General features: G+C 36.9%; 1 protein-coding gene and 1 long non-coding RNA gene across 4 annotated transcripts; one reads left to right on the top strand and one right to left on the bottom strand.

Annotated features, from left to right (window-relative positions):
* Nucleotides 1-34,554: 34,554 nt before the first annotated feature.
* Nucleotides 34,555-71,394, bottom strand: Emc2 (ER membrane protein complex subunit 2). 2 transcript variants are annotated; one of them, XM_048457193.3, is made up of 11 exons: nt 71,272-71,394; nt 64,210-64,323; nt 62,975-63,039; nt 62,519-62,604; nt 60,840-60,897; nt 45,866-45,951; nt 45,666-45,725; nt 42,767-42,848; nt 41,899-42,009; nt 39,733-39,837; nt 34,555-34,914 (listed from the first exon to the last, which is right to left on the bottom strand). In XM_048457193.3, the coding sequence occupies exons 1-11, from the start codon at nt 71,309-71,311 to the stop codon at nt 34,828-34,830; spliced, it is 894 nt and encodes a 297-aa protein (XP_048313150.1). In that variant the 5' UTR covers nt 71,312-71,394; the 3' UTR covers nt 34,555-34,827. The 2 variants fall into 2 exon arrangements, with proteins under 2 accessions (XP_048313150.1, XP_085535128.1); XM_085679002.2 differs by lacking the exon at nt 41,899-42,009.
* A 143-nt stretch (nt 71,395-71,537) lies between these two features.
* LOC125415217 (uncharacterized) lies at nt 71,538-127,189 on the top strand. Of its 2 annotated transcripts, none has more exons than XR_014998193.2 (3): nt 71,538-71,606; nt 123,694-123,850; nt 126,548-127,189. It is a non-coding gene; the product is annotated as an uncharacterized LOC125415217 (long non-coding RNA). The 2 variants fall into 2 exon arrangements; XR_007236561.3 differs by lacking the exon at nt 71,538-71,606 and adding an exon at nt 117,300-118,574.
* The last annotated feature ends 16,990 nt before the right edge of the window (nt 127,190-144,179 follow it).

The following is a 144,179-nucleotide window of genomic DNA, read 5'->3' as shown; positions in this document are numbered from 1 at the left end:
GCCCATGCTAAATTAGCCAGCAGCTGGTGAAGAGGGGACTGTCCTGACAGCTGGGGAAAAGTGATATGTGGCTCTTGCTTCAAGTCACACTAAAAATTAGCTGTAAAATAATTATGAGTAAATGTGAAATTTACTGTCTTGTTTAAGGTTTAAGCAATCTTTCTTGAAGCCGTTTTAAGGCTTTACATTCATTGTAAAGTTATTTAATCTGTGCTCAGACTAGCAGGTGTGCCTTGAAATCTAAAATAGAAAAAAGAAGTAGACGTGACTTCAAATCATTTCCATGAGTTTCAAGCACTTCCACATGTTTTGAAAAATAGTAATTTCAATTTTCCTTGGAACCCAGGAAAGGTCACGGGGAGAGGAAGCTGTGAAAAGCTTAATCCCGCAAATCTTATGACACATGGCATGATGCAATGAGGTTCAGAGCCAGACGGCTTGAGTTCAAGCCTCAGCACTACTAATTACTAACTAGGAGGATGAGGGTAGAATTTACATTCCTTCCCAAGCTTAGGTTTCTTACTCAATTTGTAAGTCATAGTACCTAGCTTCAAGACAACTCTATGCAAATGACTTACATACAACCCCTTGTTGTTCTTAAATTATTCTCTAAAATACTTCCGAATATCTACAGAAGCACGCTTACAGGGCACAGTGTGATATTCTAAAATTTGGGAAATGCACTGATACTTGAGATCCATCAGCCACTATGTGAACTGCTTGCTCAAGGTAATGTACCAATTCAACATTAGATCATAGCACATTCCTTTTGGAAATGTCATATCATTTCCACATTGAATTTTAGTGGTTGTGGAATAAAAAGCAAGTAAGTGTTGAAAATCGAAGTAGAACAGGAAATGAGGGTGCTGGCATCCAACCTTATTCCAATGTCTGAGAAGTACAGAGATCCCCAGAGGCCCAAATATTTCATTAGCAAGTAACTGTGGTTAAGACTAAAATAAAAATATGTTTCTTTCAATGTATGTGAATTATTGTTCTTAGACAACTATAAAACTGTTAAAATATAAATACATTTTACACATCTTAACTCTCACCACTCAGGTTATAGCACCATTAGTAATAAATATATTTAGCCCAGGAGTCTGTGTAAGATAAAACTGAATTAATATAGGTGTCATGAACCACAGAACTTACCTCATGGTGTAGTACCAGAGTTCTCCTGCCCCTTTCTGCCATTCCATCTAGCCCATCTCCATTCCCCTGGGACTCCTTGCCAATTTGAAGACATTCTGTAAAACCTCTCTCTATCAGAGACCTTGAGTTGTCAAATTTTACTAGGACTCAAGGCTAATTGTATCCCGTTTCCCATATTCCATTTTAATCTTAGACCTGACACTGCCTGTGCACCTGAGTTCCTTCTCTTCTCCCAGCTCATCTTGATCCCCTTGGGACTCAGCCTCTTCTGTGGACCCAGAGTCCTACCCCTAATTCTTTCTTACCTCTTTCAGAGTTTTCTTCTAGCCCATCTCCATTCTTTTGTAACTTCCTACCAAACTGAAGAACCACTATCTATAAGGGACACATACCTGGGACACAGCCTTTCCTTTTTAGCCCAATTCCATTTCCTAGTGACTCTCTGCTGGCCCTCAGAACCATTCTCTCCCAGGGACCCAACGGCAGCTACACTTGAATAAAACCGAAATTGGATCAACAACTGACTGAAACACCTTAATGGAAAGACCAAATATCTACACCAAGAAACACTCCAAATGCCATAATTGCAGATGTCTTGATTCCAGTGCAAAAACACAAACAACCAAGACAATATGCCTCCTCCAAAATTCAGGGCCTACTCTAATAGGCCCTGACAAAAATAATTTAGCTGAAGCCCAAGATAAGACTTGAAAATAACAATTATTAATATGGTGAAGGACCTTAAATAGGATGTGAATAATTACCTTAATGAAGACCATGGAAACACAAGTAAACAGTTGAATAAAGTAATGGAAGTAATTACATATATGAAATTAGAATTCAACAAAGAAATATAACTTCTAAAGAAAAGCCAAATTGAAATTAAACTTGAAATGAAGATATCAGGAAACCAAACAAAACATCAGCAGTATGCCTCACCAAAAAGTTAAAAGACAGAAAAGAGAGAATTTCAGGTCTTGAAGGCAAGGTTAGAAGTTGTGCATAGTTCACTAAAAGAAAATATTAAATATAAAAAAATTCAAGCATAAAACTTCCAGGCAATGTTTGACACTAAGCTTACTGCCTGGTTTTATGCCAATTTTACATAAGTTAGAGTCATCAGAGAAGAAGGAACCACAATTCAAAAAATGCCTCCTTAAGATCCAGCTATAAGGCATTTTCTTAATTAGTGACCAGTGTGGGGGGTTACAGTCTAAGTTGAGATGTGCCATTCCTGGGCTGGTGGTATTGGGTTCTATAAGAAAGAGGACTAAACAAGCCATAAGGAGCAGGCCAGTAGACAGTACCCCTCTATGGCCTCTGCACAAGGTCTCACCTTCAGGTTTCAGTACTGCTTAGTTCCTACCATGATTTCCTCAATGATGAATTATGATCTGAAATTGTAAGCCAAATAACTATTTCCTCTCCAACCTGTTTTTAGTCATTGTATTTAGACACAGCAATAGAAATGCTAACTAAAACACTATGAAATGACCAAACCAATGAATATCAGATACAGAGGAAGAAAAGGAAATCCAAGTAAAAGGCACAGAAAACATTTTTTGGAAAATCTTAGGAGAAAAATTTTCCCAACCTAAAGAAAGAGATGCCTATCAAGAACACACAAAACATACAAGAACATACAGAATATATAAATATAGGATCATAAAAACCTATCCATAACTGAACAACTGATAATCAAAACACTAAATGTATGTAAAAAAAGAAAAGGATACTGAAAGTTGTTAGTGAATAAGACCAAGTCATTCAGAAATGCAGGGCAATTGAAATATCAGTTGATTTTTTAATGAAGATTGTGAAAGACAGAAGAACTTACACAAACGTCCTACAACTTTCTAAAGATCATAGATGCCCTCCCAGACTACTACACCCAGCAAATTATCAATCACAATTTTGAAGAAAAAAAATACTTTGTGATAAAAATAAATGAAAACAATTTTTGTCCTCAAATCCAGTTCTATAAAAGGTACTAGAAGAAAAATTTTACTCTGAAGAGAGAGCTAACTACACCCAAAAGAGTACAAGGAGTAAATAATCCCACAGCAATTCTTCAAAAGAGGTGAGGGGAGACACATCGCCAAAAGAAAATAACAGAAATTAATAAATAAACATTAATAGAAACAATAGAAAGATTAAAACTCATAGAAACTGATCATCTCACTACTGAATAAAAGTTGGGTCATAACATAAAGAAATTAAAAATGTTTTATATTGAATGAAAATGAAAGTGTAAACAGAGGCTGTGCTTTGTTTCCCAGACACCCAGACCCAAACAATCTCACCGAAACTATATTAATTACAATACTGTTTGACCAGTGACTCAGGCATATTTCTAGCTAGCTCTTACATCTTAAATTAACCCATTTATATTAATCTGTGTATTGCTATGAGGCTGTGGCTCACTGGTAAGGTTCCGGTGTCTTTCTTCTTTGGCAGCTACATGGTGTCTTTTTGACTCTATCTATTCTCTCTATATACCTCTGTTCAGATTTCTTGCCCTGCCATAGGTCAAAGAAGTTTAGCTATTAACCATTGGTAATAAAAAATATTCACAGCATACAGAGGGAATCCCACATCATGAAAACACAACATAGCCAAACTTATGGAACATAACAAATGTAATTGTAACAGGAAAGTTCATAGCATCAAACACCCACATTTTAAAAAAAGTGGGAAAGTATCTCATATTAATAACTTAATTACACACTGGAAATTTCTAAAAATAATACTTCAAAAAGTAAGTAGAAAAAAATAGTGAAATCCAGGACTAAAAATCAATGAAATACAAACAAATAAAATTTACCAGGAATCAATGAAACAAAGAGGTTTTTTTTAATAAGCATGATTGACAAACTTTTAGTCAAATTAACCAAAAGACATGCAGAGAGGTTATAAAAAAAATAAAATTAGAGATAAGAATGGAGACATTACAACAGATATCCAGGGTATTCAGATAACCATAAGAATATACTTTTAAAACTCTATATTCCACCAAAGTAGAAAACCTAAATAAATGGATGAAATTCTTAATACATACATCCTACCAAAGTAAATACAGAGGAAATAAACAACTTAAACAGACTTGTAACCTCTAGCAAAATAGAAATAGTAATTTTAAAAACTCCAGCAAAAAAAAAAAAGAAATAAGGAAAGAAAAAAGAATGAAAGAAAAAAGAGCCAAGGACAGATGCATTCAGGACAGAACTCTACCAAATTTTTGAAGAAGTAAAAATATTCCTTACATTATTCTGCAAGATAGAAGCTGAAGAAACATTTCCTGTTTTTATAAAGCCTCTGTTAACCATGAGACCAAAACCACACAAATACTGAATAAAAAGATAAAAATTATAGACCAACATCTCTCATGAATATAGATGCAAAAATTCTCAATAAAATACTTGCAAACAGAATTCAAGAATGTATCAAAAAGATTACCCACTATAATCAAGTTGGCCTTATCCCAGAGGTATAGGAATGATTCAATATACATAAATCAATAAGCATAATCTACCACATAAACAGACTAAAAAAATAAAAACCACATGATCGTCTCATTAGATGAAGAAAAGGCCTTTGACAAAAATCCCACATCTAAAGTATTGGACATAAAATCCCTAAAGAAACTGTGGATACAAGGCACATATCTCAATATAACAAAGACAATTAAAAACAAGGCCTGAGCCAATAGCATCCAACATGAAAAGAAACCCAAAACTTTTCTACCAGAGTCAGGAAAAAGACAAAGATGCCCACTTTCTCCATAACTATGTAATATGGTACTTGAAATCTTATCTATATCAAAAAGACAACTGAAGGAAATCAAGGGAATGAAAGTAGTGACAAATAAATATCCCTTACAGATATATGATTTATACATATAAGACTCTAAAGATTCCAACAGGAAACTTCTACAGCTGATTAACATTTTCATCTGATGTGGGATGTCCTTCTGCATAATTATTGCTTGATAACTGTTTTATTATATGCAATTTTACTATTTTATAGTTAAAACCTTCTTTTTATTTAGACAAAAAGGAGGAGATGCTGTGGGATGTCCCTCTGTATATGTGTTGCTTTTATTGGTTGATGAATAAAGCTATTTGTGTCAATGACTTAGTAGAGTGAAGCCAGGTAGGAAATCAGAACAGAGAGAGACAGAGTAGGTAGCAACAGAGAGACACTATGTAGCTGCTGATAGAGGACTCCAGAACTTGACCACTGGTAAGTCACAGCCTTGAGGTGACACATGAATTAATAGAAATGGGTTAATTTATGATGTAAGAGTTATCCAGGAATATGCTTGAGCCATTGACCAAATAGTGCTGTAATTCATATAGTTTCTGTATGATTATTTAGGTCAGGGCGGCCAGGAAATGAATAAGCAGTCTCCGTTCTGTTCATGTAGCATAACATCAAGCAACTCAGACAAGAGCAGTTTCTTGCTCAAATGGCTAACCAACTCCATAAGGAGACTCTTTGATGCCCATCTTCCTCTTGAATTAGATTGGTGCTGCCAGGAGCAGACGTGTCTCATTGTCATGAAAAACTCTACGTTATTAAAACATTTAAAATGCCATATTTTGTAGTCTTTGAAAGATATGAAGAATGCCTATCTAACTGAAATATATCTCTATATATCCAGAAAATCCAACTAACAAGACTACAAGCTTGACTATTATTGATGATTATCCATTAAACTGCTTTGTGGCTTATTTTATTTGAAACTTTTCCAGCCTTGATACGTTAACTTACAAAATTGTGTTTCTTTTGACTGGAGAATATCAATATAATTCATGCAATTATACTTGCATGAATCTAACACGTATATTCCATTTTCTTTGTCCAGTTATTCAAGAACATTTAAATTGATTTTATACATAGTTATTGTGTACAGCACCACATTTAGATAGAAAGAGTAAGTTCTGCTATTCTATAAACCAGTAAGAAAACTGCAGTTTAACATAATCTAGTATATATTTTGTGAAGATCTAAAAGAGAAATTTAAAGACGCCTAACACAAGAACATGCTGATGATGAAATTCTCACTGCCTTCATTGCATCTACGCACACACTGCATGCATGTGTTGAAAAATAACACTGAATTTCTTTAAATACGTACAATTGTATTTGATTGTTATAATATAAATAAGATTGTTAAGAATGCACAGAAGATATGTCACTCACAAAGCAGAGAATTTAACCAAATACATTTAAAGCCACAGGATAACTCTAGCAGCTGAAATGTTTTATGCATCTTAGTGACTAGGTGAAACTCTGAACTTTAACGTGGTGTGTATCTCTGCGTGTGTGTGTGTGTGTGTATGTGTTATGAGCATGATTAGGTGATGTAGATACGGGTGTGGTGCCTATGGTATGTGTGTATATGTTATATGTGTTTTGGGTGTATATACCATGTGTGTATGATGTTTATTTGTGGGTGTTATATGTGTGTGCCTGTGTATTTGTGCTATATGCATGTATTTGTGCGATGTATGTATGGTGTGTATTTGGAGAATGTATGTGTATAGTATGTATATGAATGTGTATGTATGTGTGGTATGTATACACATACATGTGTATATTATATGAATGTATGTGTGACATATGTGTATGTGCATGTGATACTGGTGTGTGCATGCAAGTGGGAGGGATATGTGATACATATGCATGTATGCCTGTGCGTGGTGTGTATGTGTTTGAATGTGTATTATATATGGTGTGCATATGTATATATATGTTGTATATGGTAGAGGTGTGTGTGTGTGTGCGAGCATATATGTGTGTGTGGTGTACAAGCTTCTTGCAAAGATAATCTCTCCCAAAGTATAAGCAATCCTTTTGCTTGCTCCAAACTGTGTCATGGCTGTAGAGATAAATTTAAAAGGTTGTGAATGGGCACCCCAGGAGGTTGATGGGCTAACAAACCCCAACCTCCCAGTATGCCATATCATCATTCTTTTGGAAAGGGATGAAACATATCTTCCATGGAAATGCCAAGGCAGACTCTTTTCCTGATAGTTTCATAGTTTTTCTTACTAGTCTTTCAGATTTTATGGTATGATATGTTCTGAACCTTTTAGTAAAATGAAGGTTTCTCATTTCAGCCTAACTGCTGCTAATCTGTTCCAAATGTTAGCAATACAAGCAAAGTCTGGTAGCCATCCCTGTACTTAGCGGATAATCGGAATAGAGCTGATCACCATCTGGTTTGGTTCAGAGTAGAACTCGCTGCCCAATAGTGCAGAATTTGAGTTGGAAGTCCCTTGCATTTCATGAATGCCACAAAAAGAATTTAAACAAATAGTGTTCCCCAATAGACATGAGTCCTTATTCATTGTGCTGTAGGTTTACTAAATATGGACTATCACATTACTAATTTTAGCAAATTCTAGGGTACATAAACAGGCACAAACCCCTTAACATAAAATACACCAGAGTTATTTAGTGATAATTTACATGGCAATGCTTTTCCAGAGCTATGACAGAAACCCATTTTGGAAATAAAAAGCAAAATTTAAAACTGTATTTTGCTGCATGCCTCTCTCCCAAGTCCTGCTCTTGCAGAGCTATGAAAATATGCTCTATTGCACCACCTCAAGCGTAAATTGGAAAATCTGATTTATCAAGAAATACTAGTGACTTTTGAATAGACTGTTGTTTCATACTAAATGTGCTTCACAAGTGCTTTGCAATTACAAATAATTTCAGTAACAATCTAGATTTATACAAAGGAATCCTTTCTTCTAATTACATTAAATTATAACCAGATCCAAAATTGTCTAAGAGTTTGGGAGCTCAAACAACGAGCATTTAATAATAAGAGCCATGTCGATCATACTCTCATTGTATTGCCAATACTTTGAATTACGCTTGGCACACAGTAATCGTCTCCTAAATGGATGAAACTCAAGAGACCTATATGGAAATTAGCAAGACTTTGGATGACATTGTTCTATTTTCTTGAAAGTTCTGCTCTTTACCCAGAAACATTTTTAAAGATAATGAAAGAATATAAAGTTTTTATAAGTATAACATCCATACTGGCAGAGTAGCCGTATTTCCTGCAGATTAATTACTCAATTGTTATGTATGTATTCCACCTTTCCCTAAACAAAAGCACAATAAAAGAGATAGCTCTCCTTGACAAGCTTCATCATTCTATGTTGGCATGTGTACCAATACCTCAAGATTCCCTTTATACTGCAAGAAAAGAAATTGCATAGGTATTTCTATATCAGAAGAAAAAGAGACCAAGAGAAGGCGCAAGAAACAGAGACCCACTTGTTCATACACTCAGGAATCCTGTTAAAATACTAAACTAGAAGCCATAATATATGTGCAAAGGACCTGGTACAGATCTGCCCAGACCCTGTGCATACTACCTCCATCTCTGTGAGTTCATAAGAGCTTTGAACACACTGATTTACAGTGTCTTTCTTGGTGCCCTCCATCCCCTCTGGCTCTAATACTTTCAGCCTCCTTTCCCACAATATTCTCTGAGCCCTGGGGGAAGAGATTTGTTGGAAACTCTTCTTTAGGGCTGGGTGTTCCAAGATCTCTCTTTCTCTGCATAATTTTCGGCTGTGAGTCTCCGTATTTGTTCTCATCTACCGCAGGAAGAAGCTTCTCTGATGAAGACTGAGCAAGACACTGATCTATGAGTCTAGCACAGTGTCATTAGGAGTCATTTTATTGCTATGGTTTTTGTTAGAACAGTTGTATTTTGTTATCATTGTTTGTTGTGAGAACTGTGATTTTTATCATAAGTTAAAAGGTCTGACCATAATCCTGAATTTGAAAGGTTGAAGTTTTAGTCATGTAATACAAGTTGCCACATCTACTTTTAGGCAGATTCATGTTCAAAGGAACATAAGGGGTATATTAACGAAGGCCTACCAATTTGATATTTTAAGTGTATCCAATGAATAATCTTCCCAGAATCCTTTGAGATCAGGAAGTTTTGTTTCTTTCATACCTTATAGCTGTCCTGCCTGCCAAAAAGAGCACCTCTAACCTAACCAAGCACCTAATGCCTTTGAACAATGGCCGCTGTTCTTTTAACTGTCCAACTTTTCTGATTTCTGTATTTAAGCAAGGTTGAGGTCAAACAGCAAACTTATTTTTCTGTTCTGTTTCTTTGCTTTCCTTTTCAGATTTCCCATCGCCTTCTTTTCAGGCCCTGTACACTGTGTATCAGGAGTCTGTTGTGTATTTGCTTTGTCATCTATTAGACAGAACTGCTGAGGGGAGTGCTACCTCTGTGGCATATTATAGCTTGTGCCAATAAGTCCCCCTGGTATCAGGAAAATTCCTTTGTACCGTGATGAAGGCGCCTTCTAACAGCCAAGAAAGGAAACACCACTCCACATCTGCACCTTAAAAGAAACTTCACATACTTTGTTTTTCTTTTCTATCTGACAGCTCCACACTCTTGGAAGTGAAACAGAATTGGGTCTGCTTAATGCTTGGAAAGAAGACAGAGGCACCCAACAGGGTAGGTTTTCACCCAACCCCCCTCCATGCTCACCTTACCTGTTCAGAGCAGTGTGGTAGAAAGTCAACAGAATTCAAGAATATTCTACATTAGGGGGTGGGAACAGAGCGGTGTAAAAGGGAGAGACTGGGAGGAGAGAAGGAAGGGGAGCTGCAGCAGGGATGCAAAAGAAATAGAAATAAATAAATAGAATTGTATTTTTTAAAACATGTTCTACGAATTCTAAACTTTCACTGTGCACAAATTCCCAGGACAGATCTTTTAAAGACTCAATCCTAAAAATCAAAATTGGTCTCATGATAAAAATCTACTTGTTCATAACGTTTGGAAATGAGCTAGAATGAAAAGCAATATCACTCTGTTTGAAAGGTAAAGTTAAATATGTGTAATTTTAGAAACACCTCTGCCCTTGCCAACTCTATTTTCAAATGATGCTACCTGATAGATCACACTTCCTACTCTGCTAAACACCTCCTTTTTCTTCAGGAAACTCCAACTCAAGGGCAACATTCTGCTTGAGGCTGAGTTATTAAAACCATACTAAACCATTTTCTGAATATTTAACTACAGCCCCTACTATTCAGAGCTATTATTTTCCATGCATCAACCATCACTACCCACCAGGTCTTTGGAAATGGCTAAACTATACAGACCTTAAGTTCTGGGTTGGTTTTTTTTGTTTTTGTTTTTGTTTTTGTTTTTTGTCATCTATAGGTGGTGTGGTCCTGAACAGTTCTGGAAATCCATTGCACTGAAGTTGCCTCTTCTCTTCTGACGAGCTAACAGCCCCTAACTTGTTGGGTTGTTGTAAATAATCAAGGATGGGCCATTTCCTTATTCACATGAAGTATTTTCAGATACTTTAGGATCACCTCTATAATTAGTCTCTAGGACATGACATTATGGGCCCAAAAAATTGATATTGAAATGAATTAGTGTAGTGGGGACTTGCTGAGATGCTAATGCTTCAGTTCCCTCCGAATAGCTACCAGATTTTTCTCTGTTCATCTCAACTAAAAGACCAAAGAGGCATGTGCGTGAACTGTGGTGATTGTTTCTATTCAAAATAAAGTCAAATATTTTAGATATATCTATATTCTAGGTTTAGAATTTACAATATCATTTAAAAAATTGAATGTACTTAATGAAAATTCAGAAAAGATGACGCAGCTTTATGTGGTGGCCACATGATGACCACAAGCTCTAGACATAGAAATTATTATTTTTTTCTTATTAGTGTAATAATACATTTAAGATACAGGAATTATTAGAAAAATTAGGAAAGCTTTTGGATGAAATATATATATTTCATAAAATATATTTATTATTTTTGAAGGTGAAACAAACATGCATCCAGTTCTGTGTGGGAAATTCTGAATATTCTCTTGTTCTTACTAATTCTATAATCGCCTTCCAGTTCTCTAAATGATAATCCTTAGCCTCCCTTAATTCTTTGTAACAACTTGCTTCTCCATCATAACTTCTCGTCTCTAGATGCTGTTGGGGATCTTTTCCTCAGCAATTCTTTCATTCACTGTCTCTTCTGCGCTATCAAATCTGGTGATTGGCTTCTCTTCCTCTTGACTTTTAACAACCAGTTTTAGAAGTTCTGTATGGGTACTCAAACCCACTTGTTACCTATGTTTGCACAGTTCTCTTTCACTTCTTCAGTCTTATTAAAAGCTGTTTTCTGTTCAATTTGGTAGCTCTGATGTTAATAGTCCCTGTAACTTACTTTGGGTCTTTGTTTCAATCATTCTTACTGTTGGCATCTTGCATTACTGCTGTTGAATAATTTTTTGACTCTGTTTATCTTACTTTTAAATTCTGTAGAATTTGGTTGAGATCTAGGTTCAAGCTGAATACTTCAAAGTGATTTATGTTTCTGTCAGGCACCAAAATCACTGATGTAACTCCCACCTAGGGCCATTCAAGGATAAATTCTTTATTTAAGTCTTTTCTTTTCTTATTCTTTTTTTTCAGATAAATTGAGATTGAGGACTAATTGTGCTGATATATTTTTTCAAGGAAGTTTTTACTTTTGTTTTTCATTTAACTCACATTAGTTTTAATAAGACAACTTTCTTTATATTTTCTTTTCCATTTCAGTCTTTCCCATTTATGTCTTGGGTAGACAGGTATTTTATATTCCACACCAAGAGCAAATAAAAGTAGACTTTAATCTTTTTGGTTCCTGGTTTCTTTTCAGAACATGGATTTTGTTTTTTGTCAATTCATGAGAGAATTTAAAAATATAAGAGCATTTTAATTTATCTAGTTCTTTTAAAAAGGATAGTAGTAAGCTACTAACCAAATCTAAATACATATGATCTAAATGAATGCAGCGCAATGGATATCTTCAGAATGCAGTGCAATGGATATCTCCTGAATGCAGTGCAATGGATATCTCCTGAATGCAGTGCAATGGATATCTCCTGAATGCAGTGCAGTGGATATCTCCTGAATGTAGTGCAATGGATATCTACTTAATGCAGTGTGATGGATATCTACCAAACGCAGTACAATGGATCATATGTGTTTAGATTTGGTTTGTAGCTTACTACTATCCTTTGTACGCCTTTAAAAAAGAACTAGATAAGTCCAGTGTTCCAATGTATGTCTCTGTCTCTATCTCCATCCATCGCCAGATGAAGGTTCTATGGTGATATGCAAAATATTCATCAGTAAGGTTATGGGCTAAGGCCAGTTCAGGCACCCTTTCCTCTGCTGTCCAGGGAACAATCTGGGAACCTCTCATTGGGCCTGGGAACCCCTCCAGAATCAAGTCTCTTGCAAACCCCAAAATGGCTCCCTTAGTTGAGATACACACCTCCCCGCACCCACATCCATCCTTCCTCCCTCCCCCTCATTCCATTCCCCTAAGCCATCCCCAATCCTCCCCCTCTCCCTTCTCTCCAACCATCTCTTCTTACTTCTACCCCCCCCACACACCCCGTGCACCCAATGAGAAGCAGATGGAGGGAGAGCATGAGCAAGGAAGGCAGGATCAGAGGGAACCTTCATCTGACAATGGATGGAGATAGAGACGGAGACCCACATTGGAGCACTGGACTGAGCCCCCAAGGTCCAAATGAGGAGCAGAAGGGAGAACATGAAAAAGGAAGTCAGGACTGCGAGGGGTGCGTTCACTCAATGATACAAGGGGACTGGTCTGGTGGGAGCTCACCAGGGCCAGCTGGACTGGGACTGAACGAGCATGTGATCAAACCAAATTCACTGAATGTGGCTGACATGGGGGCTCACTGGGAGGCCATTGACAATGGTGCTGGGTCTTGTTTCATCTGCATGTGCTGGCTTTCTGGGATCCTGGTCTGTTTGGATGCTCACCTTCCTGGACCTGGAGGGAGGGGGGAGGAACTTGGACTTCCAGTGGGGCAGGAGGCCCTAACTCTCTTGGGACTGGAGAGGGAGGAAGGGAGGGAGGAGGGGGAATGGGAGGGTATTGGGAGGAGGGGGAGGAAGTGAAAATTTTTTATAAATAAATGAATAAATTAAAAAAAGCAAAAAAAAAAAGAACTAGATAAATTAAATTGCTCTATCTGTCTTTAGTGGTTATCTCAGCTTCCCCTCTGCTGTGATTTAATACTCTGATGAAAGCAACTTAGTGGAGAAAAGGTTTTAGTTTTGTTAGTCACACCCAGAATCAATAGCAGAGAGAGATTTCATGCATGTATGTTTGCCAGTGCTTAATTGGTTTTCTCTCTGTCATTGAATTCAGGATTCAACCCAAGAAATCAATCCAATTAATTACATATTTTCACAGACACAAGCACAGGCCAACCTCATCTAGACATTCTTCTTAAAAGGTTCTAGATTTGGTCAAGGGAACAGAACGAATCCTCACAGTAGTCCACTCAATTTTTATTTATTTTTTTAAGCGAAAGCTAAAACTGATTTATTTAATATAGGCAGCTAGACCAGGGCTAACTGACCAGTCTAGATTGACATTTTCACAATAGTATCATTTCAGGCTTTCTGGGGGAAGACACAGCAGGTGGATTCCAACAAACTGAGAACTGATCAATCTACATGGAATGAAGAGATTTTCGGGGAGTCTCTGAAAGATAGTACACTTTCCTTTATTTCCCATGCCAATCTGCTTTCCTAGTGTTAATGTTCAAAGGCTGGGTTTTAGATTAAATAACTGTATAATACACAAAAAACAAGTTCTCAAGTCAGGTTGTTAATAGAGGTATCATTTTAAAGGCTTATATATTTGAAATCATATGCATTAATTAAAATATGATAGATCTATGTCAGTAGATGCAGATGTATGTGTCTGAAGGTGTGTTAACTTCTAGTAACTATTATTTTATAATAATTATTAAAGAAACTAATTTCTGTCAAAACATAGTGTTAACTCAGAATTAAGGCCAGATTTAAAGATTAGAAAAGATGAGCAACTTGGAAGGAATTAAAAAATAAACAACAGGAAAATGAGACATCTGCCACCTGGGAAATGTAAGGGATTCTTGGTATCACTGAAAGTCAGCGTAATTCGGCAGGATGCCTTCCTATCAACGTGGCCATGGAGAAATTTTGTATTTTGTGCATAGTAAAGTTGCACGATTTTCTGAGACATGCAGTAGAACAGCAAAAAATTGTTTGAAGCACTAAATAAATTCCCTGTATTTATACATTATCATTAGCAATTAAAAAAAAAACTCCAAACTTGTTTAATGCAAGGGTGGTAGCCCATTTCCAACAGGGTAGCATGGGGCAGGCTGAGCAGGAGCTTTATGACTTTGAGGCCAGACTCGGCTATATAATATGACCTTGCCTAATAACAATAACAATAAGAATTTTGTGTGTTGATGTGGGATTTCCTCTGTATGCTGTGAATATAATTAGTTAATAAAAGAACTGCTTTGGGTCTATAGCAGAGCCATAGGAGAACAGAGCTAGGCAGGGAAAACTGAACAGAATGTTGCAAAAAAAAGGAAGCAGAGTCAAAGAGAAACCATGTAGCCCTGCTGCAGACAGATGCCAGAACTTTAATCAGTTAGCCACAGCCACGTGGCAATACACAGATTAATGGAGATGGGTTAAATTACTCTGTAAGAGTTAGCCAATAAGAAGTTAGAGTTAATGGGCCAAATAGTGATTTAATCAATACAGTTTATGTATGATTATTTTGAGGCTGAGCAGCCGGGAATCAACAAGTGACTTCCTCCTGCAACAATGTGTTTAGGGCAAAATTTCATGTTAAGAAAGTTTATTCTTAATCCAGCCTTGCTAATAAATATATATCCTTTTTTTTGTTGTCTGCTTTTTTTAAATTTCTTATTTTGATACAAGAAATTGTAGTATATCCCAGTCATGTCTCAAACTCTGAATCCCTTATATCGGTCATTTAAGTGTTAGGATTACAGGTACATATCATTACACCTATAGATATGTCTGTTAATACATCAGAATGTGAGGGAATCCTGAGTGCTTGTGAGGAAACTCCAATGAAGCAAAACAAGAGCCATGTGATCTTGGGTCCTTCAGAACCAGAACTGTTCTTGGAATATGCTTTTGTGCTCTTCCCAGGTATAGCGGATAGAAGTGAGCTTGCTCCAGATTACTCCTATTGTTTGCTGACATTACTCAGTTAAACATTTAAACTATCATGAATAAGCCTCTATGGAAAAACACAGTTTTGTCACGTCCAGCTCGTCCTTGTGATTGTATACAGCAGGAACTCCTGAGAGCTTTATTCAGATGACCTTTCTTAACCTTCCGAGTATAAGCGGTCTGGAGATCTGAGTAAAGTCAGCTATTACATGAGACTTCAGTCTCGGCACCATCCTCAAGGTCCCAAGCCTCTGGAGTGGTGACATAAAACTCCTCTTTTAACCATGAAGTGACAGGACACACTATTGTTGATTATCTAAAACTCTACAAAGAAAACGTGCATTTAAATAAAATGAATGCTACACACCAGCAAAATCACTGGTAATGAAGAAAGGAAGCAGACATACAACCAAGAGAAGTGTTTAAAGTTTACTCCAAATATTAGCAAGAGTTGGGAATTAGTATACTGTAATGTATCTATCTCCTGAACATAGCCAAATGCTATTGTTTTGTTCATTATAAATCCATACAGATACACACTTGGCATTTTACTGCCACAAATATTGGAATAAATCCACAGGTTTTATTCCACTAAACCAATTATTCTCATATAGTTAATTGTAAGACAAAGCAGAACTAGCGATACGTGATTGGTGAAATAAATTTCTTTAACATATAATTCAAAGAGGAAAATTCTAGGAACTTTTGACTCAGGCTGTTTGAGATCACACCTGTCTGCAGAAGGTGTGTCCTATGACTCCTGTTTGGCAACTCACGGAACAGCCACAGTTGTTGGCAGTTGAATATTTACAATGTGTGTTTGAGCTGGCTTTTACCAGGTGACTATCCTATTTCATAAAATCTAAATCTGCCACAATGCTCAACATCCCTCTGGTTAAGTCATACTGTGTAAAACACTGCCAGGAAGGAAATGGCAAGAGAACAGAGCTCTCAGCTTTAAGGAATCAAGAGCCAGGTACTGACCGACTTGAGCCATAGGAACAGAGGACTGGATTAAGAAGAAGCTAAGGAGTTTGTTGAAGGTCCTGGGTTTGAACCGAGGTAGTGGGGGCAGTTGAACAATACTCAGAATTCAGTAAGTAAACAACTTGTCCTTAGTTTTGAAGAGAAAACTAAATCAATGACCTGTAAGCTTAGCTGGAGACCAGATTTTGCCAAAGAAAAGAATTCTACTCTATGTCTTATCTTAGGTTCTAATGTCTTTGATTAACATAACTTAATGCTACAGACTGTCCCTCTCAAATATTTAATTTAAAAAAAAATGCCTAGATTGAAGTACCAAGACTAGATATATCCATAGTTAAAAAGGAAAAGATCAACTGAGGAGATGGCTCAGCAGCAAAATGTTTGTCATGCAAACATGAAGACCTGAGTTCAGTCCCCAGAACCAATGTAAATAAAGCAAGAGGAGTGTCTCACTTGTGATGCAGGCACCGGAGAGGCAGAGGCAGGAGGATCTGTAAGGCCGGCTGTCCTGCTGCTCTAGTTGAATTGCTAACTACCAGGTTCAGTTGGAGATCCTCTCTCAAAATCTGAAGTGAAGAGTAATTGAGGAAGCCACACATCAGCCTCAGGCCACCAACCACATGTGCACAAATGTGTCCACACACCAGTACACCATGACACACACACACACACACACACACACACACACACACACGTTGGGAACAATGAACCCCCAGATCCTGAATTTCTTGTAAACAACTTGTTTTTCTCTGCTCTGAGACAGCTTGCAGCTGCTCTGCGCATAAGACCTCCAGGAGTTCTGATGGCAGGGGAGTGGTTTCTGGTGGGTTTGGCTCGGGTGTGGCAAATAGTTAAGGATCCCTATGTAAGCTGCCCTGGAACACAATAAAGGGGGCATTCTTGGGGTATTCCTGTTTCAAGAATTTTGGCATCAAGGATGACCCATGTCTCTGCCTGTGTGTCATTGTATGTTTCAATCTCCAGCCCCTTGCCCGTTTCATGAACTGTATGGTAGCGCATGGACCACAGATGTGCATGGTGTGCTACATACACACACAATGACAAAAATAAATAAAATGGAAAGAGAATATTAGATCCTATTCCCAGCGTGCAAAATCCCAGATTCATTTGCTCTTAAGAAATAATGGTCTGATAAGCATAAGGCAACATTTTATACGGCAATGAACTGCCTCCCTTTCCTCACTTTCAAATGCAGTCTCTTGTGAATAGTTGTGTCTAACTTCTTCACACCTCTATGGTCAGTCTCCTATTTTCCAAAGGATGTCTAAATCCCGGGCTCTGCTGCAGTGCTGCTAATCTCATTCATTTCCTTGCTACAAAGATTTAATATTTTTTTGAGCCTCAGTGATGTTTTATGCCTTACATAAAACTGTGTGCTAAGTGGGTAAAATAATGTCATCATTTATAGATGTGCCAAAAACTGGTGCTCTTAGTTTTCTTGGTCTTAAGCTAATCTATTTGACAGTGTTATGAATCAAATAAAACTTGAATGTTCCCAAATAAAATTTCCAAGTGTTAACCTTTGTATTAAATATTGGCAAGTAGTTATTCTCACATAAAAGAAACATCATCTTCAGCATGTATATTCATAACATTAAGTGGATTTTTTCATAACTGTTTCACATTTCCTAAGAACATTTGAAGATGCCAAATAGCCAAATGCTCGAGATTTTAACAACAACAACAAAAAACTATTGATTTGAAATGAGCATCTTTATCAGAATCTATGAATCAAATAATTTGAAAAATGTTAAATTATAATCATATACCTTATATGCCGTGTATGCAAAATTAATATAAGTATCCTTTTGTTGTTGTTCAAGTCTTCCTATTTATTGAGATTTTTCACATTCCATAAACAGTGTGGAAAATTAAAAATTCAAGTAAGAATCTTTTTTAAAAAACTTGTGGAGGTATCATAAGATATGAATCTTGGAAAAGATGTTTCCTCTGGTAGAAAATTAGGGTGATTTTAGGGAATGCGGTCCACTGCTGTGAAAAGTTTAGACCCCCGTTTAGTAAACTGTTTTGCCACCTGATTTTAAAAAGAAACCTTCATTGGGTTGGTACCACATATCAAGGTAGTATCTGTGGTGGTTTTCTCACTGCAATGCAAAGCTGAATAATTGTGGAAAGCCACATGGTTCACAGATACTAAAACATTTTCTAGATAGAATTACTTTTGATCTAAATCACAAAGGACACTATAAGGCACAGAAAGGATTTTGGATTTTATCCTACCATATGAGCTTTACACAAACTCTATGCCAAGAGAAGCACAAGGTCAATTCAGAGCTACGGAGGTCACTATCAGCTCTAGTCTTCCATCGTTCACCCTCAGAACAAAACCACAAAAACAGCAATATCCAAAACCACCTTCAGTTCCCAGTCTTCCTCACTGAGTCCATGTCAACAAATGTTAACCAAGCATCCACTAATAAGGATCTCTTCACATTTAAATGTTGGGAAGTGAACTGAAGAACTGAGTTCTCCTAGGCAGACACAAATGGAAACCACTGACTCATGCAAAGGATTTTAAAAATACAGAGCTAAGCCTACAACGTTGACAAAGAGTTTTCTTCACCATGATATAACAGCCGACAGAGACATCTTCAGGAGAAGGTATTATTTTGGCTCAGAGCCCCAGAGGTTTCTACTCCTAGTGCCTGCCTCACTGATCTGGTGCTTCTATGAGGCAGTGCATCATGAGAGAAGAGTACGTCTTGGAACACTTCTCACCTCCTGGCAGAAGCCCAGGAACCAGGAGAATAAATACACTGATACCAGTGAGCATCCTTCTTCTTTCGGTTTTATTTACTCTGGATCCCCAACCTATTGGATAAATACCATTCATATTCAAGGTGGACACCTCTCTGGAAACTGATTTGCAGACACACAGAGGTGAACTTTACTATTCTATGCATCTCTCAATCCAACCCACTTGACACCAAGGTCAGGCATCACAAGTCAACTTGACATCAAAACCCATGTTCTCTTCTGGGCTGCCAAAAACCCTATGCCTATTCCATAATGTATTAGGTTAATATTTAAGAGTACCCATAGTCATAACAACTTCAGTATTACTTAGAAGTAAAAATTCAGACTCCTCTGAAAATCAAGGAAAACTAGTATAACTATATACCCTGTAAAATTTAAAAAGGCAGTTATATATTTCCAACATACAATGGCACTGAGTGAATATTCCCACTCCAAGAAGGAAAACTAGAATAAGTAAGTAGACTGCAACAGAGGGAGAAAATTAAACTCCATAGCTCCAGGCTGACAAGGGGCTCAGTGGATAAAGGCACCTGTCACTAAAGCTCACAATCTGAGTTCAAAACACAGAACACACACGGCAGAAGAATCAACTCTTGCAGGTGGCCTCTGGTCTCCACATCCATGCCCACTTCCTTACACACAAAATAAATAAATACAATAAAAACATGAAAGACAAATCCTGTTCCTACATGTCCAGTACTGGGGCATGTGGTAGAATGGTGTAGGTGTCTATTGGCAGCCCATGTGGCCTCTCTCCGTGCTGACTGCCTGTTTCTTGCAGTTCTCCTTGGTAGATACAGTTCATGTGTCCAAGAACTGGGATATCAGGTGTGCATTACCTTGTGTAGCTGTTAAAACACACACTCTGGGCATCCAAACTGAGATCTTCATAGACTTTTGACAGCCATTTCTCAGACCTCAACTCAGCTTTTATATCAACATTTTTTTTTTACCAGCATTTGGTCTTTTGAGCTCCTGTATTAAGTTCTACTTACAGCATTTTAGGACTTCTTCACTCGAGTATCTAAATTTTTCCAAATTGTTCCCACCAGCCACTCCCAAAGGCTTTTGAACCACAGGCTATATAGCCACAGTAACGACCCACTTCTTGCACCAGTTGCCTAGTGGTAAACTCTTAACTGTTTTGACAAAGTATCTGACAGAAGCAGCTTAAAGAAGGGCTTCTTTTAGATTACTTCTTCAAAGATTTCAGTCTACGGTCACCTTCCTGTGTTTCTGGGACTTAGTGATGTAGCACACTGTGCTGGAGGAAAGCTGTTTAGCTCACGACAGCTAGGAGGCTGTCCTGGTGGGTGTTTGCTGTCAACTTGAGACAACAGAGTTATCAGGGAAGAGGAACCTCAACTGAGAAATTTGTATTCCTAAGAATGCCAATAGGCAAGCCCCTGGGGCATTTTCTCAGTGATTGAGTGGGAAGGCCTGCCTCACTGTACTTGGTGTCAACCTAGGCAGGTGGTCCTGGCTTGTTCAAGACTATAAACTGAGCAAGCCACAAGGAGCAAGCCAGTAAGCAGTGATTCACCACTCTGCTTCAGTTTCTGACTCCAGGTTCCTGCCTTGAGTCCCTGCTCTGAATTCCCTCAGTGAAGGACTGTGACCTGAGAGCTGTAGGTAAGTAAACCCTTTCCTCCCCAAGTTGCTTTAGGTCATAGTGTTTTGTCACAGCAATAGAACCTCTAACTAAAGCAAAAGCCAAGAGAATATGCCAGTAGTGAATGTTACTTGACAAAACACAATCATTAGCACATTTCCAAGGATGTTCTTTAAGAATTTAAGTTACCATCTATTTTAAAAAGACAAAATATCTAAGCCCCTACCAAATCAAAAAGAGCTTTGTAGTGGTATTGATTCACAATGGCTACAAATATGACCCATAATAAGGGAGAGGTAGGATTCACAATCTTCCTGGATCATAGACAAAAATCCAAGTGATTTAATTACTAACCACCCTTTTCCTCTTTATTATTTAACAACCATCTTGTTCTTCCTTTTCCAGTCTTCAAATCATCAGTCCTATGAACTCCCCTCATGAGTGGAAATCAATTTGTGGAAAATCATTTGTGGATATCAAATATTTATGAAGTCCTTAAAAATGATCATCTTAGACATTTCTATTTTGAACTCAACATCAGTCATGTAGTACCAAGATCAGAGTTTGGTATCCATTCTGTGTAAGACTCTTCTAAGCCTTAGGCATACAAGGCAACAAGGAGTAACATAAAACACTCAAAGCACAAGGCCCAATTCAAATGTGAAAGCAAGAAATGCATATTCTTAATACCAGAATATGGCTTGCCTCTTCTGTAGACTAAAATCTGTTTTGAGGCCTCTGACAATTGTACCATTCTACTGAGTACTGTTCTTCTTGTTTATTATTACACACAGAGCTCTGTAAATTACATTTCCTACATTCTCCTTCCTTTCCAACTACTTTCTTTCAACATCTTAAATTGTAATGCTTCTTACACTCCAGTCTTTAACTACCTTCTCTCTTCTCTGTATTAAACTTCCTTTTAAGTTACTATTTGGGAATTTTCTACTCACCAGGTTCTAGAGGATAATGATATCACAAGAGGACAGTTGCATTTGTCTTAATGATCAGTGACAACTGCCCCAGGTGTCATCACAGCCCAGTTTGTGAACCAAAAGATCACTACTGGCCATCATGCAGACATTGGTTATTACTTAGCTTTAATGAAACTACTTCTGATCCCTTAACATAAAATTTATATCCATAATTAGTGGTTGATGAAAGATAATACAAGAAAATGCTTAAATAGGATAGGATGCAAATTTACCTCAAAGTGATCTTCCTTGGAACCCTTTGCTTGTCTAAGCCTAATCATAATTTTTAAAATTGAATCACTACTTCATGTCAAGAGGTGATACTGATTAAATGTAGTAATAATTCAATCCAATTTCACTTTAGATGGGAATAATAGTTACTGTACATAGTATATATGTGGAGAAACACTAAGGAGCCATCTTTTCTCTCATCCCATCTCTACTGATCAGGATTATCTAGAGGAAGAGAACAGAGTGTGCATGCACTAGAAAATACAATTTATTGGAATGGCTTACACACTGTAGACTGGGCAACCTCAGAGTGACTGTACACTGGACAGGTTGAAATCCCAGTAGCAGCTCAATTCACAGAGTAGCACCTTAGCAGGCCCAATATAGTGCTGAAAGCCTGGAAGATTCCTGCAGAGTCAAAGTACTTCAGTCCCTAAAAGGCAGCATTAGCAACAATGGGATAGTTGCACTTACCAATGAAGAACAAGGCAGGAAACAGATCATCTCCTGCAACCTTCCTCTTTGTGTGTAGGCTGATGCTTGAAGGTGCTAGAAGGTGCTACCCATTCTTTTAGAATGTCTTCTTCCTCAAGTAACCCTTCCTGGAAATTGCCTCAGACAGCTATCCATAGCAATACGTTTTAGTGTTTTTCATATCCCATCAACCTGACAATCAAAATTAACCATCATATCATAATTTGAGAATAAAACAGATAATTCTGAAACTTTGGCCTTGCTAAAACATCTTTATAACATGACATGGAAACTAGAAAATAATTTCTTGAAATGTCCAAATCATGCAAATCATGCATTATTATGAAAGAGGTTATTTATTCAAAGAGTTCAAGAAATAACCACCTAATTGGTAGAAAATAAAGCAATTGCATGGAACTTTTTACCAATTTCTATTGAACACTGTCATGAAATTTTAAATGTGCCACAAATTAGGAGAGATAAACATTTTTAATGAATAATCATGATTATTTAAAAATAGAAATAGGAAACAATACTGAAATTTGAACCAACTCTTTTCCATAAAAATATGGATAGTAAAACATTCTTCTAAGGTAAGGGGAAAATGTAAGAATTGATGCCGGTTCTGAAATCATGTTTTCTACTTTTACAAGAATGCTCATCACTCTTAGCTTTCTCTTTAGAACAAGGCTTAACTGTTACAGTAGACAAGAATTCCCAGCGGCGTTAGGTGTACCTTAAAGAAACAAATAATAGTAATAAAGATACTGCCCCAGAGGTGTTTCAGATTAATTAAAAATTACAGGCATCCCTTATAAGTTTTAAATTGTATTGGAAATACCTATTTTATTATACAAATGCTGTGCTTCATCCTCACATTTCCACTGTTTTTCTAAATGTTTTATCTTAGCAAGAAAGACATAAAATCTGTGCCTGAAAAAAACATTTTTTTTCTCATCCTTATGACTAGGGCATGCCATGCAATGGTGGGGTGTGCTGGACATGGTGGCATATGTCTTCCATCCTAGCACATAGGAGGCAGAGGTTGAAGGATCTCTGATTCAAGTACAGCCTGGTCTACATAGCAAGTTCTCGGATAGCCAGGACTACATACATACAAAACAAAAACAAGGCATACCTCTCTCCATCTTGAATGCAATGGTCACAAACACAAAACATCCTAATCCAAGAATGAGATAATTATCTATCACACTCTTTACAGACTTGTACCACTATAACTGGGACATACAATCTTATTACACATTTAATCAAATGTTGTTTCCAATAATATGAAAATTAGAATAAAAATATATAAGTTATAGTGAACCTAAAATATACTAATACATTACTTCTGCTTATTAAGGGCCTATATTAAGGTGTTTCTTGTTCTTGATAGTGCTTTAGATGCCTGATGATAATCCTATGAACATCAAATGGGTTTCTTTAGAAAAGATAGACTTTTAAAATTGTATTGAACTACAATGTATGATAAATCTAAAACACACACTAGTATTTATTTTTAAGAAGAAATACCAGACACTAATAAATTAACTTACTTCCTATCTTGTTTCTTTTATTAAAGATAAAAGCAGATTTTTTAAATTAGTTCATTTAGATTTTCAGCTGTGATTGGATGAGGTAGTACATGCCTGTAATCCTAGCACTTGTAAGGTAGAGGGAAAAGGTTCATAATGTGGGATTCCCCTCTGTATTCTATAAATATATATTATCATTAGTTAATAAAGAAGCTGCTTTGGCCTATGACAGGACAGAACAGAGCTAGGAAGGAAAACTGAACAGAATGTAGGGAGAAAGGTGGAGTCAGGAGATGCCATGTAGCTACCAAAGGAGAAAGTCACAGTCTCGTGGTGATACACAGACTAATAGAAATGAGTTAATTTAAGATGTAAGAGCTAGCAAGGAATATGCCTGAGCCATTGGTCAAACAGTGTTGTAATTAATATAGTTTCTATGTGATTGTCTGTGTCTGGGCTGCTGGGTAATAAATGAACACTCTCTGCTTAGGAAATATCAAGAGCTCAAAGTAAGTCTAGGTGATAAGGAAATCCTGTCTCAGAAATCTGGAGAAAAAAAAGTACCACTTGTTTTAAGTGAATGACACATTACATGATATTGATGATTCCTCTTTGGTAAGACCAATAAAATTCAGACATTCTACACAGGCAAATTTCCCATATTAAAATTCCAATTAAAAGTGCTCTGTCAACTGACAGGGCAGCATTATCTTGTGGGTTTTATATTAGTAGAAAAGCCTGCCAAGGATATAGAACAAGGGAACACGACCAGTTATGTTTTGTGTTCTTGGAATAAGTAGATGCAAGTAACAAGAGAAGCAAGAAGCCTCGGCTTCACTGCCAAAAAGTCAAGTTTAATTTGGTTTCTTTTCCCTTCTCTTCAACTGGCCCAAACACAAGTTCCACTGCAAATGCAACAACCAGCAAACACAGATGCCATCATAAATATATATTGCGCCAAGCAGGAAACCCTACATTGACGAACAACAGAGTTCCCCATGGCAACTGCAAGACACTCTGGGTCGCGTAAAGCCTTAGAGCTGTATTATAAATAAAACATATATATCTTTTAAAACTGAAAAGTAAGTTTGGGTTTAGTTCTTTTTTTTTTAACCACTGACATTTACTGTAACTTGGTGGATAATTTTTCTGTCTGGTTCATATTCTTAGCAGTTTGGGAAATTTCATAAATCTTTCACTCTGAATTTCTGCAAACCGTAGCTGCTATCAAGGAGTTCCTGCTGTGTTTTAAACAAAATTTGTCATACTCAATTAAAAATAAACTCAACATACAAGTCTCAAATGTTGCTAATTAAATTCACAGTCTGATAACCTCATTTTGAGTGTTGAGAAGTTTAACACTTCTTTGATATTCCTCGTGGACATCAGCTGGCATGGAGACAAACTATGAAATCAGCACACTTTAGAACCAGTATATGTCAGAGGAGAAGGGAAATTGAAACAAGAGGCATTCTTACTTGGGACATTTGCTCTTGTCTGTAGAAAACAGACACCAGAGAAGGAAAACACTGTTTCAGCAAGGAATCTGGACTCAGTGGATCATCCTGTAAGAAATATCATTTGCCCTCAGATGTTCCAATCTCAAATAAAAAATTCCAGTTGTTGCATGGTGCCATTTGCAAAGAATGATGAGGAACAGGGGTTTGTTTTAATTTTTTTTTCAAAATAGAACCAAGGCTCTTGGCCATTGTAAATTTCTTACTTAGGTTTCAATTTTTTTTGATATTTATGAAATCTATCACAATGACTAAAATGTAGTACTAGTACGTTTTAGCACTGCCTACTTGGACAGCTGGGAGAATGCAACAGTAGTATCTCTATTAAAGGCCTTTATTCCTATGAATAATTTTTAAAAACCAGTCCTCTTTAATATTTATTTTGCTTCAAGTAAATGTATCACTTCTGCCTAAACATTGCTTATTTTTCTCATTGCTTAAACGAGAGCAAATTCACAAATACAAAGGGTTTTGTTTGTTTGTTTTACATTCATGCTTTAAAAAGGAATATTGCTCATCATGGCAAAGGCATGCCAGCAGAAACATGAGGCCACATTGCCTAAATGATTAGAAAGCAGAGTCTAGAAAGGAGGTAGATGTTGCTTATGGGACCCCAAATCCTGTCCCCAGTGACCTACTTCTTCCAGGGTCTTACTTCCTGTCCCCCATGACCTACTTTCTGCAGGGACCTACTTCCTGTCCCCAGTGACCTACTTCCTCCAGGGACCTACTTCGTCCAAAGAAGCTCCATACCACAGGTTCCATAAACTTCTAAAACAGATCCCAGCAAGTATTCAAACACATGGGGGTATTCCAAACTTAAACTACAATACTATTTGAAAGGCCACAGGGACCAAACAAAAGCATTTTAAAGTTTACTTTGTATAAGCATTTGGAAATGATTCCTAGTGGATTACAGGTTGATCTGCAACAAAAATGCAAATTCCCAGCATCAAAGATTATTTAATGACTATACCCTCAATTAATACAGTTATACTTATTTACACTTATAAACCCATTGAACATACTAAGGATAAAGGATGCTGCATTGGTTAGACATACACATATGCACTGCTTTATACAAGTTATTTAACTAATAAATCATATGTTAAAATTAGTGCTAAGTTTATTGAATCAGGCGTTAAAAGTTGTAACTCTTGAACTTGATTTGTTATTTATCTCACATGGACAGACTAAGTGAATTGCTGAATCTAGAATAATTAAATAAAAATATCCATCAAATACACAACAACTTTAAGAAAGTTTCATGTTAAAAAGGAATATATATAATATACACACATATATAATATATATACATACATATACATATATATATGTGTGTGTGTGTGTGTGTGTGTGTGTGTATGATGTTTCACAATTATTCCAACATCTGGCATATTTTTGTATAAAAACATGACCACAATTTGCAGTTGAAAATAACACCAACCTAGCTTGCAGGTTCTATAATTTAAAAAATTTAAAACTCTACGTTGCATACTCCTACAGGCTTATGAAAGGAAAGTGTAGAACTGAACATGAAGGTTTTATTTTTTTTCAAACCAATGATTGTCAAATTATGCATCTAAACTGAGCAACTAAATTTAAGATTAATAATATACTAATATACTAATTGCAAATACAGTGCTATTAACCCAAGTTAATACCACAAAATATGCTATAGAGTAGTCAATGTTTCCTTGTGGGAAATTAAAGACTGTGATTGATCAAGAATGTGAAACCCATAACAGTTCCTACCTCAAAAAGAAAAAAAAGGAACTATTTCAACACACTTAACTGTACTATCTTCAAGTTTTTCTCTTTCTGATCTCTATAATAATGCTTTTGTGCAGACATTGGGGTCAAATGGGGTATGCATCATTAATTGTTCTATTTTATAATTATTCTGTACATTTATTAAAAACAATATTATAGCTGCCAGGTGGCTGTGAGACACACCAACTGGTGATGCTGAGACTGCAGGGTACATTTGCAATCCAGACTCTTGGCTGCCTTTGGTGATCAACTGTTTGGTACTGTATAGAAGGTACTATTTGAAGCTCCTTTCAGTAAGACATATATATGTATGTATGTATGTGTCTATGTGTGTGTATGTATACATGTGTATCTTAAACATTTTTGTCACCACCCTGACTGCTCAACTAAAATTTTTAATTGAAAAAATTATAGGCTTCTGTATTCCAGAAGTTTGCTCCAAGTCACTGAGAAGTTACCAATCAATGGGGCTGTACTCTCTCATCCTCTCTGACCTAGTGAGAATGACAGGTAGGCCAATAACATGAAACTAGATCCAAATTCAGCCGTCATTTGAGCCCAACATTTGAAATCAGTGGTTCCTCATTACCATTCTGGAGACCTTCAATTTGATTTCCAACTGATGTGGACAGCAGACACTGTTACCAAGTGGTCTCACAAGATGTTACCTTTTCATATAATTATTACCCATTTGCCTCAAAGATACTTTTTGTGATTTCTTGCAATGTGCTTCTAATTTAGTTTTTCCCATATCAAAATCTATTATACATCACAGAAGAGCACAACTAAAGAACTCAAGGTGCTTGCTTCCTGCTGTGCTCACTGTAACACAAAGCTTGTATCATCTGTACCTCACGACGAATGACTAGAGCTGGGTGCAAAAAACTGCAAATATGAATGTATACTGATGTATACTTATATACATATACACAGATGCTTACATATGAACACCAATGCCTGCTCTATGAATGTCTAAGGTTAAAGATGCTATTAAAGACAATTAACATAAATAGTTAAGACCAACGTCTGAGAAATTAAATAGCAATATACTTGCTTATATACTATTTTTAAATTAAAAAAATACTCTAAGATATAAAATACATATACGTCATTTCTTTATGGTACTACCTAGGGTGGAGAGGTTTGTGGTGAAAGAGTTTGAGTTGAAATAAGAAGAAAAAAAACAGCAAAAAAAATATACTGCATTGCATATTAAATAAAAAATCTTTTAAGAAGCAAAGAATACAACATCCATATTGCCACAACATTGTGCTTCTTCTACTCTCCACTGTCCAAGAAAAGTCTAGTTTAACAATGGCTTTTCAACTTTAGTGGCTCTCAAGATTACCTTACAGATATGTTAAAACTTAACTTGCCAGGAACCAAACACAAATTGTAGGGTGTAGCTCACTTGATAAAGCGTTTGCCTAGTGTGTGCAAGGCCAAGGCCCTTGATGTGATTTCCATCAAACTCCTCCAAATAAAAATCACATATAAACCATTGGTCTATATTTTCCATCTGGTAGATTCAGGTAGGAGGGTTCCTCCTGCAATCTAACCATACGTACTTAAGAACCACCATTTAACACCTCTTTAAACAGAATACGTTTTGAAAGTGACTCCCCCTTGCAATCTCTTATGCTAAGGAACAAAGTGAAAATATGAGGTTACTTATTCTGGAAGTATATTTTACTAAGCTATATGTAAATGTGAATGTTGCATTTTCTTCTGTGTGATGCGTATTGAATGCAGGGCCTTGCACGTGCTAGACAAACAATACACTAGAGCTGCATCCGGCTGTTTGTGAGGTCTTACTTTGTTGCTTAGGCTGGCCTGGAACACAAAGTTCTCCCACTTCCACTTCCAGAATGGTACGTTCCTAATTTGTTCACATATGTACTAATGCAAGCACCACACAGGGAGGATATGATGAACAAAAGATTATCTCCCGCTCATGGAGTCAGACAATGTACTGAGTGTTAGATAATCACCCCAAACCATGAAGTTGTAAATGCTCTAATATAAGGTACATAATATACTGATCTGTTTAGGAGCTAACCATTTTATATTTCTATGAGCAATTTATGAAAGCCAGGTACATAGTGCTTTCCGTTACATTTTATGTATCCTAGTAGGTGTCCAGAAGTATCTCACAGCACGCCTTTAAGCTGCACATAACCAGTAAGAGGTATCTTTTCATGTGCATGTTAGACATCTGTACCAAGTTTTCTGGGGAGTGTCTGAACTCCTCTGCATGTTTCTGTTGAGACTAATGAGTCCTGGCCCTCAGCTGCTCTTCCCTGTCTAGAGCCTTCTAATAGAAGTTACTAAAAGCTGAGCTTTGCCTAGAGGATCAGAGGATGGAATTTTCACCTGTTGGCCATTGACTGCAGTGTATTTAAGCCTCCAGTGATCGAAGGTCTGTGTGTCGGTCTGTCTCTGCAATGCAGAGTATTCTCAACCCCTTTCCCGAAGCTCGCGAACGGGTCTAGCGCATAGAGAGCAAACCTGGGCCGCGGTGTGTGGCATGTTTCCTCCCTGCATTATTTCATAAGTTGTGAGAGTTCTTTAGATACTGTGGACATAAGCATTTTGAGTTTATGTTTACAAAGTTTTTGTTTATAGCTTCCATTATCATTCTTTTTAATAGGGTCTTTTATAGAATGAGTTTTCAATTCTGACAATGTTCAACTAAAAAAAAAAGAACTTTGCTGTCACTTGAAAGTATCTTAGCTTAACTCTTTCTCAATACTTCCTTCTTTATTTTCTCCTAAGTTTTACAGTCTCACATTTTATATGGCCCATATTGAATTAAATTGTTTATAAAGTAGGTTTTGGCACAGAGGTTTTGCTGTTGATTTTGTTGGTCGTCTGACTGTTCCAGTGTACTAAAAAAAAAAAAAAAACCTGTCCCAAGACAATTCCTCCATTGTCTTGAACACTACTGTCAAAAATCAAATTTCCATACAGCTAGGGGTCTGTGGTTATCTTGTCCCACTGATGCATGTGCTTGGCACCCAAGGAAAGAGTTCTGTCGCTGTAGCTCTGTGTCTTAGCATACAGTATTACGATCCTTCAGTTTCACGGTTCTCAAGTACTTCTGTTCCTCTTTGGTGGCTGCTTCATACACTTTAGAATCACCTTGTCACCCTGCAACACATATACAATCTCAACAGAAATCACATTAAATCTACAGAACCACCTGGGAAAACTACTGTTAGGATGTTGAGGCCTCCAATCCACAAAAATAGGTTTCCACTGATATTTTATTAGTACTAGTCATTTTTAGCAAATAAATCTTTTGTTTAACTAAAGAAAAGGTTTTATTTGGGGCATCAACCTTTGATCTGCAATCTTACTAAATTCACGTGTGAGTCCAGTAAATTCTTGGTGATTGTTTGGGATTTTGTTACGGACAAACTTACTACTTGGAAATACATGCAGTTTTCTTCCTTCCTTTTCAGTGTATAGTCTTGCATTTCCTTTTCCTGTGCTGATGCGGGGTTCCCCTCTGTATGCTGTGAATACTACTAGTTAATAAAGAAACTGTCTTAGGAATAAAGAAATGTCTTAGGCCTGTGATAGGGTAGAGTAGAACTAGGCAAGGAAAACTAAACTGAATGCTGGAAAAAAGGAGGTGGAGTGATGGAGAAGCCATGGAACTGCCACTGGAGACAGATGCGCCGGAACCTTCCCAGTAGGTCATAAGCCTTATGATAAAATATAAAATAATGGAAATGGGTTAATGCTAGTTTTAAGAGCTAGCTAACAATATGTTTAAGCTATTGATCAAACAGGATTGCAAATAATATAGTTTCTGTGTGATTATTTTGGGAGTCGGGGCAGTCGGGAACACTCATGAGGCCTCAGTACAGCACTATGTCATTACAGTGTTTAAATGTACAGCTCCTCGCTGAAGAAAACTTGTAAAAGTGAGCGGTCTTTACTCCAAGTCTTACAGAGAATATATTTAGTTTTCATCATTAAGTTGCTGTAGATTCTATTCACAGAGTTGGGAAAGTTTCCTTTTGTTTCTGAGGTTTTATTTTAAACTATAAATGGGAACTGAAGCTTGTCAAATGCTTTATATTGGTTGAATTGTTTTTGTACAAAATATATTGGGTTTTCCAATACTGAATCAGGCTTACAACTCTGGTGTAATTTTGCTAATATTCTGTGTGTGTACTTATAAAGCACTGGTCTCTATCTAATGTGTCAGAGACACTGAACATTGGCGGTGCGCAGGAGTGCAACTACTGCAGATTACAGGAGCTTATATGAACGTCTGGATTCTAACTGCAGAAATGGTACCAAGTGCCTATATGTAAATTTTTACAGAGAGGAAAAAAACATTGGATTTGTAAAATGTTAGGGCTGCACCTAAATTAACAGTTCTGCTACAATATCCATTTCTTGTTGTCAATTCACTGTGGTTCCGTAGGGAGAATCTCTGCCCTATTTTTCACAATTTCTGGTAAGTCTTCAAGTATCTTGAAATGAAATATTACTAAAGAATGCTAATTACAAGTGGGCAAAACAATGAATACGGAATGAATATGAATTTGGGGGAAGACGATTTTGTCTATAATAAGAAGTTGACTGTTAGGGGTGAGCAAGAAAACAGAGAGCATCAGAGGCTCAAAGGGGAAGAGCATGAAAGTACTTCTATCCGGAAATAGTTCTCATTGACTACGAATAAATAATAGTTTATTCATAATTTAGTTTAAACTCAATTTGAATCGGAATCTGACTTTACTATCAACTAAAAAATTGTTTTACAAGTTAAAAAAATCTGAATTCCATTGATCCATTGACCACCGCCCCCCCCCGCCACAAACAGAAAAATGCATTACCAGGCAGACACATACACAAGGCATCACAAACAACTGTGATCTGAAAATTTATGACACTCCATTCTACCACAAACTACATTAATTTCTCTGAGCATCAAATTTTTAATATTTATTTTTATTTTATACGTATGGGTATTTTTGCAGGTATGTATGTATGCATGTATGCGTGTTCCTGGTGCTCATGGGAGCCTGAAGGAGCTGCCAGAAGCCATGGCAGTGGTTAGAGAGGATTGTGAGCTACACGTGGTACTGGAAACTGAACCTAAGTTCCCTACAAGAGTGATGACAGCAATTAATACAGAGCCAACTCTCCAGTCCCCAAATTTCTTTCTTGAAATTAAGTTTAAATTTCTAAATCACTCCTAAAATCCTAATTTTAGGAAAAGAAACTAATTTGAGAATAAATGGACTGCTGTTAATAGACCAAATCCACCCTTGACATAGTTACTAATCGACAGTTTAATAATACGCTTTCAGCACACAGCAGTACTGACCTTACATTTCTGTTTGTTTCTATCTTCTGTGCCCAGAAATTGATGTTCTTATGATTAAAGCTCAGAAGATATGCCCTTAAGGAAAGATCATATCTGCTGGATGAGAATGCAAGGAGCTGACGAGCAATGAGACAGAATGAGCTCTTCTGTTACACGGAAACGTCTTCTTGCTTTAAGACAGTCTATAAGAAACAGCATTTCTGATGAGTCAAACCTAAGTTTCTGAAAGCAGTCGGTATGCCAGTCAGGAGCACCCACAGCTGGAGTCTCAAACAGCCGAGTGGATGTTTCTCACGCAAAAGTAAGCACAGCAGTGGCTGCGGCCCGTGTCAGGCGTGTGTCAGTGCCGCCATTGCTGTCTAACTTGTGCTCCCTCTCTGAACCAGAACTGTCATTCTCTCATTTGCCATTCCGCGGTTCTAAACAGCATGGGAACTCGAGGCATTTCTCTGACATTCAAGAGCAGAAAAGGAGGCAAAAAGCATCACTTCACCAACTTCACCATTTCCGTCGAAAGCACGGCCTTTTCAGCAAGCTTCTGTTTATTTCACTGGCCTAACCTTGTCAGATCTCACACACATCATCTGTGCCTACATCTGTGTAAGCCACAAAACCTGAGCTTCTCAGTTGCATTAAGAGTCCAGATCATGTCCAGTGCTCAATAGCCACATCTAAGAGAGCCAGACAAGACAGCAAATGCTTTCCATCCAGCAAAAGCTGTCTTACCTGACTGCTGACCATAAGGAGCAAACCAGCTCTGCTTCCTATGAGTTATGACACCTCCTCTGGATTCTCCTCTAATCCCGAAGAAAGGAAGTTCTGTCACTACCTGAACAAAGTAACTCACTGAAAATAAAGAACAGAGATCGTCAGTACACCTAAGCAGAAACTTATAAATTACTACTATTAACAATGTACTTCAAAGTTCTTGGCAGGAAATTACTTTAAAAATGACTTTAAAAAATAAAAGGAAACCAAGGTTAGCAGCTAGAGGAAAAACTAAATTACTTACCACACAAATACAAGTGCAGAAGTAAATTCTTCTCCAGTGACTGGTGGGGAGGACAGCAGAGGGAGAAAAGGTAACAGGACAATGTGCAGGCACTAGGTTCTTTATGGCAAACATAAACATTTCATAATGCTGGAAATGCAGTTAGTAGGTTTGTGTACACAAAAAATAGATCTTCATGCTCACAGATCAGCAGTGGAAAATTGTCCTCACATGGGCAGAGTTAGTTCACAGAAGATACCAAGTTTCCATTCATGACCCAGGAGAGAATAAAGTGAAAATACCAGTAACACTGAAGGTTAGATAAAACATTAAAAATAATTTACTGGTACAAAGAATTATTACGAGTTCAAACTGGCTGATAATGAAGACAGTTGTTGATTTTCCACACAAGCCCTCATGACAGATGGTGAATGCAGAGCCCTGAATAGACAGCTGCTGGGTACTTAGTGCTCAGTCTTCTCTAACCTATATGCAAACGCTGCTGAAGGCAGAATAACGGCTATGGACCACACAGAGAAAACGACAAGAAACTGTAGGAAGGAGGTGACTGTATATGAGAACTCTAATAATTTTATTCCTAAAGACAGTTTAGATTTTTCCCTTCACCCCCAAAACTAAGTAGACCCAGTGATAACAATATCTTTCACTGATATTTCTATGATCCTAAACATATTTTCTATATTTCACAACTAAAAGTTTTAATAAACACAATGTGTAAAAAGGCTAATTCTCAATGTTTAGCCCATATTACCTTCAAAACATTTTATGGACAAAAATGTAGATATCAAAAAAATTTCACAGAGATATCGCCAACTTTAGAGAATGGCATAATTTAAGCAAGGCTTATTATTAGAACAAACTGAAATAATAAACATTCACACAGGCACAAAATCCAGTCTGTCACTATAAAACATTCAAGTAACTTGTTTCTGAAAGCTATAAATTTTGTAAATTTCTCAACGCCAATGAGAACTTAGCTGACAAATGAGCCCTATAATAGCATACTAATTACAATATAAAAAAGAAACCTGAATTTTCATGCATAAGTTTAATAAATCATGGTTTATTTATAAGGTAAATGGGGGCAACAAGACAGATATACAATCAATAGGTCTTGAATCTCTCTTCCATGGACTCCCTCCAACTCCCTGCTTATCAATACAAGACAAGTTGAGGTTTATTTGAACACATTCTTTATAACTGACCTCTTCAAAGAAAATGAATGCAAACAGCACTTGGCATTTAGTAAATAAGTCACGGGCCAAGAAGTTCAGCTGCATAGTTTTGAAATCTAATGTCAAAGAGTCTCTGAAACCTTAAGACTGAGTGATCTGCAATGTTTCCAACATGTCTTCAACTGCCTTAAGAGAGTATTTGGTTTCCTTCTTACTTCGACCTGCAAACTAATTAGAAAGAAAAAAGAATTCAATTAGTCTCAATATCACTGCAAAGTTCAAACATCACACTCATCGTTATATTTTATTGCTAATAAAAATATGATTGCATCATTTGTGTGCAATCACATGTGCTTTCCAATACAACGAACTCAGAGAGTTTTACAGACATTTGCATTAAATATTTCACTACACGTACTTGAGCAGTTTAAGCTGATTTTAATTAATATGATAACCTATAAAAGCTTAGATTGGATTTGAAAACTACCCTAGATCCAGATTCTAAAGTATTTATGAATCATTGCATAACTTAAAGGAAGTTTAAGCTATATATAGCCATATATACAGTTTAAGCCATACATATAGAGAACAGGAGTTGCTAGATAGCTTTGCCTATCATACAAATAGATGTTTGGAATGTCAAGCAAGTGAACAAACGAAAGGACTTTAACTAGGCATCTCAAAGGAAAAGTGCATACACTTTAGCATTATTTAGACTAGGTCACATTTTTAATGTCTCAGATTTGTTAGTTAACTGGATGATATGTTTCTTGTTTATTCAGACTAGAATTTACAGTGAAAACCAAAAACAATATATCAAGTTCTAGGTTTGTGTATACAAAAGTAAATTCACAACACTTTAAATTCAAAAACTCATGGACTTAAATCACTGGAGAATCACTGCTGAATACCCCATGCTGATTTCAAAATGAGTTTTCTAACTGTGCTAACAGTCACCACCGTTTACATTAGCCTGATTAAACACAACAGATTTACCAGACAAATGATTGTTTCTGTGAGTGAAGGGGAGTCTATTCTACCTGTAGTCCTTACTTTCCCATGGTCAAAGTATTGATTAAAATGTGGTATTAACAACATCTAGTAATTCTAACATATTTTCCAGCAACTACCTTATGACAGTAAGTAATACTTGATTTACTATGTGTTTATTTCTTTCGTAATTACTGAATTTGGCAAACTATTCATGACCTATCTAGAAAGATGGGATGAGCACGCAGGTAACAGGAGCACAGGCTTTGTTACTGGTCACCTCCTCTGACCTGTCTACGTGCACAGTCACGCCTCCAGCATTAGGTGCTGCAGCTCAGGGTCTACTTGGCAGAAAAGACAATTAGAGAGCATCTTAGCGATGGTACCGTAAACACAGGCACCCTGCCTTCCATAATATAGATCACAGCTTAAGGAAGGGAACTGGGAAAAATAGCAGTTATGGTTATGAATTATGGCAACATCATATTTAAAACTTCGTGAAAATAATTTCTCTTAGCAATTAAAGATTATAGGGAAGGTATGCCTCTTGCCTATCATCCAGTTGATAAATTTATTTTTGTGGGATTTGGCAAGCACAGAAAGGCTTTTCTTTTATTGCTCATTCAGTAAAAACAGGAATGGCTCTAATCACAACATTTATGGACTGATTTTGATAAAAAGACTTGACGGGTTGGGGAAAGGGTATAAAACAATTATTCTAATTTATTATTCTATAATTATTCTAATTTTATCTTAAGAGCAAAGTGAAAATAAAAATTTGGGGACACCTGAACATCTATTTTTAAATATAGGATTGTTAAATTTATATATAAATATACTTTCAAAAGTAAAAGCATGGTCCTTCAAAGTTAGCTAATAAAATACAGATGTAAGATAGTGTCACCACTACTGACAACCGCTACAACCTAGGATAAACCAAGCTACCTCAAACGTATGTCTAAACACATTTAAAAAGTTGCAAATATAAATCTTTCATTCCAAGTTCTTCCTGAGACATAACTATCTAGTCTATTCCAGAATTATATGGCAATTGAACTGATTAAGCCAGGATCTCATTTTTTCCTCAAATCATGATTTAATTTTCCATTTTCCAAAAGGGCAGTAATAGATACACTTGGACAGTCATAATAACATATGGATCTGAGACAGACAAATTTAACAGTATATGCAGAAGGTGTTGATCTGCAAAACTGTCAGCAGATTTACAGGAAACTTTCAGTGCACTAAACCAATGTCTGTTCTCCTCAACACGCTACACCAATTACTTAGTTAAAGAGCAAGCAGTGGCCATGTTTTGTTTTATTAAGAGGCAAAGAAAAACTGCTGCTAAAACCCCATTTTTTTTCAAATTTATAAATACGTAGAAAAACACTGCAGTAACAAATATATATTTTATGTTTTACTCAAATGGCTCTTAAAGCTTTATCTAGTTACAAGAATGTGGGTCTGGAAGTTCTACTTCTCAGCTCATTCACAGATTCTGTGTTTACCCCAGTTATACTCATGTGAGCAAACATTCATGCCTGGCTTGTGGATCTTAAAACAGTAACAACAAAACTTACCAGAAAGAACATAGAAACAACCAAACAATAAAAACCTCATTCTCAAATGTAGAGTCAGTGATGTATCCACTGTAATATCAGTGAAACACTGTCCTTGTGTGTCACCCAGTAAGAGTATACATCCCTATATCTGGCTCAATTTCTCACTCTACCTCTTAACTGCAGGGATTAAAGTCATGTGCCACCATCACACAGCACATCATCCTCCTGACTCAGCCTCCAAAGTACTGAGGATGATGTGCTGTGTGATGGTGGCACATGACTTTAATCCCTGCAGTTAAGAGGTAGAGGCAGATAGATCGCTATGATTTCAAGGCCAGTATGGTCTACAGAGCTAGTTACAGGACAGTCAAGCCTATACAATGAGAAACTCGGTCTCAAAAAACTACACACACACAAAAAAAATGTATTCATGTCATATCAAAAAGTCAATTCCTGGGTAGCCATTTCTAATAAATCGAAATAATCATATATTGTACACACCATCACCTTGTGTTGTTATATTGTTCCTATCTTTAAAACACATACACACATATAGAAGAGATCTGGGCTATGCCAACTACATTTAAAAAAAAAAAGACTAGCTATTTATAAGCATTCTGAGTCATAATATGCTAACAGAATAATATTTTCTATGATATATTATATATAAATAAAGGTTATTTTAAACAGTATAATTAGGGAGCAAAGAACTTTTTTAATAGTCCCAAACTTCTCTAGCTAAGGATTGCTAAAACAACATTAAAACAAATGAAGACAAGAGAAAAATCAGCCCTCAAATAACACATTCCAAAAACATCATTCACAAGCAATTTTCTAAACATTCCAATGAGATCCTGTGGCCAATGGCAGCAGGATCTGCAACAGAGAACCAGCTCTATGTTGGAGCAATGAAGAGAAGAGAATCTAAGACCTTAATAAATCAAAAATGAAAAAAATACCAACATTAGTCTCCCAAAGAGTAAAACTTGAGTTGATGAATCTACAGATAGCCCAAAAAAGTTGGAAAGCGTCTTCAAACCTCCAAATCATAGGCACCTCAGAAAGCTCATGTAAATATGATTAAACAAATTCAACAATGTAGGACTTCAAACATGCAGCCAACACCTCTGCTTCCCAAAGCATAAACACTTCAAAACTCAAAGAAAATACTAAAATCTAAAAGCAAACTGAATAGGACAGAAACGTGAAACTAGAGGAAGAAACAATAGAAAGAAACTAAGGTGAGACGAACTGCAAAAGAAAACCAACAACACACACCACAGGGCAACACCTGAGAACCCCAGCCCTACAGAATTCTGTGGAGTCCAAGAGGACTGCAGCCAGCACATCCAAACCAGGCCTATCTGTGACAAAGAGCAGACACCCAGAGTGGTAACAAAGAGGGAAGACAGAAAAGACAAGTGAGGAAAGCTACACCATCACAACCCCAACTCCATCCCACAGACACGTCCTAACAGCCCAGGACCTATTCCAAAGTGGAAACAAGAAAGAGAACATGATATGTTAAAACAACAGAATGACAAAAAAAGGAGAAAGAAACCAAGTAAAGGGCAGGAAGAGGAGAAGCAATGTATTTATAATTGGAGTCTCGAAGGAGTACATTGGAGCAAAGAGGATAGAAATCGTAACTCTAAAAGTGTCCTTTCTCAAGTAACAGGACTGACTCCTGTAAACAAGGGGTCTGTGCACTTAGAAATACTGACACCAAAACAATCAATGAAATATATCATAGACCTCTGAATTTAAAAATAAAGAAAAAATTCCTTTGGGCAACCAAGCAAAAATCTAAATCATTTATAAGAGAAAGTTGGAATGGCATTAGGTTTCTGGACAACATTCTATCCATAAGCCATTGGGAAAATACAGTTAAAACACATAAGTAAGTGTAAGCCAAAAAGACTATAAACTGCCAAACTGTCCTGCAAATACAAATAGGGTTTAAAAAAAAACAAAACAAAAAGCAAGCAGGTAGTTTTCTCATGGACAAATTTCCCAAGAAAAAAGTTTCCTGAAAAAAAGGGAAAATTCCCTAGAAATGAGCTGCAGAAAACTAACAACTAGAGAAATTGGATATGCGCTCTGAAGTGCACACGGACAACGCAAGCTTTAACAGGAGGTCCGGCTAGTTCACCATGAAGCCTTTCTTTTGCCTCTCATTATTTCCTGAGATACTACCAAAGCAAATGCATTCTCACATCCAATATGCTTCTAAACTGCATCCTCTGGTTTAACTTCTGGGCTTTATAATTTCTTTATATTTAACAAATGAGATTTACAAATTAAAGCTTAAATATATCATTAAACTAAGAGATTGCTTTATGGGGGAAAGGTCAGAAAGGGAATATGTGATACAGGTCCAAGGCAGTAAAAACAAGTTCCAGTAACAGACGTTTGCCTTTGTAGTTTACAGAGACCAACGTGACAAAGAAAGACATCAAGCAACCTACACACCAAAATTGTCAATACTGACCTGATAAGCCCTGTTTATTTGATTAGCAGCCCAACTGGCATATTTGATGTTGTCCTTTTTCATTTTTGCACTTGCTTTTGGATTAGAAGCAATATGACTTGCAGACTAAAAACACAAAAGAAACATCAAAAACAAAATTCTTTTCTAGCTATGACAATAAAAACATGCAGGAGTCATAGCTGCGGAGAGTGGGTAACACGTTTTAAATACTGCAGCAAAACAATTTTAAAACAAAAACAATGTTGAATAAAAAGAATGCTCAAAAATTAAAATATAATTTAAGATGGAGCATAAGCCAAAATAACAAGACAAAGAACATTTTAAAGTATTTCTAATATTATTTAACTATATATCTATATCAGCTCTTAAGTGTAAAATCTCTAACACTGTGGAAATGAACTTTATAAACCAAAGCATTTTACTTAGGATATTGTTATTTCTTGCTACTTAAAAATATTAAATCTCCAATATCAGATTATCAAATATTAACAGAAAGAACTTCAAAAACAATTTAGCACAACTTCCTATATTAAAAGGTGAAAATATATTAAGGCCAATAGAAATAATCTAGCTTGGGAAAAACAAGTTAGAGGTCTCTGATCTAAAGAGGACACTCATCCCTAAGCGCCTTGTCATTCCAGTGCAGTCGTACTCCACAGAACAACCTGCCTTTAAAAACTATGTAGTTTAATGAGAGATTCTTACTCTAATATCTACAAAATAACCTATAAAACCTTCAAAATATCAAGGTGGATTTAAAATATATCTTTATACTTCTGGGAAGAGGAAGGTTGAACTTTGGTCGTATTCCTAAATATACCTTATTCTTACAAGGATCTGCCTATGAGACTCAGGAAAGGCTAAGTTTTCTTTTATAGTTGGTCTCCTTCACAGTCTTTGTACTCGCTCCTCTGAAGTCAGTGGGTTATCTGTAATCTTGTGGCAAATTTTTTATATGAAATCCAGGCAATGCAGTGGTTGAATAAAAACCAAATGCCGGGGCTGGAATCCCACCTTAAAATAGGAACTGTAAGGTGTGTGTATCTCAGTTGCACAATTTATGAATTTCAGGTAGCAATTAGAGTATGTACTTAAATAGTTGATGTGACTACTGATTTAAAATGAAACCAGCACTCAGCAATGTCCTGTACAAACAAGGAATTCTTAGTAAAAGTTATGCAGCTTTAAAGATGGCCATTATTTCTTAGATACTGCCAACAACGGTGCATCTCCAACCCACTGTAATTATTTCTGGTAGAATCAAAGAAAATTTTCTTCAAATTCTTTGAGGCAAACTTTAATTACATTTTGTTCCTGAAAATTATGTCATTTGTTTCTTATTACTATATTTTCAACCAGTTATCTTTCACTGACTTCAACAAAAATGACATTCATCAAGAGTCAATAAAAAGAGACTAGCATAATATTGACAACTCGAATGGATTCAGTAGATATTTTAAAAAGCACATGAATCTGAGAAGGAAAAATGAGGGGGAGGATATTGAAGGAGTAGAAGGTGAATTTTATGAAAATATATTTGTGTTTGAAATTCTGAAATTATAAACTTTCAAAACGAAGGAAAAACAAAAGGTAAATTACAATGTCAAAGAACAAGGGGACCTGTCAGTTTCCCTGGCCTTTCTGACTGCAAACAGGTACTCGTCTTAACAATCCTAAAGCTCCGTAAAATATCCTGCTTCTTACAGTTCTTGTTAAATATTTTTAAGGTCTTCATGGGCCATGCTAACTGATAACTATGTAATTTCACAAATAATTTTCAAACTGTTTTTCTACATCTTTAAAATATTTAAATTTGATATACTAGAGAGTTTTCTTCTAATACTTTTTATTGGCATAGGCTAAAATATTTTTTATATTTATAATTGGGAAAGAAGTACAGTAACACTGGGTACACACCCAAGAATATCAAACAAATGAACAATATATATTATGCTTTAGTATCTGACACTGTTCGATTCTGATAAGGCACCAGATGAAATGTCAAAGAGGAAAGAAGAACAAATCATCACAGTGAAAGCTGCTCTGCAACCTCCTGTTCATCATCAACTATGCTCATCAATAAAACACAGAAAGCAAGCAGGGAAAGACTGGGAGGCGTAGACGCCAGACTCTTTTGAGTAACGCTGAACACGCACACCAACTCACCATGTAAAGCCCAAACAGAGCTCTCATGTTTCGGTTGTTGAGTTTCAGTGCCTGTGCAAAATACTTTCTTGAAAGCTCAAGGTTTTCAAGTCCACCTTGGGTATATTTGACCTGTTAAAAGTTACAGATTGCTGAAACCTGTTTATTTTACTATTTTGAAATGTAGCATGCTCCATCATAGATAGGCATTAAGTAATGAGAACAGATATTCCATAAACAAATGCAGCATGCTAAAAATTCACTGTAAGGTAGTTAATCTAAAATTTAAAACACACACTTGCCCTTGCCGAACTATTCTCTGCTATGAACATAGGATCAGAGTAGCTATTATAAAAAATACTGCCACACTAAAAAGGTATAGCACAATTTTCACTTCAATGGTCTTGCTGAGGCACAACACTGTCGTTTCTATTACTGGTATTATAAATCCAGACTCCAAATAGGAATCTCTATTTTACATCTGCACTTTAATAATGGAAGCAATAGTCCTTTCATATCCTTTCAGATGAGGTCTTTATAACATTACAGTAGTCAATTAAACTATGATTTCTAATACTGTACAAATTAAATACATATTTCCTATATTTCATGAATTGCCTAGAATATGTATTTAAAAGCCATCATCTTTATAAATGTCTCAGAAGCAATTAAATATTGACAACTGTGATTTAACTGATTCATAATTAGGAAGATCAACATAAATACTGTACGAAACTACAAAGAATTTCAGTTTATCTAGAACTTCTAACTGAAAAGTTAGTATTTCAACTCAATATTTAAATTTTTTGACTTGCATCCCCTCACAACTCCTTAGCCGTTATAAAGTGCTGCCAGGCTGGCTGCCAGGAGGAAAGCTGCGCTCACTCACTTCCGCATACTGTTGGCAGTACAGGTGGTTGTGCGGGTTGCTCATCATTAGCTCCTCTAAGCAGAAGGCTGCCTTGGCATAACTGCAAAATATTAATGGGATATGGAGATTTTAAGTCACAAACTTTCTTAAGCATACTTTAAAATAATTTTAAAATCTTAGTGACATTATAAACTTATTTCTAAAGCTATTTAAGAAGATTTAAAGCATTTATTAATTCAAAATCTAATATGTAGACTTTTATTGAAGTGAATAATAAATCTATGTTTAAATCCCAAAGTAAGCTATGAACCAATGGCTATTACTTCTCTAAGAGTTGCATCATTACTGTAGCACCTACACATCAACTGCACAGGCCCTACCCTTGGAGTTCTACATAGCATAGCTTCTATAAATTTACCATTAATGTTTAAATAGCTAAAGCAGCAGAAGGAAATACAGCATTTAACAAAATACTGTCTAATTGCTTTACAACCTTCAATATATTCTACAACAAAGACTTTTCATTTTTATATTCAAATATCAAATCAAAATAAAATTAGGTTTTTCTAAAGCTATCAGTAATAGATGAAGTTACATCAGATATTCCCTCCACTACTATTAAATCAAGTGGTGCTGAAAACACGCGGAGAGAGCTGCCAGGAGGATTTGGGTAAAAATAGCTTTTAGACCATGTGATTGTAATTCACCTTAATTTTATATGCTTAAAGCTATGTAACCATCCTCACTATTTACAGAAAACCCTTAAGAATGCTTAGCTGTTGCAAGGTTTATTCCCAGTGAGGTAGTGACCCTACTCAACAGAACAAAGATAACTAAAGTTAATTTTACTATTCATCAATATGTGCATAGTAACACTTTGCATATTTTCTGAAATATATACTCTAAATCCACACTTACATAAACAGTAATAAGTAATTTCATTATGTGTTCATTGTATGCCTTGTAATACTCAAAATATTTAAGTGTATTAACCCATTTTATCTTACAAAAACACCCAAAAAAGTAGGAAATTAATACTCTGATTCTCTGCAGAGAGAGAGAGGTACAGGGAGGTCAACTATAATCCAAGGCTGAACCACTGAAGAGATCCACGCTATAACTACTGCCTGACTTGCCTGGATACAGCTCCACACACCACTATGAAAACTTGTGTTGGCAATAGTAACGAAATTGTCAGCCAGTACAGTGGTCAAACACAAAGGGAATATGGAACTAAATTCACCCTGGAAACTCCCCAAAATCATCTATTTCTGGAGGATCTTACACACAGATTCCTATCCAACTTCTGCAACTTTCAGCTCTTCTTATCTTTATACCTAAAATTTAGCATTCATTCTTGAAAAGGTATCCACTAAATAAGTAGACGAATAAAGGACTAGATACAAATCTATAACAAAACCATGGATGACTCATCTAATAGCTACTTATCTAAAAAGTAAGGAGAAAGCACTCTCTGTCTGACATTCAATATCTAAAAATGCTTTTTTAGCTAAGATGTCACCAAAAATTCAAATTAAGGTTAAGATGAAATGTGCTCACAAGATTGAAGTGGTTTGCATGCAGCACACAACACGGGAAGGCAGGGACACTGCAGTTAGCTGGGTGGAATTTTAAGTAAATTTGAGCGTGACTTTGTTTTATTGGAGTTTCTAGGTTTTCTGCATTTGATATTTTTTTGCCTTGAAAAAAATAAGATTTCCTTGATAATTTGAAACTTTAAAAATGCTTTTAGTTAGGGATCTGCAAAAAGTACAAAGAAATTGTAAATGATTGCCCACCTTTATAAAAATAAAATCTAATGTTAGCATTTGTAATGCACATTGAACATCTAGTTTTCTACTGAAATATTGTATGTCACCCCATCCTGAGCATACACAGGCTTATTTATACACATTTACTCTGAACACAATTCTGTAAACAGATCCTTTACCCTGGGAAGAGATTCTGGCACAACACAAGGGAAGAACGGCTCCTGGATGTAATATGCATTCTACATGACAGCTATGGCTTTTATTCTCAATGCCACTTTCACTAAAATCATGAGTATGATTCCACAGTCGTTTGTAAAGACCTGGGCAAAGGCAACACACACATCTCCTTCTGTTTTATCTCTGGTGCCATCTGCGTGTAGTACTGAGAGAAAAGTTAACTATTCACACACATAAGAAAGTGTGCGTGGGAATCTAATTCTATTCTTTCAAAAGGAAGGCAATGTGATATCATTCAGATTTAGGCCTAAATGAAAAAAGAAGTAAGCCTCACACTCTATTTGGAGGTTGGTGCTAATGCTACGATGTTTGTAAACCTCCACTAGGACTCTGCACTAATCCTTGCTCACTAGGGTTTCCTCTTGTCACTACGGCAATAATAAAGCTAACAAAAACATTAAATACCCAATAACCAAGTTCCTACAACATTCAACATTCTTGATCACACTTACTTTTTAACCCAGGCAACCAGACGCTTCTGCTTGGGAAGAGTTGACTCTCTTAGGACTGAGGTTAATAAATGCATACAATTGACTGAATTTTTAAACAGCAGGGAGCATAATACTCTTTGTATATGAGAACAATTTGAACTCTAAAATTCACAATTTTGATTTCCCAAAAGAAATAGCTTAGCAAAAAGCCTTTCAGATTCCAAAGGATCCCATTTGTATTTAAAAGAAAAGCTTATTTTCTGGTCAAAAACAATTTAGTAAAGCCAAATGACCCAGTTAAAAGCTATTGACATAACTAGCAATTTTTATTTATTATTTTTTACTTATTTGCTCACTTAATTAGTTCCTCCTCATCTACAATGACAGGTGGTTGACTTTTTTTCCAATCTTCTAGAAATGATTCTACTGAACTTTACAGTTTCATTCTTAAAGTTCTATGTGTTTTTAACAACTTACTCATGTTCATTGATATAAAGTTCTGCGAGTTCATGCCAGGCTTCTTGGTCTCCTACAAATCTGATAGGAGAAAATAAGGGAAAAGAGTATGTGTAAATGTTCTATAAATGAACAAACTAGAAAATCAAATGCAAATTCCATTTTAATTAAAAAAAGATTTATCAGAATAACAAAACACAATCCCCTTGTAAAACACTCACTGTTCCAGATACTCATTCAGCTCTCGAATGGCCTCCACATTCTTACCCTGGGCTTTGCGAATGGCAATCTTACGCTTTCTTGCAGCCTATGGGTTAACATTAATAAAGGATTAGGTCCTCATGAGTCCCTTGGTTTTGTAAAGAAAGTAATTTGACTGTGCAAATTATTATCTCAATGCCAATGAGATTCCATTGTGGAAGAACTGCTGGGTGAGAGTTTATAAACATCCCCATGACACCCCACTGGGGAATTCAGACATTCCTCCAACAATCACACATGCTTTACTTTTGATGCATGCAAAAATGTATGCATCATTTCATCCAAATAAATAACCATCCAGAGTCTTGTAATTACAAGCCAGCAGGGAATCTTAATCTCTACCCACCCAATGTTCTTCACTCCGTCTCATTCGTAGGGTCACCATCTTAAGAGGCAGTGGAGATTGGGGGGCGGAGGGGAGTATCACACAATTGACACTTGAATGACATTAAACAAATCTGGCTTCTGACAATTTTTTTCAAAATTTTAAAAGAAAAGCAAATTACTTATAAATCTTTAAAAAGAATAGAATAGACCTTGATAAAAAATTATGTTAAAACTTACATTTTAAAGTTATAAAAATGATAAAGAAATTAATGTTACTAATTTATGCATTCTTCAATTAACTATGAGATAACTGATGTTTGCCAGGTACTGTGCCAGACAATGAAATGATAACTATAACAAGGAAATAAATAATTTCTTAAAGGAGTTATCTCATGAGAAAGATGCATTTAGTGCAAAGTTAATGCAGTTAAGAACAATGGCAGAGATATCCAGGATGTCACAGCAAAAGAGAGGAGATCCCAATACACTGTGGCACAGTGGGAAGAGTGAGGAAGAGAAGCTGAGGACTCCAGATGTAGATGCCTACACTGAAATACAACAGGTACACAGCCATAGTGTATGGGACACTGAACCCTGGCAGAAACACACAAGCAAAGGCAGGAGAAAGAGAACGACCACAAGTTCAAGACCACAGTAAATCCTGCAAAGGATTGCATGTAGATCACCTCTAACTCTGCTAAGTTCAAATACAGGACAAAGAAAATAAAATATGACTAGGAACAAGTAGACCTTATTTATTATGAACATGATTTCTTGCTCTATGGAATACATTTTCCCCATGATACAGACAAAAAAGGGAAAATGGATGAAGCCTCTTTAAACTACTAGAAGTTACACATAGTGGGATGGGCTCTGAAAAAGAGAGAAAAATCAAGAGACTCACTATCAAGCCTAAGAAAAATATAATGATGCTAACAATATTTTAGTACCTACATATTTAAGAAAATATATCTTTGATTATTCAGCTCAGGCTAAAAGGACCAGCACACAACCCCACAGTAAGCATACTCTTTCATCTTGTTTTTTTCCTTGGAGTTTGGGGAGATTTGCTTTTTTAGGTAAAACAGAAGCATCAAAATAAGTTTAAAATTTAGGAAATATCAAGAATTCACAAGTTAAAGTTAAAGATTTGAAGGAAAATCAAATTTTAGGTCCATTAGAAAAATGTTACGCTTAAAGTAGGAACCTTAAGTACTGAAAAGGCGGCATAATCTAGCTCATTCTGTCTCTCATCTCTTCTCCCTCTCTGTCTCTGTTTTTTTTTTCTTATTTTGAGACAAGAGTGTCATTATTATGTAGCCGAGGTTGGCCCTGAATCCATCCTCCTTCTTCAGTTTCCTAAGACCTGATATTATAGGACTACACTACTAAGTCTAGATAAGAAACTGAGTTGTTCAAGGAAATAAAATAACTTTAAATAAGAACATCCAGCATTATTTGAAGCATTATTAAATTTGAAATAAAATTAAGCCTATTTTTTCACAAAACTATTTTTTCCATATGTAATATAAGAACAAAAGAGTATAGGTTTTGAAATTAAATTGACAAGTTGATTGATTCTCAACTGTGACTTACCAACTTTCTTACCTGCTTTAAATCTTGCTCCCTTCATGTCCTTTCAAGTGCCAACATAAAGCAACTAACAGTGTATGAGCACTTTACCCATACTGCTAACTGCTACTTTCCTTAAGCCTTTGTCAATGAATAACATTTATGTTCTAAGCTGTAAGATCTTTAAGGATGGGCACGGATTTGCTTTGCTCATTTATGCCTTGACCCAATCCATACAGGTATCAAAGAAGAGAAAATACTGCTACACAAGTACCATGAAAACTTGTTGAAGATACTGGAGTCAAAAGCTACAAGTTAGATAGTCAAAGAACAAACAAGAAATACAAATAATACACTTAGAATGATAGTAAAAGGTGTTATATGAACAGGCATAAACACAATGACGTGGCATGAGTCTCAGGAAAGGTGTTCTGAACACATCCAATGATGCCGTGACTTGTTCTCAGTTATTTGACTACAAAACCATTTCTCTAATTCTCTACTGTTGAGAACATCACGACCTTTCAACATGTACAGAATAATTTGTAAAGCTGTACTCTAAAATGATCCAAGGAGAATTATTTTTAACATTTAAAAACTATTTATTTGTTGGGATTATAACACACACACACACACACACACACACACACACACACACACTTTTTCATCCCTCCAAACCATCCCAGGGGTAAGTATGAAGTAGGTGCTTCATTCTTCATTTCTGGTCAAAATGGAGTAGAAGACACAGATTAACTTTCCTACCTAAGAAGAGCCAAAGAACTGGACTAAACATATCAAGGAAGTATTTTTTATGTATAGAAGGATATCAGGTAATAAAGAGCTGATTCCTGCGAAGTGAGAAACAAGGTTGGTATTACATTTATTGTCTTGAGGAGTCTTTAAGGCTGCTGAGTATAGATAGAAAATTCAGAGTGAGACCAGAGGAATGCATGAGTTCAAAAGAAGGCACTAAGATTCCACAAAGACCAAACATGGTAAAGGGCACGAGACACTACTGCAAATGGAAAGTAGAGAACAAGGATGAATAGCTGCAGAGGTCCCCGAGAGCACTCAGCTGTGCACATCAATGGGCAAGCAAAGCACAGCCAGGCAGACCACCAGAACGAGGATTTGAGGTAGACAGTAGATTAGCACTCTACCAGACCACATTTTAGTCTATAATGTTCAACCAATATCATTTTTTATTTGTTGCTCGTACCTTTTCTTATGCAGTAATATGTAATGATTTTCTGAATTTTTCTAAACATTTTATTTGGATAAATCTTGGCAGACGTCAATTTAAGTCTTAAAATGTGTTCTATATCTTGTAAATAATTTCAATATCTGGATTAAAATTTCTATTATAAAACAGGAAACTTTAAAACATACTCTTTTTTGCTGAAGAGTCATAAAGGCAAAGCTACTCAAGTCTTAAGAGCTTGCCATTTCTTCACATTTTAAGTAGAGAATATACAGAGTATCATATATAAAATAGTCTTGCTTTGTAATAACAGCAGAGTTTCCCAGGGCTAAGAGGGGAACTGCAGCACATGCCAGTGTCCTCATTCACACTGAACAGTGCTGGACACGAAGAAAGCATGCAGACACACAAGGAAGACAGAAAGCAGCTGCCTCACATATTTTACAACTGAAAAGAACCTGAAAAATAGGCAGTGATAATTAAATCTCTTCATTTTATATAAACAAGAGTCATTCTCGACTTACACAGCAAAGCATAAGGCTTCTGCACACTTTCAGTCTGCTTTCCTGCAGATTCTTGTTCTCTGGACACTTACCACTCAGCTGTCCAATCGCAATTCACAAATTCTCTCCCGGAGTCAAACAATACATCTCTAGAGAGCCACAGAGACTGTGGGTTTGAATGATTACCAAGCAACCAGAGTAAGGTTCAAAAAAAGGTTTCTCTTGGCTTTTGAATGCTACTCAGAGCACACGGAACGGACGTAAAGAAAGGAGCTTGATTTTTCTATCGTGATTTTCCAGTGTGAAATTCACTAGGAACTGTGCTCAGGAAATGGGAAGGGCTAAAAGCACACATCTGCCTTTATGGACACTCTATAGTAGCAACACAGTCTAGTTAAATGACATTTGCAGAATGAAATTTTTGCAGGAGGGACAAAATGGAATCCCAACTCTATTCACCTTCGCGGCTTATATGATCATGATCAACGGCTGTCTCTAGACCCGAACTGCCATTTTAGAGTCTGTTAGTGCACGATGTTGGCTAGGTCTCCTAATTCCTCTATGACCTGGTCCCCTTATAAATATGGTACTACCTGACAAAATTATAGGATTAGTGATAATTATCAGATGACATGTAAATACTCAGCTCCACAAGGACTCACAGTAAATATTCAAGAAACATGACATTTCAACACCCTTAGTCTTTTCAACTCTATTATCCTCCTATCACCTGCATTCACTTACCATACCTCAAAGTTATAGCTTTCCTCTAAGGTGGTGGTAGAGTAGAAAATATAACATAAGCTATTTTAAATATACATGCCTAATTGACATCAGAATTAACAAAGCCAGAAAACATTAAGTAAGTAATATCTTCTTTGTTGTCCCCACAGAAATTAGAATTGTAGGGGCTAAAAAGATTGCTCAGTTGTTAAGTGTATTTGCTGCTCTTCAAGAGGACTTGATTTCAGTTCTCAGCATCCACATCAGGTGGCTCACAACCACTTATTCCCTCAGCTACAGTGATTTTTAGTTTTAATACTTAAAAATTAAAAATGAACCTTAAAAAGACTAGAATTTTAGCCTGTACTAAATTCAATAATTTATCCCTTAACCCCAATCAATATTCTGAGTTTAGAATTGGACACATTGTAAAATACAATCTAGTTATGAAGAAACTGTTTGCAGCAGTGCAAAATACTAAAAAAGCAACAGACCACAAACAACTTACTCTGCTGCTCAGAACTGAGAACATGGGACAACAACACTTCCTATAGCTCATTGTTTTCCTCAACAGAAACCAAATAAATAAGGGGTAATACTGGTTTCAGGGAACTGACTCTTCTAGGCTAAATCTATTTACCAAATATAATATACATATTTCTGCATCCTCGATAGGACACATAGGATATTCTCATTTTTTATTTAAATAATAGAAGGGAGAGGACACAGGAGAACCAGATTTGGGGGTGAACAGATTTGAACAGAAATGTTCCTGTAAGGTTTTTCCAGCTAAAATCACATAGAAGCTGTAAGTTTTAAATGCCTATCTATATTCCCCAAATATGGGTGGCTGACAAAGAAACATTGAAACCCTGGCGCGGGACAATTCTGTAGTCTGTCAATTATGTTTTAAATAAACGCTGATTGGCCAGTAGCCAGGCAGAAAGTATAGCCGGGACAACCAGACAGGAAGTAGAGGCAGGGCAATGAGAACAGGAGAATTCTGGGAAGAGAAAAGCCCATTCCTCAACATTCCTGTCCAGACACTGAAGAAACAAGATGTGACTACTGCCTCACTGAAAAAGGTACTGAGCCATGTGGCAAACACAGATAAAAATAATGGGCTAATATAAGTTATAAGAGTTAATAAGAAGCCTGAGCTAATTTATACTACATTTATAGTTAATGTAGACCTCTGTGTGATTTCTTTGGGACTTAACGATTGTGGGAACCAGTCAGAACAAAAAACTTCAGTCAACAAATGGCCCCCATCAGAAACTCAGTCAACATCACCCTGAACCAAAAAGTGAGTGTCAGGTCAGCCAATATTACTGTGCTGGCTAGTTCTGCACCAACCTGACAAAAACGGGAGTCATCAGAGAGGCGGGAGCCTCAACTGAGAAAATGCCTCCATAAAATCTGGCTATATTCTTTAAGGGCAGTTCCTAGTGATTGATGGGAAGGTCTCAACCTACTGTGGGTGGAGTCACTTCGGGGCTGGTGGTCCTGGGTTCTATAAGAAAGGCTGAAGGAGCCATGAGGAACAAGCCAGTAAGCAGCACTGCTTCATGATCTCTGCATCTGTTCCTGCCTCCATGTTCCGACCTTATCTGAGTTCTGTCCTGATTTCCTTCAAAAATAGTTATGTGAAAATATAAACCAAACAAACTCTTTCCTCCACAAATTCCTCCCAGAGTTGGTCATGGTATTTCACCATAGCAATGGCAGCCCTAAGTAGGACAATTTAACATAGAGATCCTGTCGAAAATAAACACATATACACACACTCATATAAATTGTTTTAAATTTTAAAGGATCATGAGCAAATCTTCATCAAATTAGCTGCATGCCTTCTAATAACTTAAACACAATTGGACTAAATTAGCAAGTTTAGCAGAAGATATGAAACAAAACACATCTTTTAAAAGATTGCATACAGACAAATAACCTCTAGAAATGGATTCAATGATTACTGTATCCCCCCCACACCACACACACCCCAATAAAACACAATCTGGAACTCCCTGAACTCTAGATTTCAGGGCCCAGAAAAGAAGGAAGAGTTATTTAACAAAGGAATCCTGGTTCTGCAGTCACAAAGAAAGTGTGACCTCAAAGTATCCCCACAGTCACAGAGGCAATTCTATCTAGTTCCAAATTAAAACTTAAAATACTTGATAAATAACAACACAGACACACACACACACAGAGAGTGAGAGAGAGAGAGATACATAAATATGCAGCTTGTCTATGAATTAAAAAAATCCCTTGAAAGCAAACCATAGCAAATCAACAGTCTGCCCAAGGGAAGAACTTGAGCTCAGGCACAGGACTGACTTAGTTTTTTCCCTCGTGTCATTTTTTTTAGTATCTATAATTTTTAATTTGATTAACCAAAACCTTTCAAAAATATTGTACAAATTTTAAAAAGTGTGTAAGGAGAAATTATTCCTCTCTACACCCTTCGCAGAGCTCTGAGAACTTAACTCTAGTCATCCTGCTCGTCCCTTCCCTGAGAAAGGCTTGTACTTCTGGGAAATCTTGTACTGCCTTCACATAGGATTTAATGTCTTTTTCCAACTCACTGCCTTTATTTCACTTAAGCCGCATTCATTCTTTACAGCCTCTGAGGGTCAAAACTCATGTAGAAAGTCACAAAAGAAACAAAACTTAATAAATCAATTCCAAGGTCGAAAAGATGCTTGTCATATAATGAAACCCCCTGAGAAACAAAGACAAGGCAGGCCTCTATCTAAGGCACCCTCTGTCTGGTGCCAAGAGCAAACACGCAGTGCTTCTGATGGAATAATGAATGTGTGTGAATGAGGAGGGTCTTTAAAAGTGGATGTACAGATCCATTTCTTCATTAAACACAGAAGCGCAAGACAAAAGGGTCAGATGGTCAGTGTCAAACAATGCAGGACTTTCATCTTTGAGGTTATGCCAAGAATTTGCTTTAAAAAAAGAAATAGAGATGCCTTCAACACAGTAACTCAACTGTTTAATACTAACGTGAAGTCTTCTAGTAGATATTAGTTTTAAATTCTGAATGGCTTTGTGTCTTTCCCCTCAATACCCAACCTACTGCTTCCTTCCTAAGAGTAAAGAACAGAATTGGCCTTTATTGCTATGTCACAAACATTTTGGTGGCTCAAGAGAAGTGCTCAGTAAGTATTTAGGAAACAGAGGAGGAGCTTATCTGATTGTATTTCATAACCAATAATACATTTGAGAAACCTGAATCCAGTCACCTTGTTCAACATGTCTAACACTTGGGTCTACTTGCTGTCCCTTACTGAATACTCTGAAAGAAATAAAGTGGATTTCCCTTTATCCAGTCTTAAAAACAACTAAGGTTCATAAAATATAAAATATGAAAAGACAAAGTCATATCAAATTATAAACTACCTAATTCTTTCTTGTATGTTATCTTGGAGATGAAAATGAGGCTGTCACAAGTACTCTACCACTAAGTACAAACTCAGCCCTTGCTTTTAGGTGAAGTAATTTAATAAAAATATTCCCACTTAAACCACAGCAGAAGTAGTATGTTTGACTCCAATAAAACAGATTATTAGCTACTCATATTAACATACATGTGAAAAGCAAAGGAAACCCAGAAACTCCAGAAATTTGACTGTACTTTTTTTTAAAAAAAAAAATATGGTTAAATGGCAAAGAAGACTAGTAAATTCTTTGAGTAAGTACATGAGAAATTATTTAACAATAGAAAAATGGCACTTTATAATTTATTTTATCTTATGTGTATAGGTGCTTTATCTGCATGGCATGCATGTCTATGTATCATGTTTATGCCTGGTGCCTGTAGAAGTCAGAAGAGGGTATCAGATCCCCTGGGGCTGTAGTTACAGATGGTTGTGAGCCACCATGTGGTACTGGGAATGGAACCTGAGTCCTCTGGAAGAGCAGACAGTATTCTTAACTACTGAGACAATCCCCCTAGCCCTAAGTAGTACTTTTATTTAAAAGTAACTTTTCAAAGGTACAGGACAGGATATTAAGATAGACTTAGAAAATTATTTTAAAATTATTAGCAGTTAATTAGCAAATCTATATTAGTAGTTAGCAAATTTATATTAGTAGTATCTAGACAAATAGACATTATCTTCTAATTTGTTTTTTTGTAAGACATAGGGTTGCTATGATCTGAACTTTTCTCAAAGTTTTCTATATTCTGAAAACCATCACCAAGAAAGGAAATGTTTCCACTCAAAAATCAACAATAACAAAAACAAACAACTAAAGCATACTCCTTACAAATTCTATAGGAAGTTTCCCTAAGATAATACTAAAAGTAGAAACCTAGTATCCATGAAATATTTCAGCTACTATAACACTCTCTATCACTTGATGGCTAAAGTAGTAAGCTGAAATGGAGGTTTATGATCAATGGGTGTACAAATATGCTTTAAGAATTCATTAGACACTTTCCTTTACTTATTTAATTATTATTAAATAATTTCTAATGCTAATATCAATCATTTTCTTAGGATGAACTGCCATTGTTCTCTTCTTTTCTTTGGTGAGATACACACACACACACACATATATACATGTACATACATGTATATGTGTGTGTGTGTATATATATATATATATATATATATATATATATATATATATATATATTGTATTGTAACAAATAAAGCTTGCCTAAGGAACAGAGTTTGGAGTAAGCCACTGGTTAGTGACAGAGGCCAGGCAGTGGTGGCACACACCTTAAATCTCAGCAGAAGCAGATGGATCTCTGTGAGTTCAAGGTCACTCTAGGCTACACTGGATTGATCCAGTCTGATGTGGGATTTCCCTCTGTATGCTGTGAATACCATTGGTGAATAAAGAAACTGCCTTGGCCTATTGATAGGGCAGAACTTAGGTGGGGAAAACTAAACTGAATGTTGGGAGAAAGGAAACAGAGTAGGGAGAAGCCATGGAGGAGCGGCTGCCGGAGACAGATGTGTTGAAACTTTGCTGGTGAGCCACAACCTCGTGATGATACACAGATTAATAAAAATAGGTTAAATTAAGATTTAAGAGTTAGCCAATAAGAAGCTAAAGTTAATGGGTGATGTAGTGATTCAAATAATATAGTTTCTGTGTGATTATTTTGGTTCTGGGCTGCCAGGACAAACAAGCAGTCTCCTCACTACACCAGTTTCAAAGAGAAACAGAGCCAGCAGTTGGGAGTCACAAGCCTTTAATCCCAACATAAGGGAGGGGGAGACAGGAAAGATATGGTTGGGCAGAGAGAGGACTATAAATTGGGAAGAGGCAGGAGCTCAGGGCATTCAGGCTGAGAACTTGTAGAGACAAGATCATCCATTCGGTCTGAGGATTTCGTAGAGGTAAGAGCTGGTGGCTGGCTGTTTTGTTTCTCTAATCTTTCAATTTTCACCCTTAATAACTACTCCAGGTGTTTATTATTAAGACCAATTAGAATTTGAACTACATCTAGCATCTAACTTTCAGGCCCGAACTCATGAAATCACTTCTTTGTGGCTTTGTGCCCACCAGCATACGGAACTACACAAGGCCAGAGTCGCGACCACACTGGCTAGGTTTTTTTTTTCTTTTCTCCACATGAGTTCTGGGCTTTCCCTGGACCCTCTTCTTAGGCTAGCGCCAAATTAGGTAGCTGACTTGAAATCCCCTCAGGCTCCTACTGTTCTATGCAGTAGCAGTCAGCAGATCTTCATCACCATCACCAGCAGATTTGGTGAGACAACTGGAAATCTTTAAAGGGAGGAGTTAGTTAAAAGAGAGTTTTTTTTTCTCCCACATTATAAAATGGGAAACACTATTACGATAGAGTTAGGTTCTGTATGAGTATACAATGAATAATTTTAAAATGGAATTATTAAATGAAGGTATAATCAACTTCCCTGGGATTGGCATGTCAATTATCATTTGATAATCTTTATTGTCAGTTTAATAAATCTCGGTTTGTCCCTTAAAAAGCTGATTGATATGACAGCCAAGATACAGGGCTTAGAAAAACTTATTAAAAGAGATCATGGAGATGTTCAGATTCAGGTAGAGGAATTTAAAGAAGAACCAATTTCAGCACTGCATTACAGATTATAGAGGAACAGTCTAAGGTTTTCAAACAGCCAACCTTAATTTATCCAGTCACCTTACAGGAACTGCCAAATGACAGATATTCCCAAGGTTGTTTAAGCGCTCACTGGATTCCTGAGGAAATGTTAGATTTAAGGAGATTCAAGGAAGCGACACTCTCATATGGCATGTATTCACCTTTTGTGAAGCAGATGTTAAACTTATGGTTAACTTGAAATAGAATGACTAGAGAAATTTAAGTTACAGCAGTCTTGGAGCCTGGTCCTCAGTTACAATGAAGGACTTGGTGAAAAGATGAGGTTAAGACCATTGAAAAATGAAGTAGGACTAGAGGTATAGAAATCTGCCAAGACTATTTCGTGGAGAGGGAGATTGCACTAATGTACAAAGGCAATCTTTATATGATGACCACATCCTGGCTTTATGCCTTGCAGTAGCTTTGAAAGCTTGGAACAGAATTGAAAAAGTAGGAAAGAAAATTGAGTCATTTACTAAAGCCAGAAAGTGTCAGAAAGAAACCTTTACTGATTTCTTATGAAGATTGATTTCAGCAGTAATTAGAATGATACCAAAAAAATTCAGAAGCTAGACAAATAATAATGGAACCATTGGCTTTTGAAAAATGCTAATTCACAATGCAAAAGGGTAATTAGGCATTTAAAGTCAATGTCAACACCCTTGGAGTAATGGATCTGAGATACAATCAATACTGAATCTCATAATCATGATGACGCTTAGATAGAGAAGGTGATTTCTAGAGGTTAGAAGAAAAACTAAAATGTCAAATGTCTCAACTGCAGTAAACAAGGTCACCTAAAAGGGGACTGTAAACAGGGTATTCCTAGAAACAATTTTTTTTCCTAAACATAACCCAAACAGAACGCCCCTCTGTATTATACAGAAGGTGTGGCAAGCGCAGACATTGAAATAATGAATGTAGAACAACAAGGGACAGTCAAGTAATGTTTTTTGCTATCGGAGAAATGCTTTGAGGGGCCTATCCCAGGCCCCCACGTCAAATTCGGTTAAATTGTTTCCTGTCATCGTGGAGGAAACACCTTCCCAGGGCAACTAAAGAATCTAATTCCTACTGTAAGAAACGATACTGCTCTGGATGACAGAACAGTTAAAGAAAGAAAGAAAAATCAGGAGAAACTGTAAAGTGAATACATACTTTTGCAAACTTCTATAAATGAACAAAGATCAACACTAAAATTATGAATAAAATGATGTCGTCATCGAAGGTTTTATAGACATAGGTGAGGATGTAACAACAATTGAACCTGAATCTTGGCATCCAAATTGGACTCTTCAGGAGATAAATGTTCAACTTTTAGGGATTAGAATGTTATCTCAGGTAAAACAGAGCTCAAGATGGGTGGAATGTATAGGGCCAGAAGAACAGAGAGGAAAAGAGAAAAATTAAAGCCACAGGTGGCTAACTAGCAATGAATTTGTGGGGACATGATTTGTTATAGCAATGGAATACTCAGATTAACATTCTTCTAATCTTAGGAAAAAAACATAACTAATATATGTTTCTCAGAAAACTATTAGAAGGTATTATAAAGAACAGTCACTAACCATTCAGGTTGTACAAGCTACTGTACAGGGTTCAATAGCTGCTGATCTTCCAAAGGCACCAACAGTCCTACCTTTAAAATGGTTCACAGACAAATGTATGGGTTGAGAAATGGCCTTTAACAACAGAGAAACCACAGGCTTTGGAACAGCTAGTACAGGAGCAGCTGAATACTCAGCATCAACCAGACCTTTGAATTCTCCTGTATTTGTTATTAAAATGAAATCTGGAGAATGATAACAGATCTATGAGCTGTTAATAAGGTGATTCAGCCAATGGGCTCTCTACATTCTGGAATTTCTTTGCCTTCTCTATTGCCTAAAGAATGGTCTCTTATAGTTACTGATTTAAAAGATTGTTTCTTCACTATCCCTTTACAAGAAAAAGACTGAAAAATTTGCCTTCATGGTGCCTACTTATAATTTTCAGTGTGCTAAGAGATATCAATGAAAAACTTTCCCACAAGGAATGTTAAATAGCCCCACTGTGTGCCAGTGTTTTGTACATCAGCCATTGGAAAAGATACATAAGTAATTTCCTGAATCTATAGTTTATCATTACATGGATGATATTTTACTAGTAAATTCAAATGTAGATACTTTAGAAAGAATGTTTGAAGAAGAAAAATTTTTGCCTTGTTGGAGATTATAAATTACTCCTGATAAAAGTACAAAGAGGAGATTCTATTACCTATTTAGGATATAAAATAGGTCTACAAAAAATTAGACCTCAAAAGGTACAAATTAGGAGAGATTGATTGCAGACTCTTAATGACTTTCAAAGATTGCTAGGAGACACTTCCTATCTATGGCCCACTATTGGGGTAAAAAATAATGAATTGAATAATTGGTTCAAAACCTTAGATGGTGACAAGAACTTAAATAGTCCAAGATAATTATCAGCTGAATCTGAGAGAGAATTGGCTTTGGTGGAAATGTCAGGATGCACATGTGGATCATTGGATTCCAAAGTTTGACTGCGTTTTGTTTATTTTACCCTCTAAGCATTCTCCTGCAGGAATATTAATACAGAGGGAAGATGTTATCTTAGAATGGATCTTTTTACCACATAAGCAGAGTAAAAAATTAAAAAACGTATGTAGAAAAGGTCTCTGAGTTGAATCTAAAAAGAAAATTGACACTTCATCAGTTAGCAGGAATACACCCAACAGAAATTGTAGTACCTTTTACTAATGATGAAGTTGACTAATTATGGGCAGAAAGTGAACCTTGGCAAAGAGCTTGCAGTAATTTTTTGGGGAGAGAGTAACAACAAATATCCCCAAAGCAAGAGAACTCAATTGATAAAGAGAACTAACTGAATCCTTCCTTGCATTGTATAGGAAACACCAATAACTGGAGCCCCTACAACCTCTACTAATGCAAATAAATCAGGAAAGACAGGCAACAAATCAGAAAATTTAAGTAAAGTGGATCAAAGCCCTTATGATTCTGGACAAAGGTCAGAATTATATGCTATCTCATGGTATTAATGGAGTTTATGGAACCTCTCAACATAGTTAGGAATAAGTTAATATCTGACTCTGAGTTTTTATTATTAAGACCAATTAGAATTCACACTATACTCTACACTTTTTCTTTCTTTCTTTCCTTTTTTTTTAATTTTTCAAGACAGGGTTTCTCTGTGTAGCCCTGAATATCCTGGAACCCTCTATAGACCAGGCTGGCCTTAAATTTACAAGGATACACCTTTTTTTTTTGCCTCTCAAGTACTTGGATTCAATGCATGTGTCACCACTGCCCAGAGCCACTGTTGTTCAATTAAATATTTTGGTATTAAATGATTTTTTAATGGTAACTTTTAAAGATATATATTTTTATTTATTTATTTATTTTATATTTTTTTGTTTTTTTCGAGACAGGGTTTCTCTGTTTCTCTGTAGCATTGGAGCCTGTCCTAGAACAAGCTCTTGTAGACCAGCTGGCTTCAAACTCACAAGGATCCAGCTGCCTCTGCATCCCAAACACTGGGATTAAAGGCATGTGCAACCACCACCCAGCTAGCTTTTCTTCGTTTACCTTGTGTGAACATAACAATCTTTCCTTTTATAAAGCTAAAGTCTAGTGTTTGTTTCTTAATGCCAAAAGTAGAGGCTAGAGAACTGTCCCAGCCATTAACAGTACTGGTTTCTCTTCCAGAAGACCGAGGTTCTAACCCAGCACCACATGGTGGCTTACAACCTTCTCTTAAAGTCAATTCCAATTCTCTTCTGGTCTCTACAGGTATTGAACACAAATTTTGCACAGGCTTACATGTGGGCAAAACACTCATACCCATAAAAATAAAACAATTTTTAAAATATTTTTTAATTCTAAAGATATTTTTTTGCAGTTTTAAGTGTACTGCAAAATAGAAAGACATAAAGATGACTATTGTCTACAACTCCCCTGTAACTTCCCAAAAGTGGAAAACTGAGGCAAACTATGATGTCAGCATATTAAATTAAACATTATCACATTAAAAAGAATAACTAGGGAATTTTAAAACAAATAATTATTGACAATAATTAATAATTAATGTAATTTAATTATGTAATGTAATTTAATTCAAGGATTAAATAGAAAAAAGGCAAAGGCAAAATGAAATAAATAGTTGCACTAATTCCCTATAACTATCACTGAGATGATGTCTTTCATTTTTAATTAGCATAAATAAAAAATATCCACACTCACTAATTAAACTGGTACTTCATAAAGCTTTATAACATGGAAAAAGCCTTGTGGGGTTTTAATATATCATAGTCTGCCCTCACCAAGTGAAATAAGAGTATCAAATATCTTTAAACTAAAACATGGCTCACCTAAACTACATAAAGAAAAAAACAATCTGTCTCAGTATTTCCTCAATTCATTCATTTTACCCTTACATAATTTTTAAGTCATGCTCAGGACAATGTACAAACTTACAGTGTTAGTTGGATCTTCTTGCAAAATTCGATCATATAGTTGTATAGCATCATCATATCTATTTAAAAAGAAAGATATATCAAGAACCATTACCTTAAAATGTCATAAATACAGAAATATATTGAATTGAGCTTTATCTTCATTCATAACTGCTATGCAAGTCTTCCTATGTTCATTTTACAGTGAACGTTTGTTTTATTATTAAGAAAAGAAAAATTATAAAGTATTTACAGAAAAACATCAGTTACATCTTGGAAGCAAAGGGAAAAGGTTTAATAGCAACAGCAGACTTGGGTACTGGAGACACACTTGCATTAGCAGACTGAATGTGCATGAGCGCACACACATACTCAAGGCCCTATGCGGAAAGTGAACAATGTGTAGGAAAGATGAGACACCAAGACTCATTTCTACATTTCTAATGAGCAGGAACTCCCCAGTCCGGATTATTTAAAGTGACAAACAAGAAGAACATATTCAAAACTCTTGACCATCCAGGTACAGAAAGTACTGGATGACATTCTCACTCCTGTTAGAGTGATGGCACTACCTTACCCTACAATACAAGGTGACAAATCTAAGGGGAATTCTAGTCTCCATTTTGGTCCCATGGGTACTTCTCAAACTGAATAAGGAACAATTTATTCAATATATTCAAATTGTTCCTTATTCAGTTTGATATCCATGATGTTAAACCAAACTCAGTTTTTCCAACCAAAACCTACTATTTCCCATTTTTGTTGTTTTCTTAGGTTGGTGACAAATCAGCATAAAGACAGAAAACTAAGTCACTTTTATCTTTTCCCTTTACTTCTAAAATGTTACTGATGGTTTATTTTCTCTTAATTTCTTTCACCCATCCTCTATATTCCGCTATAATTTACAGTAATGATATCAGAAGTAAGAAGCTTAAAACTGTTCTTTTTTAGACTATATAGTACATAAAATGTTTTTACAGATAAATCCAAAGGTTGTCACTTCTCTTAAATAACCTAACATGTTCCTTCATATCTTCAGTTGACACCCGTTGGCAGGGCATATTAGTGACCCGTAAGCATAACTGCCTGTTATCTGCAGCTCCAATTCTAGCTGAAAACTCCACCTCACCTTACCTTTAATCCCAATAAACCCTTAACTCTCCTGGATTTCCCCACAAATGTACTGCACACATTTCAGCACAGGTTTGAATGCGTCCCCACCTGTGTTTTACGTGAAACAGATCATCTCTTCTCTCCATTTCTGGGCTAAATGTATTGTTTGAAAGGAGTTATTTTTCTACAAGATTGAAAACTCTTGATCCAAATGATGACCATGTCTTCTATGTACTTTGAGAGCGTATGCATGAATATGGGTGTGCTTTCCTCAAACCCTAGGAAGCTGGCAATACCTTATTTAGAGGAATAAAGCTGAAAATATAGAGTATTCATTGGTCAAGTCCAAAGCTAAAACGTGCTGGAACTGGGATTTAAAGTGCATCGTCTGGTAGAGCATGACCTAATTTCACTAGTCAGAAGTGGCAAATGGGTTACACTTTGTGCCATGCTGTCTCCTAGAAGTACGAGTGTGATTTGTATTGAGAAGTACCCTGACATCAGACAGAGCTTCTGCATCAATGATGTAGGTACAGCTGCCATGTCTGCCATGTTTAAGTGAGATTGGGTTGTTTACTAGATGCTTACCTTTCCATAGCTTCAAATCGCATGCCCGTTAAACGCTTAACTCTGTGACTACCAGGGAACTGTCTTCTTAACTCCTGAAGACAAAACTGAAAACAAGAGTTAAAAAAAATTAGACTTGAACAAGTGCTATTACATCACAGAAATGTTCTATAAAAATGAACTAAGTAGTTTCGTCTGTAGCCCCAAATATCTAGCTTCATTTACTGTTTTACTGGTAGAGTATTCTGTCATTTTCTTTTATGTGCATGACGCTAGAGAGCAAGCCCAGAACCTTCTACATGCTAGCCAAGCATCCTATCACTGAGTTACAACCCCAGTCCTGTCAAAGCAGCATTCAAAACTTGTTATAGAAAACATTCAAAACATGCCCTACTATAAGCCTTAATCATTTATTAATATATAACTCATAAAGCGAAATAAATATAGGGTAAAATATAAACTAGTTTAAATACTTACCAATGCCAAGTCATCCCGACCATAGTCTAGGGCTGCAATCATCACCTGCTCATATATGATCCAAACTAGAAATATGAGATGGGGAAAAAAAACCTCTGAATTTAATATAGAAATTTCCCAAACAGAAATGAATAAATTCTTTCAATTAATTTAAAGAATGTTACTTATTACTGAAAATTAGTAATTGTAATATTTCTAAACTTAAAAATACATCTTTAAAGGTATTCAGCAATATAAAATCTTCTGAAGTAAAAAAAAATCAATATTTAATACATACTAAATTCTAAAATTCTCTATGAAAAACATTTTGACCAGATCAGAATACCATTAAGAAATATATACTAGCTAAATATTTACCAGTTTTTTGAGCCTCTGAAACCTAAATGCCTGTCCAATGGCTTCACTACTGTGGTAGTTTAAACAAGACTGTCCTCCACAGTCTCTGGCGCACTTGAGGACCAGTTGCTTAGGGAGGGCGAAGAGATGTGGCCTTGGTGGAGAAATCCATCTCTGGGGGCAGGACTTGAACTTTCAAAGCCTCTGCTTCATGACTGTAGTTCAAGAAGACAGTCTTCCTGCTCCCTCCATCATTATGGATTTTAACCTCCTGGAACCACAACTCCATAAACACTGTCTTAACTATTCTGTTGCTGTAATAAGACACCATCACCAAAAGCAATTAATTTTGGTGAAAAAAAATGTTTATTTCCCCTTACAGCTTGAAATCTATCATCCAAGAAAGTCAGGGCAAGAACTCAACCTAAGACATGGATCCGGAATCACTGAAGAGGCGATAAAGGAGTGCTGCTTACTGGCTTGCTCCTTGTGGCTTGCTCAGACTGCCTTCCTTAACAACTTGTCCACAGTGAACTGGGCCCTCCCATACACAGCATCCATCAAGAAAATGCACCAAGGGCTGGCCCACAGGCCAATCTGGTGGAGCCATTTTCTCAACTGAGGTCATTCTTCCAACAAGATGCTAGCCTGTGCCAAGCTGACATAAAACTATACACCACAGACTCTTAGTTGTTACAGTCATATTGTTATATCACAGAAATATACAAGTAACTGGGCAACTACTATTAACAATATAAATCCTTCTTAAACTAAAGCATTCATTACATTTCCTGAAACAAAGGAGTGACAGAACTAATAGGTAAAATATTAATAAAACACATCAAATAGGAAGAATCACAAATAAGACATGCTGGGCTGACACATAATTGAAAACTCACTGTCATCCCCAAGCTTAGAGGCATAGTCATTAATCAATTCTTCTCCAACTTCCATGATTTGTTCACTATTTCTTGAGTTTTCTTCTCTCCATTTTCTCATTTTATCTCGCATTTCTGAAAAAATATAATATTTAAGTTCTTAACACATACACATATATGAACATACGAAATCAACTATTTACATAAGGAAATGAACTCTAACTTATAGGCAAATCTGTATGTCAATCATCTTTAACCATAATGAACACCATGCCCTGGGTCTTCTACAAAGGCCCTGCATCACTTTAGGCAGCTGTAGGTATAAATTGGAGGAGAGAGGGGAAATATAGGTTACTTTCAGGGTTTTATAAAAGTCAGAGTATTGTTTTTAAAAAAGAGCATCCAATTATATATAGACATCTCAAAATATTCAACATATTTTTGCAATTTACTCATGGATATAAAAAAAAATCAAGACTACCAGATTGGGCTATCAGCAACAAAGGGATATTCACATCAAGTATCCTTAATAGTACCCTGCCAAGCAGGAAGTAAACAAGAAAACAACACATCTAAGGAAATCTTTAATTGAATTAGTAAATAATATGAAAAGCAGCAGTAAGATCAACATAAACTGATATAAATCAACATAATGAACATAAAACAGGAGAACAACTGTGCAAATTACAACAGGAAATTCTAGAGTCAAGAACTCTGCTGTAGTTTAAATGTCTCTCCCAAAGTTCCCAGGTTGGAAATCTGATTCCTAATAAACCAGATTGGGGTGGAACCTTTAAGTGGGCTTTTTTTAGGGCTCTTTCCTAATGAACAGATCAAAATCAGTACCAAAGAAATGAGCTGACAGGGCTGTTAGTTATCACAGGGCGCTATTTATGACAGAAGAGCTTCCTGAATATTTTTTAAAAAGGAAATCAGACCGTTAAGTCTTGTCTATTCACAAACTTTTGGTCTCTCCCCAGTAGCTGAGAATCAGAATACCTTTGCCAGGACCATGAGCCAAAAAACAAAACAAAACAAAACAAAAAAACAAAAACAACAACAAAAACAAATCTGTTTTTCTTTAAAACAAAAATCTTATTAAAAATAAATAAATAAAACTAAAAGCCCAGTCTGGAGTGCTAAGAACTGACTACAATAAAAACAAAACCAAAATTTTCTGGAAGCAATTTAATATAATAGTAAAGTCTAAATGTTTATGACACTTTCCAATTTTTTTTTTAAATCCCAAGACTCAAAGTGATGATGGGCCTTTGGGAGGTAAACAGTGCCCTCACAACAAGACAGAAGAGGCTGTCTTTCTTAAGCTTTCTGCGATTAGTTGTCCAATCGTCACTAGACACTGGATCTGCCGGGACCTAGCTCTCCGTTTTTAACCTCCAGAAATGCACAGAAACAATTTAGAGTCCACAGACTTCCACACTGGTGTATATGTTATATTGTTATATTGGCCTGAACTAAGCCACATAGTTAAGGTATGATTAATTATCAACTGAGTGCATACATTTCTATTTTTATCTGTATACAGAGATCTAAGTGGAAATGCAGCACTCAAACTGCTAGGCTTCAAATCTCAACACTGACACTTTGGACTTGTGTGATATTACCTGAGTTAGTCGCTGCACTTCAATGTTCTTATCTACTAAGTGAAGATAAAAATAATACTTGCATAATTTGGCTACTATAATGAACATTATTAATTAATTTTATATACGGAAAACAGGATCTGTCATAACATGATTTTTTAAAAAATGGCTGTTATTAGTATTTCAGCTGTTAACATTTTGTTCAGTATTTTTATACATACTGCTAATTTTCTTATGTTCCCTGAATCAACAGATCTCAAAGCTTCTCCCTAAGCCATTCAATATTCATTTATAGCTGCAAACACTACTATCTCATTCTAATTACAGCATCTCTGACTTGCTCTTTTCTTTGCATTTTATCAGAAAATTTAAACTTGAGTCAAGAAACTACCACCTCACAGCCAAAATTTGCAGCCAATTATTTTGTGTGCAAAGTTTTATTTCAACCTATGGCTTTTCTTTCTGAGCTGTAATGCTATAGGAATTGGCAATAAGAGTCAAATAATACACAGAGCTGCTGACGTTTACGATCTGCTTCTGCACTGGAACAAAACCCACTGACACCTGCTACAGGCACTGAGAAGCAGAAAGAACAAGGGATCTAGTCAGACGGACTAGGACTTAACTCTGCCTCATCAACCTAGAAACTGTGACTTGGGACTTATCATTTAACACTTCTACCACTGAGGTTATTAAATCACAGGATTACAAGCTTTCTAGTCTCTCACCCAACTTAAAGCAAAACTGAAAGACCACATGTTTGGACAATGCTACAGTTTGGGCTTTTGTTTTGCTTTTAAGCTGATTTTGATTACTGTTAAGAGGTCATGCACTTGTGAATTCTGCAGGCATTACTATAGTCTTTCATCCAACTTCATACATGCATTGCCCCCATTTATGTGGTCCAAATTTAGGACTCCTAATAGTAAGTACTGTACATAAAACATTGTACTAAATGTACACTACCACAAAATATTTAGTTACCTTTGCTGTAAATAAAATAAGGGAAAGCTTATGGCTAGAAACAAATTTTGGGAGTAATTCTTCCTTAAATATACTTTTCATCTTGGGCTGCCCCCAAAGATGGCATGCTCTTCAAAGCCAAAGTAATTTTATTCTATACTATATATGTAAGCTACTCACCATGTTCATGTTCATGCTATGAACTACTGTCTGTGCACTAAGGATCCAAAGGGGCTAGCACGATTTCTCTCCCTAAGGACTAATTCTCATTGTGGTAAGACACCTTGGCCTTGAAAAATGAGGAACCAGTCTGCCTGCTACTCTATCTTCTGTACACGCAGAACTCCTTCCTCCACCCCGGCACTTCCTCCACGCCGGTGTGAATTCTGGAACACCACTTACACATTAACTTACATGAATCAGCATATACCCTTTAAAAATTACTCAGTCCCACAGATTTGTATCATAAAGTCAGTTATAGGATGATGAAAATTGCCATGGGCCTAAGGGACAGGGTGGGTACTAAATCTGAAGAATAAAAATTATTTCAATGTATTGAAACTTCAGCAGAAGTCTTCTTCCAATTATATACTGCAACGTACTAGTGAAGTGTGCGATCAGTCTAGTGTGTTCCAGCATTTGGAAGCAAATGGATATAGAGAATCCACCAAAAGAATGGTAAGAAAAGTGTGAAGTGAACCTAGAAGACTGCTACTAAGAAACAGAGGCAAAGGGCTGCAGAGAGATGACTCAGCTGGTAAAGTACTTGCTATAGAAGAATACAAACCTCAGTCCGATCCCTAGAACCCTTGCAAAAAGCTGGACATTGCAACATCCTCCCTTAATCTCAGTAATGGGATACAAAAACAGGTAGATTGGGAGTTAATTGGCCAATCAGTCTAGCTAATGTGTGAGTTCAAGGTGGAGTGGGAGAAACTGTCTTGAAAAACTGAGTAGAAATCAAAGACAAAACACCAGGCAGAAACTTGTGGCATCTTCAGGCATTCCAATACCACACATGCACATACAAACAGGAAGATAAAATCTCAAAATCTTGCGTAGAGGGAGTGATCTGTAATAGCATAATACATTTGGATAACATATAAACATTTGATGGGCACAAGGTCTTCCGAGCACCTTAAAAGAAAAGGAAGGTGCAGAAAGAACACTGTAACACCAGTAGACACATCTACAAAACAGTCCCTCCACCTACGGCTCAGAGAACATTCCAGAAAGGGGAGGGGTGGAAAGACTGAGAGTCAGAGGCCAGGAAGTCGGCTGTGAGACTGTGTTTTCTAGATATGGCACAGAAGCCACATCCATAAAATCTCAAAATGTGGTTTCTTATGGGATGAAGGAAAAAAGAAAAAAAAACAGTAATTGGGTACTAAGAATAGAAACAAGATTTTCTACAATATTTTTAAAAACTCATTTCATAGCTATTATACGCTAGGCACTGCATGAAGCACCGTGTCCAGCTCTTCATAAACTCATATCCTCAAGACACTCGACTACTCTCCTAACTGACTTCTCTTTCCTACCTCCAAGTTTTTAAATAACACTCTACCAAACAAATGCTTTCAACTGGCTCACAAAAGGAACTTCCATTCTACTCTGTTATAGCATCTGTTTGAGACTTAACTGAGCGTTAGACTTACTACAGCCTTTTATACACATATGATAAATTTTCCTGTTAACATAATAATAGGGGCCAGGAAGATGCTCAGTGCTAGGAGCTCTTGCTAAGTAAGGGTCCTTGCTTTGCGAGCACAAGACTCTGAGTCGATTCACTCATTCCACATAAAAAGTCTTGTTTGGCTGTAACCCCACCACTGGGAATGGCAAAGGGACTGATCAACAGGGCTTGCTATCTACCAGCCCAGCTTCAGTTTCAGGGAGAAACCCTGCCTCAGATGAATAAAGTAGAGAGTGATGCATCAACACACAACTTCCTCTTCTGGCATCTCTTTCTTTAGGCACACCCACACCCTCTCATGTATATCATATAACAGACACATGCACATGCATTCAAACACTCCATAGTGTACGATCTGCGGATCAGTTTGTGATGCTAATGGATCCCTAAAGATACAGTTGACACTGCCGACCGTATCTAAACAGAATACCATCTCTAAGAGTCCTCATCAACCACCCACATCTCAAAATTCTTTCTCATAAGTCTCTGAAATAAAAGCCTAGAATAGTTTTTTTTTTCTTAAAACCTTCATAAAATAGAGGTTCTCAGGAAATTTAAGAGTTCATTTTTATAAAATAAGGAAACAGTTCTTGTCACTGGGATGCCTAAGTTCACCTAAGATAATAAATGGCCAGAAAGCTAGAAAAATCGTGGACAACTAACTTATTAGTGTTAATTAACACTTTCAACAGTCCAATCAATAAGTAAATGTTCTCCCATGCGTCCAGCACTAGTTACATAACTGAACAGAGTAGGCTTAGTTCCCTATGTTCTAATAGAAAAAAATCCTCATGTAACACAACTTAGCCAGTCCTTTAATAGCCAGAATGCACACAATCCAGTAGCAGGTTTTGTTCAGTTCTGTTGCTTGGGGTTTTTATTTTCTTGTTTTTCCTCTTTCTTCCTTTCTTTTGTAAATATGGTGGCAGGGGTGAGAGGCTGGATGCTCGAGGGACCTGCAGAATGTAACTTTTGAGATTAAAGTTGGAAGCAGGGCGAAGTGAGAGTCAGGAGTGAGACAGTGAGGGGAGAATTTTAGTGAAAGGAATGGCATGTGCTGACCCCTAACACAAAAGCATGGCCAATCAGGCAACTTAGTAAAGACAAGCACAGTCAGGCCACACAACTGGGACAGGCTGGACGCCACCAAGAGCCAGATCTCCCAGCAGTGTGACTTAATAAAATTAACTAATAGCTCAACTCTTTGCCTCCGGTTAGGAGCTTACCAACCACTTTAAAATGAGTTCTTCTTTTGCTGTTCAACAAATCTGCACAGCAGTAACTATTCCCAATCTAGTTACAGCACAACACTCTAGAATGCCCACAGGACAGCAACCACCACGTGACATAAGGGTCATTTTGCTTGCTGGTAGTGGCAAACCTACTTTTCCTTTGAGGATACGCATGCTAACAGTTTTTAAAAGCTATATGTCACAGACTTTCATAACGCCACTTTAGAAAAATCATGAAATAGTTAAAACATTTTTAAAAGCATTGAAAAGAACATCCCCTCACATATACACTGTACAGCAAAAGGTACAGTTGGACACAAACCTTTTAAAAATGAATTGGTGGCCCACGCCTTTAATCCCAGAGCCCTGGAAGCAGAGGCAGGCAGATTCCTATGAGTTCAAGGCCAGCCTGGTCTACAAGAGCTAGTTCCAGGACAGGCTCTAAAACTACAGCGAAACCCTGTCTCAGAAACCCAAAATATAAATAAATAAAAAAAATTCACGCCTTAACCCTGTCTTGAAAAAAAAAAATGAATTGGTATGTTGGCTGCTCCATTAAATTGTAAACTCTTTGAGCATTGAGGCTGTATAATAAACTTTTGCCCTGTATACTACTTGAGATTTATTCCTGATCAAACAACAAGTATAAATTTCACTCTATATGTTAAAGATCCCACGAAGCCATTCAGTGGGCAAATTACCTACTGAAGTACACTGCACTGTGCTAACTGCTGGAATACATACTGTCCATGAACACAAATTCCATGCTTTAAAAATACTCATTTATTCTCTTAAGAATGACTCCCACCAACGTTTCTGAGAGAGGTAACAGCCCATACAGAGCTGATCCAAGATCTGAATGTTTTATTTGAAGATTTATTGAAGATCTCCACTCTTGGTGAACCTGACAGGAAAAAACCATCAGCCATGAACACATGCCGCCAAACTAACCAGTTACATTTCCCTTCAGAAAAAGGCAGTATTGACAGAAAATAAGTAGAAAGCTATGTTGTGTGTGGTCTGAGTAGGTTCATGACCCGGTTCTGAAAAAAAATATATAAATATAAATTTTATATATATACCACATGCACCATATATATATATATGTGTGTGTGTGTGTGTGTGTGCATATATATGGTGCATATGTGTGCATATATATATGGTGCATGTGGAAGAATCATAATTGTTTATGGCTGTTCCACACACCTTTTTACACACTAAAACCCTTCCAAATAATTAGCAGAGGCCTCACTGAACCTATTTATTTCTTGGCTTCAGACAAGCTTTACTACATGGATTCCGCCTCCTACACGCCTCCCAGAAGACACACGAAGTGTGACAGTCGCAGTCCCGCGTCCCTCCTGCCTCCTAAGCCAATGACAGGACTGCTGCGGAAAAAGGCAGAGGATAGGAGCAGGGACCAGCCAAGGCGACAGGTACGCCGCCTGGGCCTGAGAAGGAACCCGCCTCGGTGTCCACTGCCCTGCGGAGGACACAGCACAGGACGAATCTCTCCCGGGACACCGGGCACTTCGGAACCGTGTCCCAGGGCTCCGGGGTTTCCAGCACCCTCCCCGCCCGAAATTACCTTCCCAAGTCACGTCGTAACGCTCGGTGACCTTCGCCATCTTCCTAGAAGCCGGCAGAGGCGGGAAAGAGGGCGGGGAGTCGCTCACGTCACCAGCGGCCGGGCGGTGGCAAATGACGAAGCCACGTCGTATTGGTGGATGGAAGAGAGGGGGCGGGATCCAATGAGCACTTGTACTTCAGTCAGGGGAGAGGGGCGGAGCCAGCGGAACAAGAGTGGCAGGAACGGAGGGGCGGGGCCGGAGGGCAGGGCAGGGCGGGGCGAAGGGCAGGACCAAGGGGAGGTGCGCGAGCTGCAGAAAAGGATGCGGGGCAGCGGAGTTGGCTTGGCCTGAGGTAACTTTCTTTTTTCTTTTTTTTTTTTTCTTCTGCGATTTTAGCAAATGTGACGTCTTTAGTAGTCGCTATTCCCTGTCTTTCATGTTCCTTTACATAGATGTACTCGTTCTCTTCTTCAGAGACCTCTGAAACAACGTTCTTGTCAGATATTTGTCCAACTCCCAACTATCCTCCATACATAATGGCATTGGCTTTCTATGGGCTTTTAATATTCAGCCAAACAGGACAGCAACAGAGTTTTACGAACGATTTGAAGGATAATGTGGTAGTCTCCATTTGCATTTTCTGTCCTCGGTGCCAAGGAATTCTATGTTCATAAGACCCAGCTTTATGCCCGCATCCATAGTATTTATTTTTTTTATCCTTTCAGCCACAATTCTAGATCAAAATTTCCATAAGAGCACCCAATGTGTATCTACTTAGAAAGAACGAATAAAGAGAAGAATAAAGATCCCTGGGCGCCTAAACGTTGCGTCTGTTCATTCCTCCCGGGAGAACTTCACACTGGAAGTTTGCATTCATGAGACATTAGACCGCATCTCCTGTTGCATAGGTGAAATGGCTGTGTTGCAAGCAAGAAATGTGAGGGTCCCCAGCCAAGCATTTAGTATTTCAAGCAATGAAGATATTACACTGTAGAAAAAAGATATATAAGGTTGGGGGGGGGGATAAAAATACATTGCAAATCAGGTATAGTTAGAGGTTAGTGAGGAAAAGGCCATAGAGTTGAGGCTGAAAGAGTTGTAACCCACAGCCCAGCTTGTGGTGGGATGTGGGGGGAGTTTTTTGGTGTTGTTCCCCCAGCCTTATTGAGATACGATTGACAAAACTATTTATTTACAGTGTACAGATTAATTATTTGGGATGATTACCACAAGTTTATTAATTCTTCCATCACATCTAGTAGTTACCATGTTGGGAAGTGGAGAACAAGTAACAGCTTTTTACCAAAATATTAACTATATGATGTGATACTATTGTTGACTACAATCTCCACACGACTGTTCACACAAGTATTCCTCCTATAAACAGAAATTTACAACTGTGATCAACATCTCCCTATTCCCAGCCAGCCCTTGGTAATTTTTAAGATGGTAGACTCAATGCCGCCTGCCACCAACGAGCCATGAAAAGACAGAAAAGACTAGGAAACTTATAAACATGGATTAGATTCTGAAGGAGTTTCTCCCCCAGATTAAGAAGACTTAAAACAGAAAAAAATTCATTCAAAAACAATTGTAAAAGTTTCAGTCAAATTCATACTGGTGTCCTGAAAAGACACTGTATTATAGAACACTGTCTTCTACTGCTTCTTCCTCTCCTGCTTGCTCTCCTGCCCAGACTTGTGCTATCCTCGATCTCCCCCAAACCCTACCCCTTTTCCCCCTTTTCCCTTCCTTTCTCTTTTCTCGTGCCTATTCCTGTTGCTGATGCATCTCCCAAAACTCAAAGGCAGACCTACCATATAGTATCTGAATACATATAATTACTTCCTCTTTTAGTCTGCCATTAACCAAGTGTCCCACCTACCCCCTCATTTGTCCATTGACTCAGTTATTACCACACTTATGTATGTGCCTCTCCTCTGCTTCCATTTAACTTCTAACTTGGAACTAGTCTCCTCGGGGTTGCTCACTTTCTCCTTTACCCACACTGACATATCAGTGCACACAGTATCATCAGCTCCTCTACTCCCTGAACTAATTGCTGTTCAATAAGCATTTTTTATAGTCACGTTCTACTCTATTATCACCAGGCAATATTTAACCTACAGGTGCAGTCTAGAGATAAAGCCTGGTACATGGAGCACCAATCGAACAGCCAAAAGTAACACCAAAGCTAAACATTAAATTCCTATTAATTTTGTAAATATGTCCACTGAAAGAAGAGAGGGAATTTGAATTAAAATAATAAGTCATAACTAACATTCTAACCCCAGGTAGTCATATCCCAGGACATAACCCTAAGTAACACGAAAGCGTAAGACAACTTAATGCTCCAGAAATTACCACCCTCATTGAAATGACTCCCAGTTAAAATGTCTTAAATAAAAGTTCAGATGCAGAATGGAAAGGACTTTTAATTATGGTAAAAACAGCTTGCAAAGGACTTAAATATTACATAAGAGGACACAGATAGCAAAATGAAATGAGGGAGTCAATCCATATTGTCAAAATTCAATTTAATAAAGAAATAAAAATACTGAAAATAAAAACAAAATGATGATGAAAATGGAAAATAAAATAAGTCAAATAAAAAGTTCAGTGGAAAACCTCACTGTTGAATGGATGTTATTGAATATGTCATACATGAAGATATGAAGACAAAAGAAAAGTATTGGATGATCCAGTTAAGATAGATGACAGTTTTTGAATGTATGAACAGAATATATCAAAAACTATGACAAAACCTACATACTCTAAGTATACAAGAATAAATATTTCATTCAAATGATATAAAAATATTTTAATGATGTCACAGAAGATATTTCTCAAATGTAGGGAAAGGAATCCTGTCTGAATACAAGAGGCACGCAAAACAAATAAGCAGGACCAGAAAAAAGAAACCTCCTCATTACATATCATATTTAAAACCCTAAATATACAGAGCAAAGGGTATATTGAGAAAGGTAAAAGAGAAGACCCTAGTCACATCAAAAGGCAACCAGTTGGAATAAATGCTGGCTTGTCACTTCAAACTCCAGAAAGGCTGATATCTCTTAGACTTTGATGGATATAATTGCAAACTCACATTAATATATTAAGCAAATTTCTGTCATAAGTTATGATGAAATGAAAACTTTTTTTGATAAAAGCAAGCTAAAGAAATTATTGACCACTAAAGTAGCCCAGCATAGAATACTGGAAGGAATACTTCGGTCTGAAAAAAAAAAAGAAAGATAATCACAATGAAGAGATTACAGGAAGAAAAATTAATGCTGCAACATTTATTATACATAAGAGTAAAAAAAATCTCAAACACAAAACAATTAACAAAATGGCAGGGAACAATACACGCCTTTCAATAGAAACTCTAAAATTCAGTGTTTCAATTCACACATTAAAAAATACAGACTAGCAGACTAAAACAACTTATCACTAAATATAACACTATACTAGGCTGAAAGGATGCAAAACATGAACAGAAAGCAAATAAGACCAGGAAACAAACAGGAGTTCTTACTCTAATGTCTGCAAAATAGATTTCAAACCAATCTCTCTCATAAGAGATAATGCAGGTGTGTTAGTCAGTGTTCTGTTCCTTTGAAGGACACCATGACCATGACAATTCTTATGACCATGGCGTCTTTACTGTTCCAGTGGTTCAGTTCTTTATCATCATGATAGAGAACATCATGGCACGTAATCAGGCATGGCACTGGAAGCAGCTGAGAGGTCTACATCCAGATTCACAGGCAGAAGGAAGAGAGAGCACCCAGGCATGGCTTGGACTGTGGAAACCTCAGAACCAAGCTGCAGTGACACACTTCCTCCGACAGTCCACAGCTACCCAACAAGGTCAGACCCCCTGGTCCTTCTCAAGTAGCACCACTCCAAGGTGACTAAGAATTCAAATATATGAGCCAATGGGGGTCAAAGTTTGTTTGAAACCCCCCAGAGAGGTACTTCATGTAGATAAAAGGACCAAATCATCAAAAGAAAATTGCAATTCTAATATATAAGCACCAAATATAAGTGCAAGCAATTTTGTAAAGAAACTGGTATTAAATTTAATATCATAGAATTACTCCAGCAGAGTAATAGTGGATGATTTCATCAATCTGCTCTTGCCATTAGATAGATAACTATATAAAAAAAATAAGAAACATGGAATTAAGTAGCATCATGGATCAAATGGACCTAATTGATACTTACAGAACATTCCACTCAAACACCAAAGAATACACATTCTAAGCACCGCCAGGAACCTTCTCTGAAAAAGATCACATGACACAAAGCACATCTCAATAAGTTTGGGAAAATGGAAATAAAATTCTGTATTCCATGTGACCATGATGAAATAAAGTTAGAAATCTACAGGATAAACTACTGAAAATATACAAACTCATGGAAATAGAACAATAAACTATTGAACGATTAATGGAGCAATGCAAAAAGCAATATCCTAGAATTAAATAAAAACAAAAAACATATCCAAATCTATGTGATAGAGTGAAGGAAGTTCTGAAAAGAAAATTTATAGTTCAAAATATGTATATAATAAAAAAATCAGAGAAGTTGGAGGTAAATAGTCCAATGATAAACCTTAAAGTATATAGAAAATCAACAGTAATCCAAACATCAAAGTTGTAGATGAAAAGAAATAATAAAAATTAAGGTGGAAGGTGGAATTTGATGAATGATAAATAAAAAAACCAATAAAATGAATCAGTAAAACAATTGGCTATTTGAAAAGATAAATGGAATTCACAAATCTTATCTAATTTAAGCACAAAAGGGAGAAGAGCAAAATTAACGAAAGTTGAGATAAAAAAGATAAAAGCTAAGGGAATTAGGAAAAGTTACAACAGATACTAAGAAAATTCTGAGAATTGTGTGGACATCCTTTAAATATTTTATATATTTCACTAAATTGGAAACTCTAAATAATATGGATTAATTTTGAGGTGCATATAGCCTACCAAAATTAAGCCAATATGAAGTAAATAACTTAAATAGATCTAAGCAACCAATGATATAAAACAGTAATCAAAACTCTTCCAATTTAAAAAGCCTAGAGCCAGATGGATTCAGGATACAATTATACTAGACTTTCAAATAAACAATACTAAAACTCCTAAAATTATTCTATAAAATAGAAAAGGAAGAAACATGAAGCCAGTTTTACCATGCTAGCAAAACCAGATAAAGGACCAAAGGAAAGTAGATTGACAGGCCAATCTCGCTGGTAAACATAGACACAAACTCTCTCAACAAAGTACTTGCAAACTATATTTAGGTATACATATCCAATCTTGATTCAAGTTGATAATGAAGTTCGTTTCATTCCAGTGATGCAGGGAAAGTTCAACATACATAAATCAATAAATATAATTCACCACATAAATGTATTCAAGAACCAATTCAATGGTTTCCAAAATATTCCGATGACAACCCCAGGATCTTTTCATAGTAAAGCCCTTTGTAGTCTAAGGATAGAGGTAAAATATCTCAATGTAATAAACGTCTCTGACAAACCAATATCACTATTACAGTTTTTTTTTAAGATTTAAGAGGAAGAACAAGAAGACTTAGGAAGGGACTGGGGACATGGTTCAGGGATAAGAGCACTGACCGCTTCTCTAAGGACCTGGGTGCGGTTTCCAGCACTCATGGCATCTGTCCGTGATGCCACTTCCAAAGAATCCAGTGTCATCTTTGATACTTGCACATGCATGAGGCATAGACATACATGCATGCCTAGATAAAAATAAAAAACAAAACACACCCAAAAAGAAAACTCAGAAAAAGAAGACATGAAGTTAGGGCATATATTAGAGAATAGGAGGAGATTTGGAGAGGGAAATGCAAGGGATGGGAAGGTAGATATATTTCTTTTATTTTTTTCTTTGAGAAGTTTATGCAATGTGTTTTGATCATATTAACCCCTCCCCCAACTTCTCCCAGATCCACCTCTTCTTTACCAAGGAAACATTGAGAACTTTTTCATATTTCATTGTAGACATGTATGAAATTTTTAAAAATGAATTATTTTTAATAAGAACATTTGGATCTTATTCCAAACCCCACCATTTAATAGCTGGTTGACTTTAAGCATGTATATCTCTCTAGAGCATCAAAGATGCTTGTATGTGCAAAGGTAGTATTACTTAAACTGAAAACACTTTTGGGCTTAAGGATCACAACATGGGTTGGACTACAATCAGCTAAGAGACAATGCTTTGGAATTATATGTGAGTTAGGAGATACTAACTTAGGGAGAAAGACCCTCCTCCAGAATCAGAGTCAATAGCACCTTCCCAGAGCAGCACAGACCGAAAATGGTCTGCCTATCTTCTCTTCAGACTTACGAATGCTTCTGTCCTGTCCCTGCATCCCTGCTGTCCTTCGCTGACATTGACTTTCCCATGTAGACTGAAGACCAGTGTCTCTCCAGAACTCCTCCAGGTCTTAGTACCAAAATGACTCCTAAAAGTGCTATTACATTCTGATGCCTCTAGGATTCATGAATTTTCCAATATCCAGTGGTATTCATTGATGTATTCACTTAGAATATTAGCTAATATGTACTCACTGGTGTATATCCCAACCAGAGCTACTTAATATCTCCTCCCTCACCCTCCTTGGTATTCCTCATCAGAGCTGATTGATCACTTGCTTGCAGAAGCTAAATGATAGTTGGCAAGAGGAAATATTCTTAATTCCTGCTTTGATGTTTCCCCTGTATTTATTTGTCAGCAAAATTCTACATTTCTCATCCCAAGTATTCCCTCAAATTGACTTTTTAAATGCTCCGGCCTTTATCTAGGCCATCACTGTTTCTTGCCTGAGTAAATGACATTCAACAACTTAGTTTCATTCTGGCTGTGTAAAATCAGTGTGATGTACAACACCAGATCCCAGATGTTCTTTTCTTGAAGTCCTTAACAAATAGCCTTTTGTAGCAATAGAACTCTGCCCCAAAGGTTTTACGTGGTCATATGGGGCTTTGCCTATTGTTACGTGCATGCGTTTCTCTTACTTTCTGTTTTATCTCTTTTCACTAGACACCAGCCATTCTTACCCAATTGATTACGTAAAGATGCCATGCCCATTTGTGCCTTGGACCTGTCATTTGCAAGTCTTTTCCTAAAGTTGTCCTTTCCAGAGCTTCTGGAAACTATATTTTGTGATTCGGATCTCATTTTTAAATGCGTCTACCTATAACAAGGCCTTTCTTGACCACCCCATGGAAAATAGTTTCTAGTTAATGACTATCATAAAAAAAAACCACTTCAGTATTTAATATTTTTCTCATCTATTACATAATTTCAGCCTTGCTTGCCTCTAGCAAGCAGAGCAGACCCGAGAAATTGCTGCTACCAAGAAAACATGGTTTACTCTATTTTTTCCCAAACTTCCTCAGGCTTTTTGTGGATTCAGTTATCCATGTGTGGGCGCCATATGTAACATGAGGGGCCCAGCTTGTTGGGGTTTCCGTCCCGCCCGGTACCCCACAGCTGGCAAATCCCAAAGAGAAATCACACACAGGACTCCATAAGGTTATAAACTGATTGGCCCATTAGGTCAGGCTTCTTGTTAACTCTTATAACTTATGTTACCCCATTATCCTTATCTACATTAGCCACATGGCTCTGTACCTTTCTCAGCTGGGCAAGTTACATGCTGCCTCTTCAGTGGTCTCCGCAGGAGTGACAGAGGAACCTCCCTGCTTCCCAGAATTCTCCTGTTCTCATTGCATCACCTCTACTTCCTGTCTGGTTTTCCCGCCTATACTGCCTGTCTGGTCAATCAGCATTTTATTAAAATATGATTGACAGAATACAGACAATTCTCCCACATCAATGATGGCTCATACTTAAAATATTCTAATGAACATTGTATTTTCGTATTGCGGACACTAAATAAAAGGGTTATTTATATCAAGGTTATAGAGATGCTTTGCTAGATCACATATTCTAGTTGAAATATCTGAGACATACAGTGTGTGTGTGTGTGTGTGTGTGTGAGAGAGAGAGAGAGAGAGAGAGAGAGAGAGAGAGAGAGAGAGAGAGAGAGAGAGATGAAAGTAGAAGTACTATCTATATGGCAAGGATGGAAAGGTTAGAAAGGGATGGCAGGGGGAACAACAGAAGATAGTAGGTTTTCTTTAATATTTAGAATAGAGATTTATATCTATATATAGACATACATGTCATCTTATATATGTCATGGAAACCGAAAAGTACGCTATGCCTAGAAAGAAACCAGTAGTAGAGACAAGGAATAGTAATTGGGAAATGAATATGAACAAATGTTATGTGTGCATGAAAATATAACAACACAACCTGTTACTATGCATAACGTAATAATTAGTAAATTATGAGGAATACATATTCAAGGGAAATTTTATTACATATAATATTTCTTTAAGTAAGGAGTAGACTGTTATAGTCTATAGTATTTAGCATATCTATTAAATTTGATTTACTTAGGCACACTCAGAAAAAATCACATCAATAGCAATAATTTCTATATCCCATAATATTCTATTAATGTACTAAACTACAAAGGGAAAATTTGTTGTTCTACAGATAAGATTGTAATCCTTAAAGTACAGACATGGCTTTCCTTTAATAGTCTCAAAAATTTGCATCCTACTATCGCATTATTCAAAAATGAGTTTTTGTTTAGTTATGTTAGCATATTGACTTTACCTGACTATACACTGGCCCATAATGGTGACAAATATTAATGAAATACCTAAGCATCTAAATATTGAATTATAATACTACCCACAATATGAGTCAATGTGTCAGCATGATGTAAGACACTAGTTTACTTGATTGTATCAACATCATGAAAAATGACCAATGATTGCAATCTGCATTATTCATTTTAGAGAAAGCTGTATTGATTTTGCTTTTTATCTATAGATTATTTCAAGTATTAAGATGAAAATGAATCAGAATGAAACAGGATCAGATAAGAATAACATTGAATGAGTTCACATTCTTTGAAATGGGCTAAGTTTACTTATCAAACTGGATCCAAAGAGTTTTAGAATACACCGGTCTTATGGTCTATTTAATCAATTTGCTATTTCCAAACATTGTGGAGATACTTATTAAACTTAATAGTCTTTATGGTATCCATTCAACGTTCATTATTTAAAAGTACAAAGCACAATACTGTGTTAATTGATTTTGTTGTATTCAGCATCCTCCTCAAATTTTGTATTTAGAATCTATTCATTGATATGTTCTTCTAAGTCACAGTGAATTAAAGTCCCTCGTGTATTTCAGCACAACATATTTGCCAAAACAATTATCAGAGTAAACTGATATAAGTTTTGATTAGTAGATCATAACCACAATCCATATTTATTTAAAATCACAATCCATTTTGTATTTAAGAGAACAATTACTACTTGATCTTCATTTCATGTCAATAGATTTGACACATAACATTTGGAAGGAAACTTCCCTTAGAACTTTAATTACCAAAAGTCAAATGGGCATGGAATTGTTAGAAGAATATATGGTACATTGTTTTTATTACATTTTTAAAGGATTATGTATAATTTAATATTACCAGTTAAACAGAAAAACCAACTTCCTTTTCGGGCCAAACTGTAGCATTTTGGACAATTTTAACTTTTTCGTGTTTTCTGTCATTTACACTGTGTGTAGATTTAAATGCGCAAGACATAGATTTCATACCATTACTTAAGAAAGCAAAGGAGAGTCTCTGGTAATCATTGCCAGTGAGGTCACGTCAGTCTTTTCCCAGTAGAGCTCCTACTGGTGATCAGCCCTCTGTGCCATAGTTATAAGGGTGAGGAGGAAAGTATGTCCAGAAAGAACACGCCCAGAAACCTCTCCCACATGGCTCATGAATTAGAGCTGCTTCTTCTTCGAGATTTATAACCATACTTGAGTCTTCTTTTTCTAACAATTTTTGTTTAATTTCCCCATAGTGCATATTCTATTCAGAGACATTCATACATCTGTGTAAATCTTACAGTCCTTGTGTAAAAATATATATTCATAAATATCCATGCTGAATACTAAATATCCAAGAGTCCCTCGGTATTAGCCCAATGACCTGGTGGTCCCTGGAGAAACTCTAGGCTCTACTTTGCAAAATAAAACCATAACTTCATAACTTGATAAATGCCCATAAAAGTACTATTTCAGTAAGCATTAAATATTTGTTTATACATATGCTAATAATTATGTGTTATTCTGTTACAGATGTAATTTTCCTTTTGCAGCAACTCCTCTCACTAGTGGGATGATAGTAGCATTCATTATACCTACAAGTGACTAAATCATTCTCTAAGAGCTATAATTGTGAGCTGTCCACCCTGGCCACTGCTCACAAATCGCTTTCTTTACTGGCCATCCTTTTCTGTCACTAATTATACTTTTGCCCAAGATTAGCTTAAAAGCCAAATAGCCACATTGAGCATAAAGTCTCATCATTCAGTTCATAAATCATTTGCCATTTTACACATAATAGAGCAGTACTTAGTCAACCCCATAGATTCATTTAGGTAAAAGGACAATGTCTTGGCAGAGTGTTTCCAGAAAGTGTGTGCACCTTCTAAGTTCAATTCATTAACACCATGATACTTCACCACCTACTCTGCTGAGGAAAAAAAGAAAAAGAAAAACATGTTCTCTATTTTTAGATAATTTCCTGCAACATAATTTTTACTTAATAATCTTTATCATAAAAATATGAAGTAAAGAACAACATAAATATGTTTTAAATGCTACAACTTAATTCATCTTGTTTCCACTTCACTATAAATTAGTTTGCTGCTATAATATTGTAGTTTCCTTTTGTTCTTTGTATTTCTGCAGTATGTTAATATTTTGAATCTTTTTTTGTTTCTTTTTTATTGATTTTATTGAGCTCTACATTTTTCTCTGCTCCTCTCTCTATCTCTCCCCTTGCTCTCAGTTTACTCAGGAGATCTTGTCTTTTTCTACTACCCATGTAGATTACATCTATGTATGTCTCTCTTAGGGTCCTCATTGTTGTGTAGGTTCTCTGGGATTCTGATTTGTGGACTAGAACAATTGTCCAACAAAGAAGAGGAGATAATATGAGAGTACTTCAGTTTACATACATTTGTAGTAACGGCAATATTTTGAGATTTGCTCGTCCAGAGGACATGGGATTGAATCTCAGAACTCACATGGTGGTTCACAACTGTCTGTAACTCTAGCTCCTGGTCATCTGACACTGTCTTCTAGACTTTCCAGGCCCCAGCATACAATCTAAATATGAAAAAGCATCAAACAAACTCAATAGGGAATCATTCTTCAAAAACTAGTAGCAAGTAGTATCATGGGTGTCTCTCAAGTTGTATTTGTTTCTCAAATCTTTTAGGTGGAGTTGGTCTTAAACATGTCGACAGATTCTAATGCTGTATATTTGGTGAACTCAAGATTGTAGATTTCCATTTATGAACTAGTTTATATTAACTCATTACCAACTCTGCATATCATGCCAAATGTGTCCAGCACCTTTAAATTTTGAGTAGTAGCAATGGCTTGTCAACATACTGGTCTTCTACAGAGCTTGTAGCTAAATAAATTTAGTGACTAGAGCAATGTGTTTGCTGGGTCCTAGTTTCTTGAAATGTCAAATAGTATTGATGACACTTGTTAATTATGACAAGAATTATGAGTAGCAAGCATTCCTCATTCTGTCTGACAATATTTTGTTTCTGTTTTATATTTTAGATGCTTTTTGAGGCAAGATGTAAGTATGTCGTCCAGGCTAGCATCAAAGTCTCAGTTCTCCCTTCCTGACTTCTCAGATGCTGAGGTCACATTTATGCACAGATAGTTGTTGAGGACTTTCTGTAACATCAGCTTTCTCAATTGCCTCATTCGCCAACCCTACGGTATAGATAAAGGACGAGGTAGAAGAGGCTAAATACATTCCCTCTCCCCAGACATACTTATTCTGTTGTCTTGAAAATACTACTTATGTTTTTCACCAAACTTTAAATTCTTCTTATCATTGGCATGTTGTGTTCAACACTTAAGCTCAGAGGTGGAAAATTAGAAGCTCCATCCAAATATTGTTTACCAATTTGGGAACATTTTTGGATTAGTGGGATTATAAGCAATAGGGTGTGTAGAGGGAAAAAAATGAAAAGATTTGTCATCTTTTTGTTTTTTTCGGTAATAACTACTATTTACCTCACTTCACTGTCTCTGAAAATCACTATTTTTAACACCAGGGGATTAAAAGGATTCTCTAGACAACTCCCGAAAAAGGACTAAGTCCAACTCTCCCAGTAAACAGTGCCAATTTCCATCTGGAATCACGTCACAGCACGCCCTTGGTAATGCTGACAAAATTTCTACATGACATTTGATAGGTAAACTGGGGCCATATTTCCAAGGTGGAAATAACTAGAATGGCTTTTTCTGGATAACTCTTCCAGATAAATGGACTTGGTTCTTTTTCTTATTTTCTGTATCTTTAAAGAAAGAAGTCACTGTGTGCATTTGCACATGGTTCCCAGCTGGGGCTTATTTAAAAGATTTTTTTTCTCTCTTTTCTCAGCAAATCTCTGAAGGAGTGAGCGTATTAGAAAGCACGAGCTACTCTAGCTACTGTGTTTATTTTAGAGACATGTTTGGAGAAGGATTGCTCCAGGCTGATCTAAGAAGAAAAATAAAATTATGCTTCAAGTATCTCATGACACAAACTTGTAGCAGATTTGATTTGAATATAGCTCTTGTCTCATAAACTCAACAAAATTCAGCTTCTTAAATTTTACACTGGAGCAGGAAAAGTGCCTTACACATTTTTCATAAACGTAAAAATGGCTTCAGTAACAAATGGTGAACATGTAAAAAACATTTTTATTGGAATACGAGCAGAAGATACTGTTATCTCTACAAGTAGGGTGTTGTTAGCAAATGGAAAAAGACAATAAAATTCAGCAATAGTGTTTCTCCTTTAAATTTTGCTTATTTTAAGAAACTGGGATAAATTACAGCAGCCCTTAGGAAAGCAGAGCTATTAAAATTAGAAGATGGAAAAGTTTAAATCAATGATATGAGCTAAGCTAGACACTTCATGATACAGGAAACTCTCATGAGAATCCTGCCTGCATGTGGTGCCTGTTGTAATAATTCAAATTTCTGCCTGGTTCTATCACTACAATTCTATAATTTTTTCTTATTTTTGCTCTAATTTTTTAATTTCATTAATATCTTTATGTGGAAAAAGATGCCTTACTATTCTCTATTTAGTCAAATTTTTCAATATCAGTGTTAAAAATAAATGTTATTTTCTGTTATAAAACAATTTTGTAGGTAAATTTCCCAACTAAACTCCTACATCCAAATAAAATAGTAAAGCAAGAAATATGTTTGTATAGAAATAAAAATTGGAAATACTGTAAATTATAAATCCCTCAATACTATAATCTCTCAAAGTTAGTTACATTTTTATTACACAATGGGGTTGTTTTTACTTTATCAGAATTCTTTAAAATTATATTGGACTCTACTGAAATGAATAACATACAGTCAAACTTTTGAAAAGTATTTCGATATATTGTTTGTAGTAATTAAGAAACTTCATAATTTATCTTTAGGGGATAATTTAATAGTCTGAAATTGTATTTATCATTATAGCCCAACTCAATATGAGTAAAAGGCGTTAGAAATCAGTTTTGTACTGTATAGTTTTACATTGTGAACCAGTCTCACAAGTTTTCATTTGGTTCATTAATAGACTAATAATTTGCCATAAGTTTCTACATTCTAAAAAATAATGGAAAATGAAAGGATGTGGATATCATTTTTCAGAAGTGTTAATGATAATAGTTAAATATTTTTTAACTGTCAAGAGCTAAATTTGGTTTATCACATATGAAAATAGTTATAATTGGCAGCATATTATCAATGAATAAATACTGAAATGTCAACACAGACAAGACTATCAACAATAATATGCATGCTAAGCACATTTAAATGAAAAACAACAGTTCAACTAGAGTGCAATGGTCTGATTTTAAGAGTAGTTCTCTGCCTTTTCAGATTATAGTCATTCAACATTAAGCTATATAAAACTAACTTAAGTAGAAAATTTATTGAAACTAGAAAAAGACATTTTTTTTTTACATTTGAGAGAAAAGGGTATATTCATTTAAAGAAAATAAAAATATTTGCTGGAAAACTTGAACACTCTGCTTCTGAAGGATATCCTTAATTTACCAGTGGAAAAATATATAGAGTTCTTTCTGAAGAAATGTCATTAAGAAAAATAGACACCCAAATGGAATTATATTCATGAAAGTAAAAAACTGAGCAAGCACATGGCAGAAACATGGGTACACAATATGTAACCACAATTACTGCCTGCCCGAAACTCTTCCGCCAGTTTGAGTTCTCTGTCACAGCTGCTGTGCCCCAGCACTGCTGTTCTAGATTCAAGATACAAGCTGTTCAAAATTCTGAATCTTGAAACTTTGGCTCAACTTCTGGCATTATTGGTATTTAAAAACATAAGCTCCTATAAGTCTGACTGTCTTATTGGATGGAAGGAAATCTTCCTCACATTGGAAGATCCTCGAGAACATAAATGTAGAAATGTCTGAGAATTGTAGCGCAGTAGTTAACACTTGAATAGGTCTCCCATGGTTAAAATGCTCACTGTAATGAAGTCATCATTCTTGGACTGCTCCTATTGAGGTCATCATCCTTGGACTGCTCCTATTGAAGTCATCATCCTGGACTGTTCCTATTTTCTTTTCCAGTCATCATTCTGTTCTGGTACAAACTCTGTAATATTTGCATAGTGACCGTTAAATAGATGGCTGGTGAAGATTAAAGAATAACATCTCAGAAGGATCCTCTTCAGCTATACTTTACCAATCTATATGTTTTAGTTTGTCAAATATATAGACAGTTTTCTTGAATATTCATCCAGAGACCAAAGAAGCCCCAGTGTTTCCATAAATTTACAAAACATCGAGGAAACCCATGAAAAATTCAAGTGCAGTGGGGTTATAGTCACACCTGTCTTTCCCATCTCTTCCTAAACATAACAAAAAAATATTAGCTCTTTAACCTATAAAAATACCAGTGATAAACCTTACTAATATATAATTCTTTTGTCTTTATGTTTAGAATTTCCTCTTAATGTTCTTAATGATAAAAACCACAATACAAGTGTCGAATAATACAACTTTAATTCTTTTAATTATTTGCAGCTTCAAAAGGAAATAAAGGCAGTTATCAATGAATGGGCATAGACTGTTTCTCCGGGGCAGCAGATGTGCTAGTCCGGTGTTTTGCATTTTAGATCATCCCTTCTGTCACTCTTCTCCCTAGTCCTGTTCCTTGTTGCTTACAAGTGGGAATGTAAGAAACGGCTTCACACACATGGAAACACAAATGTAATTTTAATCCTTTAATAATAAGCAAAGTAGTAATGGTAGGAATGTGAACTTCTGGAAGATGAACTTGGACCCTGGGTATTTTATCATACCAGTGGCAACCGAGATGAAATCCACAAGGGACAACCCACTTCATCAGGGACTCATTGTGTCCTGAAATATTGGTCGGTTATAGTAATGTCTGTAGAAGGAAACACAGGACTGGGCAGTTTCCTGTGACACCCTTGATTTAAAATCCCAGTGCACACACATGAAGAAGTAATTCAAGAGTGAGAAGAGAGATGTGCATTTTGTGGCATATGTTTTATGCTTTGTCACCTCATTTAGAATTCCCGTCAATCATTTTATATTTATTTATTCTTCACTTTGCTGAGGAATTCAGCTAGAGAAGGAAAGAAACCAATTTTGTCAAATCACTGTGTCAAAGGAGCTTAAACAGCAAACTTATTACTCAATGTTTCTCTTTCCTGTGAACTCTTTTCTTCTCACACTAGCTACTATAAGAGTATTAGATCAGATCAAGCATCCTCGATAACCCTGTCAACACACACACACATACACACAAACACACACACACCTATGCACACACACATATTCACATACAAGGACACACAAACCAACATACATACATACATACATATACATACACAGACACACGCACACAAGGGCACATACATATATACATACACATACACACAGGCACACATACACTCACATACAAGGACACATGTACATATGTACATATGCACAGACATATGCACACACACATTTGATTAGATCAGTTCTAGACACTTCTCTCAAAAATAGGCCACTCATATCCTCTTTTCCAACCACTAACTTAAGAATCAGAAATTCTACAACTTGAAGATGTCTTGTGAGATCACATAAAAATTGTCTTGGAGTGGCTGTGTTGCACTTCTGTAGGTGACACACAGAAAAATCTGCTCTTCAGAGAAACAATAATAACTCGGGTACAGAGTTGAAGAGGGTTTCTACAGAGAAACTGAAAAGGGGAAGTAGTACTCCTCAATCTTGATGGTACTCCATGATATTGTTCAAGCCTCATGCAACCTTTGCTTAATATTTTCTTCTGTGGTTGACCAGGTTGAGTCTTTTTCTGCTTCTTACAACCAATGGCTAAGGTACGATTTGAGATGATTCTTATGTCATTAGAAAATAGTTTTAATTTTGAGATTATAATATAATGATATCATTTTTCCTTCCCTTCCCTCCCTCCCAAACCTTTTATCTGCCCCTCCTTGCTCTCTTTCAAGTTCATGATTATATTTTATTCATTGTTGTTACATGTATATATGTATACTACATGCTTTTATGTTGTTACACACTTATATATTTTTAAATGTAACCTACTCCATCTGTATAATGTTACTTGCATGTATGTTTTCATGGATGAATATTTGATATTGAATGACCACTTATGTATTCTTTCCTGGGCAAGAAGAATTCTCCCTTTCTTAGTGTCCCTTAGCACCTGTAGTTCTCTGTGTATGGTTGAGATTTTGTTGACTTCCCCCATCAACTTTGGTGTGTCTGTTGTTAGTTCCCCTGTTGAGCTCATGTTTAGGCATTATTGTTGGTGAAAATGTATGGGTGTAGCTTCTGACATTACTGGGAGACAGCTGACTTATTTTTATTTTTTTCACTTTTATTAATTTGCATGTTTATCTTTGTGTAAGAGCATGTGTGGTGTCACCAACTTACCACAGCACACACACAGACGTCAGGGAACAACTTTCTGAGGTTGACTCCCTCCTTCCACCTTGTGCACCCAGGGTCTCTCTACTTTCTCCTACTGCTCAAGTTCCCAACCAATCTTCTTGTCTTTGCCTCCATAGCAGTGCTTGGATTATGAAGGCATTTCACTGCATCCATCCAGTCTTTTACATGGTTTCTAGGAACTAAAAGAGATTCTCGGGTATGTACAGCAAGAGTTTTTATAGGCTAAGTCATCTCACAGCTTCTTAGTCTCATTTTGAAAGTAAATTTTGCTTTATAGTTACTACCACTAACATAGTAATATACAGTATATTACTATTTTAAGTAATACTGCTGTTTGCCATATAAATTTTAAAATGTCAAATGAGGAATAAACTTGAATAATTCAAAACATTAACATGATGTTAAAACAAGAAAATTATTGTCACCACACTAAAAATAAACTGTTACAAATTGAGTCCTAGTTCATATTTTAGAAGTCTCTCATAATACTTCACATATACGTAATACCAATTGCTTACACGGTGATCACATGACTAGTGTCTTAGTTTCTTGCTGTTGCTGTATTAAAACATCATGACAAAGGCAGCTTATAAAAGAAAGAGTATTTTATATGAGGTTTACAGTCTTTGAGAGCTAAAAACTATCATGACAGGGAGTATAGAAGGCAGGCAGGAAGGTGTGGCAGTGGAATAGCAGCCTCCACCAATAAAGCCACATTTCCTAATCCTTCTCAAACAGTTCTACCAACTGGGAACGGAAAATACAAACATATGAGTCTATGGGGGCAGTCTCATTCAAGCCGCCATATTATACTCCCTTTTCTATTAATGTGCCTGAAAGGCTGTGGTTCCAGTAGTCCAGCAGTGGGTGTGTCCTTGTGGAAAGCCCATGGATCTATAACATTGAACAGTCTGGTGCAGGCATCCCAGGGAAACTGTAGAGAGCTGCTCATATTCAGTCCATGTTGGAATCCAGATGAATAAAATTCTAACACCTGTGAAGGAATACCTTAGGGAAAGAATGGATGAATTTGCTGGCTAGAGGGCGTATAAGCAGGCATAGGGCAAAAGTTTCCAAGTTATGTGTCATTTTATAATGGCTGAAAAGAGAGGGGGTAGCCCAGATGTAGGGTGGGTCATCTGTCCTCAAATAATACAGTCAAGAAAATCCTTCAGAACTTTACCTAACTGCTTGGGCTTTTGAATTCCAGGTATAGTCAAGTTAACAACCAAGATTAGCTATCACATCTAGCTTGGTCCCTGTCTCTCACCACAGGCAATAAATGGATAAAAATGGATCAAAGACAACTCATCAGGTGAAAAGATAGCTTAGAGAATGGGATAAGACTGTTTCCAGCTCTGCCTTTGACAGAGGAATAATATGTAGACTATATAATAACTTTAAATGTAAATTCAAAATATCTAAGCAATCCAATAAGTAACTGGACCGATGAAAGGAACAAACGGCTTTCAGAAAATGAGGTTCAGATATCTAGTAAGAGCATGAAAGATGTTCACTTAGCCATCAGGGAAATGCAAATCAAAAGTGCATTGGGAATTCCATCCCAACACAGTCAAAATAGCTATAAAAATGTTGGTAAGAATAATATTAATAAATAATAAAAGATAGTAGTTATACACAGGTGGTGGGAATGTAAATTACTTTAGTCATTATATAAATCAGTATGGAGGTTCCCCAAGCAACTAATAATAGAACTACCTTATGAGCTAACTATACCACTCCTGGAAGAATACCTGTCTGTAGTAATATAAGTCGGCATGTTACAGAAAGAAATACACATCCATGTTTATTGCATAACCATAATAAAAGAAAAGTGAAGTTAATTTTCTGGAAAATGAGTGGATCTATAGATCTTATTAAATGGAATAAGTCACATTCATCCATTTTCTCATATTTGATCATATTTATAATTGATATATTATGATATGAATTAAAGAATCCTTCATGCAAATAGAGAACTATTTGAGAAAAGAAAGAAACTAGTGAAAAAGGTAGAGAGAAGAGGGAGTAGGGAGTGAACACAATCAAAGTTTATATTATTCTTGAGTGGAAGTATGTTTATGAAACCCGTCACTGTGTGCCTGAATATATTACAAAAAAAAGTAGAATGGAGTTTGAATTTCTATTTCATGAGAGGAGGAGAAAATTTCTAGTTAAAAAGCTTCTCTTTCTTCTTCCTCCAAAAGTTCCCATAAACCAAATAAATGAATGGAAAAAAACAAAGTATAATAAAAGTGAAATGAAATAAAGATGCTGAAAACCTGTAATGAAATCCTTTGAAAGAGAGAAAGAAGACAAACTTGGTGCTTAACAATAGAAACTGTAACCAGGGTGCTTAGGTGGGAGAGCCTTCATGAGAAGTGTTCCCCCTTGCTTTCTTATACATTTCTTATTTTGTTTCATTTATTGTAAGAGACCTGGAAAGGCTTTAGACTTGTGAGGACCAAGTGCTCGGAGGTGTTGCTGTAATGCTCAGGACTGAAAACAAAGAGTACCTAAAAATGGGTGTGTTCTCGGGGATTTTTTTTTTTTTTGGACCAAATTCCCAAGCTAAGCAATTCCTTTCCTATAATTTCCAGATTTTTTCACTGTCCTGCTTTACTTGGGATTTTCTTCCTTCTGAATGAGAAGTATAAAAACACATGCAAAAGGAAACCTTTAAGCTGGGCGGTGGTGGCGCATGCTTTAATCCCAGCACTCAGGAGGCAGAGGCAGGTGAATCTTTGTGAGTTCGAGGCCAGTCTGGTCTACAAGAGCTAGTTCTAGGACAGGCTCCAAAGCTACAGAGAACCCCTGTATATATAAAAAAATGAAACCCTTATCTGCTCCTCTTTCTGTGGGACGGGAAACAGATCTACCCTATGTACAGGTCATGAAAGTGGGAAGAGTGTTAGTTATGGGAACAAAAGGGCTGGAGGGGAATGGGCACGGGAGGGAGATGGATGTGGGGGAGGAAATGCACTCAAAAACCAATCCAGACCTGTATAACAAGGTCCTTGTATTACTCAGTACCATGGACAATGACTGCGAACAATGAATTTTAACTTCAGGAGCCACCAAAACCATACATACAGATATTACTGAAACACTTAAGCAGAACTCTCTTGAGCTCCTAAGCCCTGTCTTGACTCTGTCCTGTCTGTTCCTGGGTCTCACTCTCCCATAACAGCCATACTTAAATCTTTTCCCACATTTCTTTATTTTTATTTTTTGTTAATTTGACTTGTGTGTTTGTGTGAATGTGGGCACTTGAACATCTGCAGAAGTCATGACAGATGACTTCTCTCCATTCCCTGTGTGGGTCCCAAGAGTTGAAGTCAGGTCCTCATGATCGGCAGCAGGCCCATTGACTCACTGACCTATGGCCCCAAACTGTTAATCTTTTCTTAGAACAATTTTTAAAAAGTGACATTGGCTTTAAAAAACAAAAACACAGTTGTTGCTTCCATATGAACTTTGTAAATCTCTCCCTGTTTTCCAAATATATCATTAACAAAGCTACAACCCACTGCTCTCTTTTGAACATAGTGATTCATTTTCAGTCCCCATGTTACTTCAGCTCTACCCACTTAAACCGTGAATCTGGGGCATCCTATTTCCTGGCTTTCTTCCTGTACTGCAGTCCACTTCTCAAAGCTCTTTATCCTCTCTTCCCATATCCCTTTGGCCTGAAAATGTTAAAAGACACTAAACCTGAGTCAGGACTGTGAAACTCTACCAGGGATGATTGACAGGTGCGTCCTCGAAAACAACGCTTCTGTGGTTAGCCATATGAGATCCATAAAATATTAGGTCCAAGGGAGGACACCAGTGGCAGCACAGATGATGCTCAGGAGGTCACATCCCTCTGTTAACACTTGCTGGGGATGAGGGGAGCATTTTCTCCAGTGGTGTAGCAGCAGTAAGTTGCCCATGCTTTTGTAGGTAACCCCTCGACTCTGCTAATGTAAGTAAACCTAGGGAAACTCATTGGTTCGGCAAGGTGAACTTGATTAGAAAAAATGTGTCTTTGGGCTGTTGTTGACACTGTATCTGAGATGGGTGGGCTTTGGTTCTCATCTTCCCTAGAAAGTTAAAGCAAGCATCATCGTAACATCACTGTACTCTTAATACACTCATGCAGTCCCAGCACTTTAGATGTCACCCTCTCTGATGACTTCTCAGTCGAAGTGCTCATTTCTGACTTCCAGCTTCTATCAGTCTGCCTATTTAATACCCCCAACTGGATGTCTACTGTACATTTTATACTTACTATGACTAAAATTACATTCCTGATGTTCTCATCTTCCATCCATTCTAAGCCAGCTTCCCAGTCTCCCCCTTCCTTAGTAACTGCAACTCCATCCTTCTTGTTTTTTAGCCAAGACCTTATCATCTTTCTCTCGCCCCCTAAATCCCGTCTGTCAGCATATTCTGTTGACTCTATCTTTGAAATATATGCAAAATTTTACCACTTCTTATCACATATCTCTCACACCTGGATTATCACAACTTCTTTCTTGCTGGTTTGTGCAAAACTCCTTTTTCTCTTATAATGAATATAAAAGCCAGTATGTTTTTAAGACAGAAGGATCTCCTCTCCTCCCAACTTCCCCTCTCTCCCACCTTCATCCGCTCATCTACTTTCTCTTCAGAAAAGGGAAGGCCTCCCGTGTATATCAGTCAGCTGTGGAATATCAAGTTGCAAGACTAGGCACCTGCTCTCCTATTAAGGCAACCCAGCAGGTAACAAAGTCAGAAACAGCCCCCGCTCCCACTGTTAGGAGTCGCACAAAAAGACCAAGCTACACAAACATAACATTTATGCAGAGGGTCTATGTCAGTCCTATGCCAGCTCTCTGTTTGGTAGTTCTGTCTCTGTGATCTGCTATGAGACCAAGTTAGTTGATTCTGTGGATTTTCCTGTGGGGTCGTTTGTAGTGAGGGCTGCAGGCAGGCCTGCTTTTCGTCCTGCCCGGCTCCCGCACAGCTAGCTTAGCCCTGGAAATAACAACACACAAATTGTATTCATTTAAGCACTGCCTGGCCCATTATCTCTAGAGAGTTAGTTACTGACTAACTCTCATATCTTGATATTAACCCATTTCTAATAATCTGTATAGCACCACGAGCTGGTGGCTTACCGGAAAAGATTCAGCATGTCTGACCTAGTGGCTGGCTCCATGGCATCTGCCTCATTGCTCTCTTCCCAGCATTCTGTTCTGTTTACTCCACCTACCTAATTTTCTGTCCTATCAAGGGGCCAAGGCAGTCTCTTTATTGACCAATGAAAATAACACAATAGACAGATAACCCTCCTCCATCATTTCCCCTTTTTCTGTTTAAACAAAAAAGAAAGGCTTTCATTTTAACATAGTAAAATTACATATAACAAAACAGTTATCAAGCAAGAATTACAGTCACAATATTTATAACTATATCTTTATCATAATAATGGAAAACTATAACTATGACTATCCATTCTTCAACTCCATCAAAGACTCCAGAAGGATATAATATTACCTAAGTAAACAAGAAGTAAGCAACTTCCAAAACTCTAGAAATGACAGAGACATCTTGCTGCCTGGATAGTCACCCAAAGTTCCTTTGTATCGTTGGGGCACCCATCTTCGGCCTTCAGGCCCATAATATCCAGAGACATTTCCATGAAGCAGGAAATTTCAAAGGCAGTTCAGTCACTATCTGCTGTGTCCTGCAGAATGTCTCGCAGACTCTTTCATGAATCAGGAACCCTGAAAGATCATCTCACCTTTAGGCAAGTTCAGCAATCCTCTCTCTGCGGGTTCTCTGTGTCCAGTTTATACAACAGTCCAGGCAAGAGTAGTTTCTTGCCCAAAATGGCTAACCAACTCCATAAGGAGCCTCTTCGATGCCCATCTTCCTCTTGAAGTAGATTGGTGTTGCCAGGAGCAGACATGTCTCATTGTCATGAAAAGTCCTAAGTTATTAAAACATTAAATGCCATGTTCTGTAGTCTTTGAAAGATATGAAGAATGCCCATCTGAAATATATCTATGCACATCTAGAAAATCAAACTAACATTACTACAAACTTGACTATTATCAATGATTATCCATTAATAACCTATATTTTTAATTATACATTGCATTTTTAAATGAACTATACAATCACAATACATCAATCAAGATCAGAAAAATATATACATATAACAAAATTGACCTTAAAATCCATACCAATGAAATTATTCATATCTATATCATATCCCCCTTTAAATGTAAAAGAACATTTATAAGCAATATTTGGGAATATGGACGTAGTTACTTCTCTTCAAACTTCTTCCTGTTGTATAGGGGCGCAGTTAATCAGGTCTTTCGTGGTATAAACAAAAGAAGAACCTCCTTTCCAAAGTATCATATCCTTAGATCCAAATTCAGAAGTCAAGGTATTTTCAACATATCTATCTTGGATTAGTTCAGCAGCATTTATAAACAAATATCTTTTAGCAGCTGTTGCTCCTTCCTCAGCATTCAAACAATTCAAAGAGAGCATAATAGCATACAGTATCAAGATTCTCTGTGTATTTTCCATTTTTATGCAGCTTTATTTTTAACCTCTATTTCTTTTATTTTTACTTTTACTTTTTGAGACAGGTTCTCTGTATATCTTTGTCCTGGAATAACTCTGTAGACCAGGCTGTCCTTGAACTCACAGATATCTGTCTGTCTCTGCCTCCCCAGTGCTGGGATTAAAGGCGTGTGCTACCACACCTTGAACTCAGAGATCCTTCTGTCTCTGCCTCCCAGGCATTGGGATTAAAGGTGTGTGCTACCACACCTTGAAGTCACACAGGTCAATCTACCTCTACCCCTTGAAGTCACAGAGGTCAATATGCCTCTGCCTCCCAGGCATTGGGATTAAAGGTGTGTACCACCACACCTTGAGGTCACAGAGGTCAATCTACCTCTGCCTCCCTTGTGTTGGGATTAAAGGTGTATATCACCACACCCAACTACTCTCTTTCTTCCTTTTTTACCCTAAGAACTTTAACCTTTAGCCTACATATATTTTTAACTCATAGTAAACCATTTAGAGGTTTTCTTCCTCTTTGAATCTCTTTTTACTGTATATCTCTCTTTTTCTGACCACATGAGTCTAAAGCCGTGGCTTGGCTAGATCCAGTCCATTCCTTAGCTTTCCAGACTCATGGTAGAGGTACCACTGGAGCCTTTTACTGCCACAACTCTATGGCGTTTCAAGGTCCCTGTCAGCCAGCAAGCTGCAACATTCCGCTCACAGACCACACTCAGTCGGACTGCCTGCCTGAAACAGTCAGAGATTGCCCTGGCAGGACAGCCCAGAAAGCCGGCATTTTAAAACAGCGCAGCTTTTTTCCTGCAACGGCTGAAAACCGAACAGCATGCGTTCAGCTTTTGATCAACACCGTTTAAGTGTTTCGTGGCAGGACCTCTTAATGAGCTGCAGGGTTTTGCAGCTAAAGCTGAGTCAGGAAGCATCTCTTAGACGAGAGCGCTTGCTTGCCTCTAGCAAGCAAAGCAGATCTGAGAAATAGCTGCTACCAAGAAACCATGATTTACTCTATTCTTTCCCAAGCTTCCTCAAGCTTTCTGTGAATTCAGTTATCCACGTTGGGCGCCATCTGTAGTGAGGGCTGCGGGCAGGCCTGCTTTTCGTCCTGCCCGGCTCCCGCACGGCTAGCTTAGCCCTGGAAATAACAATACACAAATTGTATTCATTTAAGCACTGCCTGGCTCATTATCTCTAGAGAGTTAGTTACTGACTAACTCTCATATCTTGATATTAACCCATTTCTAATAATCTGTATAGCACCACGAGCTGGTGGCTTACCGGAAAAGATTCAGCATGTCTGACCTGGTGGCTGGCTCCATGGCATCTGCCTCATTGCTCTCTTCCCAGCATTCTGTTCTGTTTACTCCGCCTACCTAATTTTCTGTCCTATCAAGGGGCCAAGGCAGTCTCTTTATTGACCAATGAAAATAACACAATAGACAGATATCCCTTCTCCATCAGTCGTTGACCCATCTGATTCCCACAATCCTTTGGCCACTTATACAGGATTCTCAGAGCTCTGAAAAACACACACACACACACACACACACACAAAACAAAAACAAAAAACAAACAAACAAAAAAACACCTCAAGTCCAAATGAATCAAAGACTTCCACATAAAACCAATTACACTGAACTTGATAGAAATAGAAATAAAAGAGAAAGTATTATCCTTCAGTGCATTGGCACAGGAGACAACTTCCTGAACAGAACACCAATAGTGCAAGCACTAATATCAACAATTAATAAATGGGATCTCCTGAAACTGAAAAGTTTCAGTAAGGCCAAGAACACTGTCACTAAGATAAAACAGCAGCCCAAAGAATAGGAAAAGATCTTCACTAACCTCACATCTGATAGAGGGCTTATCTTCAAAATATTTAAATAACTCAACAAACTAGACATCAACAAACTAAATATCAATTAAAAATAAAGTATAGATCTAAACAGAGAATTGTCAACAGAAGAAACAAACGGCAGAGAAACACTTAAAGAAATGTTCAACATCCATTGCCATCAGGGAAATGCAAATTAAAATGACTCTAAGATTCTATATTACACCTGTCAGAATGACAGATCAAAAACACAAGTGACAGGTCATGCTGGAAAAGATGTGGAGCAAGGGGAACACTCCTCAATTGCTGGTGGGAGTGCAAACTTATACAGCCACTTTTAAAATCAATATGGAAGTTTCTCAGAAAATTGGGAATTGGCCTATTTCAAGACCCAGCTATATCAGTCCTGGGCATATACACAAAAGACACTCTACTGTACCAAAAGGACTTGTTCAGCTAGGTTTATAGCAGCTTTATTCATAATAGCCAGAAACTGGAAACAACCTAGAAGTCTATAAACAGAAGAATGGATAAAGAAAATGTAGAACATTTGCACAATGGAATATTACTTAACTATTAAAAACAATAACATAATTTTACTAATTTTAATAAAATAACTGTTTTAAATTATTTCAAATGGTTTCTGTTCTTTTTAATCCATGGTCTAAATGACTGACATCCATTTCTTTATGGATTTTTTAAAAATTTTTTTCTATATGTCTATCTATGTAAGACTCGTCCTCATATGTGGGTGTTCTCACAGGGGCCAGAAGAGAGTATGGAGTCTCCAGAGCTAGAATACAGGTAGTTATGAGCTGCCTAACATTGGTTCTAGGAATTTAAACTTGGTTCCTCTAAAAAATAGTAAGTGCTCTTACCTATTGAACCATCTCTCCAGCCTTGAGCTGACATTTTATAAATTATGTGCTTCATGTATAACTTCTGACACTGTTTGCTCTTGTGGTTCTAAGTACTTACAACTTAGCTAATTGGTATTGGGTGAGTCTCTTCAAGTCTTGAAAATAAATAATTATTGATTAATTTATCTGATTCATTATAATATTAAAGAAAATAATTCAGAATTACAAATTAAAAAAACTTTCTTCCAAGAAAAAAATATATCGATTTTTCATGGTTTTTGTGCAGTCCTTTGACCTTTGCAGTCAGATCTAACCATAAATATACCAGATCACAAGATGTGAGGTTGTGAGTTATGGAAAAGTAAATGATGTTGCAAAATAATCTTGAGGATAGTTGAGTTGTTTTTTTTTATTTCCATTCACTTAATGTATTTAAGAAGCGTCTTTCCAAATCTTTTCTATTTCTGCCAAGTTGTAATACTTATTTTGACTTTTTATTTTAATCGTGCTACAATATCCCAACACACATTTAGCACACCTTCAAAACGTTTTTCCATAGACCTTGTGACATGGCTCAGTGGGCTTTCTATGCAAATATGAGGACCTGAATCTGGGTCCACAGCACATATATATATATATATATATATATATATATATATATATATATATATATATATATATATATGCAGATATAGCTGCAAGCATCTGTAACTCCAACACTGGAGGTGGATGAAGACAGGAAGTTCCTACAGCTTGGTGCACAGCCAGTCTAGCTGAAATGGCAAGATCCAGTTGCAGTGAGAGTTGTAGTGAGATCAAAAAAAATAAGATGGACAAATATAGACCTGCTGTCTGTCAGTCCCCCACCACACACACACACACACACACACACACACACACACACACACACACACAAAGATGTTATTTCCTCTGAACACTATAAAGGATTAAAATTAAGAAGAAAAATATAAATAAAGTGGTTTGAGTTTCTTCAGATGTTATCTTACACGTGCCTTCAAGTCCGAGGCCTAATTGCATTAATAAATTTTTTATTTATCTGGTATTTGAGGCGATACTTATAAAGTGCTTTTGGAAGTGTTATTATGTGTGTGTTTCTATTGCTCTTCTGGAGCAATGAACCTTTTCAGTGACTTTGGAACTCTGAGTAGAGATCTTCTGAGTCTATCATCTTATACATTTACTTCCTTCACAGATTGTGCTTATTGAGAATAGGTTGTCACCAGCTCAAGGGCTACATTCTCTTAAGCTCAGGAGAAAAAGGTCGCCCCAGCAAAACCTTCAGCTAAATCTTCCTGGAGTGCCACTGAATTACAAACTCATTTTATTTCTTTTCTTTTTGAGATTATAATATAATTACATCTTTAAAAAATAATAATAAAATAGCAACTGAGGCTCGGGGAACTTTATAAAAGAGGGGTCAGAAAGATTATAGGAGCCAGAGAATCAGAGCTTTTGTGTTAACTCAGATGTCACAAACTATACCCATAAAATTTCACCAACATGACTGTCTAAGCATGAACTGAAAAGTGACTGCATCAGTACATATGTCAGGTGGGCGAGGAAAGCCCACCGAGGGCTCACGCCCACAAAACTACACGCAAGTACAGAATGAGAAGTTGGGAGAAAAAGCCTTTTCCAGGAAGAGCACACCAATTGATTGCCTAATACAAAATCGTCACTTCTGAAAACATACATATAAGTAACATTATACAGACTGAGTAGGATGTGTGTGTGTGCACGTAAGAGCAGTTAATGAAAAAAGAGCCTATGAATTTGAAAGATTGGAAGAGGTGGAATGGGTTTATGATAGAGTTTGGACTGAGGAAAGAAAAGGTGAAAATGATGTAATTATATTATAATCTCAAACATAAAAGAAATAATTCCCAAAAGGCCAAAAATTGTGGTGGTGCAAGCCTTTAATCCCAGCACTTTGGAGGCAGAGGCAGGTGGATCTCTGAGTTCAGGGCCAACCTGATTGACAGAGTGAGTTCTAGGAGAGCCAGGGGTGTACAGAGAAGCGTTGTCTTGAAAAACCAAACCAATCAGCAACAAAATAGGCCATAAGTTTGAGAGTTGGGGGGATGAGAGGGGTTTATGGGGGGATCAGAAAGGGACTGGTGTGAGGAAGGTAAGGGGAAAGTGGTGTAATTCTCTTTCAATTAAAACACATTTAATAACAAATAGATACAAAAGACTAAGTTGACTCCCAGATCAAAATATAATAGAGGATTTTTAATAATGTGAGATTTTGCTAAATCCTCCTCACTAATATAATTGCTCATGTATTTAATTTTGAAATTCATAAGATTTCATGTACTTTATTTTTGGTTAATTCATCTCCTCAGAAGTTTTAGGCTTAATAAGTAGATTATCAATTAAGTAAGTTACAATAAGAAAAAAAGGTGACTGAATTAAATCTAAAAAATTAAAGTATAATTTAAATTTTATATGTATTTATCATATAAAGTATTACTATATTTAATCAAATAGCAATATAGAAATATGGAAATGTAAAATTCAAATATAAGCCTAAATTGTACATATTTTTATTTGCAAATCTCTACATGTCAACATTTAATTAACAATAACTTATACTTTGCAATTTAATAGATATGTTGTTTCATTCAAAACATCTTAATTGTGATGAAGGTACCACACCATCTCTTTCAAATCCACAATAAAACATTCCATTCTGGTAAACTGTCCTTCTCGAGAGAATGAAGTCACTTGGCGCTTGGATTGGTTCATGTGTCAGAACATGTTCAAGGGAAGTCATATCTAATCAGAAGTCTTGTAATTGCTATTTCCGTAATTTAAGTCAATAAATATTAGTTTCAAGAAGGTCTATTTATTCCCTAGCATTTTAAAATGCTGTCTTATCTAAGGTCTTTAGTAGCCATTAAGGTTGATTTCTTTATAGAACAAAACTGTAGAATGGGTCCCATGTACTAAAAACCAAGCCAGAAGCAGTGAGTTTTTCTAACTGTGACAATCGTGGTGACTGGTCTTGGTTCCATCTGGTAGCATATAATTCTCTACCTTCTCTGATCTCAAAACATTTTCAGAACATTTGCTTCCTGTCTATCCTATCACATGACCACAAGAAGCACTACTTCATGTGTTATCTCAACTTTCTCATCAAATTCCAAACAGAATGATAAAGGTTGATGAGAACAGGAGACAAGGGCTATTAAAGTGTGGAGGTATAGAGTTTGAGCAAGATCATTAGGAGAGAGAAGAATAGGGCTGATTAGGAAAAATAAAGTTGCTATTCACATTAAACTAGTTCACTTTGTGAATTTAAGCTAAAAGGCACTGTAGCTTTTAGTAGATCTTATGGATAAGGAGAGACTTATGGGCACTTTGATATAAAAAGCTACGTGTATGTAGTTGGAGGAAAGGTAAAAAGAAGACAGTCTCAAGATAAGGTAAGAAATCATGCTTAAACCCTTGGGGGTTACAACAGATTCCCTCGGAGAGGAAATGCATTTCCAACAATAGTACCAACACGAATAAGAAAAAGGTTTCATTTAAAAAAAGGAAAAAAATTATCCTGAGCATTTTAACATAGCTATCTCGAGCACCTATTCAGTAGTTTTTGTTTGTTTGTTTTGACCAAAATAAAATTCAATACTTTGACGAAAGAGTTATTATTTGAAGAAACCAACTCAGTCAGTTTTATTGGTCCTTGGAACTTACCCCTAAGTATATTGGTAATCTTGTTTTTTATTTGTTTGTGTGCATGTGTGCGTGTGTGTGTATCAGTAACAATTTGCTTAACAGGGATTATGAAGGATTCCAGAGGTTATAGCTATTGATCTGACATATTTTTAAAAGCTTCTCTAAAATAAATGCTTAGTACGAGTTGCATGAGGCATAAATATACGAATACGCATTTTCTTTGAGACAGATTTAAAATTTGTCTTTCCTCTGACTTAAGGTTTATTTAATTTTTCCTGCTCTGTTTCTGATCATCTATTAGGTAACTATAATAACCTGCAGAATAGTTCTGGAGTGCTTGGTAACCCTCCCATGTGCTCTTAGTATGATTTCTAGAAGTTCCACAGAGGAATATGATATCCTCTTAAGTAAAGCAGTCTCTCAGAAAGGAAGGGGTGTGGCCGCATGCAATTGAGAATAATTAGGCTATGAATTCACGTTGTTATGAAAGTGTTGCCATTAAGTACGAGATGGGGAGATTCACATTAGACTCGGAACATAAGGAGGGTGTAATACTCTTCCAATAATAAAGCAGTTGGAGGAAATTTCAGTTTATAAAAGCATAACATTTGAGACTAGCATATAAACTCTTCTTGAGATCTTCCAAAAATTAAGTTGCCAGAATGCCCGATAAAGTTCCTTAGAGAAAATAAACTATACTGAGAAGGTAAAATTTTTATAATTTCACAATTTATATGAGCACAGCTGGTACAGAAACCTTGACTCTTTAAAGAGAAATAAGAAGTACTTGAGTGGGGTATCAGCCGTTCTTATGGAGCTTACCAATTGGTGGTTGGTAGTGAGTATTTCATGAGTGATCAAAGCAAATTCATAGTATAGAGACACAAAGACTTGAAGAAAAACCAGACTAGAAACAGAGTAACCTTTAAGTGTTGCAAGAGGCACTGAAGCCTAACCTACAGCCTTGAATTCTGAGTGGGAGACCTTCAGAAAGTGAAGTAATAGCGCTGAGCTCTCCCTAGTAGACCTCCTCTTCTAATTGTTGCACAAGTGTGAGTTGCTCAGATTCCAGATTCTTATGAGGTCAGAAGTAATTCAGTTTTATAGATAAGAAAATTAACTCAGGCATCGTACTGAGTGTCTCAGCTGGTAGATAGTAGGCCAAAAGCTGTCCCATAAAGTTTGACTCTTGAGTCTCTTAAAGGCAAAGGAATGGCCTTCAGGCACTCCTGTTGCTGAACTCAGCCTATGAAGAGTGATCAAATGAGGCCCCCTGCTCCACATGGTCTTGCCCCTAAGTGAAACTTTTTCATGCTTCCATTTATCAACCCTTTTATAACAATCTGTATCTCTTAGTCTATTTTAATATTAATATTTTCTTCTAATATTAACAGATATAGACAAAAAATGAACCTTCATTTTTAAAAAGACACTTTTTTTCTGAAAAAAAAATCCTTTTTAAAAAGGTCCTTAGTGGTCAAATGACATTTCTAGTATCATTAAAGATGGAAGATTCTTTCCTTTTTCTTGCATTCTTGTTACAGTGACCCTAGTCTAGTACTCAAGGTGTCTTTGAAGTATATAATTGAAGAGAAAATAGGGCTTGCCTAGGCAGTATAGAAAAACAAGAATACGTGGTGAATATGAAGCCAAGTCTAGGGAAAGAAGAAAGAGGAAAGAAGAAAATAGTCAGAAGAATAATAATTGGTGTGAGGGTTCAGCGAACAGAAGGGGTCTTCAGAAGATTTTCAGAGGAAGTCATGAGACCTTCATCTTGTCACCTTGACACAGGTATGGAAGATGAGCCAGTCCTTGGGAAGAAGTGCGGGGAAGGAGTAGCACAAATGTGTCCAGTCCTGCAGAAAGCAAATGCTATTGCTTGTTCTCAGGAGCTGAAAGCCCAGAAATGCTGTGAACCATGAGAAAGAAAGTTAGGAGTTAGAAAATGTCAAGGCAGCGCCTTTAGAATACTTAGCGTAGTAAGGATATTGAATTTTATTCTGAGAGAAGTGGAAGCCAATGAAGATATTCAACCAGAAAAGATGGATGATCACATTCACATTCGTGAAAGGTCACCCCATGAAAGCTAGGCTTGAATAAAGACATATATTCAAGTAAGGATGAGAAGGAGTTCAGGGGAGTGGTGTGTTCTAGAGCTGCTATTTAGATCCCAATAAGTGAGCACAATGCTTAGTTTAGGAATAGGGTCTAGACAGACACTAGAAAAGGATCCAGGACTAATACCTAAAGCTATTCATACACAAAAGCTGGGCAGAGGAGAAGAGTGAAATCAAAGAAAACCTTAGTCTCTGTCTGGCCACCAGAGACTTGGCTGTTGTGAGGCAAGATGGGCAGATGCCTATGACTTTGCTTTTTTATGATAATCTGTCTAATCTATTGTCACTAGATGTGACTCTGCCACATATGATTTTAATTCAAACGTGTGTTTATAGCTCATAAAAACTGAATAAATACAGATTGGATTAAGAGTGTCAGTGATCATCTTTTGGCCAGTACAAATCAGTGTATAATAGAGGGAGGGCAGTCTATATAAAACATCCTCTTAAATATTGAAATTCCAAAATTGATGATATTGGCACTGCAAACAACTATTCTATCAGGATAAATTATCAAGAGTTGCAGTTCTTCTTGCTATTATATAATATTTCTATCTCAAGAACAGTTGCAAGCTACCCACAGTGCAACCACAGACTGTCTAGAAGATGCTATGTCTAGTTGTCCAATTAGCCTAGTCTACCCAAATCTTAGCTGAGTTTTTCCCCTTGGCTAAGTTTTTAATAATTACTGTCTTCAAAGTATATTGTTTTAAAGTTATATTTAATATGGGATGAACTGTGTCACGGAAAGAACAAAGACACAAACAACAAACGCAATTTCATTCAGTGCATAATTACCAACACAGAAAAGGCTATCTATTATCCTGCCTCACTTTTGGCATTTTTATATCAAATTAAGTTGGATAAAAAGTTCCAAATCTTCTTCAGGAAATATTTTGTTGTTTCTTTAAACAGCAGTTTTCACTTAATACAGAACAACTCTGTGGCAAATGCTCAGATTTTATACTGACATGTGTGATTTTCCAGAAGAAACGTCAAGTCCTCTTGCTTCCCCTTTAACATGGATTGATTAGATGCAATGTCAAAGTTCTATTAAGAACATCTAAAATGGAGAATGCCTAGGAAAGTGGGCACATCTATGGTAATACTAATATTTTGATCCTGGAGAGGGAATTTTTTAATTTTATTTTATTATTATTTTTTAAACAGCACATTTCTCTGGGCTTGAGTGGATAAGATCGAATTTCAGACTAACTGACGAAGCACAAACGCTTGTGTTCAGATTCCGTTATTTTTACACATGTACACATAGCCCTCAGGGGAGTTGCTCATTCCTGGTAATATGCGTTTGCTTTGAGATCTCATGGATCAGCAAGCTATAATGTAGCAATGGATGTATGTATCCAATTCCAGCACCTTCTGGTCATCCTACTTCCCTCATGGGCCTCATTTGTCAAAGTTAGGCTGTGAAATACTTAGAGCAAGCGTTTTGTTTTCTTCAGTGCTGAATTAATAATCACACTGCTTTCTCTATTTCTGATTATATTTGAATATTAATCTACAAGACTCTTAGAACACATGCTAAGACTGGATTCTAACTTTAAAATGTCAGCCAATGTCATTTACCTTAAAGTAATAACTTGAATAAAATATCACAATGTTTCCTATAAATTAATGTTAAACCTATTTCTTGTCAATGTAGCCACAGAATAGTTTAGCGAATCTTATAACTAAGAATTGTCTTTAATATTTCCTTTATTCGTCATAGTCTTAGAAAGAGAAGTCTTTTTCTGTTAATGAGGCGTGTCTGTTTATTTGCAGCACTGTGTTTCTACTCCCTATGAAAATGTATATATTTCTATCTTCTTTAATATACCTGTTCAGCCAGCACTTAAATGGCTGAACAGTGTTGAGAGTTTTAGGACATCCTCAACTATATAGTGAGACCAGATCTCAAAAGAGTAAAAACAGAAAAGCTCAAGATTTTTTGCTAAGTATCTATTAATATCCATTATATATAATATTAACAACTTAAAACCATTATTGAATTATAGCAATATTTTATTAAGAAGAGATTAATCTTTTTTTTCATCAGAGCTTTTTAAACATTGTAGCAACTAGGTCCTTAAGTATCAGAAACACACTTGTTTGCTTGTATCCTTGACCCCTCTGACTCCTACAATTATTTATTCCTCTCTTCAGCAGGATTTCCCAAGCTTGGCCTAATGTTTGACTGTGGGCCTCTGCATCTGTTTCCATCAGTTACTGGATGAAGCCTTTCTGACTGCTGGATTAGGTACCAATCTTTAAGTATAGCAGAATATTGCTAGACATCATTACATTGACAATTTTTATCTCCAGTTGTGTTTCATTCTATACTAGTTTCTGGGCAATCCAGCCCAGAATTCTGGGTCCTGGAACTCCAGGTAGGTTGAGGGATGGGCTCAACCTCATGGCATGGGTCTCAGGCTGGACCAGCCATTGGTTGGCCACTCCCACAATCTCTGTGCCACCCATACCTCAGCACATCCCATAGACAGGACAGACTGTAGGCTGAAGTTTATGTAGCTGGGCTGGTGCCCTAGTACTTCCGCTGATAATCTTGCCTGGTTACAGGAGACGAGAAGTTCAGTCTACATATGTGCACCACAAGGACACGTGCTCAGCTATGCTCATAGCAGCTTTATTTGTAGTAGCCAGACCTGGAAACAGCCTAGATGGCCCTTGACTGTAGAATGGATAAAGAAAATGGAGTATTACTCAGCTGTTAAAAACAATGACATCATGAAATTCGAAGGCAAATGGATGGAGCTAGGAAAAAAAACCCACCCTGATTTGCTGTAGGAATTCCTACCCCCAGTAGACTTTAAGTTAACCACCCACTTGGGCATAGCCTATTATGCTATAAATGCCAATGTAAAGCACACCCTCTCTTCCAGTGGTGTGATTTGGGTCCTATTCCCTCTTTGTGAAGAGGACTGTGATCTGTGAATCTACCCCTAAATAAACAACCCTTTATTATACTCAGTTCTGAGCTAGTGTGGGATTTCTTTTTAGTGTCCTTCTTCAAGTAAGGTAACCCAGACCCAGAAAAGCAAATATGGCATGTCCTCACTCATAAGTGGATATTAGCTGGAAAGTATGCTACAACTCACAGATCCAGAGACACTAGGTAGCAAGGAGGACCCACTTGGATCTCCCTGGGAAGAGGAAATAGGAGAAATTTTGTGGGTGGACTGGTGGCAGATGGGGATGGGAACATAAGGGATCAGGTGGGTGCAAAGGGGGAGATTACTGAAAGAGCCAACAAGGAAAGGGGGGTATTTCAGGGTCAGGTAGAAAACTAGTGTAAGGGAAACTTCCAGAAACCTACAAGGACGACCCCAGCAAAGACCCCTAGCAATCGCAGGTAGGCACTACATCTTAAAATTTACTGACTCTCCAAACAGTTTAACCACAGTTTGGTAAGATTTTCAGTAGCTATCAATAGCATTCAGACCAAAATCCAGTTTCAAAACTGTTGATATCAAAGCCAGGTATAATAGGACCTCTCTCTCTATCTCTTATCTAACCATAACTGTTTTCTCTTTAAGAAATGCATAGAAATTATTTATTTTTTTCTGTGATAAAGAAATCAGCCAAAATAATTAAAAATAGGTCAAGTTAATATTGAGTAATAGTGAAATTTTGTCTACATAATTCATCAGACTTCTGATGTATGTAGGTAGATATAAATATAGATATATCAGAAGATGGAGCAAGTAAGATGGCTTAGCAGTAAAATCAGAGAATTGATTCCACAAAGTTGAATTCTGACTTCCATAGAAATGTGTTGGTGCATGTACCCACATTCATGTACACAAACACACATACAAATATGCTCATACATTATATAATTACATCCACACATAATGACAATAAGTAAAACTAAATAGTTTGAAGCATCTGACGTATTGCAGTTGTTACTCTTATTCCCCAGATGAAGCAGAGATCATTTATGTTAAAGTTTTGTAAATATGATTCAGAGAACATCTTTACCAGCTTCTTTCAAAGTTAATGGTATGTCGTGCAACCTTGACTGCCCCTTCATAATCCACATGAATAATAGCTTTTAAATCTAATTACAATCCACTGTTGGTGTAGCAGATCTGTAACACCAGCTATTCTAAGTGCTGAGAAAAGGGTGTCATAAGTTCAAGAACTGCCTGAATGGCAGAGTAAGTTCAGTGTCAGACTGAACAACCTAGGGAAACATGATATCAGCATAAAACAAAAGAGACCAGCTAGAGAGATAGCTCAGTCGTGGAGTGCTTGCCTTGCATGTACAAGCCCCAAAGTGTAATCCCAAGTACTCCCCCACAAATCTAGTTATAATATTTATTATATGGGTTTCTGAGAAGAAGCCTTTGACCATTTTCTAATTCACAAAAGAAAAATCAACATGCACATATCTCTTTTGACAGAATATATGATATAAGAATTTTGTAGAACAACACATGCTCAGCGTTATAGCTGTATAAACTTTGAATGTAATCGATGGAACTTGTACTAACGTTACTAATAAAACAATGTCAGTTTCCCAGTCCTACCACTTCTCAAGGGAAGGAAGAGTTGTAATTACTCAAAGATGAAAGCAGCTTTTACCAGGCCTTTGCGTCATCTCCTGCCCCGATCACTCACTTAATTTTCCCAAACTGGCTCCCCATCGCTTGCTCAAGAGAGCCAAGCTGTACCCCCTCCACTGTTTATGTGCCAACCCAGAGCACAGTTCATCTCTTTCCCTAACTTCAGGTATGTCACCTCAAATGTTGACTACTGCCCAACCTAAAAGTAGTTCCCATTTTAATCTGTTTTACATCCTGAATGCGTCCTTTACCAACTTTCCACAATGTTTAATGATTCCATTCATTTTTTTTAAAAAATACTCCATTCCGATTGGATGGAATACATCTTGAAGACTGATCATATTGTTTGTTAACTGTAGATATCCATTAGCTAGTAGAGTACAGGAACGCAGGTTAAAATTAATAAATATTAGCTAAATAAATATCTTCTATTTTTTAGTGTTAGGCAATAGCTCTCTTTATGTGCTGACATCATGAATTCTTAGTTACGCTATTTTGTCTTTAAGAACATAGATATTATGTTCAACTTTTAAGAACTTCACTACAGGGATGTTTTAGAAGATAAAAGATAATGAATAGAAATCAGTTGCTGCTCCTTTAAAAGAATGCGTATGAATGAAAGCAGCCTAAAATTAAGTGTGCACGGAACTCTACCATCAGTTCTCCATTAACTACACCTCAGTGTCGACTGCAATAACTTCTTGCCTCATGCCCTGCAATTGCAAGACAGAACATTAGGGCACCACTCATCTCTCAGTTCGCTCTGTGTGGCCTTTGAGGCAACCTTACCCTTTCTCCATACTCCCATAACTGTTGTTTAGTTAATACAGCAGAATGCCAACTGGGCATCAGTCTGAGAGCCCAGTGTCATCAAAACAGCTGTGACTATGCCAATGCTAACCCAATGAGGACACTTACTACATAGGCATAACTCTGGGTCTGAACTGATCTGAAAATATTTGACTCATGATTCCTTATTTGCTTCTCTTTTTTTCCCTTTCACTGTCATTTTACAGCAGTAACTGTCATCTATTTTAATAACAATTAACTATGTTTCTATATTTTTACCAGGGAGCCTTTAAAATTTTAGAATTAGTACAGTGGCCCCTTCAGTGCCCGCTGAGTTCCTATATCCCAAATACTCTGTTTCAATACTTGGAGACAGTTTCAGTTTTACTGATGAGGCAATAAAGTTAAGAGAAAGAAATGGAAATATACTAAATATGTCACTAAGAATTAGAGTTCCTCAAATAAAGTTCCCTCTCTGCGGCAGCGGTGGAGCCCTCTGCCCTGCAGCCCATATTTTAGTCCAGGGATTTCTGGGCTTTCACAGTGAGGAGTTCAGTGTGTCTGGAGACGATCTGCCATGTGTAAGGAAATGTTTAGGTTAAAAGCTCTGCATCAGAGATGGGGAATGTTGAAACGCGAGCAAAGAAAATAAATGTCTTGAGGGACTTAAACTTACAGAGAGCATATTTACCCCACGTGAATATCTTGTGTGGCTGGGGAAGCCCAGATATTTCACCTCTGAGGCAATAGCTGAAGCAGAGAGTAATGGAAGTGATGACAAGCAAGGGCCTGTTTTGGGTATTCCAAGAATTATGGTTCCTTTTCAACGTTTTTCGCGGAGTCTCTGGCTCAGGAAGCATAAACTGGGCTCTGTGGACTCTGCTCATGTGTGAGACGTTGGGTCAGTACCTACTATCTACCAGATACTGTAATAAAAGACTGCTGACTTTTAAAAAAAATCACAATGCAATAGGAAAGGATTATACTCAAAATATGGTATTTTGTGCTTTATGTTATATAAGAGTCCCACAAAGGAAGAAGTAACTTCTGCTTGAATGTGAAGGACGACATCAGAGAGGATGAGCATCTGAGTTCAGGTGACAGCCACTCTTGGTTGTTGACTTTAGTTTTTCTGAAATTCATCTTTAAATCAAAGATTTTGGTGTAACCTCGGGATACAGGATACAGTATGAGGAATGATGAGGAAAGGAGCAGGAATGAGTAATTAATCACTATGGTAACTGGCATCATACTTGTGAATACTCAGAACTCTCTCAGAAATGTTCTAGTCAGGAGGAAGTTGGCGCTCGTCCACTTCCTGTTTCATAACTTGAGAATTTCTTCTGGAGGACACACTCCCCCAGGCAAGGAACACTCATAAGCAGAGTAAAACCGGAGGCCATGGGGATGTAAGAGAGTCGTTGAGATGCTCACTTTTAATTGCTAACACTGTCTCTTCAATACCTATTCTTCATCTCATTCCATGCCCTCTAAATAGAGCTCATTTTGTTCAGGTATTTGGCAGTATGGCAACTAATAGGCAACTCATTTCTGCACCCAGAATGAATGTTGATTCATGTAAACCCGTAATGATTATTCAATTTCTCTTATCATTGATCCTATAAAAACAGGAAATACTAGGCCTACTGTAATAGAAGATTTGCTGCGAGCCCTTTGGAAAATTTGCCCTCAACTGAAAATGTGACAGAAACAGGGTTGTGTGCCCTTTTGGACATTTCATGGGGCATTATGAAAGTATACAGCTTAGAGCTGCAGTGCTCATCTTGAAGCTGGCAGAGAGCTCTGCAGGTGCGAGCCAGCGTAGGAACGCTGATGGAGGTGCTAGAAGGACAACCCAGACATAGATCATCCTTTAAGCTGCAGAGTTTATAACCTTGGAAATAGCCAGACTTGATCATGAAAACAAGGGTGAGCCCCCTGACCCTTTTAAAGGCACGTGGCAGAGGAAGGGGTCAAGGCTGACTTGTTGTCCTGCTTGAATGTGGATTGTTGGTGATGGTCTCTCCATTGTTTATCTATTCATTCCCAGAAGTTATCATTCATGTGACTAGATAAAACAGTAACAATTCCATGGAGTTAAGCATTCATTGTTTTCTGGGACCCATTACTAATTCCACTTATAGATTCGGAACAGAGTGGTGACTCCCAGGACCACGATGACCTTAATCTTGACTTGGACAGGTATAACATGGAGGCCAGCTTGCTTGTTGGGAGTTTCTGTCCCACCCGGTACCCCACAACTGTTTAGCCCCAAAGAAAATCACACTGAGATCTCTATAAGTTATAAAGCTGATTGGCCCATTAGGTCAGGCTACTTATTAGTTCTTGTCGCTTATATTAACCCATTATTCTGATCGATTTTAGCCATATGGCTCGGTACCTTTTTCAGTGTGCAGGTCACATCCTGCTTCCTCAGTGATCTATGCAGGACTGGGAGGAATCAACTTTCTCCTTCCCAGACCTCTACTGTTCTCATTGCATCATTTCTACTTCCTGTCTGGTTTTCCCACCTATACTTCCTGCCTGGCCAATCAGCGTTTATTTAAAACAGGATTGACAGATTACAGATACTTCTCCTGCACCAGACAGGGCCTTTCAGACCCAGCTGTTGAGTCACTTTTCATTTCAGTCCCCATCCAAATCCTGGCTTCTTCCCTGCCCACGATAGCTATCACAGTAGAGGCCTCAGCTTGATTCATACTGCAGAGGAGGACTGAATGACCCAATGTTTTGAAGGACTAGGTTTTCTGGAGCCTGAAGATAGGGCATGCAAGTGTTACATTGCCAGGGTCAAGATAGCAAACCTACCATTTTCTGAGACACTTTTATTTTCTTGAAAAGAAATAAACTTGAATAATTATGAAAGGAAGAGTCCATGGATTGTAGGAGGGTTTTGGCTGAAGGGGGTAAAATGGCATGGACCAAGGATTCCCAAGATTCAGGTACCAGTGATAGAACGCCAGGCCCATGTTGGAAAGGCCTTATGGGAGTGTAGGACTGCAAACATATTAACAAGCTTTGACACAAATAGCGTGGTTGATGATCAGTAGCCCCCATGCCCACATACAGAGAGTTTGATCACTGACCAGTTATACCATTTTGATCTAAATAGCAGTTGTTTCCCTTACCCAATAAGGGCAGGAAACCTGTTCCATGACCACAAGCAGACCAGATCAAAGCCAAAGCATAAAAATGAATATGCTATACCTAAAGATATGATAAGATAATGGGAGTAATAGCTGGTTCCGCAATGAGCTGTGTGCATATATCCCACAAAGACCCTTTTTCTGTAGGGTTACTCTCAGACTTACTGCTAAGCCTGCCTTCTCCCTTCCCTGCATTTTCTATCTCTCTTCTCCCTTTGCCTAATATTGCTTGTGCTGGCACACATGCATTCTCATTCTTTCTAAAATGTCCCCTTACAGCTACCCAACTCTCACCATATAAGAACCCGCAGACTTTCACTGTGGAACCTCATAGATTGCTTGACTTCTGTATCAGAAAGCGTGACCATGTCTCCAGGAAGCTGCTAAAGGCTCTAGCTGCCTTGTACCTTCTTTTGTTGTTTGTTTCCTCTTTCTATAACTGAAGACATCACTTTTGAATTTCTCTTCAAGTCTATTTTTAATTTCTTGTGTTGATGAGTCCACGAATCTGCAAAAGGGACTCTGTCTCCCACAGTGATACCAGAACTCTGTCTTTCCCAATTATTCATGTCTAAGGAAGGTCCTGGAACTACTGAACAAGAATAGCACCACAAGGATGGATATAGTCTAATGCTGGGATGCTGTATTCACACAGAGAACTGGTGAGAATGCATAACCTAATACAAGCTGACATCCATGGACCAGCTCACTTAGAAAGTTGCACAGTGTATGGGGATGTCTAAGTGAGGGATGCACTAACTTTTATCTCCTGAAAAATTCGGAAGAATTGTATTTATTTTCCACAGCTGTCAAGATAAATCTGCCCATATTCTTATTCTTGGTCAGTTTTCCAACACTTGATAACACATCTCGTCCTTTCAGAACAGAAGGATGGAATGCAGGGCTTACATACTGGGAAACTTTCATCTCGAAAAAGGAAGAATAATTTTCATTTATTCACTGAAACATTAAGTGTCAGGTACCAGTATAAGTGATGAGGATGTTGTCAGGAATAAGACAGAGTCGGGCCCTGCCTTTATAAAATTTATATTTCAGTAAAGAAACAGAATCAGATAAACAGCCTTCTTTCAGGGTGTGATTATTACTCCTCACATGAAACACTAGAAACGGCAGCATGGGGTTCATCTGAGATGGAGAGACTATTTGGAATAGTAAGAAGGCTCAGGAAGTGATTAAGAGATATAAGAACTCTAGCTCAATAATAACCAAGGGAGAATGACAAATGGAATGAGAGGGTCTTCATTAAAAAGAGTTCAGAATTGGTTATAATTCAACAGAACATCGAATTTTAGACAAAGAGATGTTGTGAATCTATTTCCATGCTTCAGTGACAGTTATATGGAGACAAAGGTAAGAGAAAATCAGACGAATGAACAAACAAGTTAGAATGAAGATCGTGGTTGCCAACATACATGCAGAAAGATGATTGCAAATTGGAAGGAATGAGGACATCTTGAGTGTATGTATAATAATTTCTTTAAGAGAAAAATATGCAAAATAAAGAACACATTATCATTCAAACAAGAGTGTTGTGTTCTGCATATCTTTATTATTCTTTATTAGAACAATTGTTCTTTGCTGTTAGAAATAAATATTTAAAAGCATGTTCTACTTATAATAATGTTGCTAATGGAAGGGTGCAGTGGAGCCCATTGGAGCAAGCATAAGCAAGAACCTTTCGGTGAGTCTTTGGCATTCAGGATTCAAGCAACCATCGGATGGCAGCCGCTGCCCAACCCTCATTTGTTGCCAGGTAGGAACTCAGACTTTGTGCTGCCAGGGAATGCAATAGTCTGGTATTTTGCTTGGATTTTTCCAAACATGAAATATCCTAATTTTCAAGAGTTGGCAATGAATTCAAATTAATTAAACAAAGTAAAATGAAACACTATGAGACTATAAATGGGGCGGGGAGGAAACAGAGAAAGGAGGAGGAAGAAAAGGCATCAGATGCTTGTACCCTGTATTCATCCTACAATTTACCATTCTGCCGCCTCTGCTGTGGGATCCCCATCACAATCTCTTTTTGTGATAAATCTAGGTGATATTGTAGTGCTTATGTTGTGGAAAACTTTATTCAAATCCAGAAGGTGAAAATATTCCAGAGCTCTTTAAGAAAAGGAGGAGGAGGAGGAGGAGGAGGAGAAGGAGAAGGAGAAGGAAAAGAAGAAGAAAGAAGAAAGAAGAAAGAAGAATTACCCAGAATCCTGGAGTCCCCTTGGAAAAGACAGTTGGTTGAGGCAAGGGCGATTCTTAACCTCTTGTATATTTTACAGTCTGTAGATTCTACACTATGGGAACCTCAGAAAAGAAGCCAGACTTTTCCATTGACTCCAAGGCTGCATCAGCAAATGTCAGACCCAGCAGGCCCTTTGTATTATAGGCTAAGGATCCAAACAGCTGTAAACAGTTTATGCCAAGATCCCTTCAAGTGTGACAAACACAGAGCATCCTCAGTGCCTCGGGAGACCAGTTAGAACTAGGAGAGATCACAGAAGACAGTCTCTGAATACTGCGGCCACACCTCTCAGGGCTGATGGCCATGGTGGCTTTTTTCTATTCTCTCCTCATCAGAAATGATGCTGGGGTTAGAAGTTACTTATACATGGTTTTGCTTTAATTTTTAGCAAAGGGATTTTGGAACCGTGTATTTCCTAAAGAGAAACGATTGCCTAGATATTGAATTCATACATCTTCTTATGTTTGCCATCTCATGTGACTTTCTTGTACAGCTTTCCTCTAGGTTAATCCAACCCAGTGAAGAAATTCATGAACATATTCACTTATCAGAACCTGCATTACTAAAACCTGAAAGATCTAAGTGTTGTGTTAGCAGTTATTTGTGGAATCTTTCAAGAGAGTATTGCTTCCCATAACTTACACAGACTTTCTGGCTAGAAAATTAGTCTTTCTTAAAGGAATTCCATTTTTAAGTCCTGTTTTTATTATTTAAAATTTTGGAGTATTCTTGAACTCTTGTATCAGATTTATTTGGTAACATGTCATAATAAATTACTAGTGACATGGGGTTGGGAAAGCCAAAGTCATACAAGAAGGACAATGGCCATATAGTGTTCTTATGACTATGTGTGTGACTGCCAGCTGCTATGATACCTTAGAAACAATCAGAATAAATGGACATTCTCATCTAACTGGAGACTTTTAGTGTTCTTTACATAAGGCAGCAGTGGGGGAATGGGTAATAAGATTACTGATGCTGAAATAATGCCCAGTGGAAAACAAAGTACATATAAACCAAGTGAATTTGTTCCATAAGGAGACATTCTCAAATTTGGCTAATACTCATAGCATAATAAGATTCCTTAAAACATATGACCACAGTTTTTAAAACACAATAATCAAAGTCTTCAAATTAAATAACTATATTACTACTGAAATAGTGTGATTTATTGCCTGTAATTCCATTTATTTGACATGTATCACCAAACACTTCTTTTCAAGAGTAGTCCTCCATAAAGGATAAAGCTATAGAAACAGAAAAAAAATACTATTTCTCAGTTGTATATAAAACTCACATTAGCCTGGTGGTGTGATTTAGCACATGCATTTAATCCCAGAATCAGGCAGATCTCTGAATGTGAGGACATCCTGGTCTACAGAGCAAGATCCAGGATAATCAGGGCTACAAAGAAAAACCTTGTCTAGAAAACAACAAAGATAAGTAAAGCAACATCTAAAATCCCAATTGCTTTGAGTAACTTTGTAATTGATAATAATGATGATAAAATCCACTAAAATTTTAGCCAGGTGGTGGTGGTGCACATCTTTAATCCCAGCACTCAGGAGACAAGCAGGCAGGCCTCTGAGTTTGAGGCCAGCCTTGTCTACAAGGCTGTTGTAGGACAGTCAGGGATAAATAGAGAAACTCTGTGTCAAAAAACCTAGAAAACAAAACAAAAATAAATCAAAAACCCTCACACTGGTTAGGAATTATTGTCATTGTACTTTTTAATATAGTCATCAATCAAATTTATGTTTATGTTGAGAAACTGTGAATAAACTCAGAATATAATTAGAAATGAAAACACTTGGATAAGTTAGAGAAAATTAACAAAATCCCAGCAAGGACAAGAGTTTATAAACATTAAATTTCTTTATATAACTGTATAGGCAAGTTCCTTACTCTATTGTTAAAAATCTAAAGCCTTGACAATCTTTTGTTCCATGTTGAAATAACAAGAGATATCAAGCCAGAAATAAATCACCTTCTTGATCAGAGAGAAATCTTGAACAAAACTGGGCCCCATTCTGCTGTTTGCCTTGCCAACTATACTATTCTGTATTGTAAACAAGGCTATAGGACTGTTGGATTGATAATCTCCCAACCCCAGGCCCAGAAGATAGACTCTTAGTAGCAGTATTTGTGGATCTTAAGAATCTCGTTCCCGTAGGATCCACAGGTGAGCACACAGTCCTGAACAAGAAAAGCAAGATACAAGGGCACTCTCCTTGGGTGAAGTATCTGCCAGTTTCTTCATGCTTTGGATTTGTAATAAAAAGAAAATTAGAAACCAACAAAGAACAAATATTGATTGAGTCAATGCATGCCAGAGTCTGATTTTTAGAACTAATGAAGAGCAGATACAGTGTGGAGAGAGGGACATCTATAGAAGAAATCGTTATACTTTCGTTCATATGGATTACTCCGAGACATTCTTCTGTGATGTTTTCATCGGTAAGCATTTTATTGGTCTTTGTGAGGTTAAGGTGACCTTTCAGGTTTGATACGGTTAACGGTTAGGTACTCATCTCCTTCATTTACCAGTTGTGTTGTTAGCCTTTCTATTCTTCAGCATAGCACCCCTATTGATAAAAGAAGATACTCATAGTGGAGGATCCTAGGACTATTGCTTTCATAAAGGAAAATCTGAATGGAAAATGTACTTCTTTGATCAGTAGCTTTTAGTTCCTTTGCTATATAATTTTAATGAAAATTTGATGGAACACTGATCTATATTCAATAGCTCTAAGTATGGGTAAGTACCTACAGAGAATCTTTTCCATGTATTTTCCATGTATGTGTGTGTGTGTGTGTGTGTGTTATATGTGATATAGGTAATATATATCAATAATTAAATTATATATGTGATTTATTTATTAATTAAATGAGTTAATTAAAAATAAAATGATATATTATCCAAAATACAATTTAAGTGAAAACTAAGAAAATTAAAAACACTAAGTAAACTTTGTCATCACCATTTTTAATCAATAGATTTCATTTTGATTATAACTAGAAAAAGAAAGTAAAACTCAGTTGTCTTTTTTCAACGCCTACCCTATAAAAACAGAAGTTATCACCAATGTGAGGAGGGAAGATGGCATGCTTTGGAAACATAAATCAGCATAAAAATGATCTTTTTCTGTGCTTTGAATGGATCATTATGAGAAAATCAAATTTTATATGGTAGGCAGATCCACATTTGTTACCCATTCATGCATAGACTTTTAGACACATAACAAACTAATAATTTAACATCAACATCTCATTTAAAAACTGTAATTGTTCTCTTTAGTGGTTCAGTTCCGAAGTCCAATATTTATTCCAATCTTTCCAATGGCATTAAATTTCTGCCTCATTTGTATTAAGGTTTCATACTTTCATCAGGCCTTTGATAATAAAATGACATATTTATTGCCTAACTTTTATTAGCTTTGGCTTAAAGATTCTTCATAGAACTTCACTTAGGAAACTCAATTCTCTTTATAACAGAAAAAAGAAACATTGCTTGCAATACGATTGTGAATGTAGATGGAAATTTCGTCGTGAAAGTGCGGCGGAAAGAACCATTTGAAAGATTAGCCTCTTTAAGCATGAACAGTAACTTTTAGCAATTTTCACACCATCTTGATTACTGAGAGATACTGACATTTTAAAATAGTTTCATTTTTTATTTACATATAATATGTTAAGCCACTTTTCCTATTCAGGAGAATACACAAATTTGAAGTGAGCCTGATCTGTCTTCTCTCTTCTTACGATTTAGATCTTAAGTGGCCACCAGGAGTCGATGTGTTAAAGGCTTGCTAAGAACAATGATGGGGTCCAGCAAGAGGTGTTCAAGATCATTAAAAATGCTCTTAGGAAGAGATTATGTAACTCTAGCTCCTTTTTGCTTCATGGCCAGAAAATGTTTAAATTATAATTATCAATTGCGGAGGGGAGCCTGGGAACAACTTTATAGGGTTGTTTCTTTCCTTCCACATTTACATGGGGGTGCCTGCAGGGATCAAACTTCAGTGACCACACTTGTGTGGCAGTCGCCTTTCTCCACTGACCATCTGTCTCACTTCTGTTTGTACCCGTGAGGAGCTTTGCCCCATTACATGCTCTCTGCCATCGCACTCCCCCTGGCTAGGGAAAGGAATGATTTGGAACTGGCACAGGAGAAAAGAATGCGGAAGACCTTGACCTCGAAGTCTAGAAAAGTCTTGGGATGGAAAGAGAATTTGGTGAGTACTTCTTGTGGGAGTTTGGAAGAGCAGACAGATAATATAGTACAGGTGTCGAAGGCTTGTTTCGTGGAGTTTCAGAGCAGAACAAGGATGCTTATTGAGAACTGTGCTGGAGGGCATTACTGTACATTCTCACATGGGCTTGCTTCATTCTGGCCATGTCCTGTAGCACTTTAGTTGAATGGCATTTAAAAGAAATGGAATCCATTTGTTGGAGGAAATTCAAGCTATCACAGCATTCAGGTTTCAGTCTGACACAAGGTCTCTGACGTTCTCCAGGACTACTAGTGAAAGACAACAGCTGATGGAGAGGAGAGAGATGGAAACGGTACAGTCTTCAGAAGACAGGAATGTGAACAAGCTTAAAGCTGCTGACAAGGCATTCTTGGCGTAGGAGGCTGTAGGTTCTAAAAGGATCAGGATCGTTAAAGAAAACCTACTGTTCAATGGGACAATAGAAAAGGTGTCCCGAGAATAAGACTCGACCTATCAAGAGTTACAATTTGTGAAAATGCAAATTCATTTGACAGGAACCTACACTGAAAAAAAAATTTCACTGAAGGGTTTTTCTAGTTTTTAGAAATTCCAAAGGCTTAGAAAAGTTAAAAAGCAAAACAACAACATTATCAAAATCCTCAACCATATAAGTCCAAGACAACACTACCGCCGGGTCGAAGGGGCCAGACTACATCTTGAGCTTGCTGAAGAACAGGACGGCATGCTCTACACGGTGTTCATTTTACATGCATACAAAATGGAAGAGCGCAAGGACGATGAAGATTTAACCAAGGTTCCAGAAAGCTGCTGAAGCCAGGCAACGTGAGGCAAGGACAGATTCCTTCGAAGGAACCTAAGAGGCCATTGCCTTGAGCTGGGGAAGCCTAAATTGCAGTGGAGATTCCACATGGTGAAGATGGCGGGACAGTGAGGTACGAGCTGAAAACACCACAAGGGGGAAGTGGCGCTGCTCTAGAAGTAGGCACAGTGTGCTCCAGAGAGCAGAACTGCAGAGTCACGGCTCCCCAGGCTCCTGAGGTGAGGGCCACCATCGAAGTCTCAGATGACCAACATAGAGCTGTGGGGTTTGGTGTTTGTCTTACTGGGGTTTTCTTCTTGCTTTGCTCCAGTCTTAAGTTGGAATGTCCCCATTCCTTTATTTTGGGTTGGGAATATTTATCCTATGTCATGTATAGAAATTATATAACATTTTTCTTTGCTACGGGCTTACTGTTAAGAGTTTTTCTGAGACTCGGACAAGATTATGAACTTAAATCCTGAATAATTTCGAAATTAATGAGATGTTGGAGGCTTTTAGAGATGTGTAAAATGTCTTTTATTTTTGCTTTATGAGATGAACATGCTAATTTAGGGAACAGAAAGGATATGTTAGTGATGTATTTGGACTTCAGCTCGACAAGAAGTGGATTTAAGATCAGTTCTGTATACTTGATTAACCCTATCACCTAGGATATCTCTGCACATGCATGAGGGTGCTTTCAGAGACATCTGAGTGAGGTGGAAAGACCTACCCCATACCTTACATGGCAAGAATGAAGATACTCGAGTGAGATATTTGGGCTTCTCAAACTATCAAACTATTAAAATAATAGACCTCAAGAAATTGGAATTTACCTAAGAAACTCATGCAGAAGAATGGTTTGTCTTTCGGAGAGAAATTTTGCAGCTGTACCAACTTCTCAGAACATCTGGCAGAGAGTCTGCAGCAAGGACCATGACGATGGGTGGGCCTGCACCTTGACCAGCCCTTAGTGATGTTCAGTTATACGCATGCCTTCTGGATATGACTCCCTGAACTCCCGGCAGCTATAGGTGCCTGCACAAGGCCTGAGCAAGACCAAGTCAGTCAACATTCCAGCCTGGGGAGCTGTTTCCCTAGCTTCTACCCCTAACTCAGGAGGGATCAACAGCGGGTGGCCTCCAGGGAAGGGAGAGTTAGTTCCCTTTAAGAGTGAGGGCCCAGGTATGTTGACCCTGCTCCAAGATGGTGTCAAACCCATGAGTACACAGGTAACACCAACATATCCCATAGCTTGTATTAAAGTAAAAAGGATAGGAAGTTAGGAGGTGAGGAAGTGAGGTAGATCTAGGATAACACAGGGAGATGACCGAGGCAAATAAGATAAAAATAAATTCTATGAATTTTTCAGAGAGTTCATAAAAATAATATTTTTTAAACAGAGCACATAAATTTGGGAAGGGATGGGATGGGAGATGGTGAAAACTGGAAGTGTTGTGGGAAAGTACAAAATGTCTGGGGTGAGGAGGCATTGTACCTCTGCTACAGGGGAACTCCATCTAAATTCCTCTTATACATGGATATGCACATATTTTAGGAAGCTTCTGAAGTACTGCACTTCCTTATGACATTTCCACAGTCTTTAGTGTTGGTTAATCACATAGATCCCACCTCCCACTGCTATCCCATGGCCCTACCCACCTAACTCCTCCCCCCTGCTTATATTATTAATTCCTAAGAACTCTAGATTATTATCCGTTTACGTGATCTTCACATCTCTTCAGGCTATGAATGTTTATCAATCTTTTTTCCCCATTGCATAGCCTCCACTTCAACCAGTATCTTACATTTTTCCTTTTGCCTTTTGTTTTCCTCTGTGCTCATGACGTTGTTTCTCCCTCACCTTCAGTAAACTTGAGAAGCTGCTCATAGTAAAAGGCAGAGACCAACATTGGCAAGAAGATTTGACCATGAGGTGTAGTTAATAACCATTGTCTTCACAATAGAGTATCTTGATGATATTTTGTTGGTATGCTTCCAATTCCAGGATTTGATACTCATTTTGAGGGACAACCATTTTTCCAGAACAACCTTTTAGAGCCCTGTTGGATTTTCCTTGGGAAGCAATAAACCTCAAGTTTTTGTTATCATGGATTGGCACAATCTTCCAGCTGCATGGAGAAGAGGCTGAGCATCTCATTGCTTTTCAGATATCCTTCTGCCAATAATTTCCACGTTCAAGCTACTAATTCCACACAGTCTAGCATTCTATGAAGCTAACGAGGCTATAAACTTCATTATTACTGCGGCTGGCTTGAGATTTAGCATTCTCAGGCTGTCTAAATCATTACCACCTCATGAGCTGCTCAACAGCTTCAAGAATCTTGTGGTAATTTTTTCTCCTCTGTCTTCTCTTCTTTGGGGTCTATTATTTAATGCAAATTCACTTTCTCATCCTTTTTGGTGGAGCTGGGGACAAGATAAATGTGAGTAGGTGTTCATTCATCTTCTTTTAGCTAAAAGTAGTAATGTCATTCTTTGAGTTTGTCAGTCTGTCTGGATCCACTACAGATGGAGTCCCTAATCCTCTGCTGCTCAGAGAAGCTTCATTTTAAAAAAAATGGAAATTTTAATAGAGTTTTAAAATTACCCACATAATTTCTGCTTATTCTAATCATCTGATTTCCTAAACTATTTCAGTCTTTAACCAGAGAAGATCAACCTTAGCACTTAAGATTTGTAGATCGAAGACACTAGGCACCGATGTGAATTTAAAGACAGAGAGGCTTGCTCATCAGTAACTTACTACCCTGTTCTGCACGGACCATTTATTTTTCTGTTTAATTTTTTGTTTTATATAAACAAAGCAAAGGCTAAAGAGTGGGGGAAGAAAAAATCAATTAAAAGCAAAGAAATGAACAGATTCCTGGTAGCAGTTCAATGTTTCCTTCACTCCATGAATTATCTTTATATCCTCCACAATTTTGTGTATCAATAATGAATTACCAGTTTCCCCCCAAATCAGTTACATTGAATTTCTGTCTCATTACTGAAACCACTCTGATTAATTCCACAAACTACTAGTAGTTTTCTGGTACTAAGAATGAGGGGATGATTTTCATCAGCATGTTTAAAATGAATATTTTAATTGCCTAGGAAATTATAAGGACATTTATATCTACCTTGGCATTTCTCTCCGATGAAGCAAAATGTTATGGTTTGGACATAAACACCATTTCCAAAGGTTCATGTAATAATGTTTTGGTCTCAAAGTGATGAGTCCAATCATTCAGAGGGGATTGGCCTGGTGCCTTCACAGGTTCAGGATAACATAGCATGATGAGGACCTAGGAAAAACTAGAACTTGAAGCCTCGGTGAACAAAGTCAAGGTTAGTGGCCCTGTGTCCTAGTGACACCATGTCCTAGTGACTACGTCTTATCCTCATCTCCTATCTGCCCTTGTCTCTCTCTGAGTCCTTGCCAATATGAATTAATTAGACTCTGACCACACACTTCTACCACTCAAGGAAGCAGACTCACCCAAGGCTCAAGGAAGAGGATCTAGCTAGGCTTAGACTGAAACTTCTGAAAATATCAGCCAAACTAAACTTTCCTTTCGAAGAATATTTTGTCAGAGTCACAAAACAAAAACAACAGCAACAACAAAAAACAGTTTAATGCAGTCCCTGAATAAACCAAATAATTACTGGGCGCTTCGGTGGAATGTACCTGCATTTAAAGACTCCAATTTTAATTGCTGTTTTCTTATTCAAATTCCCATGAACTAAAGTTAGGGAATACAATCTATTGAGACTAAAATTTTCTAGAACTCATTTTTTAAGATCATGATGTCTATTTCTTATTATTTTTCTAATAGGTATTAAAATAATTAGTCAGGAAATAATTAAATTCAGAATTAACAACTCAACCAGCAGTCTTAATCATCATAGTATGCTTGAAATCTGGGTTTCTATAAAGTGTGTGTGATGCTTTCCAAATATGTCATTTTATTAGAAATTTTATGCAATTTTGAGATTTATAAAATCCTATACCTTTAACCCAATATTTATTTGATAAAATGAACATGGTCATACAATGGTAAAATATGTATCTACTTAGGCATCAGTGGACAGAGTATTAAAAGCTATTATAAATAATTGTCCTGCACTCTCTTGTTTTCAGATTTCTAGAGCTAATAGCTCAAATACTAGTATCTGAATGTCTGCAGCATCAGTAACATGAACAATGCTTTTCGTGGTGCTGTCTCACCATTTATGTCTGCACCGTTAGCTTTGCAGCACTCAAAATATAGACTGCAACTTGGTACTTCTTAATGTGTTTCTCTTTCCTCTTCCTAGGTTCCTGGGCCTTATGAAAATCTTTCTGTTTGCAAATGGATTCAAGATTCCTAAAGCATCAATACTGACCACTCACAACAAATTTTGACACTGACATTTTTCTCATCTGGAGCAGGAACCTGTGCAGGAAGATCAAATTTTCAGTGAAAACAAAACAGTAAGCATAAATATATTACCAACTCAGTCCATCCCTAATGGTAGGGAAATACCGTAGCACCTCCAAGTTAGATGAGAGCCCCCTGTGTTCGCCTGGGAAAGTTGTAGAATCGCCTAGCTATCAAACATATTGTTTAAGCCGTTACCACCATGGCTTCATCTACCTTCTAACATATACTACATCTTTCATCTCATCTCTGTCCATGCTCTAGGCCCAAGTGTGCAATAGCTCAGAAAAGAGCTCTTATACACATAAGCACGGGACAATGGTTCCTTCTTTATTTATTTCTTAAAATTTATTTTACATACAATCACAATTTCCCCTCTCTTCTCCTCCTGTTCCCTCCCCCTGCTTCCTTTCTAATCCCCCCATCCACTACTCAGAAAGAGTAAGGCCTCCCATGGGAGTCAACAAAGCCTGGCATTTCAAGTTGAGGCAGGACAAAGATCCTTCCCACTGCGTCAAGGCTGTGAACCTCTGCACCTGCTTCCTTCCGTTACTGGGTGAAAGTTCTATGATGGCAGGGTAGTCACCAATCTTACTACAGGGGAAGACCAGTTCAGGCACCCTCTCCTCTATTGCTAGGAGTCTTAGCTGGGTTCATCCTTGTGGATTCCTGGGAGCTTCCCTGGCACCAGGTTTTCCGAAAACCCATTATGGCCCCCTCTATCATGATATCTCTTTCATTGCTCTCCCTCTCGATCCCTGCTCCAACTTAACCTTTTGAATCCCTCATATTCCCATCACCCATCTTCTCCCCTCTACAACTCCCAATGCCAGTTAATCAAAGAGAAAATGGCTAGTTTTATGTCATATAAATAAATGTTTTTATTCAAAGTCACATACCCTGCAGTACTCTCATTCTTACCCCCATTAGATTACATTATTGATCTCTTAAATAGATGTTTTCTGTGTATTGTTCTTATCCACTCCTGTGGTTGCCTCACAACATCTCTGCCAGCAAACTAAATGAGTGTTTTTTTAGATGGTATGAAGGCCAGTCTTCAGTTTCACAAGTGGATCTCTAAAGACGTCCAGAGAATTTGGAAATCTATTCATGATTCAACTCCAGGGTCCCAAGAGTAGTCAACAAATGGTCTTTAATAGATGTATCTTGTCACTGACGCTTTAGCTTCCAGCGGAGGGAACAGAGATGAATGCTCAGCGGTCTATCCAATGAAGTTTCTGCTGCTTAAACACTATTTAACACAGGTTTTTTATTTTTTTTAAAAAAAAACAGTCATTGCTTTAAGAAGGTACATGGTTTTTGTTGTTGTTTCACGTTACATTGGTAAAAAAGAAATCATCTTTCTATCTCTGAAAGTATAAAAATTAATAAAAAAATACCCAGAGCTATCATTTGCCATTAAGGCAATTTGAAGAATGTATATATACAGAAAAATGCATCCTTTCCACATGGTTTAAGTTACTGGCAAAATGAAGCTAAACAAGTGTTTAAAAACACGATTGAATGAGTACCTTTAGGTTGGTTATTTATAGCTGTTCACAACTATCAATTTTTACTTTAAAATTATTGAAGCAATTATGAGCAGAAGGTGAATGCTCACCTTGAGAACATGACTCCCTAATGATTTGTAGGGTGAAAACTACACACAAAACTGGTTCCCCTGGATAAAAAGTACTCAGCATTTTGTTTTATGTAAGAGTCATAATATGATATGGTCCCTAGAAAACTCCCCTATCCTCTTCCTTACACTTTGATGTTTTCCCTGCCTTGGAAAATACATTATTAAGCAAGAAAATGGAAAAAATACAGTACTATAAAATGTGGAGGCAGTATTTTCAAGTATTATAGTTATCTGTCTAGTAGGATTCAAAGAGGCAAACCATCAATGACAACTCAACTATTAGTTTAAAAGATAAATAATAAAATAATCATAATAATAAATAGATTTTCCATTCATATTTAAAAGTAGTTTAAGTTTATACAAAGAAAAAAATGTAAGTATCAATAGAAGCTAAGAATCAGAACCAAGCTTTTTGAAAAAAATCCAAAAACATTAAACTCAGCTGAAGATATCAATATTTAGGAAAACACATTTATTTTCTAAAAAGATTAAGTGTTATTTAATTTACCTCTAACCTATGGATTTAACCTTTGTTTCAATTGTGTCTACTGTATTATCAAGGAAGGTCTAAATTAAAAATAAGAAACAGATAGGATTGCTAAATATAAAATACCTACAAAGTTCCAGTAGTTAAAACAGCACATACTGAAACAAAAATAAGACCACTGGCACGTGTCAGAAAGCATTGAACTTGTTGGAGAATTCAGTACAAGCTACTGAAGAAACACTCATTAGTCAATAAATTGTGTTTTGACGACTGGCTAGCCATTTGGAAACTAATTAAGCTAGATTTTACCTAACTCATTACCCTAAAATAGATTCCAGATGGATAAAATATTAAATTTAAACCATAAAAGTAGTCTAAAAGGAACTTGGATAACTGTCTTTAATAAACTTACAATAGAAAAGGCTTTGAAAGGTGCCACATAGCTAGAATTCCAAGCGGGGAAGCCTGATCAGTCTAGCCACACAGAAATGAAAGCTTATCCTTCAAAGCTAGTAAAGAGATGGAGTTAAAATGGACAAGACTAATATGGTAGCAGGAGCCTGGCTTTCTGTTAATGAAAAATATAAAGTCTTAAAGATACATCTTTTCTTTTATTCCTAGGAACTCAGTAGCAAATGGACAAAGCACTCCAAGTTCCTGGCATCAGAAGAAAAAAAATATTATATAAACCTGTGAGAAGACAAGCATAGTTTTGCAACTACAAAATTAAAGAGAACAATAAATTTTTCTGTAAGCATATAAGAAAAGATTAATATTTGGTATAATGAATTGCACACAGGGAAACATGAAAAGAGCATTGATGATTTCCTCAGAAAATAAAGAAGTGTGATTTTTTGGAATGCAATTTTTATTTAAGTATAACAGTATTATGTAAATTACATTCAGATGTAATTTTTGTATAACGATATAAATATTAAATATAACAATACAAATTACCATTGAAGTAACAATTGCACTGGAGCAGTCTCAGCAGCAGATAAATTCAGAAGTGCCCAAAAATGCATATACAAGCAGACATTAAATGTATCCAGTTGGCAGAGTTGTAGGCATGTGAGCAATTACCACATTTCTATGCCCACTAAAACAGTTGCAGCACTGTGCTTCCTGGGTGTCTCTTTCTGTACCTCAGCCTTCTAGCTCTCTGTGTTGGACTTCTCTGTGGTCCAGAAAATAACAGCTTCATAACTTCCCTACTGAGATCTATGAGCATCAGTTAGTACCTATGCCATAAGAATCTTAAAATATTTTGATATCACCTATGTGAAAAAATGCCTATTGTTTCGTTGACAATGAAAATAAATTAAACAATTTGTGTAATTATATCAACACTAGGAAGTATTGGGCATCAGTTGAAAAAATAATGAGACGTCAAGGGATGTAGCATAGTGGACAGATTGCTTGCGTAGCATGAACAAAGCCCTGTGTTTGATTCCCAGCACCACATAAACTGAGTGTGGTTATGGATGCCTGGAATCCTGCCATTCTGCAGATAGGAGCAAGACAGATGAGATTTCACAGTTTTCCGCACTCAAATCTAGAGAGCTCAAGGCTCACCTAAGCTATATGAAACCCTGTCTTCCAAAACTCTGTAATGAAACATAAGGTAAATCTGTGGACAGCCCTATTAGGCTGTAGAATTTTATGTTTCTTGTGTCTGTGTTTACCTGTGTCTATATACTTAAAGTAAATTTATCTGATAAAATTTTAAATATATCTAGAAAATCTCATAACAAATGAGCTTGACAGAGATGAATCTGTGCAAATAACAAAAGACATTTGTTTTTTTTACTCACACACATCTATATTATTTAATTTTTCTTTTTTATTAAAAATGATCATGTTGTACTTACAAAAGAAAAAACATATAAACATGAAAGTCTTCCTTACATTGATAATAATCTAAAGGCAACTGAACTTTTGCTCCCAAATGTATTTTTGTATGTTTGAGATAAAACACACGTAGCACAAAAGAAGTCAATAATAATACAGATATAAAAATGTTAATATACAAATCTATGATATGGTAATAGAGTTGTTTCTTGACATATTTCATATAGCTATAAAAAAAGCAGACGTAGAAACCAGTATAATTCCAGGGAATTAGTAAGTGTAAATGACAATTTACAGTGTCTGCCAGTTATAGTTATGAAAATACACATAACTTTAACCTATGACATGCTCCAAGCTTACTAGTGTAAGTGAGCTTTGTTGGTCATTTTATGGGAAGTTCTAGGTTTGACTGGCTATAAGGAAAGTAAGAATAGAGCCTTTCTCATCTGAGTTTATAGATCTTCTAAATTCAGTTCATTGAGAAATATGGATTTGTGCATGCAGAGACCCATACAGGAAAGTGCCCACATATTTTCCAGGTTCGCCTTTAACACGGCCTTAATTTGAAAGTACATGTGGTTACCTAATTTTTCAAACACAAGGCATCTGCCATATTACATTTTCCTTTTGTCTCTCTACTTTCTTGTTCCCGTCATTCTGTGTTGGCAGGATTTTTCCTTTCCACCTTTTTTCTTTTTATACACTAGCATTTCTCTTCCTGCTGCCCTGCTCTCTAATCTCTCCACATTTTCATTGTTCTTAGTCTGGCTTCCTGATAGTCTTCATCTTGACTTAGAGATGGTTGTGACTAACCTCCTCCATACGAAGATGTCAACTTCTCCAGTGTAAGACATTCCAGTAACAGAGATGGGCTTGCATTGATCCTCTCATGCTACAGCAGGGTCCCCATTATGAGTAATGACTCAAAGGATCAAGGTGACTGGAATTAGTGGAAGCACCAGCCGCTTATAGACTAGATCAAACTTAATGATTCTCTATAAGAACTTTGAATTGACCCTGTACTTAATGTTTTCTAGCTTGAGACTTAAATGCTATCGAAACTTGCCCTCTGTTCTACAATACCTTTACATCAGCTTTTCTTTGCTAATATTGGGGCTGAGCTTGCATGGAGACCCGTGTGTGTGTGTGTGTGTGTGTGTGTGTGTGTGTGTGTGTGTGTTCGTGTTTGTGATTTTAAAGTTAGCTGTGGCCCATATATATAAATGGTATGTGTATATATGTATACACATATATGTACATGTTCTAAAGTCAAAGTGATTATAAAATAAGAATAACAGTCAGATGCAGTCCATCTGAGTCATATTAGTGCTGAAACACTATACTAGGTCTGAATAATGGTAAAGTTTTTTAATTATAATACAAAACTTCTGGTTGCCAAGATCCTCAATGGTCTTATGCATTTTCTCTTCATTGTGTAGATTTTCCTTGGCTGCTATATGATATGTCTGCATAATTTACTATCTTTTAATAGGACTAATTTCTATTCCAACACCAGGAATACATTTGGGATAAAATGAGTGCTGAGAAAATTCCTACTTCTATATTTCATTTATGATAGCTTTGTTTTCAGAATTTGACATATGTGTTCAGTTGATTTTGGATAGTCATATGTATACATGTAAATATGTATATATTTATGTTTGGGGTATATATGTATTTTGAGGGGGTCACTCATACTACAACAGGATCAATATTCCAACATAAAGAGATATGTTGGAATGTCTTCAAAATGCAGGAATGAAGTCATCTTCTTGGACTGAAAAATGCAAGAATCAAAAATAATCATTAAATTTTCAGAGTAATTTACTCTAGAAAGATGGTCTGCAAATATATGACTAACAAAATTTTGGAAACATTCCAGCAAGGGCTCATGACAATTCACCAATTTAGTCTAGCTAAAAAAATGAGTGACAACACAGAAGGCGATAGCTTAGCGTGGAATGAGTAACACAACCAAGTGAGATTAAATTACTGTGTTTTCCACCATATTCAAGAGTAGGAGGTAGATGCCTCACAGTGAGCATATGTGTGTTGCCTCAGTAATGGCTCTCTCTGCTAATCATATTGTCAGAGCAGCAGCCTAGATTCATTGTATTTTCTGTGGAGATATTTTGTTGAGAACAGTGTACAGGGACCAGATGATAGCAGATGAATTTGGTTATTGTTTTTCTTTATTCTTTCTTTCTTTGAAAATAAGATATTCGGATCATGGTTTTCCATTCCCCAACTCCTCCCAGTTCCTCTCATCTCTTCCATGTACCGAACACCTCCCCTTTTTTCTCTCTTCAGAAAACAGTTTAAAAGAAAAAACAAAAGCAGAAAGAAAACAGATTTTTTTTTTTTTAGAAAAAAATCAAACAGCACAAAATACACACACAGAAAATCATAAAAACCACATTAGGTGCCATTTTGTGAAAGGAGACTGCACTTTCGTTTCTCAACCCCCCAGACCCAAATAATCACACAAAAACTATATTAATTACAACACTGTTTGGCCAATGACTCAGGCATATTTCTTGCTAGTTCTTACATTTTAAACTAGCCCATTTCTATTAATCTGCGTATTACCACGAGGCTGTGGCTTACTGGAAAGGTTCTGGGTGTCTTTCTTCTTTGGCAGCTCCATGGTGTCTCCCTAACTCCACCTACTCTCTCTATCTCTATGTGGATTTCTGCCTGGCTTTGCTCTGCTAAGCCATTAGTCAAAACAGCTTTATTCATTAAACAATAGAAGCAACACTGATACAGAAGGACATCCCACATCAAGTGAGTTTCTTGTTTGTGAGTGAATCTTTTATGTGCCTGGTTAACAAGAGATTTGATGATTATTTTCTAACTTTACTTACTATTGGCTAAAATTACTCTGGATTCTCATCCTGGAATGAAAGCATTAGATTTTGTTTATATTTTGCAAAGGTTTCTGTATTATACACATGTTATAGACATGACCTGAAAAATCATGTGGGTACAGAAATTTTAATTGAATATAATTCTCTTTCAGTATTTGGAAAGCATATTTGCGTGTTGTTCCTAAGAAAGCTGATGCCATTCTGATCCAGGGACCATCAGAGAAAACCTGATTTGCTTGATACTTTTTTTTACTAAAAACTTTTGGATTTTTTCTAGATACTGTATTTTTTTCTGTTGTTTTCCCTAAATATTTTATTTTTCATCTCATTTTATTGGTCAGGAAGCTAAGAGATGGATTAAGCAAACTGCAGTCATACAGTTAACTACTGGAAGCAAAATTCAAACAAAACCTGATTCAAGACTGTGTGTGCTTTATAAGCTTTATATCACATCATATGACAGTTAAGGTTAGAAGGGATTTTTATAGTACATTTAATCCAATTACTGTGGTTATACCAGTGACTCATTTTGGATTGTATCCCTCCACCAACTCCTAGGACAACTTCTTCTCTGAATAATACATTTGTACATAGGAAAGGCATCAAATTTTCATTCTTAGGGAAATACTTCTACCTGTCATTTGTTGACCCTTACAAACTAATGATAATATGAACTAAGATAAATAAGACATTTTTCCAAAACACTGCTATTTCAACTGTTAATTATTCTATGTATTTCAGTAGAATTCACTTTAAAACAGAACATTCTAATTACCAAAAACAATAACTCCATGTTAGTATGTTCCATGTTTATTAATGTCTTAAAATTGGTTTCCAAAACATTGCTAATTACAGCTTGTTTCTTATAAAGAGTGCTAAACCTATCTATTTCTTTCAGCTGTTTATGTTAAACATGATATTAAATCACTAAAGATATACTAAAAAAAATCAATGACTCAGAATGGCTGCTACCTGAACATGTAAAGAGGATTACATTTTAACAAGATATCACACAATCCTTTTACAAATAGCAAAGTAGCACAATTAAACTTTGTTATAATAGTGCCTAAATAATATTCTAACTGGTTTTACTAAAGACCAAAGTCATCATTCAATTATATACCCTAATTTTCATGTACATGATATATATTCCCATGAAAACAAATATGAAGTGAAATAGCTTCCTGTATGGTTTTTAGATTAAAAGATTCAAAAGTACAGACATATTTAAAGGGAAGGAGAGTCAAGGTCCCCATCTATATGCAGCAAGTCATAAATCATATATCTTTTATTACTATGTTCTAGGATATTCTCTTTATCTTACATTTGGTTCATTATGGACAACAGATAGATTTATAAAGCCATTATAAAGTAACTGGGATTTTTATGCTATTCATTGTAGATTACTGTATTCCTTTTGTACCTTCCTCCTTAAGAATATGGCATACAATACATGTGCACACATGCTCACAGGCATGTGCACAGAGACACATACACACACGCACACACACACACACACACACACACACACACACACAAAACCACAAAGTTAATCATTAACTCAGCTTTGACCTCACAGTATTTCCAAAAAAAATGTATTACTAAAAAAAGTCCATGTCTCAAAGTATGTTTTATGGGATGATTATTAATGTCAGAGGAAAATAAGTGAGGGAAGGACCAAGTCAGTTAGTGTCTGGGTGGTTTAATGGCAAGGTTTTAAAGACGTTAATATGTTATAATATGTCATTACATTCTTTAGAGCAAAAGTAAGCTACTGCATAAACTATTTCAAGACATTTTATGGGGAGCCTGTTTTAAGAGATGCCTTTTCTAGATATGAATTAGAAGCTTGGAGACATTGTTTTAGAGTATTATAGCACATCATTCTAGCTGTTACAAACTTAAACAAACATCTGAGTATGAATAGCTGATTTCCAAAAAGACCTGGATTTATGAAGAAGGAGTCAATGTAGGAAAAAAGGCATAAAATTAAACTGGACTCTATACTTCTTAATAATAAATTTCTCATACTCTAGTTTTCTTTGTGAACTATTTCTTAAATTCATTCTTCCTCTTCCTCAGATGAAGTATTACTGTCTTCTCGCTGTAGGAGGGAGAGGTTTCCTGGTGAGATGACGTAACTTCAATATAGTACATTGACACTGTTTTTCAGTTATAAGATCGGTGTCTTTTAAGCTATGATTATTCCAATTATCCTAATCATTGCACATGGATTAAAATGTGTTGAAAATTAGGTATCTATAGGTTTGTGGATTTATGCCTGGGCCTTTGATTTAATTTCATTAATCTACCTGTCTCTTTTTAAGCCAATACCATGCACTTTTTTATTGCTATGGCCCTATAGTAGAGCTTGAAATCAGAGTGGTAATGCTTCCGGAAGTTCTTTTGTTGTACAGGATTGTTTTAGCTATCCTTGGATTTTTCTTTTTCCATATGACATTGAGTATTGTTCTTTCAAGGTCTGTACAGAACTACATTGGTGTATTAATGGGGATTTTATTAAATCTGTAGATAACCTTTAGTAAGATGACTGTATTTACTATGTTAATCCTACCAGTCCTTGAGTATGGGAGATCTTTTCATCTTCTGATATGTTCTCCAATTTCTTTCTTCAAAGACTCAAAGTTCTTGTCATACAGGTCTTTCACTTGCTGGGTTAGACTTACATTAAGATATGCTATATGATTTGTGGGCTATTGTAAAGGGTGTTATTTCCCTGATTTCTTTCTTAGTCCATTTATCATTTATAGATAGAAGACCTACTGACTTTTTTGACTTAATCTTATAACCAGCCACTTCACTAAAGGTGATTATGAGCTGTGGAAGTTCCATTATAGAATTTTTGGCATCTCTTATGTATCCTATCACATCGTCTGCAAATAATGATAGTTTGACTTCTTTCTTCCCAATATGTATCCCCTTGATCTCTTTTTATTTTCTTATTGCATAGCCAGAACTTCAAGTACTATGTTGAATAGATATAGAGACTGGATAACCTTGTCTTGGCTTTAGTGGATTTGCTTTGAGTTTATCTCCATTTAATTTGATGCTGGCTACCAGCTTGTTGTATGTTGCTTTAATTATACACAGGTATCTCCTTTTTATCCTAATCTTTCTAAGACTTTTATCATGAAGGGATGCTGGATTTTACCAAAGGCTTTTTTAGCATTTATGCTTTTTTTCTTTCAATTTACTTATATGGTGGATTACACTGGCATATTTTTATGTTGAACCATCCCTACATCCCTGAGATGAAGTCTACTTGATTATGGTGGATGATATTTTTGACATGCTCTTTGATTCAGTTTGTGAGTACCTTATTGAAAATTTTTGCATCTCTGTTCATGAGGAAAATTGGTCTGTAATTCTCTTTTTATTTTCATTGAGTCTTCATGTGGTTTGGGTTATTATGGCCTCATAAAATGAATTTGGCAATGTTTCTTCTGTTTCTATTTTGTGGATTAATTTGAAGAGTAAGGGTATTAGCTCTTCTTTGAATGTCTGATAGCATGCCATGGCAAGAGAGTGGTGTATCAGGCTTTTTCTTTTGGGCCACCAACCAGCTCCCAAACCATGACAGAGAATTATATTAGTTATGAATGCTTGGCCTTATCTTATATTCGTTTTCTACTAGTTCTTATAACTTAACCTATTTCTCTTCATCTATGTTTTGCCTCATGGCTTTTTATCTTTCTTACTTTATGTTTATCTTTCTGCTGCCTACATGTATGACTGGCTAGTGGTTTCCTGACTTCTGGCCATAGGCATGCCCCTCACTTTCTCCCTCATTCTCTTCTTCTCTCCTCTCTTGAGCACTAGATTCCTACTCCCATTTATTCTCTCCTCTCTCCAGCCCCGTCTGTCCTTCTCCTGTCTAGTTATTGGTCATTCAGCTTTTTATTAGACCAATGAGTCACCTTAGGAGGTAAGGTGAAACAAATGTAACACATCTTTACATAATTAAAGAAATGCAGCATAAATAAATGTAACACATCCTTATATCATTAAGCAAAAGCCGCATAAACAAATCTAACACATCTTTACACAGTTAAAGTAACATTTTACAGCATAAACAAATATAACACATCTTTACATAGTTGTCTTAGTTTGGGTTTCTATTGCTATGAGAAAATACTATGACCACACAACTCTTATAAAGAAAACAGTTTACAATTTCATAGGTTCATGGTAGAAACTTTAGTGCATAGTGCTGATTAATGGGAAGGAAATCAATCAGAAAAGGTTACTCATGGTACAATTATGATTATAAGATGCTGTTAAAAGAAACAAAACTTAAAGAAAAAAGATACAAAATTCTCTGCTGAGCACACCTTTAATTCCAGCACGCAAGAGGGAGAGGCAGGCAGATCTCTGAGTTTGAGGCCAACCTGTTCTACAAAGCAAGTTCCAGGACAGTCAAGGCTACACAGAGAAACCCTGTCTCTAAAAAAGAAATGAAGGAAGGAAGGAAGGAAGGAAGGAAGGAAGGAAGGAAGGAAGGAAGGAAGGAAGGAAGGAAGGAAGAAAGGAAAGGAAAGGAAAGGAAAGGAAAGGAAAGGAAAGGAAAGGAAAGGAAAGGAAAGGAAAGGAAAGGAAAGGAAAGGAAAGGAAAGGAAAGGAAAGAAATTCTAAAAGAACTAAGAGAAAGAGAAAGTCAGGAAAAATAACACAATATTGTCAGGAGATCAGAGTAAGACGGGAAAATGATAGTTAGAAAATGAGAGGGTAACAAAGTTTTGCAAATGATTGACAGTGATTATACAAGTACACAACATAAGGAATAAACCTCAATGATTTATTCTCTGGGCCATCAACCAGCTCCCAAATAAAGACATGGAGACTTATTAATTATGAATGCTTTGCTTTAGCATAGGATATAAAACTAGCTCTTTTAACTTAATTTGACATTTTTCTACTCATCTATATTTTTCCATGGGGCTTTTTAGCTCTCTTTCATTCTGTATGTCCTACTTTTCTGCTTCCTCTGTGTCTGGCTGATTGCTCTTTGGCATCTCCTTAACATCCCTTTTTCTTTCTCTTCTGAGCCTAAATTCTTCTTCCTACTTACTCTCCCTGACCAGAATTATCATCTATACCTCCTCTCTCACTTTTTTGGCATTGAGCTTTTTATAGCTCAATCAGGTGCCTTAGGCAGGCAACATAAAACAGCAACACATCGTTACATAATTAAATAAATACAATACATCTTTGCATAGTTAAACATATATTACACAACATCCCAAAGGTACAGTTATATCAGTATTGGCTCAACAATTATAACCAAGATAATATTACAAGAAAATGTTAAAAAAAACAAAGACCAAAAACCTATGCATAGTATAAGGTTGGCTAGATGGCCTGTGGGCAGTCTATATACTTCATGCTCGTGACATTACAAACTGTGATGAAAAATAAATTTGAAAGACAAATTAACATTTTACAATTGTATTTTGAACAGGTGCAGTATTTTTAGCATTTATTTTATTTTATTTTTTGCCAAAAGTAATAATCTTATTCTGAATTAATGTATATGATTCTTCAAGAAATAATGATAGCTCAGATCAGAAGATTGTCATAGTATAATATTTATGTTCTGTGTCATTCATTTGCTATATGTATTCCTCATCCTGAGTGGATCCAGAATGCAACAGTGATATGGACTCATTTACTAAGTACAGACTTAAAAAAAAAAAGTTCTCTTCCCACAGTCTCTTTTAAATCACTTCCAATCTAAATACGATTGGAAACTATTTCAAGTTTTTATTTAGGTTAATGAGTCCTATGTCCCTCTTTCCATGGTCTTCAACTGGTAATTTAATTTATGGGAATGTACCCACTAGTTCTGGGATGTCTGCCTGGGAGATTAGCTAGTGGTTGACTTTTTACTATACATACTTTAACAATTAATGATTGGCCAGAAAATTTGACATTATGTTGCTCCACATGCAAGCCAAATGGAAGGAAAAAAATCCCCAAATAGCCCCAAATTGCTATCTCAAGTATCCAAGAATAATTTCAAGAAATACTCAGATTTGTCTAGTTTGGAGTAACTCTGTGGTTCCAGTTGACTCTAAACCTGTCTTTAATCTAGTATATCTCAACACGTAGGGGAAGGAGTCAGAATTTGCTGTTAGGTATCTTCTTAGCAATATAAAAGGCTACTCCATAACTCTCCCCAATACTTTTAGCAACCCCAAATTCCTCTTACCAACCATTGTTCATCTAAGTCACAATATATCTTTATTTTTCAGAGGATTAACCATGAGAATGGAATTTTTATTCATCTTTTTATATTTATTTTACATATCAACCACAGTTTCCCTACCCTTTTCTCCTCTTGTTCTCTCCCCCCACTTCTTTTTCCTTCCACCCCATCCACTCCTTCTCCATTTCCGTTCAAATGGGTTAAGGCCTCCCACGGGAATCAATAAAGCAAAGCAAATCAAGTTGAAGCAGCATTAAACTCCCTACTGCATCAAAGCTGAACTAGGCATTCCACCATAGGGAATAGGTTCCAAAGAGCCAATTCATACATTAGGGACAGGTCCTAGTTCCATTAATAGGGACCCCACAAAAGACCTAGCTACACAACTGTCGCCCAGCTGCAGAGGGTCTAGTCCCGTGCCGGCTCCCTAGCTGTCTGTACAGAATCCATAAGGTCCTACAAACTCAGATCAGCTATCTCTGTGGGTTGCCCATCAATATCTGCACCCCCTTGCTCATATAATCCCTCCACCCTTTCTTCAAATGGTCTCCCAGAGCTCCGCCCAGTGGTTGGCTGTGGATGTCTGCATCTACTTCCATCAGGTACTGGATGAGAACAGAGATACAAGGAACATACCTAAACACAATAAAGGCAATATACAACAAGACAATAGCCAACATCAAATTAAATGGAGGAAACTCAAAGCGATTCCACTAAAATTAAAAATAAAATAAGGCTATCCACTCTCTCCAAATCTACTCAATATTGTACTTGAAGTTTTCTCTAGATCAATAAAACAACAAAAGGAGATCAAGGAGATACAAATTGGAAAGGAAGAAGTCAGACTTTTACTATTTACAAGTGATATGATTGTATACATAAGTGACTCCAAAAATTCTTCCATAGAACTCCCACAGCTGATAAACACCTCCAGTAATGTGGCTGGATACAAGATTAAGTCAAAAAGATCAGTAGCATATATACAAATGATAAATGGGCTGAGAAAAAAAAAGTCATAGAAACAACACCCTTTACAATAGCCACAAAAAAACCATAATATATCTTGGGATAACTAACCAAACAAGTGAAAGACCTATATGGCAAGAATTTTAAATCCTTGAAGAAAGGAATTGGGAAGAGGTCAGAAAATGGAAAGATCACCCATGCTCGTAAAAATGGCAATCTTACCAAAATCAATCCACAGATTCATTGCAATCCCCATCAAAATCCCAACACAATTCTTCATCGACCTAGAAAGAACAATACTCAACTTCATATGGAAAAAAACCCAGAATAACTAAAACAATAGTGTACAATAAAAAAAAAAATCTTGTGGAGGTATCACCATCCCTGATTTCAAGGTCTGCTACAGAGGTATAGTAATAAAAACAGTTTGATATTGGCATAAAAACAGACACTTGGACCAATAGAACTGAATCAAAGACCCTGACATAAACCCACACACCTATAAACACCTGATTTTTGACAAAGAAGCAGTACACACACACACACACACACACACACACACACACAGGAAAAGAAATCATCTTCAACAAATGGTACTGGCATAACTGGATGGCGGCATATAGAAGAATAAAAATAGATTCCTATCTATGACCCTGCACAAAATCCAAGACCAAGTGGATTAAAGACCTCAAGATAAATTCAAAGAATGGAATTTTTAGATGAAAACTCTTTTTTGTTTTTTCGAGACAGGGTTTCTCTGTGTAAGTTTGATAGCTGTCATGGAACTCACTCTATAGACCAGGCTGGCCTCGAACTCACAAAGATTCGCCTGCCTCTACATCCCTGAGTGCTCCTCAGGAGATTAAAGGTGTGCGCTACCTCCACCCGGCTTTAAATAAAAACTCTTTTATAATAACACAGAATTTATTTGAAAGTGTGTATATAAAGAAGAAAACACAGAAACACAATTAACAAGATGTGTAAGAACTCAGATCTTAAAAGATTGTTGCTTTAAGGATAGAGAGATCACTCAGTTAATAAGGTGCCTGCCATGCACCCTACTACTTCAGCTCAGATCCCTAGAACTCGCATACACATATGCGTACACATAAACATACACATACAGTGAAAACGCTTGTCACCCTAGCCTTGGAGGGCAGACACAGAGACAGCCAGCTCATCGCTGAAGCTAGCCCAACCAGCCTAATTAGTCATTGAGATCCCCGTTCAGTGAGAGACTCTCAAAGACTACAGAATGATTGAGAAAGACTGACAACCTCAGTCCCCCACGTGCATGTGCACTGGAACACACGCACACATGCACACACACGTGCACACATACAATGCACCACACAAGGCAAAATGTAGTTCTTTTGATGTTACCAGTTGGCAGTGTTCACGCTGGGGCCTGTTTCTTCCTAAAGAACACCCTTGCCTTTAAGGAATCGATCCTCTTCGTCTGTTTTCGCCTCTTCCTTGACGAACAGTAACTGGTTGACTCTCGGTCTGTGCTTGTCTATTCCAAATATGTACGTATTTTTACGGATAATATCAGTTGTTAATTTATCTTGGTATGTGCTCAGGATGGCATGGCATTGTGTGGTTACCTGCCAACTAGAATGTGTCTTGATGTCTCATGTGCTAAAAGCATTTTCCCTGGAGTGGCATTATTTAGAAACAGTGGAGCCTGTAGGACTTCCAGCCTAGATGAAAGAGCTGGGTCACTGAGGCTACATCTTTGAAGAGGATAGTGATAGCTCTCCTTTCACTCCTTTTCCTTTTAAAGAAAACTGTGTGTGTGTGTGTGTGTGTGTGTGTGTGTGTGTGTGTGTACACAAAACAACTTGAGGGAGTAAATTCTCCCCTTCCACCATCTTGGCTCCTGGAATCAAATTCATGTCAGCAGGCTTGGATTGCAATGACCATTACCTACTGGTCAATGTTGCTGCTCCTCATCTCCCTTTTGAAAGATCTCCCTGCAAGGCAGATGAGTTTAGCACAAGCTGCCAATATCACGTACTGTTCTGCCACAGGTCAAAACAATGAGGCCAATTGATCACTGACTGAAACCCTTGAAATCTTCCAAACAAGCCTTTCTTCTTGTCAAGTTTATTATAGCTCAGGTATTTTGTTCCGATGTCAGCAGCTAACATGTAATTCCATGTTGATTTTTGTAAGGAACTGCCTAATGATTTCTTAAGAACCAGTACCAGTTTGCATCATTACCAGCAAAGTAAGAAGAGTCCAGGTTTCCCGCAATAATTTTTTTTATAAGTGTACATCCTAAAAATAAAGAAAAGAGATCCCACATTTTAAAACAAGCAGAGGGTAGGGGAGAGAGGGGAGAAGGGGGAGGGATGGAGGGAGGAAGTCAGCCTGCTTACAGGGTTATTCTACTGTAGATTAGACCATGTGAGGTGAGACATAAATATAAGTTAAGTGACGTTGGACATTCTTCCTACATTTTTAACCCTGTTCTCCATGGAATAATAATCCTAAATATTGTTATGACATATGAAGTGGAAAAATTTTAAGAAACAAAACAGTTTTATGCAGATACGTTTTCACAAGCAAAATATCTGCAAGGAGATGTACCAAGATCACTATTTTTTATTAATAGAAATCATGATCACGTGTGAGTTTTTGCTGTGCTTTTTTTTTGCTTATTTACGACTATAGTTTTAAAACCAATGACTGTGTGTACTTTTTTACCCCTCCTTTTAAAGAGTATTATGCTCCTGCCCCTCGGCCCTGTACCAGCCATTCTCAGTCTAACCAAACACAAGCTCAGAAGATGTCTTCTAAGGCTCCCAGTGTCTGGACTCTGCCTTCCTGAGAATGTCCTATTTGACTGCTTTGGGATAATTCTAATGTGAAAACAGAGCCCAGAACTCATGCTGCTATACCTTCCTTCTCTGCAATCATTTATGGAGTTTTGTGAAGGGGGGAACAAGTCTTCCTCCAGAATGACAGTCTCCTGACGTGAGCTTAGTAGAGGTCATTTTATTAATGGTTCGCAAGGTATTATCTTTACTGGCTACATCTGGAGAAGTTTCCTTAGTATCAAGAGGCTACTTCAAGAAACATGTGCCGAGGTGTCCCAAACTTTCTCCTGGCAAGTGTCACGGGAAGATATGCAACTGAATGTGGAAATGAAGCCATCTGGCATCTCAGAAGCGCTGTACCCAGAGAGGAAGGGGTGGTTTAAGCCGCTCTTTATAATAAAGCTGTCTTTTCCTTCATGGATGAAATATTTAGACACTGGTTTGTCATACAGCTCTTGACTGCATGGTAATGTGGAATTCACAGGAACGATATAGGAGTGGAGGGGAAAGGAAGGCAACACAGAAGTCCTTAGTAAAGATGAGAGCCAGCACACGTTGGGTATTGCCTTTGCCTTCAGCGTGTTGAGAAAAACAAGACCCGTTGACGCATAAGATTCTGGATATTGTAGCACAGAAACAAATGTCCTCAAGAATTGCAAAGCAAACAGCTTCTTCATAGTGCAGTTAAAGTAATGTATCTTATGTATCTGTTGCTTTCAAACTTAAGACACTGGATCCAAGGCAGGAAGGTCTATTCCCAAAGGTTCTGAAGACTTTTACCTTCAAACTGTGAAGGCATATGTTCCTTCATAAATCTTAGAATTCCCTTTTTCGCTCCATTTACTGGGTTGAGACGTGAGATAGGGAGAATAATCTGCTTTCTCTGTGACCAGGGGAAAACTGTTAATGAATTTACATAGATCATTACCCAAATGCCAGCAAATTTACAAAACTTTTCGTTTCCTCATCTACAAACTGATTTTAATGAATTGCAATTGTGTATGAAGTAACATGAAATGTACATGGGAAAGCCAGGAGTAAACAACATTACTCAAACTTTTGAGTCTTCTCTTCCAATAAATAAATAAATACAAGTACTCAAACGATTGCTAAGCGTATGAAATATGAAAATTACATGGAAATATTGTAAGTTTTTAATTCATTAAAGAAACTAGAGAAATTAGGGTCAATCTACCACAAAATGACAATACACTTGACATGCACCAAAGATTCAAGGATATAATCCGTATTTTTCAGAGAAAACAACTATCCACTTAATATATAAAACATACTCATATAAGAATAGAGAAAACACAAAGAATCGAGAAAACGTTTTCAAAGTAGAAGAAATTTAGTGTTTTCCACCATTATCTTAAAGTTGAATTTTCCCCATTATTTCAAAAGTGCTATGCTTTGGGACTTGGGGATAGTTCACTCAGGAAAGTGTTTGCCATGCATTCAGATTGTCAGCACTCATCCGTAACCTCAGGATGAGGGAGGCAAAGAGAGGCAAATTCCTAGGGGTCACTGGTCAACCAGCATAGCTAAATCCGTGAGATCCAGTTATGCTGAGAGGCTGTGCATCACAAGGTAAATTAGAATTAAAGACAATTATGATCAATGTCTGACCTCCACACACATGTAAGCACATATTCACACCACCCACCTGAGTATGCCCATATACGTACACCAAATATACACATACACACACACACACTCACACACACACACATGTGCTGCCCTGTTTTGGAAAGAAAAGATCTAAATATCTTTTCTTCTATCCCATCATATACTTACATTTTATTCTATATTTTTAGAACTACAAGCAATATTCATCATTTAGACCTAGATGTGTCTGCATGTGTTTAATTTTGTTTTATTTGTTCACCACTGGACCCCTCCATATTTCCTTCTATTTACGATCTCCTTCTTGTTGAGGTAGATATTTTCCTAATATTTCTGCAAAGGAAATAAGGACTGCGAGGGATGCGATCACCCACTGATACAAGGGGACGGATCTAATGAGAGTTTACCAAGGCCAGTTGGACTGGGATTGAACGAGGACGCAATCCAACCAGATTCTCTGAATGTGGCTGGATTCTCTGAATGTGGCTGGCCCGGAGTCTTTCTGAAAAGCCATTGACAATGGCACTGGGACTTGTTTCCTCTGCATATACTGGATTTTGCGGATCCAGTCTGTCTGGACACTCACCTTCCTGGACCTGGAGGGAGCGGGGAGGAACTTGAACTTCCCACAGGGCAGGAAACCCTGACTGCTCTTAGGGATGGAGAGGGAGGAAGAGAGGGAGTGGGGGGAGTGGGAGGGTGGTGGGAGGAGGGGCAGAAATGGAAACTTTTATAATTTAATAAAATTACTTAAAAAAAAGAATTTGTAAATACAAACTGTTTCATTTGGTATATCTGATTTTTTATTTTAATTTTGTCTTGGATCTTAACTGTTTATTTAATAGAGCCTGTTAACTGGGTATATATTTTTCCCTCAAGAGTATGGAACTTTACTCTGGCATCTCTTGTGCATGTTAAAACTACTGTCTTTCTTTGGTAGATAAACAACAATTTCTCTAATTTCTTTTATGAACACTAAAATTTTATTTTTGGTGTTCTAAATTTTACTTCAACCTGTGTGGTATTTTTTTTAATTCTTCTGTTAAGAACTGTCTATTTCTTGAAAACAGAGATCCTTGACTTCCTTCTGTGCTGTTTAGAATAAGCATAGCCCCCATAGACACATATGCTTGCACAGTTAGCTATCAGGGAGTGGTGACAGTGCTTAGCGTTAATTAAGAGGTGTGGCTTTGTTGGAGGAAGTGGTGGAGGTCTTTGAGATTTCCAAAGAAAAGCCAGGTCCTGTGGCTCTCTCACGCTCTTCCTGCTCCCTGTGGATCTGAGCGTAGAACTCTCAGATACTTCTCCAGCACCATGTATGCTTTTGTGCAGTCATGTTCCCCACCATGATCATAATGGACTAAACCTCTGAAACTGTAAGCGAGTCCCAATTACATGCTTTCTTTTATATCTTGGTCATGGTGACTCTTCCCAACAATAGAACACTGACTAAAACACCTTCCTTTTTTCAGAATTTTGCTTCTCCCAATCTATAATTCTGGGCAGAATGTTAATGCTAGTAGGCATCTCTTAGATTCGCATTCCATCCTTTACATCTTTGTATAATATTGCTTGTGAGTTAATAATGAAATAATAATTAACTTATTGGAAAATCATATGTATGAGTATATTAGATAATGTATTAACAGCCTTTGCTAATTTTCTGTGTTACAGAGAAGGTTTCATAGTTTTCTTTTGAATCGCTCATCATTTCAAATAATTTGTTCCATTCTTCTTCAAAGATGATTCTTTTAGACATAGTCCTTGTGATTTTTTAAAATTTACTTACATCTTTGAATGTTTAAAATGAACTTGTATCATACTTTTTGTTGGTTTAGTACTTAATTTTCTCTTTTGCTGAGATTCTATGCTCAAATGAAGGTCTATTT

The sequence above is a fragment of the Myodes glareolus genome, chromosome 19, assembly GCF_982192425.1.
Source record: "Myodes glareolus chromosome 19, mMyoGla1.1, whole genome shotgun sequence".
Taxonomy (NCBI): domain Eukaryota; kingdom Metazoa; phylum Chordata; class Mammalia; order Rodentia; family Cricetidae; genus Myodes; species Myodes glareolus.
This window is presented reverse-complemented; position numbering and strand designations above follow the sequence as displayed.

Coding starts and splice junctions, on each gene's coding strand:
- Emc2 (XM_048457193.3), bottom strand. CDS start 71,311: ATGGCGAAGGTCACCGAGCGTTACGACGTGACTTGGGAAG. Junction 45,952..60,839: donor AAGAAGATCCAACTAACACT/GTAAGTTTGTAC, acceptor GTTAACCCATAG/GCTGCAAGAAAGCGTAAGAT. Junction 42,010..42,766: donor ACTGCCAACAGTATGCGGAA/GTGAGTGAGCGC, acceptor AACTTTTAACAG/GTCAAATATACCCAAGGTGG.